The sequence below is a fragment of the Lonchura striata genome, chromosome 2 (genome assembly GCF_046129695.1).
Source record: "Lonchura striata isolate bLonStr1 chromosome 2, bLonStr1.mat, whole genome shotgun sequence".
Classification (NCBI taxonomy): domain Eukaryota; kingdom Metazoa; phylum Chordata; class Aves; order Passeriformes; family Estrildidae; genus Lonchura; species Lonchura striata.
In genome coordinates this window covers 2,934,831-3,047,247 of record NC_134604.1, presented here as the reverse complement: position 1 = coordinate 3,047,247, position 112,417 = coordinate 2,934,831, and the positions used below count along the sequence as shown (strand labels likewise).

Below are 112,417 nucleotides of genomic sequence, written 5' to 3'. Positions count from 1 at the left end.
GGCATGAACCATGGATGGGACCTCACAGGCCACTCCTTGCACCTCCTCTGTTAGGGATTAATAACCATGCTCACTTACTCAGATATAAAATGAAACGTTCTGTTTAGATTTAAAAGATCTCATACTGTTTAAAAATGAAAAGAAAAATTCTATCCATCACCATATCCACAAAACAGACTATGCTTGCAAACTGCAGCAAAGCTGTGAACTGCCAACATAGCTTTTCAAAAGAAATTTAGTAGTCTGAGGGAAACATGGCAGAATTACTGAAGTGCTTTCACAGGGTAAATTACATTAAATTACATTTAATTTTCAAATATTTTCTCCCATATGTTTTCTCCCAAATTTCCCTAAACCCAGAACATTTTGTTATTTCACAAAAGAATCAAAATGTGGCTGACTCTGGGCTTCCAGAGTTAGTAGCATGTTCAGCTATAAGCACAGATGCACAGAGATAGCACAGATATCCATATTTGGATTTTTCATAGGGAGGCATCCCCTGCTGCACTGGACCTGAACATGCAGACTGAATTTGTGCTTCCCACTGAGTCCCTCTGGTTTGTGAGAGAAATTTGTGCTTTGTGTGCCATGGATTCCACTGCCTGCTCACATTGCATTAATCTTGCCACTTAGATAATCCCAGACTCTGTCTCAGGGAGGGACTGACAGGTTACATGCAATACTTCTCTCAAATCAAATTCTGACTTATTAAATATCATCATTCTTTTAAAGGTGGTGCAAGCATGTTATATATGTTCTTCAAATGGAGTTTATATAATCACCTACCAAATATTATCTGTTCAATTGTTTCACTAATTCCTTTTAGTGAATTTTATGAAATTTACTATCCTTCTGAAGAAATAATAACCTTTTTTTATCCTCTTTTTTTTATTTATGTAGAAAAAAAGGGGATGGTCACCTTTCTTTTTCTCTTTTTTTTTTTTTTTTTTTTAATACAGAGTATGTGTGTTGTGTAAGAGTCCCAGAAAGATTATGGTGTCACCTTAATGCTTTATAAAGGGCTTTAGTAGCATTAGAATATTACTTAAGTAACCTTAACAACAATTTAGAACCCACTTACAAACTAATTTTAAAAGGCATCTAATAAAGTTTGAGAGCCACAAGAAATCATTATTAATTGTAAAAAGAGAAGAGGAAGAATTAAAGTTTAATTGCCCTCTAGTCATCTCCTCAGTGTAGGCTATCACAACAATTTGTTCTTTATTAGTAAATATCAGTAGAACCTTGTCCCTTTATGCTTCATGACTTTGATAACAGACAGATTCCTGCAGAAGTGCTTTTGTCATGTAAGAAAACAGATACAGGACCTAAAACAATAACAAAGCACTAATTTACAAGTTTATTATTGTGTACTCAGAGTTGTGTATTTTCACATACAAGCACACTGTGAAGCTTGCAAGCAAATTAAATCAGAAAATATCCTAATAAAGAAGCATTAAACCTATGTGAAAAAAAAAATACAGTAAGATGCAAATAGAAACTGTAGAGAAAATATAATTTACATGAATGATTTTATGGTAAATATGCAATTTATAAATAAACATTTTTTTTGCAAGTAAACGTGCAATGCAGTACCCAGACATCCATCTGAGACAGGACCTCCAGAACACCATAATTTTTCCAAAATTATGTTCTTCAGTCAGTTTATCCATCTCCACTTTATCCACCAGTTGGATAAAGGTAAGCCAGTTAAACACTCTCTGGGTCATGTCTGGAATAAAAATAGCCTCACTTCACTCGACAGCTCTAAGAGACCCAGGTCAGTTCTCCTGTCTCTGGCAAAAGCCAGGAGCATGTGCCTGGGAACAGCACCCCTTGTGCCCACTCATTCACAGAAGAGATTCAACAAATGAGTTAAATGGGCTTTTCTTGCCTGAAATTATCTGTTTTTTTAAAACTCATATTTACTTTTAGCCTCCATACCACCTCGTGCTAATCAGTTCCACATTATAATTGCACAAACATTCTCCTTTGGTTTTTTTTGTTTGTTTGTTTTTGTTTTTTCAAGAAGTCTAATTCTTTCTCAAATTGTTTTGCAGCAATGTTTCAAAGAATTCCAGAAAGGCTGCCTTGAGGTTAAAGGAAAATAAGACTTCTCAGGGACCTGTGGTTTTTATGTCTACACATAAGATCATTGCCTGTCACTGTAGTAAGGAGATCAGATAAAACATTTAAATGGTGCTGCCTTCCTACATCTTTAAGTCCAAATGTTTTATTCTTGTGGCTTGCAGAGACTGATGGTGCTAATATATAACAATGAGAGAGACTTAGTGTGAATTTTACTTTAGGGAAAAGTTGGGGTCAGAGTTTAGTCTCTTGAAGCTTTTCACTATAATAGATGTGGATTTCTGTGCCCTGATATTGTTGTCCTCATTCTCTGCAATTCTTTGGTTTCAAATGCTTCATTGAACTTTCCCCTATATTTTATAGCATCATCTATAGAAAACTTGAAATTTCCTAGACACAGTCTATCAAACCCTTAAGGCTTTTTATTTTATAGCCTGTGTTAGTAGCCTTGAGTCCCCACCATCACATATGAAGCTCTAAGTGCCACCTGGAACAGGGTTTGGAGGTTCCAGGTGACATTGGTGGCTCTTTGCAACCATATTTAGAGGCAAATAAGCCCATGCCTATTTGAAAGAGACACTGCTCAATAGGCAATAGGTTTCTTTGTGTGCAACCACTGATACTGGATTTAAGTCATTGGAACTAAATTTTGTTTTTTACTGTAAGCATAAGTTCAGTTTTTTCTTTTCAGGCCTCACATTTATGGCAGAATTAAATATATAATTTTTTCATCCTTTCTTGGAGAGCCTTTCATTCAGACCTTCTGATAGGTGTTGCTTTTCTTTTCCATCTGTTTTTCCTCCCTTTTGTATTACATAGCTTGCAGGCCTACAATGAGAGTTCCCTGCTTCTACATTCTCCCTCATTCCACTTCTGGACTTTGTTGGAGGGTAATGCACATGAAAAAAATGTAAAAATGTACTTCCCAGCTAATGTGGACATGGATATGCAATAGGTCTGAGACAATTGTGCTTTAAATAGTGAAGTAACTTTTCCTCAGAGTGAAAGTGAGGATATTAAATGGCTAAAAAGAACAGTGTTGCCAGCATAGCCCTTCTAATCTGTGTGCACTTCATCACTATAATCCCTCAGTAAAGCTATTCTGGCAGGAACATGGCCAAGAACTCCTTCAAAAGCAGCTTCTTCTCCTACTTGCACCTAATTCTAACTTCCATGTTGCCATTTTAGTCTGGTTTATTGCACTGCTTCTTGAAGTCTTCTCATGTTTTCTTTTAATTATTTTTAAATAATGAGCTTTGCAGATATGATAAGCATGTCATGCTTGTTCATATGCTTATTTTTTCAAATGTTCCACCTTTAAAATTGCATGGTTTTTTTTTTTAAGATCCATCAAATAGATAACTTAGAATAGCTTGATGATTGTCATGAAGAGTTATTTAAATAAAGTGTAGGTTTTTCTGACATTTTAACCTTGTCTTCCAGAAGGAAAATAACAACAGGGTTCAGAGAGTATTCCATGCACATTTTCAAGGACTGAGATGGTTTATTTCTTAATATTCCCACTTATGCTGTTGCTTTTTTCAGAAGTTTCAACATGAAAATGTACAGAACCAATTGCAGGCCACTTTATTTACTAAAAAAAACCCTGTCTATGGCTTCTGAAACCTGTGGTTCAAAGTTTTGATTTTTTTTTTCCTTTGAACACCGCTGTTATTTCGGGAGGGCAGGGGGGTGAGGGGGAACGAATTCTGAGTAACATTTGAGGTTTTTAAAGCTTCCTCTTTTCATTGAACAAGAAATTTGGTAGATATACACTTGGGAAATTCTGTGTTGGCTTTTCCAATTTCTAACTATTGAAAATTTAAATGTGATGAAAAACAATAAAAACCTGAAGATTGCCATTTTAAACTACCTTTCTGTTGTTCTTTGTTATTTAAAATATGGCATTCTTTATCTGCTAGGGGTATTTTGAAGTGACATATTTCCAAATGCCACTTCACATGTTTCGGATTCTGGTTTTATTCAGTATTTCATAAAGAAAATCCCTGCTGCTTCTCAGTATTAAAGGTCTTGATCTTATAACTGACAGGATGTTAGTGGGCAGCTATTTTTGCTCTGGGGAGACTGTTAGAAGTGATGCAAGGAATGAGTAGAGATTAGGAAAAAAATCACATTTTAATGATAACTACATTATATGTCTCTGTTGAAGTCCTCCAGGCATTCATGTACACTTTTCCCCCCTTCTCTCCCTCCTCAGCAGCATTGCCCTGACTACCTGCAGACTCTGGTTTATGCAACATAGGTGAAAATATGTGCAGAAATCTGTTCCAGCAATAGCCCAGCTTGTTGCCCTTTTACACTGAAGGCTTGTACCCATTTCTGAAAGATATCTTGCAACTCTGATCTTACACGATTAGCAAGTCCCAGCTCTTTATTTGCCTAAAAATACTGGAGAACCCCATGGCCCTGCATGCCATGGTCCTAAACCTTGTGTATCAAGGGCAGCTTGCCCAGCTGGTTGTTCCAGCAGTGCACACACCATGGATGTGCCACCACAATGCTCATCACCCCTGGCACCTGAAAAGCAGGATCATGACATGTACAATGCTATCTTTGGTTCTCTTGCCAGCTTGAAGGAACTCACCTGACTGTCAACGCTGCTTTTGCAACTCAGCAAGCAGGAGCCTTGGTCTGCTGGAACCCCAGCCTGGTCCAGGGGCTCCGTGTGGTGGAAAAGTCTCTCCTCCAACCCAAGCTTGCAAAGAAAGGCTCAGCAGTCTCTGTTGTTCAATCTCAAGGCAGTTTATTGCAAGTTATCCAAAAGATTTTCTCCTGGGGCTGCTGCGGTTTGCTCACAGCTCAGGCAGAGGCACACACACACCCTGACATCCTCTCTGACCCCGACTGCTTCTTCTCTCCCCACCAGGGCTGCTGCTGTCTTTTACATGGGACATTACATGTTACATGTTCACAGTTTTTCCCAATGCCTATTACCTATATTCAATGGTGTTTTTCTATCTTTTATATGGTACATTACGTGTTACATGGTTACAGTTTTCCCCAATGCCTATTACCTATATTAAATGGTGCCTCTCTACTCTAAGCCAATCTGTGAGTGCCAACATCACCAAGAGGAGGTAAGGAAGGAGAAAGAGGAGAAACAGGACTGGCCTACATTCCTCCCTCATGTACAAAGTAAAAACCCTCCTGTACAGGTGTTAAAACCCCCTTGTACAATACTAAAAAATTCTTCCCTCTACTTTGTAACTATTTCTACTATAATATCTAAACTTTTGTGACTTCTTGTTCTTCCTGCAAGGTTGGTAAATCATTCCATGGCTCAAACCCAAAATCACAGCTGTTTCCAGCTGCCTGCCAGGGTTTCAAATGCCTCCAACCAGGGCCTGGAACCTCTAAAAATGTCTGAGGGACATTTTGAGTTCCAACATTGGCTCAGAGGAAAATTGATCTCCTGCAGGTGCGCAGCGCTCGAGGGCAATGGGGCTGTGTCCAGTTCTGGCCCCTCAGTTCAGGAAGGACATTGAGATGCTTGAGCATGTCCAGAGGGGGCAACAAGGCTGGAGAGGGGCTGGGAACACAAGCCCTGTGAGGAACGTTTGAGGGAGTTGGGGTTGTTCAGGCTGGAGAAGAGGAGGCTCAGAGGTGCCCTCATTGCTCTCCACAGCTCCTGAAGGGAGGTTCAGACAGGTGGGGTCGGTCTCTTCCACCTGCAGCACTGACAGAACAAGAGGACACAGCCTCAGCTACATCAGGGAAGGTTTAGATTGGATATTAGGAAAAAAAAATTTCACTGAAAGAATAATAAAATACTGGAATTGTCTTCCTAGGGAGGTGGTGGAATCACCATCTCTGGATATGTTTAAAAAATGACTGGACTTGGCACTTGGTGTTATGGTCTAGTTGTGGTGTTAGGGCACAGGTTGGACTTGATGATCTTAGAGGTCTCTTCCAACCTCATTATTCTGTGATTCTGTGATTCTGTGATTCTGTGATTCTGTGACTGTGCCCTGCTCTCCAGAGTAAAGCTGCATGAGTGGTGCTCACCCTCCTCTGGTGAGACATCACTGCAGTGCAATGGTGAGACACCATCAGCAGCCTTAGGTGTGACAGCTGGATCTTCACATTCTACCAGGGCAGTCTCTAACCACTGCATGCCATAGGATCTGCTGTAGGGCTTCAATGCTGTACATCTGTACACTGCAATCTACTGCAATACCTAACAGACATTATGACACTACAGGTTTCCACAAACAATTTTGAAGCAGCAGCCCTGCACCCCCCAGACGGCTGGCCACCCTTTTCCACCCTCATTTTATCTGTTCTCTTGTAAAACCCACTATTGTGACACCAGGCAATGCAAAAATGTAAGCAATGTTTTCTAAAGCTAAGTATATTTATTTTGCAATCTTATTGCAAGCTTTGGCATGGATCTGTTCTAACACCTGTCCCCAAGTGCAACCACAAACACTTCTGCTGGCCTAAGGGAAAGGAAAGGATGGGATTGAAAGAGCAGTGGCAGTGGGGAAGCAATTTTCCAGACAACATTGGCTTACAGGAGACTCAGTTGCTTGTAGAACTGTCTAAAGACAACAAGTTCTTTGTGCTTAGTGTACAGCCAACTTTCAGTTTTTTTCAGGTTATCCAAGTCAAATTGTGTTGCAGTTTCGACCTGTAAGGTAAGATTTGGATCACCATATATACAGAAATAATAAAAATGAAAAGTTAGCTGCACAAAATGTATACAAGCTGCAAGGCAGCTGCACAAAACGTACACAAGAATTAAAATAGTTCTAAGTTTTTTGTTAAAACTATAAATTGTAAAAATGAAGGTTTTGAAATAAGCCTCAAAGTTCCTGCATGTTGCTTTTTTTTTAATATTCATCCAGTTTAAACACCTTTAGCACCACAGATGCAAGCAGAAGATGAGAACTGGTATAATCAGTTCATCTGAGGCTCTGCAGACTGACTGTGCACAAAGACTCTAATTAGCTGCTAAAACCACAGGGTACTAAAACTGGGTGCCAGTAATCTTTCTAGGGTGCTATATTTACTTAGTCTATCTTGGTAGTGATCTGTAAGAGGTTTAAAGTAGCTCTCAAAGGCAGAGTTGGTGTTTGAATTATCATTGCTGGGAAGCAAGAATCAAACATTTGGATGAATAAATACTGAAAAAGATTACCTGGTATGTTTGATGCAATGGGTGCTGCTGGATCAGCAGATGACATTAATGCTATGGAAATTCACCACTGGTACACAAAGTTTATGAAGGAGTGCCCATCGGGACAGCTTTGCCTGCATGAATTTAAACATGTCCTGGATCTACACGGACTTACTCCTGAAGCTAACAACTATGTTGAACAAGTATTTCACACGTTTGACATGAATAAGGTAAGAATTCATTCCTGACTTTCTTATGGCTGTAGCATTTGAGGCACTCAGAGGCATGTCTGAGAGCTGCAAGCTCCCTGCTCAGAGGTAATGGAAGAGACTCAATAGAAAACTCCAAGCAGATAACCCAGAATGGCTGGCAAACAATGTTGAATGTTCTGTTCCCAGTACATTTGGCCATTTTGAAAGTTTCATACAGTCATTCTGTATAATCCTGGTGGTTTCTTATCTTTGGAAACCAGATTTTTATCGCTGTTTTCAGTGTGCATTAATAATTGAAATTTTTTTTTAATATAGCTTCTTGAAAAATCTTTCTAAGGCAGCGAGTGCTCAGCTGGATCCATAGGTATTAATGCTTTCAGATTATGCAACATAGACACAATAAGATTCCTTCTGTCTCGGGATTCATTCAGAACACCTTCTGTGCCCTAATTCAGTATCAGTCAATCCCCTTTTTCCAAAGGCACCTCTGTTTGGTTTTGATCCATCATTCCAATTTTACTGCTTAAAATCCTAGGTCCTGCTAAATATCCATCTAGCAGCTGTTAGATGTATTGCTGTCTTATGTTATTCCAACACAGCCTTCGTACAGGTTTCTTCTAGCCACGAGACTCACCCAGAGTTATTTTCTTACCAAATGTGACAAAAGGAGTGAAGAGTCATCTGTAATTCCTAAAAGAGTCACAGAAATTAGGCTTAGGCTGAATTGTCAATAATACAAACTCAGCTTTCAGCTAATAGAACAGATGGGCCCATCTTGTTATAAAATAATATTAAAAAAAAAAAAAAACCAAACTATAAAGCATTAATGTTCACTACCCACATTATTTATTTCAACGAGTTCAGAGATATGGAATTATGTAATTAATTTACACTTGTTTCAGAAAATGCTGAGAGTATAAGGTACCTTGTGTGCTTTTACATGAAACAGTACCTCTATTACACTGTTTTCTTGTGTTTCCATTCACGTCTCCACTCCCAATTGAGCTTACTTTTTCGGAATTTTGTAATTCTTTCTTACATAATCCTCGAGGACTTTTCCTATAAAACAAGTCTCCCCTTGCATGCTCTTTTCTTCCCACTGCCAATTACCAGATGGTTAAACATACTGAAATTTGATTAAGTAGTATCACCTAACTCAATAAATGTGCTAATTACAGATGATGAGCAAACTTCCAGTCTGCCTGACTGGTAGAAATGGTTAATTTGCTGTCCTCTTTTGAACTAAAAATTTGATGCATTAAATTCCCCAGAAAAGCTTTGTGAATGCTAACCTTCCTGGGCAATGCACATGTACAGTGTCTGAGCTCACCTAAGAGTTTTTCCAGTTTAAGTTGTATAAGCATTTCCAGTTTAAGTTGTTTAAGCATTAATGTGCACTGCACAAAGCAGTCAAGACACTTCGGTGCTCTTGAAAAGTGTGGGGAGATTTGGATGTTGGGGATTTTTGCTTTTTATTTTATAGGGGAACATCTTTTTGGTATTGTTGGTATTTTTGAAGTTCCTAATTGCCTTTCTCCCACTACAACTAGCTTATCACCCATGGAGCAAGCAGTTTGCTCATCTGAGGAATATTAAGATATATGCCTTAAACTTCTCAGGTTATGTACACATCAGATAGACTCTTGCTACCAATCTCATCCCCTTCTCTGGTACCCCCAGAACTTTTGAATCAATTGGTATATTTCCACCAAATTTCAAAGTGTAAAAATTTCAATTCATCAGTTCCTAATATTTTCATAAAACTTGGCAGCTGGGTAGCAGGGACACACCCAGAATGAATGCCCCATTCATGTAGAATTAAGATTTTATTCATTGTTTAAGGCATGTGTTGGCTGACAAAATGATCAGGCACTTGTTTTCTTTGGCCTAGAGAAAATACAGGATGGAGTTGGGGTGCCAGCATTTGGGGTTTTAGGGGACAAAAGACATAGTTTGTATGGGTCTAGGCTTTTGTTTTGCTGTTCTCAGAAGGGCTTTTCTAATTAATGTTCCATGTTAGACAGAAAAAGATGCTTCCGTTTTTTTATCAGTTTGGAAGTCTTCCCCCCATTTTAATGAAATTTAACAATGATTTGGCCTTTAGGGCTTCATAAAACCCACTGTAAAACTGCTTCTCCTAGGCTTAAAACCTCATTATTTAATAATGTGCTCCCACTAAATATCTGATATTAATTTCCTGTTCTGCAAGATGCTGTAACAATCCTCCACTAGCTACCACTAATCTGAGGCATAGATTTTATTGTGTGCTTTCTTAATTGAGCTGTTGCTCAGCTGCAGCAATAAGACCAGGAAAAGTTATTTAGAAGGCAGAACAGAAATGGCACATTTAGAATTGTCAGTTACATAAGATTGTATAGTATATATCCATTTGGAGATGGAAATAAGATGAAGAATGGGGCTTCCATTCTTCAGTTTTTAATCCCTGCCCAATCTATTTGTATCATTTAGTAGTTGGAAAGGCTAAAACACTTAGGAAAATGAATCAAGTAAACCAGAATGTTTTATCAGTTTTAATGTTTTACATTTTTCCTTTAAACATTAATAAAAAAATCTATTTTTGATTAAATGGCAACAGTTTAGCTACATTATTCAGATACAACACCCAGCATCTAGATAAGATGTAGCTCGGTTTTATTCTTCTTTTGCCTTGAATAAAGTCTTGTGAAAGCCTCACTGAAAACCCCATGGCAAACAAGAACCAGGACCTCTCAAACAACGTGCCAGGATTTCATAAGTTTCCTCTTTGGCATTTACACTGCATCTGTTTAGTCAGACATGATGTGTATATTGATCTGTTGTAATTTATGCTTTCTGTGAAGTCATTCTGTAGGGCTTCAGGCTGGCTTAGTTGATTTATGTAACAAGCAGAATGAGCTGTGTCCATACCAGCTTGCCAAGAGAAATGCACTTGTGAGTTCTATGGCTTGGCATGGTTTTCTCATTGTATTTTTTGGGCATTCCAACTGCATCAACACTTCAAATGAGAGCATGGCTCAGGCACAGTGCAAGGGAAAAGCATTTGTCTTCTGGATTCTGGTCTTAATGCAGAAATCCAGTTCAAGACTGCTTTCCATGCTCAGCAGAGACAAAGGATCTCACTTCAAGATGACTCAGCTCGTTCCAAGTTAGATGAACCAAATCTCTCTGCCCTGCCTCATACATCAAGAGAAAAACAAGTTACCTGAGTCAGTGGAAACCAACTCTTGCTTAGCAGAAGATTTTTTTTTTTAAATCAGTTTATAAAAAACTCAAGGTTCTGAAGTGGCATAATACACACAGATGTAAAAAGCCATAATGCCATTTTATTTTGACATTGAAAATTGTACTCATTGAGAATTAGTTTTCTTTTGCTTTCTTCACCCTGTCCCCTCCAAACACACTCCGCCCTGAATTCTGCATGTTAATTTTCTCTCATCGAGGATCAAATTTTCTCTGCTGCCATGGTGGTAAAAATCACTGTCAGATCTATGACATTAGTGCGTGAGGAAAAGAATTTGAGATGAAATTTCTTGCAGCATGCATGCATTTAGATTTTAGGAAGTGAGATTCCAAGCAAACAACAAATTTATGTGAATGCAGGAGTCTCCCTGAACCTGAAATTGCTGAAGATGACTCTGTCAGCTTCCAGTTTCTATGATAACAAAAGTGCTAAGCTTTAAATATTCAAATTTCTATCACTTTATTATCTGAAAACCCATCACTGAGCCTGTGAACAGAATATGTGTGTTAAGTGGATTATGCACATGAAGCAATATAATTAGTTTTTAGTGTCTCCCCATGCTCTTGCTGTTTCAGAATTATATACAGACATATAAATGTCTTTATTATATAAAGATATTTTCCTAGATCTTTTTAACCTTAGGATTATATTACAAAAAGTACTTATGCCATGCTTAGTTTAGATGGGATGTTAAATCAAAGTATGTACTTTTAATTGGAAAATCATGAAGAGTCTGTTTTCAGTAAGAAGTCCCCTTCCCAAATTTCACTAGCTCTGATTTATACCCTCTCTTCAGGTGTTGTCATGTGAATTTCATCCATGTCTGTATTTAAATAACCTGATATTTTCTGTGAGACATTTCTGTGAGATCTGAACTGGTTTTTTTCCCAATACTAATGATGCTCTATGGTCTATTTCAAGTCTAGCAAGAGTACCAAGGCTGCAAACCTGACACAGGCTCTTATACAACATGAGCATAAATGTCATTTTTTGTTTTCAAGAGAACCCCTGCAGAAGCACCTGAGAACATGTCAAGGTCACTCCAAAGAGAAGGACCCACCTACTGACAAGCTCTTCAAAAAATCTCCTAAATGAGTTTTTTTCCTTGTAGGTGGGGATGCATGAGAGCCTTAAAACCCTCAGGTTTTCCCCTTTCACTACTGGTAGGTTGTGTGAATATTTTTGTCTTCATGCTCCTTTTTCAAAATTACTTTCTCCACCATTTCTAAAGTAAATTCAGTTCAGAGATGCATTTTCAGACAGTTACAATAAATCTTTTCTGGTTTTCTTCTTTATTTTATCATTGCCATTTTTATTCTTATTTGGAAAGCTTTTAAAAGAGTTATGCAGCTGTTTTACTTCTCTTTAAAAAAAAAAACTTTTAAAGCTAGGTAGTGGAAGGAAGGCAGACTTCAATTTTTGCATAGATCAGAAAGAAGATTTTTTTTTTTTACTTCAAGAAGATAAATGGAAAGAACTGATAAATGGAGTGGAAAAAAAAAATCAAAACAGGAGCAGTCAAAAAAAAAACAGGAGTAGACAGGAATAAGCAGATAACAGCTTTTGAGGAGAGGGGAAATGTTTCTGTCAAGGCAAGACGGGAATGAAGAGAACTCTGACCAGAAGGCTGTTGAGAGTAAACTCCTATTTATTCAAAATACTCTGCTCTTTTATACAGAGCTTCACAAGGACCAAATCCATTGGTTCTGAAGTGAAAACAACTCACATCATTGGTGCAGAGTGCTTGATGCACAGTGATAGAACTTAACTATAAACAATGTGAAAAACAAGAGAGATAAAGAATTATTTACATTCTTTCCCAGCTCTTTCCCAGGCCTCTGCCTGGGTAGAAACTCTCAGTTTCTTTCTTTGACTGAATCTGAGTCACACAGGGAAAAAACAAGTGAAGTGTAAAAAAAGCAAAATTTCCAAATGAAGGCACAAATATAAAGAGATGGGAATAAATGTTCAAGGAGTAGCAGGAGGAAATTGTGCCTCACCCCTTTTTTGTCCATTAATTGTGGAACTGGAATGCCAGCTATGGAGAAAAAGTGTTGAAAAGAGAGTTAAAACCTTAACCAGAGATTCATTCTCCATCAGCAAGAGAGCTGACAGTCTGGAGTAGGGATTACTGGACAGAAACACCAGCGTGCCACTAGGAGATGCCAGTGGCTCAGCATCTGCTCACCTGGGCAAGGACTTCAGGCACTAGGAAGGAAAACATTTCCATCTTCTTTTAATTAAATGTTTTCTAACGACTCTGGGCTTGGCTTTCCATTTTCCAAAGTGCTTAACTCTGGGGATTCTATTGCTAGCAAGAAAGGAAAAAAAAAAATCCATTTTTTTTTCCAAATAGCTGTGCCGTGTAGACAGATAAAAACAGGAAGCCAGGATTTAGAGTTGTTTAAGGATCTATATATGTAGCATTATTAACTGGAAAAATCCAATTTGTCTAAGCTGAAATCCTTCATGAAAACAGCCTGTGGCATCGAAACATTGTTGGGGGTGAGAGTGAATTTGAATCTATTACCATCAACATGGTAATTCTGAAGATCTCCCATCTAGTTCATCAGCATGGAAGAGTTCAGTGATTTTTTTTTTTCTTCTTAGTTGTCCCAGTTGGAGCCAGGACATTTCATTGGCCTCTCAGATTTTCCCTGGACGACAGGACTCTTTCACTTCATTTCTAATAAGACCACTGAAAAGTTGCAGGTTAGCAGTAGTAGGGATTGTTAGTCCCACTTGCAGTTAATTCCCTGAATCCCACCAGGTGCAGCCCAAGCTCTTGCCCACCCTGAGTTTAGGAAAATCAGTGAATTCACACTAGCTACTAAAAGAAAGTATTCCTGATTTATTCTGCTGACAAAGGAGGATGCACCCCTTTGGTAACTAGAAACCTTGGTGAAAATAACAGCTTCAGCAGTGGGTCTTCATGGTAAGGCATGAACCAAAAAATGGAAAATGTAAAATTGGTATCTCAGAGCACTTCCTATAGTCATTGAAACTAAAGGAACAGCACCACAAATGGTTCTGTGAGTAAGACTTGTTATTTCATTATGCATGGTTATTGATAGATACAGGCACACTGTAGCATGTGTGGCTAACAGCACCCACAAAATTACACCTGTAACTGGTTTAATGACCAAAAAAACCCTCTTGGTCTGGGCTCTGCACAACTAAGACAAGCACAGTTGACTTTCTCATCACCAAGATGTGTTTCATTGAGCAGCACTCATAATCTCCATGTCAGGAATAATGAAGCAGTGCCACAAAAAGAAATCAGACATAATAGGCTCTTATAGATGTATTGCTTTAATGATCACTGCCTTCTTTTTCAGTTTTAAAGCTATACAAATCTCAAGGAGTTAATTGTTTGTACAACTATGGTAGGATGCACACAAGGAATGTGACTGTGAACTAGCAAAGTTGGGCCAGTACTTGACCAGTGTTTTTAATGAGAGAATAATTCAGCAATTGTGTGTTCCACAATGGTGCCAGGGTTTAAACACCACAGAAAGCAGCAGTGACCTCTCTTTTCCCCATCCCCACTCTTGAGTCAGCAAGAATTTGTGAGTCCTCTTACCTCAGATGAAGAGTTTTGTCCTACTAGAAATTTGTCTCATTGGGGCAAAATCTTTCTGGTTTATAAAGGAGGGAAGTACAGCCTGTAAAAGCAAGCTACATTCTGTTGAAGATAAAATAAAGAAAGGTCAGCTTGGTCTTCCTCCTTGTGTCATGCTGAGAAGAAATAGAGAATTTAGAAACTAAACACTCATTCAAATAGTTATAAAACTGTAGAGTGGTTTGTAGGGAGAAAATGGTGATGGTTGGGACCTAATAGTTTGGGTCTTAAAAATCAAAAAAAGCAAATAAAGAAAAAAAAAATAAAGCCCTTAACACTGTAAGCCTTCATAGGTAAATTTTCTGATAAGCATAGGTCATTCCAGCTCCTCTGGGAGGATTGTCTTTTCTTTCCAAAATTTTGTACCTTGTCCAGATGACTCCTTTTCATTTGTCTCTCTGAAAACACCTCAACCAGATCTGCTTGAGCTGGGAGGTAGGTTGCATCTATCTTAAGAGGCATAAAGGGACTCTGAAGTTGTCTATAGATGCTGAGTGGCCAATGCCTATGGGGAGCTGGAAGATGGAGATGGTGGCAGGGGGAGATGACAGGACAGGGGGAAGGAAACCAGGCTCTGAAGTCAGGGACTTGCCTGCAGTGGTGTTTCCTCTGGTCCTGGCCACACAGAGCCACTGTGCCTCCAAAATGAGCAGTGGCAGATCTCCACATGCACCCAGCACTGGTAGGATCTGACAGCAGTGGAGTGCTGGAAGGAGAGGGGTGGAGAAAGAGAGAAATGGAGCAAAGTATAGAAGTACGAACTGAGTCACACACGTGAGAGATGCAGCTTTTTTCAGAGAAAATGCCACACAGAAATTGCCAATGAAGAAAACAGAAAATGGATTGAGCTGGAGCAGATGCAAGAAGTTAATTGGCAAAGACGACATGAATTTAGACAAAAATCTGTAGATAAGTTTTTCATTCAAATATATGTGAAACTTGGCATTTGGCACTTCACAGGATAGCAGTTCTCTTTGTTGTATTACACTTCAAAGAGGGAACATTCAGTTGCATCCATCACAGGGGAAAGATGTGTTCTCCTTGCTCCACAACACAGGGATGTAGTAGAGGCTGCTTACTGCCAAGGTGTCACAATTTTCACAATACCCAGGAGAAAGTAATCTTTATTATTTTAGTGTTCTTCTTTTTTTATATTTCAAATTAGCTCCTGATCACCCTGCTGGGAAGCTTTGCTTTGTTGTGATGTGGGTCTCTTTCTAAAAGGCTCAACCTCTATTTTCAACCTCTGTCAAAAAACTACCTTTTTTCACTTGTAAAGAAATCAAAATTACACGATCCCTTCTAAAAACTAAGAGTTTTTTATACCATTTTCAGAGCAGAACTAAGTAATCTGATCTTTTTTTCTCATGATTCCCTACAGAGACAGTTTTTTGCTTTACCTGCAATGTGCATTTTCTGTGTGCCCATGCTGTTGCATTGATTGTATTTGAACCAGCAATCTTTATTATGGGACTATCACTTTTGGTGTAAGTCCCAAAGTTGCTTGTTTGTATGGTTTTTTTGATTCCCAGAATATTGTACAGATTCCAGAAACTTCTTGGCATCTCAATAGATACTGTAATTTTATCTTCACTTTTTAAAATCAGCTTTGTTTGGAACAGATAGCTCATTAGGAATTGTTTCACTGGGTTTTCTATACACAAACTAGTCTCTACATCCATTGTTTCAGCATTCTTTGAAATGTTTTTGCTATATTAATTTATTCAGTTTGCCTCCACATTGTTATCAATTTTCTATTTTTATTTAGAAATAGAAATGCTCCAATGCCTTTGGCTTCTGGAACAAGTGATTTCTATAGGAGTTCTACTGTCTCAATACGTGCTTTGCCTGCAGCCATCACACTGTGCAGGGGGTTATAAATTTTAGTCTTTTTGTGCCCCATAAAACTCACGTTTCTTTTTATGTCAGGTGTTATATCAACCAAGTTATACTGTTCTAGTCCCCTGCTAGGGGTGGGGGATGTTGTGAGACTGAACTATAAATCAGATGATTTTTACCCAGGCCTGTTTGCTGTCTTTACAGGTGTTTTAGTTATTCTTATTAATCTAAAGGGATTCTGAAAACAGGTATTACTTTAAAAGCATTCCAACTTTAACTTAGCATTCTCTTGTAAGTCTTTTGCCAGAATGTACAAAACCTGACAAAAAGTTGGACTTCTAAGGCCCTTCTTCAAGGCAGTCTCTCACATGCCACAGTCACTGTGGGCACACCTCCCCAAGAGTTGCTATTTGGAAGCAACAAGCAGAAGTAATGCATGTTTTTTTTCAGGGGGGGAAACAGGAGGGAGGGCAGAGGGATCAGTATATGTGAGCAGCTCCCAGGTTCCCTGTGCCTAGAACGAAATCCAGTGACCAGTGGCTGTACAAGGTCATGTGAAGAGATGGAAGGGAGCTGTTACTGCCCAAGAGAAAGAGAGAAAAGAGGAAGGATGATTAGCACTGGGTGACTTATTGATGGACAGCTCTTAACCTAACAATATCATGTCAAATTTTCAGCCTGCTTAAGTCTTATTACTGATTCTCTGTTGTCTTGTTTGCAGCTAGGATAGAGTTCATTTTCTTCCTACAATGCAATACAATACTGTGTTTTTTATTTATGATTTATGATAACATACTGATGCTTTGATTTTCTTCCTACTATGCAATACAATACTGTGGTTTTGATTTAGTAGGAATAATATTGATAACACACTGATGCTTTGGTTGTTGCTGTGTAGCATTTATTCTAAGTCAAGGACTTTTCATTGTCTCATGCTCTGCTCCTGAGGAGGTGCTCAAGAAGCTGGGAGGGATCACAGCAAGGACAGCAGACCCAAACTGGACAAAGGGATATTCCATACCATAGAATGTCATGCTCAATATATAAACAAAGGGGAGCTGGGAGGAGCCAATTGTTGCTCAGGACAGACTGGGCATCTCTCAGAGGGTGGTGAGAAATTGTATTGTATTGTACACCACTGTTTTTTCTGGGGTTGTATTCTTCTCCTGCACTATTAGTTGTTATATTTATTTTATTTCAATTATTAAACTATTCCTATCTAAACTCACTAGTTCTACCAGGTTTTTTTCCTGTTCTCTTCTCCATCCCACCAGGGGCAGGGTGGGGTGAGAGTGAGAGCACAGCTGAGACAGCTCAGTTGCCACTTGGGGTAAAACCACAATACCTGTCTTTGCTGTTTGACACAATCACTGGTCATTCCTTTAAGAGCAGGGCAAAAAGAAAATTCAGAATTGTCCTCAGACTGTGCATCCCCAAGAGGTTTGTCTGCTTTCCTTTCCCCTCCCTTGTCCTCGCATCCCCTTCACTCACCCTCAGTGTTCCAGCCAGCACACTCCTGCAGGAGAAATGCCTGCACAGGGTTTGTTCCCACTCTCATCCCAATCTCAGTCCCTGGGATCACACAGCTGGGACTGCTCTCTGCTGGAAAAGCAGCACACTGATTATCCACTTTGCCTGTTGAACCAGTTTTGGCTATACTGATGGCAATGTCTGTATTTTTCTCTTTGATCTTCAGAGGTTCATGGGCACCTGAGAAGTGTTCAAGCTTTCTTTCTCCATATTTTGAAGTACATGATAATAACCTTGTTGATGTCCTTGTGGAGAGAGCTAAAGCACAGACTATTAGGAGTACAGGAGTCCTTCTCAAAAACTGACCTGATCCTACAATAGTAATTGTTCTCTGGCTGAATTCAGACTGGAGGATGGTTGTCATTTTTCCTGGGCACTCACCACCTCCCAGGACTGTGCTCTTAAACTCCCCTGATTATAAATGAAAAGTGGCAGTGTCTTGTTTCTGTGTTACTAGCATCCTCTATGTTTACACCAGTATTTATAGCTCCTCTTTTCTTTGTCCTGTAGTAATGCTCCTGAGCTGCTCATCTCCTTGTATAAAAGCTAATCAGTACAGAAGTATTTCTGATACCAACCCCTTCCCTGAGCTTACAGAGGAAGAAGGAATTCAGCTCCTGAAAGCTGTAAAACAAAAAGCAGGACCACAACACTGACCAAGAGCAAACCTGTTTTTAATGTACTTATCAGACTAAGTTGATTCCTGTTAAGGAAGTTACTGCAAAAGATTCCTCTTCCACTCAAATTCTGTGACAAGGCTGGTGACCAAAACTGTGTATTATATCTGGAAACCCACACTGAGAGGGAAGAAATAGGATGCAATTTGCACACAAATACAAGCTCTTGCACAGCATATTTATGACAAAAAGTACATCAAGGAGGAATCCAAAGGGCTCAATTTTTAGAAAGGCTTAATCCACTTACAGCAAAGAGGATGTAATTACAGGCATTGCTGTTTGCACTCTCAACTTTTCCATCCTTATTTGCAGCAAAAATTATAGATATTCCTTACTACTATTCCAGAATTAGAATCTTGTGTTTTGCTAATGGTTTGTACATAATTCAAAATCAATCACTTTTAAAATATTCTCTTTATTTTTTTAATAACAGGCATGTTTGTAATCAATGGAAGCATGATAAACCATAATTTAACCATGGTGCTCTTTGCTTCTACTTTAGCCACAATTTGAAATCCCATCTATTTTAGACTTGGGCATTAAAGGTAATCTCATGAGTAGAGATAGGCACTACATAAAAATAGAAACTTATGCTGTAAGATGTTTAACGTAGCCATTTAAAAGCCATATTAACCCGAGCTGTGGTCATGAGCAAGACTTTGAACCTGGGAGATAGAAATGTGAATAGACAAAAAGGGACACTTACTGTGTAACAACATGGGCTCCCAAGAATCCTTACCAGATGCCCCTGCACAGATGCACCATTATTACAGCAAATTTATGAGGGAATGTCCATCTGGGCTGCTTAGTCTGCATGAATTCAAGAAACTTTTGGATCTTCAAGGGCTGGATCCACAAGGAGACCTATACATTAAACGAGTGTTTGATATCTTTGATCTGAACCAGGTAAACCTTCTTTTCTTTTTTTTTATTTTTTTTATCTTATACTATTTTTGGTTTGAGTTGTAGTCTGCAGGCTCTTCTTTGTTCTATCCTCCCCAAAGTGCTTTTGTGGACAGGTTTGCCATTAAGGTGCACTAGAAGTGAAAAAGTGAGACTGTGCTTTGAGGGTTTGGATTAGGACTTCTGTTAGTACTTTCTGGGGACACTTAAAAATTGTCAGGAAACAATTCTTTAAAAGAGAGGTAATTTCCAGTTCACTGGTTATTTTTGTATTCATTGCTTATCCTGTGCTTGTATATAAGCATAGGAAAATGTTGGTGTGCTCAAAGTTAATATGTTCTTACAACAATGTTAGACAAAGGGGAAATATAGTCTGCACATAACTAAAGATGAAGTGCAGTGTATATAAATGGATTTAAGTGGATTTTCTCAGAGTACTATATTGAACGTGTGGCAGAGGGGGACACAACTCAGATAAGGAGTTCACACTCAGTGTACCAGTCACAAGACCAAATACTACTGAATGAAGAGGTCAAGAAATTTCTCCAGCCTATACTTCTAATTTTCCCTCTTTTCTACTGCAATAACTGCTTATGACTGCAATCAGCTCTCTGTAATGTAGCTCCCAGACAGACAAGATGTATTTTCCTTAGTAGTACAGACAAACAAGGCTGAAGACACAGTCTGCTGGTACTTCTGTGTAGCACCATTTTCTAGGTCTGTCTTGAGCATTGCCTCAAGTTTGTAAGGTCCTGGAGCTGGCCACCTTGAGCCATCACTCATTGTGATGCTGACTGCCCTGGGGCACATGCTCTGAACCTTTCATATTTGTTGAGACCTTCAGATTCTGGATTAATGTAAAAGTGAGGAGAGTGGGATCAAAGCAGGTTAGAGAAAGAGCTGTGGCAGTGGCCAAAGACACTTAAAACAAAATAGGAATCGTCTGCTAATTGCTGCTACTCTATTTGGTGTTACAGAGTTGTGTCACTCCTCTGCAGGCTGTCCTCACTTGTACACAAAGTGGTTAAGCTGCCAGGCACTAAAACAGCTGCTTTTATGAGAAATAGAGGGCAGATGCTTGGAGGGACTTAACACGCATTTTAAATATAAATGAGAGGTATGTGTGGCGTCAGAAACAGAGGCATGAAGAGCTGTACCAGGATTGTCAGCTGGAGAACACACTGCCTTTTCAGCACGGCTTTCAGCTGTCCTGAAAGATCTCAGCTGCCCCATCTGTGTGACTGAACTCTCTTTTACTGCAAACTTCCTTGCTGCATCTTTCTGAACTTTTGTCTTCATCCTTTTGTCTTCCTCAGATGTGCTAAGATCAATGCAGGCTAAAGGATGGGCTAATGACCAGGAATTCAGTCTCAGGGGAGAACTAGTTCATCACCCATCCTATTGCTGACCAGCACAACTTTCAGGAGCACATCCCTGGGGGACTGTGGAGTACAGCTCTATAGTCAGCACAGGAGAAAGAATTTCCCCCTGTTGTCTTCTCCCTTGTCTGTATTTTGTAATTCTTGAGGTCACATATACCAGAGTATATGTGTATAGTCAGCACAGCAGAAAGAATTATAGTATAGTTAGCACAGTGTTGCTATAGGACACATGAAAGCACGACATGAGTCACCTGCTATTTGCAAGGTAAAGAAGAAAGTTTATTCTCCAACTCCAACTTTTATACTTTCCTAAAAGTGACATTGGATTGGAGGGTGAATGGGCCACCTCTCCAAAGACATTGGACAAACCACCAGTACATCAAGTTTCTCCACCCCCATAAAAGAATGCAAAACAATATATTATTTATAGAAATTGTGTGGGAAACTTTTCTAACAGAATGTAAACTCAGAAGGCTTTAGAAAATCTTAAGAATCAGGGTAACAGCACAGGAGAAAAACTTCCCCCTGTTGTCTTCTCCCTTGTCCGTATTTTGTAATTCTTGGGGTCACATATACCAGAGTATATGTGTATAGTCAGCACAGCAGAAAGAATTTCCCCCTGTTGTCTTCTCCCTTATCTGTATTTTGTAATTCTTGGGGTCACATCTACCAGACCAGGGGTGTCCTGTTTTACTACACAAACTGGGTATGTTGGAATGCAGTTCCTTCACCAGAGGTCATGTGTGTCCATATGGGGTCTTAGTGTAGCACTCTACCAGTCCCTACAGATATCCTTTCTTTTCAGGTGTCTCACAGCTAGTTTTTCCAAAATATTCAGCTTTCCACGTCATGTGCATTTGAACTGTGATTACAGCAAGGACATCCCAACCTGTAGAGCAGTTTCCAAGCAAAAAGAAAAATAAGGAAATAAACCCCCAGAAAACAGCAGAGAAGCTGGCAATCAAGCTAAAGTGGAGCAAAGCTCAGAAATATATGCTGATCAATAGCCTGTGAGCATTTGTCAACTTCACTAAAATTTAACCTTAATAAATATATCTAAAAGAACTTAACATCACTGAGATGAAATAATCAATCTTAACAAGAATTAATTTATTTAAACCCTATTATTACAAAAAGGTTACTGAAAATTTATCATATAACAGTTAAGCATCAAAATAAATAACATGCAAGTAAACAACACTGTACTGAAATCTTTACAATAAAATTACCTTGTTATAACTATGGAGTAAAAAGCAAGCACTTAATAAATCCGACAGTGGAGTTTATGTATTAATTATAGTTAAATCTCAAATAACTACTGCAGATCAAGTTCAAGGTTTCTCTTGAATGTAAGCTAAAGAATCTTGAATTTATGACATATAATTACTCTCAGTGAACTATGTAGTTTTGGTATGTTATTAATCTGTAAAAAGACACCACCTCTATACCAACACCTTTGAATTTCTCTAGTAACAATCCTGTTAAAAATCACAATTCAAAAGTTAGAATAGGTAAATTTTAACACTGGCTGGTGCCAGGTAGGGGGGGCCACACTCTCTGCAGCAGCTTTAAAGATTGCTTATAAGATAGATTTAAGTTTGGCTTAAGAAGAGTAATAGGATATAAACACTGAAGGCTGAAACAAAAAGAGATTTAGTTATATAGTGCTAAATAGCTGTACCAAAAAATTCACAGCAAAATACATTGTCAATAAAAACAAGCAACAGGCAATATAATCAGTTTGACCAGGGCTAGGTGTCCCTCAGGGCCTTAGGTCTGTATCAAGCATCCCTCTGGTAGCTGCTGCTCCCTCCAATGCCTGAAAGTTCCTGAAAGGGATAATAGCAGCACGATGGCAAGGTAAAAAAGAAGAAGGTTTATTTTCTGGCTCCAACTTTTATACTTTCCCAAAGGTGACAGTGGGTTGGAGAGTGAATGAGCCACCTCTCCAATGACATTGGACAAACCACCAGTACACCAACTTCCTCCACCCCCATGAAGGAATGCAAAACAATATGTTGTTTATAGAAATTGTGTGGGAAAGTTTTCTAATGGAATGTAGACTCAGAAGGCTTTAGAAAATCTTAAAAATCAGGGTGACAGTGGGGTTTGATTTTTCATCCACATTTCAAAGGCAGGGCCTATTTCTGTGTGAGTTTAGCAAAAAACGTGGTCTCTGAAAACCTTTTTCTCAGGAACATACTAAATAAGAACCAACCCTTTCTACTGTGTTTCTTGTACAGACCACCAGTGGTTTCACAACTAAATGACCCTATACACCAGGGACACAGATGTCTTTTAATTTTTTTTAAGTTTCTTAAAAATGGGGACTATCATGTGAAGGTTTTTTCAACCTTTCCTCACCCTTTGTGGGATGCTTTGCTGATAATTAAACATACAAACAAGCAAACAAATAAATATGCTAGTGAACTTTGAAAGCTGTTCTTCATCATTCTTAACAGCATTGAAAAATAAAGGTGCAGAACATTCAGAACTGTAATTGCAAAATTCACTTGCCTTGAGATTATCACATGGAGTGCAGAAGGCAGCATTTCAGCAAATGTTTTGTTGATGACTCATACATCAATACTTGCAAGCATTATTTATATAATGACATTGCCAGGATAAGTGACAGGTTTATCTTTTGCCACAGCTTTCCAGTGAAAACTTTCAAAAATAATGTGTTTATTAAAATACAAGTGCAACAAAATTTATTTTTTAAAGGATTTCCTTTCTTAGATTTGAAGAGTACCTTCTTAGGGAAAAATTATCTCTGTCTTCTTCACCCTTAAGCTATTTGTAATACAAAAAGGACAAATCTGTAAGCACACAGAAACACATTTAATTCTTCCTGCTTTTTTCCTTCCCCGCTGTCTCAGTCTACTCATAACTGGCAGTCCTAATTCATGCATCCTAATGATGAATTTTAGAGAGGAAACAGTTATGTTCACCTTAAATATCTCAGCAGTTGCCAAGTATACTGATGTATATTTGGTTTTCAGTGAGAATATGTATCATATTTCAGTGCTATTATATCCATCAAAATGAGGTTTCACTGATGTTGAAGGAGAAAACATATCTAGAAAAATAATGTCTGGTGTATCCATAATACATTGGAAGTGTTATTTGCTCATAGGCAGAAATAAGGACAAATTCTACAGTCAGCACTGCTACTATTCAACACTTACTCTGAAATATCTGCTTTCTTTAAATCAGAAACCCAGATCACTGCCTTTCATTTCCCATTAGCTTGCAGATAGGTTTTGCCACCACTAAAAATAAAAATTGAACACTGTGATTGATTGATTGATTGATTGATTGATTGATTGAGTTCTTCTGACCTCTGAAGGACAAAATTTGCATAGCCATTTAACAAGTGAAGCAATGGACTGAAAATGGGATGCTGCTGTTGTAGTTCTCTTACTGCTTCTTTTGGCATTAACTGAAACTAGCTACAGGAATAAGTGTATGTTGCTTTGTAAGAAAATTGGATTTTAAAAGGTATGATTACTGTGAAGATTAAAGAAGATTAATAGGTATGTGGCACTGAGGGAAAATTATGCAAGTTCAAGGATTTTCTGTTAAAATTTATAACGCATTGGACAGACCACATCAGAGAGCACTATTTTCTGCTACTTCTTATCCAGAGATAAAGTTGGTAGATGCACAAAAATGGACACTCCACAGCAGCTTCAGAAATATTTAGATAAGGAGCCACTAGCTGATGTCAATCCTTAATCATTTTTCTACTTTGTGTTTTTCGTTTAAAATGTAAAGTAGTTCTCTGATAGAGTTCATCTGACATCATTATACAGATTAGAATGATAAAAAAAGATTTTAAAATTAATCCATTTAAAACATAAAGAAGAAAATTTTAAAAGGATGTTTGATGTAGAACAGATAATAAGAAATGCAAAAATATGTTACTTCAATAGAACTTTATTGTGTGTAGGGATGACTACATAGCAATGTAAACTAAATTTCAGGTTAAATCTTTTTTTTTCCCTTTTCTCCTTTTTTTTACTGAAGAATAACTGTTTCCCTTCACTCCTTATACTTTGAACAAAACTAAGAAGTGGTGGGAGGTAGACCACCTTTCCTTTTTTTTCCTCATCCTCGCTCCTTCCCGACTGTCCTGCTGTGTCTTTATAATTCAAATTATCATGTAGACTTTTCAGCATCTGATTTTGTGTTCTAGATATAAATAAATGTTATCTTCTTTTGGTTATAGGGACATGAATGTGGTTAGCCAAGTACAACATCTTCAGTATTCTAGTGGAAGGAAATGAGAGTCATTTGGTGATGAAATTCTCTATTAAAGCAGTTGTTGCACCTCATATTCCATGAAAAGCATACCAATGTCCACAGAAAGATGTCATAATTTTCAGAGGTTTTTTGCTGCTTATTGTAATTTATTCTTCATTTGACTTTCAGCTGGTTTTTTCCTTCCACTTTTTCCACCTTAAGAACTGCGTGTGAGAGAGAGAAGAATGTTATTTTCATCTCTATGAAGCATCTAGTCTAGATATTCTAGTGAAGATATTATTTTATTAAAGACTGCAGGGCCAAAGTGAGCAATTGTTATCTAGCATGATGTGTTAGCTGCCTTCAACATGATCACAGAAGGTATGAAGATCTCTTAAAGGATTAAAAATATGGGTGCTAGAGAGTAATGCCTTAAAAACTACCTGAACCCAAAATCTTAAGCATTTCCACTTCTCGTGGGATTAACTGTAATGGTTCAGGATAACTTTGTTAACTGTCCTGTCCTGGAAAATAGCATTTTCAGCTGGGCTTCCTTTCCCAGACTGTCCTGCTCTGCTGTGTCCTCAGAACTGAGAACAGCAGCTGTGATATGAATTGTCAGGCTGCCCGAGGAGCCACTTAGCCCCTTTGCTACATCCTTCCATATTTGCAAATATTACCAAAACTGACACAATAAAATTGGGTGCAATAGTTAATAGAAAGTAAGGATGATAATCAGAGAAATATTTTCCCAAATTGCCCTGAACTACATTCTTCTTTTGTGTCGCGAGTCTCTGAATAATTGAGCAAACATAAGTTCAGCAGCACACATAAAATTCAGGAATGCCTTCAGCCTGAAATGGCTCCTTGGACACTTTTCTTAGCCTGCTCTAACCAACCAGCTTAGCCAAATCAACAAGGCTGCAGCAGCAACATCTGCATTACACTGTGGGGCCAATAACCATATAAACTGATACTGCATTGGGGCAGAATGTTTAAGGTTATTCCTTTTCCATGGTTCTTGTATTGGCCCAGCACTTCCACTTTGCCCAGAGAGGTCCAACTCTTGCTTTTTCTGATTTGGAAGACTTTGTCACTCTCATAAGTGTCTCCACAATAAAAGACTAGAAAGCTTGTTTTTGTTTTATGACAGTCATTGCTATCACAGTGTAGTCAGCAATAAAAGCCTGTATGTCAAAAAATTAATCAGCTTCTAAATGAAGGGCTAGAAAAATAAGGCTCTAGATATGTCTTAGACAGAAAGAATTCTTCTGTCAGAAGTAACAAAAATCTACAGCTCTTACTTCCTGATGTATTTAGACATTTTGCAGGTGACATGTAAAAATCCTATTCCCATTAGTTTCAAACACAGTCCAACAAAAGCAACAAAAACAAGAAAGCCAAATCATTTGCTTCTCCTTAATTTGGAGTAATGTTGCATAAAATTATCTGAAATGTAAAGTAACAAGCCTGATTACTGTAAATGAGGAGGTTAAATTATGCTTTGCTGTGTTCAAGGCAGTACAATTACCTAATTTTTCTCAGTATGCTTAAGTGCCTTTGAAAGGTGCAGTGCCCTGATAAAAAATTCCATATTTTCTGAATATTTCATCTGTTTATAAATACAACTATATTTATTTACAGACTATACTAAAGAATGGCTTTATTCTCCTTCTAAACTGCCTCCCAATATTTTTACATTCAATTTTATATATTGGTTCCAAAAAACAAAAAGAGCATTTTATGAGCTAAAAATTTTAGACCAGAGGTAAGTCCTCAGTAGTGCCACAGCACCATCAAGCATGGGAGGCCAATTTTTTACATGGGACATTAAAGAAATGCCTGTCTCAGATCTCTGCTACAGCACTGCAGAATTCAGTGGCCTTCTTTGTTCTGTTCTTGGTTTTTTGGGGATTTTTTTGCATTTCGAAAACGGCAATCTGATTTTACAATAAATCTTTCTCTTTAAAATCTGAATTTTAAAATATTCAAGTAGATAAGTTATTCAATTGAATTTTCCTTGCATCATACAGCCTTGATACATAGTTGGTTGGATTAGGTTAGGGTTTCTTTGAAATGTTCATTTAAGTGCAAAATGTTAAACAAATTAACATGTATTCTGCAGCTGCTACTTTGCTGAAGAAGCATTTGGAGCAAAGCATTATTAGGTAACACTGTAATTTTATCACATTATGTGAATAGGAAATGGAGATTAACTTTGGACAATTAATCATAATTATTTTTAAGTATTACTTGTTAAATTATTGTGAAGATAAATGGGAAATTAATTTTAATGGGAAACAGTTCAGGAAGGTGCTTCTATTATTCAAAGAAATTTTAAGATTTCTTTTAAGACATAACTGTCTTTTTTTCTATTTATTTATACATTGATTAAGAGTAAAGTTATTATAGTAGCAATCTACTAAAATAATGCAAGTAGTTTAGGCAATGATAGTCTATGAATGTGACTTTTAGGAGCTTTCATACATCCCTTGAGATTCACAGAGCATTACACAGAAGCACCCAAATCTGCCCAATAGAACATCTTTGCCACTAGAAAATATGTGTGTCTTCAATGTACCTTTGTTGGGGGTTAGGATTTTTGCTTTTGTTTCTTTCTCTCATGGAATTTTGTCCCATCTGTTGGCAAGAGACACGAACTGGTACCTTGCAGGTGTAGAAGAAGGGATTACAGGTGACCTTGCCCCTGATAAATCACAGTTGTACTAATTACCAAAAGAACAGCCTTGCCCTTCATGGGTGGCAGCTGTGACTAATAAAGGTAAGTGTGATAAAAGGGGTGGGTCCCTGGGTCAGGGCATGCCTAGAGGAAGAAGACCTTGAGGAGGTATAGGAGCCCTGAGGAAGAAGCAATGATCTAGAAAAGAAGCAAAGGATAAAAAAAAAAGGAAGAAAGTTGCTGCTGCAAAAGATCTGCTGTGAGGTCAGTCTGGGTCTGATAGAGCTGGAGCCTGCAGTCATAGCCTGTGGGCAGAGGCAGCAAGGAAATTCTTCCAGTCATATTCCAGCAGGATATAACCAGCAGAGTCCGACAAAGAAACCAACTGTGTGAACTTCTTGTAGTCAGAGTCAGGACAGCTAAGCTGTAAAGAAGAATAAACTGGAAAACTTTTCACATTAAGTAAGTCTGTGTCTTGGCTCACTTCTACCCGTAGTGAAAGGTCTGTTGTAACAGAGAGACAAGAGAAATGGCCAAGGTGGAGGAATTCATGGAAGAGATGAACAGCACAGTAATGGTCCTGACAAGGTCAGGTGCACATGTTGTGGGCCCTGGAAGATCTAGGACCATCTCAATACACCACCTTCACTACAATGATTAATGCCATGGACAACTGAGAGACTGCCAACAGGCTCAGGTATTATGAGAGTATCATCAGTGGCCTGATGCAGGCTCATGGCTCTGCTGGGATTTAGGACCTTAAAGAGGAGATTAGGGAGGTGAGGAAGAACTGAATGGCACCAGCACAAGTCACAGTCCCCAATATCAGAGCCTGATGTGCCCCACCTAGGGAGAGGGGGGACTCCAATTGAGCTGAGCTGTGGTTCTTCCTGTGTGACTACGGGGAAGACATGGGAAGGTGGGATGGGAAATCAACTTCTGTCCTGGCAGCATGAGTGTGTGAATTCAAAGAGGAAACCACTAACTGGGGGAATGCCACTGAAGTGAAGGCAGCCTCAGCCTCCCATGATGAAGCTGCCAGGTATAACAGAAGGGAGGATGACCTGTCAGATCCCCTGCCATGTATGCCCAGGAAGAAAATTATAAGCAAGGCTAGAGAGGCCCAGCCTCTAGCCGGGAAGAGGCATGGGAAAACTGGATCTTCTGGACGGTGTGGATCCGATGGCCTGGCACATCAGAGCCAGAAAAATACAACACTTTAGTTGACACTGGTGCACAGTGTACCCTGATACCATCGGGGCAGAACCTGTTTCCATTGCTGGTGTGACAGGGGGATCTCAGCAATTGACCCTGTTGGGAGCCGAGGTGAGCCTGGCTGGGAAGGAGTGGAAGAAACATCCATTGTGACCGGCCCAGAGGCCCCGTGTGTTCTGGGCATAGACTTCCTCCGGAACAGCTGTTACAGAGACCCAAAGGGACTCAGGTGGGCTTTTGGAATAGCCGCTGTAGAGGCAGAGGACAGTAAGCAGTTGAACACCTTGCCTGGACTGTCAGAGAACCCATCTGCAGTAGGACTCCTGAGGGTGGAAGAGCAACAAGGACCAATTGCTATTTTGACTGTGCACAGCATTAAACGAATCGGGATGCCGTGATCCCCATCCACAAAATGATCTGTGAACTAGAGAACCAAGGAGCAGTCAGCAAAACCCACTCACCCTTCAACAGTCCCATTTAGTTGTATGCAAGACTGACAAAGAATGGAGATTGACTGTGGACTATCGTGGCTTAAATGAAGTGACTCCACCGCTGAGCGCTGCTGTGCCGGACATGCTGGAACTCCAGTACGAGCTGGAGTCCAAGGCAGCAAAGTGGTATGCCACCATTGATATTGCTAATGCGTTTTTCTCCATTCCTCTGGCAGCAGAATGCAGGCCTCAGTTTGCTTTCACCTGGAGGGGCGTGCAGTACACCTGGAACCGACTGCCCCAGGGTGGAAGCACAGCCCCACCATCTGCCATGGACTGATCCAGGCTGCACTGGAAAAGGGTGAAGCTCTGGAACATCTGCAGTACATCAATGACATCACTGTGTGGGGGAACACAGAAATATTTGAGAAAGGAGAGTAAATCATTCAAATCCTCCTGGAAGCCTGATTCACCATCAAGAAGAGCAAAGTTAAGGGAGCTGCAAGAGATTTTCTTTTTCACAAGCAAGAGATCCAGTTCCTGGGAGTAAAGTGGTAAAATGGATGGCATCAGATTCCCACCAAGGTCATCAATAAGATCACCCCCAATGTCTCCACCGACCAGCAAGAAGGAAACACAAGCTTTCCTAGATGCCATACATTTTTGGAGAATGCACATTCCCGAATACAGCCAGATTGTGAGTCCTCTCTGCCTGGTCAACTGCAAAAAGAACAATTTCCACTGGGGCCCTGAGCAGCAACAAGCCTTTGCCTAGATCAAACAGGAGATCACTCATGTGGTATCCTTTGGCTGTGTCAGGACAGGGCCAGAGGTGAAGAACGTGCTCTACTCTGCTGCTTGTCCTGGAGCCTTTGGCAGAAGGTGCCTGAGGAGACCCAGGGCTTCTGGAGCCAAAGGTACAGAGGGTCTGAAGCCAGCACTGCAGTGATAATACAGATTTCTGCCATAATAATTTGTCATCACCAACTAACAGCCTACATTACTGTTAAAATCATCACTTTCTTAATGTAAGTACAGTTGAATTCTTGACTGTAGGATTTAACATCATGAGTGTTGAGTTATGATCAAAACATTTTAGACCACGTGATGAAGAAGTGACTGTGGCCATAACTACATGGAAGGGGACGTGCCTGGCAGCTGAGAGAAGGCTGGTTGGGATTTGGTTCTGCCTGTTGTTGTTTGCTAGTTTGTCTTCTTATACATACTAGTACAGAACTGTTATTCATTTTCCCATATCCCTGCCTGAAGCCCCCTGAATTTCAAAGTTATAAGAATTTGGAGGGAAAGGGGGTCATACTTCTTCCCGCTTTCCTAGCAAAACATCTTTCTTTCAAGCCAAGACAACTTTTCCTGGAGGTTTGTCCTGCTATGTTTTTGCATTTGTAAAACAAGAAAAATCTGTTAGGATTATCAGCAAGGAATTTGCTGGAAAATGTGAAGCTGTCATGGCTGCATTTTTCAGTGTTTTTCCTCTCTTGCCTACTGCTTTAATTTGGGAAAGATATTCCTAAAAGCACAGGCAAAGGCTCAAAATTAGGAGTGCAGAAAGCTAAACCCCAGCATCCAGGAAAGGATGGCAGAGGGCTTGTCTTTTCAGTGCAGGCTTCCTGGGCAGAGGGCCCAGCCTGGTGACTTCCCTGTCTTCTTCAGTAATCTTGAAAGAAAATTGTCTGTGATGGCAAGGAGTTAGGGGGTAGTTGTTAATTTTAAAGAAAAAAAAAATTGTTTGTCATCTTAATATTTTGGATTTTACCAGGGTAGCCTACAAGTCTGAGAGCCAGGACACATAGCTGGCTCTGCATTTCCAACTTCTCCAATGCAAATGTCTTGGTAATTTTCAAGTCCCCAAACCTTGCAGGTCCTCTTCACCTGGGCAAAGCAGAACCTTGTGTAACAGGCTGGTCAATACAGCCTCATCCCTTTACGTAACAGGGAGAATGCAGTGATTACAAAACAGCTTAACAATCTGCAGCTCCTAATTCCCTGCTTTGTTCTTCATCCTTATTAAATAATCTTTGCTTGCTGAGGTCTCCCCCACCACATGGCAAATGCCAGCCCTGCTTAAAAAACTTGTGAGTCTGGCCAAGCCCAAACTCCAATATAAGATCCTAGGGAAGTATGAAAGTAACAGAGTTATGAGTAGCTCTTTATTTCTTCAATAATTGCATATGCAACCTCTAAGGAACAGAAAATACTCATAAGCAAAAATGAATCGAGGCTGGTTGGACTCAATGATCTTTGAGGCCTTTTCCCAACCAACATGATTCTATAATTCTTTGATTCCATTAAATGGGGGAAGAAAAAACAGAGTGAAATGAATCCTCCTTTAGGTTTCTGGGGGCAGAGAAAGCAGTGCTATATTTGAAACTGGACCCAGAGAGAAAGAAAGAAGCACATAGGATTAGCTATAAATTTCACAGTTATTCTGAGCTGTTTGACCCATGCCTCCTCCCTCTCCCTTAAGAGGTTTAGGGATATTCTGAAAGACAGGCAGTTGGGAAAGAAGGTGGCTTAATGACCTAAGCCCTAGGTCTGAAATACCTGGGCCATCTATGTTTGAGCACTTATTAATCCTGATAAACAATCTGAGCTATTCTCCTGCTGTCAGATTGAGCTGAGAGATTTTTCAGGAACAAATTTTGGAAACAAGGCACTGCTTATTGTGGTAGAGCCCACAGTGGTTCAAGTAGGATGATAAGCTCACTCACCCTAGGGTTTTCAGGGACAGAAATTGTCCCTTCCCACATGTGTGGCCTCAGCATGTGGTGTGAGATGAGTGACTATCCCTGTAGGGGATCCCTGCCACTGCCAGAAAATCACTCTCAGGAAAGAGCTAGGCAGCCAAAACACCACGTTCAGCTCACTCTGGCACAGCCTTGGATAACTGCTGTTTCAGATCAGCTGTGTATTCATAGCCAACAAGTCAATTCTTTTTAATCTCTACTACAGTTTGAAGTCCTAAGAGTTTTTTTAAGGATCTGTGAAGATTAGCAGTGCTGTTCTAGGAGCCAGTAATGCCCTCCTACAACTCCAGGGCTAGGGTATTAATGGCCCTTGTATAATATGGCAGTCCTGCCCTGCCCAGCTCTGCTCCAGGGGACAAAAATCTCTATCCTCACCAAATAATCGTGAGCAGCCTCCAGTAAAGGTACGTAGACTGACAGCCTGAAGCAAAAACCTCTCATAAAAGGAAAAAATTTAATTCCTTTTTCCTCAGCAGATCCAGTAGCTAATGAAAAACTGAAATGGGCTCTGGGCCTTAGGCGCTCACAAATGATAGTGCCCTGAGGACCAATTTCATACCATCAGCAAGCTCTACTTCCATTTTTTGAGCCTCTTTTTGTCTTTGTTGTGTGAATCAATCTCTTGCAAGTGGCTTAAAAAATCACTCATCAGCAAAAGCAAAACAAGTTACAAAAGCACAGTATCACAGGGCACGGACACATGTATGACCCTAAAGCATCCTTAAACTTCTGGTTCATCCAGTCAAGCTGTTAAAAGAATAAAAATAGGTCTACATTTTTATTAAGCCTACTATATATAGAAATACAGGAGAGTTTGGGGCATGTAAAAGAAGATCTGAACCCATTTTTCTGGTATGTCTCCAGGCCACTCCTCAGAAGCACATTAGGAGAGTTCTGTTCTTCTATTTTGCACCACATCCTGGGACCTGACTCCACATGCCTCTGTTTATTTGGGCAGGGGAGGGTGCAGGATTTCACCATCCCTACAGGTGCCCATGGCAATGAGGGCACAGCCAGCACCATACAGACATAGAAAAGAAACCTTCATACACCCAAATTTGTCTTGTATCCTAACCTAATGAATAAGCAGGTTTCACCAGAATTAATTCCATTTAATAAAAATATTACAAATATTTAACAGAGTTAAACACTGAAAGTAAATAATTTTTATCTTCCACCACTGGTAATCAGCTCTGCTTATTATGTTGTTGGGCATTATTTGAAAATTTATTTTATTATTCTTACAGTAGCCCTTTGCTTATGAATTAATGACTTCCTAACAGGCACCAGATACATTACTGTGCGTGCTGCAGAGAGGTGTTTTACAGAGCCCAGAGACACATAAGGACCTACCTAGATACTTGTACTGAGAATTATAGAACAGCAGATGGGCAAATCAGCACAGCAGTATTCATTTGATAACATCATAACACATTTATTGCATTATTTGTTGTACTCACAGAACCACAGGATGATCTTCATAGGTCACTGTTATGATGCTTTTCACTGTTTAATGTAGTGTTTTGAGATGCTACTGTAAAAAGACCCGTATTTCTCTTTATCTTAGAAAGTTCTGTATATGTGCAACAAGATCACTGTAGCCTTCTGCATACCATAAATGTTTTCTTTTTTACCTACAATGTATGTTTTCTGGTGTAGAAAGGAAAACATTACATTTCTCATCAATGCTTTTATGAAATGCTTCTGGTTCCACATCAAGTAGACAAACATGTCTAAGTCTCCTCAGTATTTCTGCTCCTGAGAAATAGAAACCAGCTGCTAGCTACCGTGTCACCAGCAGTTTTCACACGACTGCAGAAAGTGGCAAAGGCTTTCCTGACAACTACAATTTCTCCCAGGTATTTATTTTCCAGAGGTGGGAATTTTTTGACCCTGGTCTTCAGTCCCTTCCTGTTTGGGACAAGCCATAGAATCCACCAGATCAGAATTACATACCCAAACACATTAGACTGGTTTTTACATTCATTGTCCAGACTCCTGATGTTTTGTCAGAGCAACAATAGTGACACCAAGATGCAAAAAGAAAGCAAACAAAAAAATATTTTCCAAAATCCCAAGTGAAATGTAAGGGAGTAAGAAGAAAATGAATCTTGTCATGGACATCCAGCAATCCTTAAATTAATCTGTAGTTGCAATAAGCAGTATGAAATGCAGTAAAAAAGCAGCAATGTGAAATGCATTTAACCACATTCTTAATAGATATATCAAATCAGATGATAGAAATGCAATCAGCAAAATACATTTTGACCTCCAGTAAAATACTTTATGAGATCCTTCTTGAAATAATACTTGCAAAATGGAAATTAAAACCAGTGTGCCAAAAAGAAGATTAAGTTTGTAGTGCGTGATATGTCATTCTTGGTTAAGCATCTGCTTTTAATACTGGGCCTAATTTTGTTTGAAAATTATGTGTAGTTACTGTCAAAATTAATTTAAAGAGTGGTTGAATGGTGGCTTTGCTGCATTTGCTTGTGACTGCAGTTAGGGTAAAGCAAGCAACCACCAGAGAACCTGCAGAAGGTCTGTGAAGCAATGGTCAGCCTGCACGACTTATGCACACACCATTTCTGCATGAGAGCTGAATCCAGTGTGCTTGAATCCATTGGAACTATCTCCTAGGTACCACTCTGCTGATCAGCCTTGCACAGAAATCAAAGCAAACACTACAAGGGGCTCCCAGGAGCTCTGACCCAGATCAGTACCATGAGGGCACAATTGTGAGGAATCTAAAAGGAGAATGAATAAAAAAAAAAAAAAAAAAACCACACCAGGGTGGACTGTGGACTCCTATTTAAAAAAACAAATCCAGTCTTTGAGAACCTATATTCACTTCCACAATCTATTGCGATTGAACCTAGGCAGGTAGGTATGTGGGGATGGCTTTAGGCATTTTGGTTTGTTTTCAATAGAAGGTTGGTCAGAAGAGCTCTCAACTTCAGTATATCCCAGCCCTCATAAATTCCTGTTTGTCGTCTTTCTTTGCACGCTCACATGTTTGGTTCCTTGTCACAAAAATATACTGATAGTGCCTGGAGGTCTTCAAAAGACATGTAAGTTGTGGCACTTAGGGACACAGTTTAGTGATGGACTTGGCAGTTGTGGGTTAACTCTTGGACCTGGTGACCTTGAGGGTCTTTTCCAACGTAAATGATTTTAGGATTCTGATTTTGGCAATGAGTCACACTGCATCCTTGCAGGTCTTCTTTTCCTGTAGTACAATACTGGGGACTGATAATGCCTGCTGATTGTAAACCTCAACTGGCAAGTTGTCTGTTGATATACGACAATAAAAGTAAGTAACATGCTAAACCTACTGGATATTCATCCAACCTTCTCTTTTCAGTCAAAGGCCATCTAAAACTGACAAGTCTTTCCAAGGTTTTCTGAGCCATTGGATTCTGACCAATTGGATTCTGATCAAAAGACTAAATTTATCAGCTGTTAATTCTTTTTGTATGTGCATGAGAAAGAGTTGGAGCAAGTAGGATCCAAATTCAGCAACTGTTTCTTCCATCCTAACCACATTTCTACAGAAACAGAAGAACCTGACTGTGGAGGCCTGGCCCTGACTGGCTTCTATCTGTAGCTTGAGCAAAGCAGTAAGAAAATAATGAATCTGAAATCAATCTGAAATTATTGCCATCCTATGAATACCCCCAATCCTCAATATTTAGAGACTGGTTTAGGCCATGAAGCCTTTGTATCTCATGCAAAATATTTGTCAGAAAGACTTGATTTTTATTTTGATAAACCACAGTAGTTAGGGTTCATGCCAGAGTATTATAATTTTAAAACACTTATTACATGATCTCTCAGATTAACAACACCTGGAACAGCTCTGGAACTCATGCATAGTTCTGCAGTATAGATGTAAACAACTCCACTGTAGATATCTCATTAGTACCAAACCAGATATCCCAAACTCCTATTTTTCACATGGCAGTGTGCCACAAAACTGGGTTTTTTTTGCCTTTTAAAGGCTGTCAATAACAATTGCTCAGAACAGATTTGCCCCTCACCTCCACAACGGCCAGATTTCAGGGGAGAACAAAACTCTCCTTCCCAATACCTCTTCCTATAGCTCTTCCAGTTGAGCACATCCTTTCATCCTTTTTTAATTTCACAGAGGATTTCTATGTGAAGGTGCTTCATAAATCAATGTGTATTTTAGGGACTTTGATGACCTGTTTCTGTGCAATTGCCAGAAAGAACAGGAAAACCAATGTTGTTAAATAGGTGTGTTTTTTCCTCTCCTTCTCTCTCTCTTAGGATGGATTTATAGACTTCTTGGAGTTCATAGCTGCAATAAATTTGGTTATACGAGGGAAAATTGACCAAAAATTGAAATGGTATTTCAAGCTATACGATGCTGACGGAAATGGATGCATTGACAAAAAAGAACTATTAAGCATATTCAGGGTAAGTAAGTTATGACCAATAGCAAGAGCATTTGATACAGTGCATTGCCCCTGAAACAGTTCTAGATCATGTGCTGTAAATGGATTGTCAGTACTTTATCTAATGTTTTATGGCTGTAAAACCAGAATTAACAGTGGCTAGTGGTGACAGACCTGACATTAGTTTCTTCCTTATTGAACACATCTAAGTAGTATTTTAATTTAAACCATAGTTCTACAGATAAAGTACTTTACTGAAAGTGAAATGCTGTAGAAACAGTAGAGACATTATTGTGATAAACTGTACTATAAGGCAGGGTAAGACAGTAGCAGCATAATGAACAAAACAGATGGTTACAAGTATATGTGCCAGTCTATTGTGGAAAACTGGCTTCTCAAACTGATCTTGCAGCAATAAAAATATAGATGTCATCAAAATATTACAATATTTTAATTTTTTGAAAGGCTTTTAGATTTGTTTTCTACAAACACCATTACCCCCATTTTAAAACTAAATCACGGAAATATAAGTTTACTATTAAATCACACAGTGATATTTGGATAAAAATACTTACAAAATTTTACAGAAAATGGGTCCACTTCAAACCCATAAAACCAAAGAAGTGCAATTCTTTATTTAAAATTATCTTCATAATTTTCAACTTGCTGTAATGAAATAACATTGTGCTCTTCATTAGCTGCTGTCATCCAAAAGGTATGTTAAGGCTCCTAATAAATATATATGACTCAATACTACTCCCTAAATGTACAGGACCCACTACAGATCAAAATTTTGCAGCAGGGAGCATCAAAACTAAATAGAGTTTGATGCCATAACAAACAAGGAACATACTTTTCCTGGATTCTGCACTACTGCTGGTGCCAAGCCAGCTGCTGCTAGAGACTAAACAGCTGCTGCCAAAACTGAAAGGAACTGGAGCCACACGGAGCTACCAGGTCAAACAAATAAAGATGATCACCTAAAGAGCAGCTTTCTAAAGACAGAAGGAGAAGCTGAATCTTCCAGATTTCTCCTTTGAGGTTAATGAAATCTTTCTTTCCCAAATATTCACCATTAATTTTCATCCAGAGCCAACAAGTCAACAGTGTTTTCTCTGGCGCTTTATCTGAAATGAGAATTAAAATTAAAATCCTCTCAGTGTTAAGAATATTTCTTTTTTAATTTACCTGGTTATAAAACCAGTTTATATCTCTTTGTGTTTCCATCTCTTTTGCAGCATAAGAACTTTAACTTAAACGTGTCTAAGTCATTGACCTAGACTAGATTAAAAATGGTGGGCCCAAAAAGAAAAAAAAAGAACAAACAGGCTCACAGCCATTAAGGGTGCCCAGTTTATAATAAGTATCAGTAAAAAAGGGTTTGTCCAAAATGATGTGTCATATCTGAGACATTAATTTCGAAACACAGAAGTGCTATTAAAATGAAATCTCTCTCTACAGCTATGCAAACTATGGACCAGCATATCACTACCAACCATCAAAACTCCTTCCAGATAACCATGCACCCTTTCAACACCCAGTATTTTAGTATTTAAGGGGCTTCTGTGGTAGTCAGTGACACAAATACTTCAGGAACCACTGCTTTACTCTTGGCACTGCAATAAATTTAACTGTGGAAGGGATACAACTTTCTACTGAAGACTGCAAAAAGACACCAAAAGTACCTAAAGTATGAATTAGTAATATAACAAGTTTATGTAACTATTTTTATTAAATTTTTCCTGTTTTTTGAAACAAACAGGAATTTGGGGCATTTGGACAGGGCATTTATATTGTTTTATTTGATCAAGAATTCTAGATCAGTGCTGAATAGGTTTAACTTACATTCTTTTAAAATATGATATAATATTTGGAAAGAGACACCAGAAGAAACAAGTGGCACATACACTGACTTATCTTACACAACACAGTTCATCTCAAGATAATTCAAGTGCAGAAAAACAAATTCTATAGTGTGCCCATAATGTAATGTATGTGCATGTTTATATATGCACATATTTTCCCAGTAAATTTGACACAATTTTGTAAAAACATATATTTGTACCTTTACTCCAAATATTGACTCCTTTTGCCACAAAAAAAAAAAAAAATCACCAAAAACAAACAAAAACCCACCAAAGGAAAAAAAAAGTAGAGGGGATTCTTCTGGTTTTCTTAACTTCCCTGGAGGACAAGTAAAATGCCAACTTCCAGGACTGCTGCTCTGACTTTATTTGTGATTACTAAATTAAACATGTCTTAATAGAAAAATGACTTAGGCTTTCTCTGCATGTGCTTTCAGATGGGAAAAACAATACTGCATTTAAATCACACAGACCAAAGGGCACTCTCTGTAGGCATGGAATTCTCTAGGGCCAGATAAAAATGCTGATGTGGAATTGAAAGTGAATTACAGAGCAGAGGTGCCATAGGGTTATTCAGACCTTCAGAGATATGCAAATTAGTCTGTAATCTCTAGGCTGTTTTATGTTAATTAAATTTCCAGTCCTTATTACTGACGACTTACATGAAGTAGCTATTTATTTAGTGATGGGAAAAACTGTGAAAGAACTTTCTGTGTTTCTGCCCTCAGGCAATCCAGGCTATTAATGGCTACACCAACATGAGTGCTGAAGAGTTCACAAACATGATATTTCAGAAGATAGATGTGAACAATGACGGTAAGGATCTAGATTTTGTTGGCATTGGCAGAGACTCCTCTGCAAGAAAGGATTTGATCATGCAGCTGAAGGATGACTGGTTTAGATAACTGAAAGCCCAAATCTGCTCTTCTTTGCCCTTATTTTACTCCAGTTTACAGTGGAGTGTAAGTCAACTGACAAAGAAATTACATGCAGCAATTACATGCAGTAAAAACAGCTCCTGCACCATTCATCCAAAATGACAGTTCTCAAATTGCACAGCAAAATTAAAGCATGATTGGCAGTGGGGGAATTAATATATTTGTGTTGGTATAATCTATTTTAAAGCCTTAAAAAAACAACAAGAACAAATAGGATGCATGGTTGCACATGCTCTAGCACGTTCTAAAGACTGGTGAGCATACTGGATGTTCCTTGAAAGCTGACTGTCAACACATGCTAAGACACATGCTCCTGGTTTTTCCTCAAGATACTAAATTAAGCCACTTGGGTCTTGCACTTGGAAACTACAATTTCATTTCAGAGTTGTTTCTAATTGAAAATTTGTTCTGGATGAATGTCCCCCCTCATACTTCTAATCATGAAGATACTCCTTCCACTGACAACTATGTTTTACAGCAATTGCTGAAATAATTGATAAATTAGGAACATTAGGAAAGCTAAAAAGAGCAAAGTCAGGTCACAGACAGGAATTTTGGACAGTTTGGCAAAGGGAAGGGCATTTTTATGGTCTTATTTAGTGCATTGGGGTTACTCTTTTCAAAAAGTTGTTTGCAGTATATAATCAGAGTATAAACAGTGGTCTTGTGATGCATGTGGAAGATGCCTTAGTGGAGGATTTTTTTGACCCAACTCCTTGGCCTACTCTTTGCTGAAGACAAATTATGAACAGAGTCCAAATAACACAGCCAAAATCTAACCCAAATTCTATGATTATTCACTGCTTTGACCATACATTTATTAGCAAGTAATAATTGTATCTGAGCTAGACCATAATTTGTGTCATACATTTTAGCAAGGAAAATCTGAAATATGACATATTCAGGATTATCTTCATAGTGGTTCCATTTCAAACTGTTTTCCATAGTTTCTTAGTTTTAAAATTGCTGGAAAGCAACAGGACTAGCTTGACCTGAGGAATGGGCCAAGTTTCAGCAAGTTTAGCTTCAACTGTACTACCTCCTTGTAGCTTATTAAAGAAAAGTGCAAACAGACAAATAAACTGCAAAGTCCTTCCTCACATTAATATACAATAAATAATCCCATGTGTTGTCCAGAGCAATTCTTAAGGCACATCTGTTGGTTTTGCAGTTTATTTTCGTTATCTCACAGAAGTCTGAGGCCCATCACAGCAGCAGTGAGTCTGGGACTGCCAGTGTGACCTCAGACCTGCAGTGTGGTTTTGGTACCTCAAAATGCACAGCTTGGATCAAGAGGAGGGAATCCAGAGGACCTGGTTAAGCAGGAAAATGGTGCAGCATGCCCAGGAACCCCTGTACCCAAATACCTGAGTCAAAGGCAATAGAGAGGGAAGGAGAGGGGAACTAAGAGGAATGTCTGGGATTAAGAGGAGAGTTCAGAGGGAGTGGATGATGGCTTGTTCTGAATCTGCTTGTGGAATGATTATATAGGCTGCTGTTGAAAAAAGAAGTATAAACGTCCTCAGGGCTCTGCATGCCAGCAGCTGGAGAGGGTCTTAGTACTTTCATTGAAGCCTAAGAACCAGGACTTCTGTGAAATGATGACTTTCCTCTTTATATGAGACTGTCACCAGTGTAGCAAGGGCATTTGTGACTAAACAGAAAGCAAACTTTACTGACTATGGGTAGAAAGTGGTTTTCACATTTTTCACATGCTGATCGTTTTCCTTTTTCATGTCAGATGAAGTTTCCAAGGCTGCCATGGACAAAAAACAAGACATTAAAAAAAAAAATCCCTACAGGGAGTACTTAAACCTGAAAACAGCCAAAAGTCAGCATTCTAAGCATCCACCAGACATATACATGACTGGAATTGCTGCTCCCCTGCACCATGGGGCCTTAACTCATCCAGCTATTTTCCTCTTTGCCTGGCCCTCGTCATTTCTAATTTTACTGAGAAATCATTAATTGTTGCAAATTTAACAAGAAGCTTTAAACCATTCTCAGAGGAAACAATCTGGCTCTTCTTATTAAACCAAGATTTATTTCTCCTCTTAAGGTAAAACAGTATCACTGGAATAACCCCTAGACAGAGAACTGTGGACATTTCTGTGTACTATGCAAAGAGACACATGCCTAGAACTGACCTTTGTTGACAGGGAAAACAGCAGGAAAAGAGGAAGAACATTAAACAGCATTCCTACTCTTCAATAAAAGATATTTTATTGTTTTCTTGAAACTTTGAAGTTATTAGCTGATTTTGACATGAGCCCAAAAAAATCACACCCTAAAGGACCATTTCAGTTAATTGAAAGAATTTATCTATCAAACCTACTTAGCTGATTTTTTCCCCTACATCTGATAATGGCTCTAAATAATCCTAGTAGTCAACACAGGGACTATGACCACTAATCCTTAGCAAATCACACCCTAATCTCTTTTAAAAACAGCTCTAAGATAGAGTCCAGTTAGCTTAGTGAGAAGTGGCCAGTAGATCCAAATTCAGCCCTGATACAGGTTTCATTAGAGCCCCTTTACACACATTAATGAGCACTTATAGTTGTCTCAGACTTCAGTGTTTGACCTGTTTTAACAGAAAAACAAGTGAGAGAGGATCTGACTGATGCAAAGTGAGAAAACCTAGGCAAATACTCTACCTGCATTTGCCTATCAGCAAATTTCATATGTGATTCGATTTGGCATGAGTGGTCTTTTGTTCACTAGAGAGATTGCTGCTTCTCAGCTTCTAAACACTATCTGACTTTCTTTTAGGGGAACTGACTTTAGAAGAGTTTATCAATGGTGTGGAAAAAGACGAGGACCTAATGGAATTAATAACGAAAAGTTTTGACCTTTCCAACGTACTCAAAGTCATACAGAACGGCAGGAGAAACAGCGTCTGAAGGACCCAGTCATGGAGGTCATTATCATTTCAAGGAAGATAATATTTGATATATTCAGAGAACCTGAAGTTGTCAAAGCCTGCCTGGGCAATACTGAGCAGCCTGCTCCAGGAGTTTTCAATCTTTCTATATCTCCTTTTATTTTCTTTATTCTTTCCCTTGCTAATGACTGTGGCAGCCACTGGGAAAAAATAACAAAAAAAAAAAAAAAAAAAAAACACAAACAACCTTTGCCTGCATATAATAGAAAAGATATTTGATGCAGTAAAAGTAACTTATTTGATCTCTATGAACATGTTGTGGTCAAACCCTGGCTAGCTGCTCACTCACTCCACTCTAGTGGGATGGAAAAGAGAATTGGAAGAGTGAAAGTGAGATAAAGACAGTTTAATATGGAAAGAAAATGTGTGCAAGCAAAGCAAAGCAAGGAATTCATTGAGCATTTCCCACAGGCAGGAAGATGTTCAGCTATCTCCACAGAAAGCATGGATCCATCAAGCATGAGGGTGACTTGAGAAGACAAATGCCATCACTTTGAACATCCCCTCCCTTCCTTCTTCTCACCCAGCTGTATATGCAGAACACGACTCCACACAGCGTGGGACGTCCCTGTGGTCCTTTGGGGTCAGCTGTCCTGGCTCTGTCCCCTCACAGCTCCTTGTGCACCCCCAGCCCACTCGGTGGTGGGGTGGGGTGAGAGGCAGAAAAGGACTTGTCACTGTGCCAGTGCTTCTCAGCAGTGATGATAACTTTGTGTGGTCAATATTGTCTTGGTCACACACCCAAAACACAGTCTCCTAGCAGGTACTATGAAGAAAATGACCACGATCCAAACTGAAAACAGCACCTTCTCTTCTGTTCAGACTAATCAATAAAATCATGAAAATAATGTAAACTGAAACTTTTCCAGAAGACACAAAGTTAAGAATTTTTTTTTTCTTTTAATAATGTGTTCTTTAACCTACTATCTAAAGTGTGGACACAAACTTTTAGGTAGGACTGTGTTCTATCCAGATGAATTAAGAACTAAGCCTGCTTTGTATTAACCTAACATTTGCTCTAATCAGTACTCAAAATTGGATTAAGTTATCTGGGAAACACTTCAGCTAGCTTAATATTCCCAATATGTGTATCCTACTTAACAAGCTCTCTACTACACTTGGTTTTATTGCATTTGTTAATTAAAATAATGTGATATTTTGATGTTTTTTCCAGTTCTCAGCTACTGTTCTCTCAAATTAACCTTTTCTAAAAGTCTTGAAATTAAATTTTGTTGTCTTTGTAAAGCAAATAGTAGCAAAACCCAAATCATTTTGTAAGCACTCCCAGAGATTTGTGTCCTTTGACTTGTATGTCCTCCTTTGCAAAAAAAATGGTTTTACTGGACTCTTTGCCATGGCTGTATGAAACAAAAGGTAAGAGAAATAGGGTCACTGGTACTCTTGCAAAACAGACAACCTTTTTTCTGACTAATTTAGGTATCTTTGCCCTGCCCAGATACCTGGGTGAAAGCTTTTAGCAGTGGAATCTTTCTGAGATTTCTACCTCCTGTCAAACTGGCTTGCAATTATCTCTGAGGGTGGTAGGCAGGACTGCAGGGAAGGCATTTGCAGATGGCATGATCACATTCCTCATTTTCTTAGGAAAGCAGGCTCAAAGCACAACCTTACTTTGCAAATAGCAAGACTAATTCTACGAACTGAAATGGAACAGTATGAAATGTATGCAAAGGGAAAACTGTAGTTCTTTCTGCTTCTATTGGGATTGATTCTCTCAAGTCTGTAACAAGTTTTATCAAATTACCATATTATATTGTAAGACTAAGGTCTCCTTGCCTCACAATGCCCTGCAGGAATCACAGTAATACTAATTACTTTTAGAAACATCAGAATTAAGCAAAATAATTAGTGCAAGGATTGGTGCAGGTTGAACAAAACAGTTACTAAGACCTCAATATGAAAGAGTTTTCTTCCAAATTCACTTCAAATCCATGTCCATTTGCACATGAAATGTACTCCATCATCTACAATTATTATTCCAGGTTCTGGTTGATCAATGGAACATAGAAAGAATATGCAACATGCATCACTTGACATTATAAACAATTCCGACATTATAGCTCTGACATTTGAACCTTTTACATCCGTAATAAAAATAAATAAATAAATGAAATTATGTATAAGATTGCTGGTGCTTTGAATTTTAAGTTCCTGTATTCATTCATCTTTGACACATAAATATGTCACTGTCAGCTTTCTCACAACCAGACTTCAGAAAGTCACTGTTCTTAGTCTGATGCTTTTGTATTTATAGCCTGTGAGGGGGGTGTCTTACTGAACTGGCTTTATAATATTTAAAATAAAATGGTCCAATCTAAGCAGCTCGGGCATAGGGAAACAGTTGTATTTGGGGTTTTTGTTTTTAAACTAATAGTTTAAAAGTTTAAAAGTGATAGACATGCAAAAATAACTACTATCTATATACACTGACCTTTTTTTTATAAGTGGATTTTTAAAAGAGTATTTCCAGTTAAATTTGCCTAATTTTTTGGTATAACTGTAATTGTATGATGTGAATTATCAATTCTGGGAGATTAATGTGTTGCATTATAAAACAATGTATGTAAGGAAATTCTTGGCCATATTTTGTTAGACTAAATTAGGAAAGTGTAGTTGAAATGCTCATTTCCCACACTAATTTAAAATCCTTTAGCAGAAACCAGTGTAATTAAGATGCAAGTCTCTGTGTATTTTAATGTAAACACCGTGGCACATAACTTCAAAAATTATTTATCTACAGTAACTCCACATGTTGGTGACTATACCTAAGATTCTACCCCATTATTTCTTTTTCGTAAGTTGATTAACATACATTTCCTTTGACTAGTTAAACACAATTTGATAGCAGCTGCTTGAGATAAATGCATTAAAGCCATAACTTCAGCTGCCCATCAAGTGTATCAGTAAAATCAGGTAAACCTGTCAAGTGTGACCCCTCCTCCCAAAATATCATTCAGAAACATGAAGTTGCAATTCATTCTGGAAGCAATTGCAGTCACAAAGGTGCACTGTAAGCTGACCTGAGCATCAGAATGCCTTTTGCTGGTTGAACACACAGCAGCAAAGGAAAAAGAAAGCCCAGTGTCAGTGCATGTTATGTGCACACCTTCCATGGTTCAGGGCATTGCTGACCTGATCATCCTGAGGCTGCTTGAACCCAGAGGGTTCTTTTGCTTAGAAAGAAAAAGAGAAAAGAGAGAGAAAAGGTTTTTCACCCAGAGGGTGGCTGGGCTCTGGGACAGGCTCCCCAGAAAAGCAGTCACAGCACTCAGCCTGAGAGAGCTCAAGAAGGGTTTGGGCAACGCTCTCGGGCACAGGTGTGACTCTTGGGGATGGTCTGTGCAGGGCCAGGAGCTGGACTTCATTGTTGGATTACATGGATTTGAAGCAATAGGTGGAATAAATAAATAGACTCCACAACTCGATGTAGTCATGAAGTGGGTATGTATGTCAGCACCCGGCACAAGCGAGATCTCTCTCCAAAAACCCGTGCCCCCAGCTGCTGTCTGTCCCACATCTTTATTCACAAAGGTGTTCCATGTGCAATACATTACACAACTTTTCTATGCATATTCAACCCCTGGCCCTGCCTGTCCTCTCCTCTCATGCTGAATAGGTCCACACCCTTCTGGGCACACCTGGTTTGCTGTGGTGGTCCCGCAGGGGTCTCTGGTGGTCTCTGAGGCTGAAGATTGTGGTCTTCCTCTGGGCTGAACTTTTGAACTTTTCCCCTCTGTGCATGTGCTTTTGGTGTTTTGGTGTCCTATCTGAGTATGTCTGTTAGCCTTGACATGATTTGAGACCTTTTATCTGGGTTTTTTGCATTCCCTGGTCTTCTCTGGTATTGTCTTTTATGCAGGAAGCTCCAAAGATTTACATTTCCCTCTGCCCTTTGTACCATGGCAGAGGTTTCTTTCATGATACATTAATTTTGTTAGCTCAAGTGAACTCCGAAAATCTCTATTTCAGACTGACCTGAAAAATGCCATCTCCTGCTTAAGCCTGCACTGATTTTTGCCTTGTGACAGAAGAGTCAGCCATTAAAGGTAATTTAGTTATTCTAAAGGTGTTGCCGTATCACTGCTTAATTTTTATTTCCATCGCCTCTAGTAGAATCATGGAAGTTTTTGGGTTGAAAGGGACATTAAAAACCACCTAGTTCCAAATGCCCTGCCATGGGCAGGGAACCTTCCACTAGATCAATTTACTCAGAGTCTCATCCAGCTTGATCTTGAACACCTCCAAGGACAGGGAGTCCACAACCTGTAAGAAAATTCAAGACACCTTGCTAGACAGTTTTTACTGTGCTTAAAAACAACAGTATTGAAACAATAACTTTTGAGTTCCTAAACCATCTGGCTCCATTTTGAAATTAAGGCCTGAATTTTTTGTCACATTTCAAGCTGCACTGTTTACAGAAACTCACGTCCTGTGCAGAATACTGGAGATACTAGGAGGGAGGGCTGGATGGAGTCAGAGAACACCCAAAAACCATAGAAAGGAAAATAAGCAGGGGAAGAAACATTAAAAGGGAAAGAAGGTAGCAAAGATCAGGACTCATCAAAGGAAGATCATGATGTCTGATCTCTGTCCCTAAGGACATATTCTAAAGGTAAACCTAAATGTCAAGGTAGGGAAAAGAGGAAAAGGAAGAAGAGATTGAGGGTGTAGAGGGGCACATTCATGTTCTGTACCTCAGACAATACCTGTCAACAAGTGCCCAACAAAACCAGAAGTATATGGTACTTAATCCGAGGGTCTGTCTGAAATTTGGCTTTCCTTGCTGCCCTAATAGAACCAAAATCTTTTCCAACAATGCACTGAAGGCAAACCTCAAAAGAAGTCACACACATCAGCCTGGCATCTCTTTATCATCTCCTGCACAAAGGTGCAAACATAAATAGTCTTCTGAAATTCTCTAGCATTCAGAAAAGAACATATTAGCAATAAAGAAATCTGAAATAGTGATAATCTGCCCAGCACTTTCTCCTGCATTGGTACTGCACCTGATTTCTCCACTACCAAGGGAACTAACAACTCAAGATGTCTTCTGTTTATTCACTGAGAATATTCAACAGCTCAATAAAACAAAGGTACTTTTCATTGTTCCTCTCTAGATTATTTTTATTAGCTGTGCAAGTTAGTAAGGTAGCAACTGATGTGTCGGCATGGAGAGTTTTCCATGCTGTGGAAAACTGCTATTTATTTAGGAAACACAGTAAATTCTTCCTCACAATGAATGGCAATTGGAAGCTGACTGTAAGCAACTGACAAAAAGAGAAAATGGTAGTATTTCAGATCTTCTGTCCCATGAGCCATCTAGTCACCTTCATATACATAGCTATTGCAGATGTTTTTAATTTCTCCTTTCCTGGAAAACCCAAAGTACCCTCAGAATGATAAATGAATATGAAATTGTAGTCCATTTGTGGTCCCATATAAGACAGTGATCCTATTGATTGCAAACCAAAACAGAATTTTTTCACTAGCATCTAAAGAATATATAAAATTCTTGATTTATTCAGACTCTTATTAACCTTTTGTGTAGCACTCATTAACCTTTTATTAACCTTTTATGTATTTTAGTGGGCTACTGGTGAAGGATGCAGGGGAGGAATAATAGAAGTATTTTGAAAACATTTTTTTTTAAATGGATGATGTATTAGAATCATGATAATTTTCCTTTTAAAAACTAATGAAATATTAATGGAATAGGTTAACACAGTGTTGAGAGTACCAAAAGAGACTAAAGTCCCATCAGGCTTCAGGGTCAGCTTTTTATTCTTACCATCCAGTCACATGCCCCTGCCATCTTTGTTCCCAAAGCAATAACAATTATGTGGGTTTGTTTTTTTTTTTTTTTTAATTTTTTTTTTTTTTTTTTTTACACTTGCAGCATACCTTCAGCACTTAGATTTAATGGTTCTGGACAGTATTGAAGAGTTTGCATTTTTTCTTCTCTTTTTATTTAAATTACAAATATTTGATAAATTGCTTATATCCTGGAAGATTTCAAACCCCTCAGATTTAAAATACAGCTCACCATTAAAAAGCTGCTAACAGAAGAAAAAGTTGAACATTTGCAATTAAACATATTTTTACTGTTCTTATTATGAGCACTAAAGTTGCTCATATCAAAAGAGAATATTTTTTCCCTTGTCCTCATTTGTTTTCTAATTAGGTCAGTTTTCCTTCTCACATGCTGCTCACCAGCTCAGCCTCTAATGGCCATGTCAGTTAGCAATCAGATTCTAGGGAAGAATATAATAATTTATTCATTTTCTAAGTCATGAAAAAATAGACAAAATTACACACAAAAAATCCAAGCTTTTTAATGATCAGTCAATCTTTTTAATTATTTAAGATGGTGAGATTCCCAAGTACACAAGTTGGGAACTGCTTTTTCTTAGCTCATCAGTGGAAAGTGGAAGTTTTTGTAGTGGTAGGTCAGTACCTTAAGATCCAACATCTTAAGAAGCTTAATTATAAAAAAAACAAGCAAAATAAATGCACAGTCTTGCTCCCCAAAAAGAGAAGCACTCAGAAATGTGCTCTGCCTGCCAGGGTTAGTAAATACCTCTGGAGCACACAATTATAAATCTTAATTTGCTATTTTCTGGTGGTTTTGGTTGTTGTAGAAATCACATTTGTGCCTTCTCAGATTCAGGATGTGTTCTGCTGTCTCCTTCACAGCCTCCCCTCTAGAAAAGTGCCAAATTCTGCCACATCCTTGGAGAGAAGCCAGATGTGCACAGTAGGCAAGAACCGGCTGGTTGCCAGGACTAAAGGGTAGGAGTAATCAATGGTCTTAAAGCAGACAAAAGGAGGATGAAGCAGCAAGAAATTACCTTCCTGCAGGTATAAAAGTTAGGGGGTAACAGTCAAATAAATCACACAGTCACAGAATGGCTTGGATTGAAAGGGACCTCAAAGATCCTCTGCTTACAGTCCCTCTGCCATGGGCAGGGACACCTCCCACCAGAGCAGCTTGTACATAGCCCCACCCAACCCAGCCTTGAACACTTCCAGGGATGGTTCACAGCTTCTCTGGACATGTTCCACAGTCTCACCACCTCAGAAAAAAAAAATTCTTCTTAATATCCAATCTAAACCTGGCCTCTTTCAGTGTGAAGCCACTCGCCCTTGTCCTGCCACTACCTGCCCTTGTGAAAAGTCTCTCTCCATCTTTCTTGTAGGCACCCTTGGGTAGCGTAAGGCTGCAATTAAGTCACCTAAAAGCCTTCTCTTCTCTAGGCTGAACAATCCCAATTCCCTCAGCCTTTCCCCTGGAAGATGGGACCCATGCCTTTAATTATCTCAGTGACTCTCCTCTGGGCTCACTAATTGCTCATGTCTTTTTTCCTATTCTCAGTGTTCTGGTCTGCTTGTTGCTGAGGTGAGTTTTTCCCCCTCTCCATACCCTTCCTGCTTTCTTCTGCTTGTCCAAAGTCCAAAGTAAGCAAGAGGGAAACAGACCCTGAGAACAAGCAGGAGGGGACAGATAAAAATGGTTTTTCGACATCTGGGGAGTAGCTTTGTGATAGAGAAAACTTTTTATATTACGTATGTGCTACTCGTGCTGCTTGGTTTAATTTCTTTCATTTCTGCTTTGCATTAACATTCAAGGCACACTGAGGAGAAGAATTTTTCTTTTTACTGAAGAGATATAATCAAGCATCCTTTCCTATATATCTAAAACAGAGACATCTGGAAATGAGAGCCACGGTGCAAGGAGGCCTTGTGACACTATTCTCATGACAAGGCTCAACTAATCACTGAGAAACATTTCACATGTTGTGGTAATTTGCAGGAAAAACTGCCACAGATGGTGTTAGTTAACTTCTGTGGAGTCTGTGAGATTAGTTTTTGGCTACGAGTCTGTCTTCACATGTTCCTGTGATACTGAAAAGAGTGCAGAGATGGAGCAGCCCAAATAAGCAAAATTTTTCTTAAAGGAGATTTTGTTGAGACTCAGTATCACAACAACCTCCATAATAATGTGGGAACCAGATATAGTGAGCTGCATAAATCCAGTTCCAACTTCCTCTCTGTAAATAATCCTACTATATATCTGTAAATGATTCCTGATCAGCTGCTGCTTCTCCACACGCTGCTAATCCATGTAATCCTTTAAAACACAGAATAAAGAGGTACAATCTTTTCAATAGCAGCTCCTTTGCTCCCTCCCAGCACCTGTCTCCTTGCTGAGATGGTCTTACCTCCCACTTCACAGTATAGGTTTTTTTTGACCTTACCAAATATCCTCTAATCACAGAGGAATATCTAAGTAAATAAATGTTAACCTCATGTATCATAAGAGTAAGGCAGAAAATGCAATACTTTTGTTTTCTTTCTGAATTATTTGATTTAATTGTGCCAAAAAAGAAAACTGAATCATATTGGGTTAAGTTACAGGGAGCACAACATTCATCTTGTCAAAGCAGCACAATAAGCAGACATGCAGCTCAGAGTTCCACAATAGGCACTAGGGGAGCTGGATGATGGGGAGGACTGTGGTGTAACAGTGTAGACTGGGAACATGTCCTCAAATGGGGCATTTCCAAGCACAGGTTCCATTAGGAAACACTGTACTGGCTTGTGGAGAGGGTGTGCAGCTGGCACTAGGGGTATGTGGGAATCCAGAGCATCCCTCTGGCTGCCCTGGCAGGTCTGGGACCCTGGCAGGGGTCAGGAACCCCCCTGGACAGAGCCCCAGAGACACTGACTGTGATCTCTGCCCATGGAAAAGAGTTTTCAATCTTACAGGATGAATTACCAGCTCTGAGGGTTTGATATAAGCAATAATTAAGTGTGGCACGGGTGTAAAAGTAAAATTTTAGGATTCTAGATAAGGGGTCCAAAGGGGACAAGCTGGAGGAAATTGGGTGTGCCTTGTCCTTTTTCTCCTTCTTCATGCCCTCCATGTCTCACTGTGGTGTTGGCATTTTTCTGTTGGTTCAGGCTGGGGACACACTGTCCAACGCAGGTGACAGATATTGGCACGTTATTGTAAATCCAGCCCAGGGAGTTTCTGGTATTTAATGTTTGTAACATCCCACTGAGGGCAGAGCCCCACACGCTGCCCTGCAGGACAGAGCTGGGCAGGGCAGCAGAACATGTGAGAGATAAACAGAATAAACAACCTGGAAACCAGCACAGACCAATTATGGCTTCTGCTTTGGCAGCGGGGCACAAAGACAGAGACTTTTTACAATCTCAGAATCATCAATAGCTCAGATTCCAACAGGGGCACTGTACCAGGAATCCAGGAGTGTGAGATGCAGGATTGGATGAGTGAATGTAGGCAAGGTGCCTCAGGACACCACAGCTCTGCAGGGCCCTGTGCTCTGGACTTGCTACTTTGACTGTTTCCTTCCCAGATAAATCACAAGAAGAATTAGTTGATATTTCTTGCTGGTTTTTGTGTTGCTTATTGGTATTTTCTCAAGTAGGAAGATGCTGTTCCTTCTTGTCTTGAGAAAAGAGCCTACATGCATCCACACTGTGTGCATCTGTTGATGGTTCAAGATTTTCAAGGCTTTCCCTGTTCCTTTTTACCTTGCTCCTAATTCTATCTACCTGCACCCCAGCCACCCCCACCAATGCATCACACGTTTTTATTTTCTATCTAGCATTTGCTGCTAGGTCTTTTATCCCTTTTGTTTTTTTTTTTTCACTCTAATTTTTTAGCCACCTTCACACAGACACTGTCTTAATTTTAAAGTATTCTTCATGTATGAAATTTCATTCCACTTCCCTGAAGAGATCTCACAAAAGAGAACTGAAGGGTGGGGGCAGAAAGAGGAAGGGCATAAATTCAGAACTCCAGGTACAAATGCAACTGTCCTTTGCATCTCAGAAGTGACAGGCCAGACAAAGAAACTTGAAGCCTATGAGCCCAGACAGGTTTAGCTCCTCATTTGCAGTTCACAGTCATCAGGAGTCAGAGACCATCAGGATACATCTGTAAAGCTATGCCACCCACTGACCCTGTAGCCATAAATTCCTACAAGCTTTGCAAAAGGGGAAGGATTCACAGCACACCCTTTTTTGGGTAGCAAATAAGTCAATTTTACAATACATAGGTGTACATACCACATAACTCTGACTTAGCCAGGTACCTGCTATACAAAAATACCTGAGAACACAGCAGCATGTTTGAGGATTTCCTGGTGTGCATAGAAGGTGCCTGTGCCCTGTGTAACCCTACCACCCTTGCTAATGCTGCAGTCTCAGTTATTTAGAAGCCACTGAAATACTCTGCCCTGGCTACATTCACATCTCCCTTTGCAGGGCAGACCCAGCAACACTTGACTTCCATAAAGATTGCCACAGATGTTAGAGAAGCAGAGGATTGAAAGGGGAAGGGAAATAGTAGCTCAGACATAGCTCTATGATGGTTTTGTTCTCCACACCAGTGAGCTTAGCTTAGAAAAGTTTAAGTCTTCACAACCAGAGTCCAGAAAAACAATTTCCTGTTTTCTCCTGGCAAAGAGTTCTTCTGCTCTTTAACCCCATGGATCCTATATAACCAGACATGTTTGCCATTCTGAACAGGGCCTTTCATTCCCTGCACTCAGTAGTTCTCAGCCAAACGTGAATGCTTATGAGCAGTTTTCTAATTAAGTCATAGACACATCCTTGTAATGAAACAAATCTTTTCTAGCTGAGGAATCATTTGAGTTTCATCTGATTTGAGGGACCAGGCATATGTTGTTCAATCACGAAGACCAAATATTTATTCTGACCACTTCAAGTGCTAGCCAACCTTGTGGGCCAACACTGGCTTGCCCAGCCTTTTGTTAAACAATTGCAAATGAGAAACATTCATTAAATCACAGCTTGTTTGTGCGTAATTTGTACACTTGGTGCAGAATGCACTGTGTATAAATCTCAGCTAAATCACTTGCAAGGAATAATTCCACCATTCAGTACAGATGCTAAGCATTGGAAGCTTACAGAACATTATGGAAATGTATCTTCCATCCTCAGGAGATGGGAGAATTTTAATTCCTGGCACTGAAGGCAGGCTTGAATGAGAATATGATTAAACTTTTATAACTGCTCAGTGTTTTCTTGGCTCAATCAATATTATTTTCAATAAGCCCTTGGCCTGTTCCGGAAACACAGCCAATATTTGTTGTTCAGTAAATGGGGTTTTATTCTTCATTCCCACTGATCTGATCAACAGAATGACATTGATCACAATGAGTACCGTGTTCAAACATTTTAAAACAATTTAATCGGCTCATGCAGGACAGAGGTTAGGTAGCAGTGATGATTACAGCACATCTTTTCGTGGTCTCTGTTACAGATGAATGTGCTTCTATATCACCTCCAATGTACCTGACTGCAATCATCCATTTGTGCAAACTGGCAGGAACGAATGGGGTCACAGGCAGGGTTGCTTCCTTTCCTTCAAAGGCGGATTGAAAGGGACACGACAAGCAGCCCTGCATGCCTCAGGAGGGTCAGCATCCAGGGGGGAGATCCTGAGCCTTCCATACTGAAGTGTGTGGGAGCACCCAGGGGAATTTGCTATGGTTAGTTAGTTAGATGTTAATACTGTCAAGAAGGAGGAGGATGCTAAACAAGAATTTAGGGTGTGCTTACAGCCTGTTCACCAATGTGCCAACAGCATGTGCACAACCCTGGGCAAATCATTTAACTCAAGGCCTTGGGTTTTCTGTCTATCAAGGCAAGGTTAATAATTCTTGCCATGTTTTTGGAAGCAGTTTGATACCTATGCAAGAGAGGCATGATGTGACTGTGGAGTTGTGGCATTTGTTCAGCACATTGGTGACACTCAGTTCTTTGCCAACCCAAGCAGGAGCTAGAGAGTTACTTCTACAAAATGCCAGACAGAGTGAAGAGTTTGGAGCAAAAGTCAATCCAAACAGTTTCAAGAGATGCTGGAAACTGAGAACAGTGGTAAGTAGTAAAAGGGACAAGAACTGCCCATTCCTTTTCAAGGGGATCATCATCCTTTGCTTCAACGGCAATAAAATTCTATTAGATCAGATTTCTGAGCTTTGTACCCTGAGTCCTAAATGCTTAAAAATTAGGGTTTTTCTCACTTCTGTATTCCCATATGAGATAGAAAAAGGATTGACCATTTCTTGGTGATTGTTGTCCTAGTAATTGATTATTCCTCTGTCCGCAGACTGAGTGGCTGAGCTTGGGACCTGTCTTTGTAAATGACCTGGCAGTCAGACATATTTCAGGGATCGGAAGGCTTCAGAAATAACCAGGTTATACAGCAAAAATAACCTGCTGTAGCTTGAGTCCTGCCAGCAGCCAAGCATCCACATGCACTCCAGGACAGCGGAGAGAACAGGAAGAGAAAATGGAAGAAAACTGAGGAGTCAAGATAAAGACACTTAAGTAAGTTACAGAAAGGGGAAACCAATCCTATGAGAACTAAGTGATGGAAAAACAATGACTCACTATTTCCCATAAGAGAAATCTTCAAGTAATGGCCAGAAAGAAAAAAACCTCTAATCTTCTTCCTCTACCCCAGGTTTTATTGCTGAGCATAAGGTTGTACAACATGGAACATCCCTTTGCTCAATTCAGGTTCAGATGTCTTATTTAGTCTCCTCCTAACTTCTTGCACAGGTCCAGCCTACTCATACTCACTGGAGTGGGGGAGGAGCAGCACACTGGGGAAAAAAGCAAAAGCCTTGTGTTTGCAATCACTGCCACACAATTATTGTCTTACCAGCATCACCTTCTTTAGCCACAAACCCAAAATTTAGCACCAAAGGGCTGCTAGGAAGAGTTAGCTTCAACCTGGACAGATCCAGTAGATCAGAACCAAAAAAATGAAAATAATGAAGTCCCATTCTGGCAGAGGAATGGTTAGACTGGAACTAATAAAATTACTCCCAAATAAAATTACACATGCTCTTGACAACTGGGAGCAGTACAAAGCCTTCAGAAAACAAGGGATCCAGTAAGTGCAGCCTTAGAGCCTGGTCCAAATGTGCTTCCAGCAAGATGAACACAATTTTCAGAAATAGGGAAATTATAGAAATAATGTTATTCATCCCAGGACTGCGTTTGGAAGCTCAGTGACATTTTTGACTTGACAAAATGATTTTTGATGCCTTCCTGATGGCTAAGTGTGGTTGTTTTTTTGTTTTCTTTTATGCTTTATATAAGCAGAGTTATGGAGTGCCTGGGTGTGTTTAATTATGATAAGGTTTGGAAACATTTGTCTGTGCAACAGACACTCATGCAAGGACTGCCTTATGTGAAGAAACTAATTTATGACTTTGGGTGGAGTTGTAAGTAAGAAGGAGTAAAATAGCACTTTCCCTCCCACCTCTCAGAGAGCAGGGAAGGCAAGGCTCCTTTGCAGCAGGAATGATGCAAAGTGCCTGCTGCAGAACCTGGGCTGACTCTTTTACTATGGAGTTTTCCTGGGATGACACTTGCCCACAACTACTCCTCCCTCCACTCTCCTCAGGGTTTTTTTTTACAGTTTCTGAATTTTTAATTATATTCACTGGCTTGACACAAGCTGAGCAGTTATTTTATACTTTCATACTCCCTTGTACAAAGAGGGAGAGCAGCATGCAATCCCAAAGAAAGATACTGAAGAGAGAGGAGTTTGTCATTTCAATAGTCAATGTGATATTTTGGCTGTATCTGAAGAGCAACATTTATAGAAAATAGATGTGTAAATTGCCTTTTATATGGCTCTTCAGAGGTTGCTTTCAGAAAATTATTTATTGTTCCAGATGCCTAAGCAGTCAAGGATACTGACTGACTGGAAAGAGTTCAGAGCAGAATAGTAAAAAATGATCACTTAGTGCAGATGTTTTGATTAATGTTTTTTTTAAAAAGTGATAAATGGATTAAAGGGATAAAATACAGCTTGGGGCCAGACTAAATGATGAGCTGGGGGGGACACGGGCCTCTCCAAATATGAATAAACACAGTGAATAAAACAATAACACATAGCAGCAAACCATTGGGTAAACAATGACACGCTCAACTCAGAGCCAGAAATTATTCTTCTACACATCAAACTAATCAAAGGATACTTGAAGTTAAATCTTCTGTCATACATTTCTGCACAGACCTACTTAATAGAAAGGCGGATGTAGAGCTTGGACAGAACAGAGGATGAGCTTCTGGAGTTACACAGGCACCAAAGAAGTTTTCTTCTTGAAACGTCTGCTTCTGTATCATATTAATACATTCTTTTTTCTAGCAAAAAATGGCACAGTGTTCACTGTTTACTTATTACTATGTAAACACTGAACATTGTGCCACTTTCTTTAGTTTGTCAACAGTTTGATCCACAATCTTGCTTTGCAGTCGACATAAATTCACCCAAGCATTAGCGAATCTTTGTTGACTTTGTGGTTCTTAAGGTCACTCAGTTTAAAATTTTTTTGTTACACCTTATCAAATATACCAGTTACTGCTGGTTTAGGACAGTTTCCATGCCCAGCTTCTGAATGTCAATCTCATTTTCTTGTATTGGGGTGATAGAAGAAATCTTTTGCACTTGAGAGCTCCTGTCACTCTATAGAAGTGTACCATGAATTCAAAACAGACAAAAGTAACTTCTGGATAAAACTGAAATAACTGGATCATACCCTTGTTTTCCTAGGTTGATGATTACCTCACATAGAAAATAAGTCAGGGGCTACTTCTATTATTTAGGCTGTGAAGTGAGTGAGTCCTAAGCTAGGAAATGTCAGAGGAAAGTAATTAATCTCATCCTCTGTGTGCACTGTATTTCAACCTTAAGTTATCAAAGCACTGCGAGGGGACCACAGAACAACACCATGAAGGCCATGACGACCCTAAACCTGCTGGTGAAAAAACAGAGATATTCTGATTCTTCTTTTTTCCCCACAAGTGACATAATGATGCCTTTTTTTCCATATGATTAGCTCTTTGAAAGTTAGAAGTATTGAATAGTTTGTTAACCTGTTATTTCCTTTTTTCCTTTTCTAAATGTGGGGCTCCAGGTCTCATTCTCTGCACACCATGTGAAGCTGGCCCTGAGTATGTATAGATTTACTTGTCTACTAATAAAATTCCTACTACTATGCAAAACTATCCTGATATTTGACCATGTTGGAAGTATCACAGAAATTATATTTCATCTATTCAAGGGAATGAAATTAGTAGTATATTTTACCAATGGGAAAGAAAAGATTATAGGCACTTGCTTCAAACTAATGAGTGCTCATCAATTTTGTCAATCTGCGATACAGAGATTCAAATTTATTTTTGATAGTTACACTTTTTTCCCCCTTTTTTTTAAATCTTAGGAATTTAATATACGCTTTGATATATTCAAAGCATGGCTTCCATCCAAAGTGAATGTAAAGACAAAGTATTGAGAGTTTCTTCAGACCTACTTCTGGGTGTGTATCAAGAAAATAAAGAACAGAGAATCTCAGTGAGATTCTGTTTTTTTAAAGATGATTTGTCCTGCAGTCATCCTGATGGAAATACAGTGACAAATGTAGGGGTGGAACCTGTTGTGTCACCTTGGAATTACCACATTCATCTTTTCCTGCAAGCTGAAATCAACACTTCAGTACTCTTTTAGCTGGCTTGCTCAGCACACACACGTGATTTAAGCAATGAGAGCAGTATTTCATGCAGTGCTGGCAAAAAAATCATACCCCAAAAATGGTAAGGCCTTAATGAATGTGAAAAACGCCAATCACTCGTTTTTTAAAATTTTAAAAGTTTAATAATAATAAAATGGTTATAAAAATAGTAATACAATTAGAGCAATAAAGTTTAGAGTTAGGACAATTACAAGACAATAAAAAGCAAAGACTTATGGATATCTGGATGCTCTCAAGCACTTAAACCACAAAAAGCATGCCTTGTGAACAAAGGAATAACCTTTAAAACAATACACTGTTGCATATTCATATATCTCATACATGATGCATAAACTCCTTGCAAATTATGAACTTTTATGGTTTTTGTTAACTTCTTCTCCTTAATCTTGGTGGTTCCAAAAAGACAGAGAGAAGGTGGAAGAATGTTTATCTTTTCTGATAAGGAGGCAGTAACTTTTTATGGGCCGCCTTCGCTGACATCTGTGTGAAGTTTCTTGATTATCTCATCTTCCTAACTGAGCCTGTAACAAATCCTATATCACAGAGTTTCTATTTTAACATTATGTTGTAACCCAAAACTACATTTAACACACTACTTAATTAATACAAGATAACTTTCTAACATTACACATATAACATTCATTGTAACATTTATAAAAAGCCAATCATAAAATATACATTTTTACAATGAAGAACCAGAAAAAGGGTAAGACCTGCCAGAAACAGGGTAAGGCCTTAGGGCAGATCTTGTCCTCTGCAAAAACTTCACTATCATACTAGTAAGAATGCTTAAATGTGGACCAAAGATGTGTTTATCTGAAGTCCTACCGTTTAAAAAATAAAAATTAATACAACTGAATAATAAGCAAGTAAATACAGATTTTAAAAATAAGGGATTTCAAAAAATGCATCTATACATTGCCAAGATGGCAAATGCTTTTCTAATGGGAGGTTCCAGGGACTTTGATGTGCTGATGGTATTTTACTTTTTAAAAAATCTTTACTTATAGAAAACCAATGGTTACTTGAAGAACATTGGGAAGGAACGGAACGGTATCCACAGACAGCAGTGCCAAGGGGCAGGTAAAGCTTTGGCTTTGCCAGTTCCACTATTCCCCACAGGCCTGCAGCTTCAGGGAGTAACCGGAGAGTAACTGGGGAGGGCGTGACCGCCGGGCACCGAAGGCCAAATCCCGCAGCCCCGACCCGTCCGGCCGCCCGTGCCGAACCCCACGGAGGCACCAGGCTCTGTAAAACTCTGCAGGAGCTGCGCGGCCCGGCCCGCGCCTCCTTCTCCGCCATTGCCACACAGGCCGCGCGCCCAGCCAGCGCCGTGCGCCGCAGCCAATGGGAGCCCGCCCGCCGGCCCCGCAACCAATGGGAGACCGGAGCCAGCCGCCGCCGCCGGCCCTGCAGCCAATGGGAGAGCGCGGCCAGCCGATGTTGACAGCGTCCGAATCCAGGACTCGGCAGCGGAGTGATCGGGCATTCAGCAGCGCCAGCAACCAATCAGAATACAAACCCTGCCCACCGCGGGATCCCATTGGTTACACGCCAGACCGGATCGGCGCAACAGCCAATCGGCGGCGGCGGAGGGGCAGCGCGCGCGGTTTGAATCGGGGCGGGAGCGGCCGGCCGCGGCGTGTGGGGGCGGCCGGAGCCGTGCCCCGGCATGGACAGCGACGCGATGCAGGGCGGGCTGCGGCGCAACGAGGCCCGCTTCATGGCTACCATGAGCCGCATCCTGGAGGAGGTGAGCTACGGGAAGCGCTGCCTGGGGGCAGCCGGTCCGTGCTGCGCCGTGCCTTGGCAGGAGCGGGCCGGCAAGCGCCAGCGCCCGGGATGCAGCAGGACGGACAGCCGGCACTGACCGTGCTGGGTACGCGACTCGGTGCCCTCATAGTGTCCTTAACCCCCATTAGCTTGCCTAAGACAGGGGGTTTTCAACGACAAAAAACAAAAGCAACAAAAAAAGTGGGGTACTCGCTCCGTGAATCCTTTGTGAGTCGTTCTGTGTTCTTCTCCCAGCGCAGGCACACGCGTTTATCCCGGGATGCGGCTTTCCCCTTCGGGAAATGTCTTGTGCCGCCGCCAGGTTAAATCGGGCTCTAGAAGGATTTTCTCGGCTTTTTGTTCTTTTTTTTTTTTTTTTTTTTTTTTTTTTACATGTCATGACGTGCTGGTTTTAGCTGGCGGCTGCTATTAGTTTCTACAGCAGGCGTTTGAGTGAAACTCTCAGCGACTTAACTGCATTTTATAACCCTTTGGAGCCCTGGCTTATGCCTTAGGTTGAATTGCTTGCACACACGCTTAAAATACATCGGTTTCCTGTAGGAGTTAATATTTCCAGATTGCTGATTTCTAGCTTTAGCCAATAAAACAACATACTGATAACTTCATATTTAGCATAAAGCAAAAAAATTGTCCTAAAAACAAGACATAAAACAGACATTAAAGACATTACTTTGGTCATTTGTTCTAATATTTAATGCTACTTTTTTTTTAGTACAATCATCCTTTTGAAGATGACATACTTGTTTCCATGGACACTCTCACTTATGATACACCTGACGGTAAGATCTCCTTAAAGCTACAATATTTGCATAGTGTAGGTGTGGTCTTAGTAAAGCATACATGTGTTGGCAGCTACAGAATATTTAAGTGCGACAGATACTGAATTTTGTTCACTAACATATGACATTTCATACGAAGACTTTAGTAATACCAAGAGTTTACTCCTATGTGCATGTTTAATCTATTGCATGCCCCATTTTAGACAAGAAAATGGTTATTAGCAAAGTTCAGGATAAAAAATGGGCAATTTTTGGATGACATAGTGAAAAACGCCAAACACTTGGTTTTTAAAAGTTTAATAATAATAAAATGGTTATAAAAATAGTAATACAAATAGAGTAATAAAAATTTAGAGTTAGGACAATTACAAGACAATAAAAAGCAAAGACTTGTGGATGTCTGGATACTCTCAAGCCCTTAAACCACAAAAAGCATGCCTTGTGAACAAAGGAATAACCTTTAAAACAATATACTGTTGCATATTCATATATGTTTGATAGTTATGCTTACATTCTATTTAAAATAGAAGCCTCTGCTATATTTCAACTGCTTCTTTTAATCCCCATGGTATCTTGGAGTCTGAGCAAGGCCTGAAGAAATTAGCTTCTGATAAGAAAACCATAAATTCTTCTTTGGAAGATTTACATGCTGTGTGACTGTTATCTCAAAGCAAATACCTCATTCCTTTAAAAAAACCCCACAAACATAGTTTCTATTGTAACTACTAAACCTTCACTTTAACTACAAAGCTACATTTACCATACTATTAAAATGTCAATACAACACAACTAATTAATATAATACATATAGTAACTATCTGCGTAGAGACATTTAATATGCATTACACACTCTAGTATACTACCAAGAGTTTACTCCTATGTGCACGTTTAGTCTATTACATGCCTCATTTTAGACAAGACAAGGGTTATTAGCAAAGTTCAGGATAAAAAATAGGTAATTTTTGGATGACATGAAGGAAGAAAATTGAAAATGGAATAGACTGTAAGGAAGTAAAGGAGCTTCCGAAGCAAAAGAAGCTTTTAGCAGCTTTTCCTTGAAAATCACTTCTGTGACTGGCCTCCCTCTTCACCAAAAATCAAGCCCTATCAAAAGTACCACATACATGAATTGCCACATCAGTTTTTGTAACTTACTGGAGAGATTGGGGATGTACCAGATGTGCACCAAAAGTTTTTACAGACTGGCAGGCTTGCATCTCGTATCTGTTATCCATTGGGAGCGGGAGGCAACATTCATAGAGTACTCTGATAGATGCTGTTGCTGTACAGCTTTGGATTTGTAAAGGTTTGGTTATGCTTTTGGGTTAGTGGCATCTGTTCAATATGGAATGAATATGGATCTCAGTCCTGAAGAGCTTTAATTAGGGCTTTAACTAACCTCAGATACCATGGAGTCTGCCTTCATCAACTAAAATCTAGAAACTAAAATAATTTACCTTTTTTTCCCATCTTGGTAGAATATGGGGCTGTAATGCTCTTTGGATTTTAGCTCAGTCTTGTTAGACTCAGCATGTGATTATCTTTTTTGTCTTGCCTGCCTTCACATCTTGAATTACCATATTCTCCTTATGTTTTCCTTTAAATTTTTATTTCAGCAAATGTGGTAGACAGCTCAGATTTGCTAATGCTATGTTATTCTGGAATATGTTCTTCCTAAATGTTTGTTAGAGTGATATTCAGTATAGGTGGTATTATAATATGTGGTAATACTGTTGCTTTTTGTTTTTTCTAGGACCTAAACAATGGGAGAAAGTGTCACGGAAGGATGCTAGAAAATGGAAAAAGAAAATATTTAAGGTATTTAATAATACAGTCCTACCATGCAGCCAAAATGCAGCAATATTTCTTCATGGATGTATAGGTAGATATGATTATATTCCAATCTTACCTTTGCCATATAATATTTTCAGAGGTATTGAAGAGGTTAACATCTGCTTTGAAATAGAGTTTTAGGATAGATTAAGATTTTTCTGAAACTTTAGGCTAAAATAGATGACCATTTATCAGTGGTTAGCACCACTAGTAAACCTGGAGAATTTTTTTTTTCAATTGCTGTCTTTTAGGAATGTCTAGTTTTGGAACTCATTAGAATGTTTTCAGTGCAGTTAAAGCATTGAATCAATTTATCTTTGCTCAGGTAATCAGCTCTTTGATTCCTCAGGGGCTTCTGGTTTCATCTTTACTTGCCTTTTTTCTTCCCTGTGAAATAATGCCAGATTAATTAAAGAATCTTTGCAGTGTCACCAGCCAGTGTGTCAGGTAAGCCCATGGCCTGTATGGTGTGCCTTGGCAGTTAACCCAGAGCTGTTCTGAACAGCACAGAGTGAGGGCATGAGGAATGCAATTCAGTCTGAGGAAACAAGAGTGCATTTAATGGAGACCACCAAGAGCCTCTATTTTGGGTTTCCTTTCCACTCCTGGTAATACCTCATGCACAGTCTACAAAGCATTTCTGCACAAGTTTCCCAACCAAATCCATAAAAGACTGTGAGGGAAATTCTCTGTCTTAGCCTCTTATGTGGGCCGAGGTATGTTCTTGCAGTGACTTTAGCAGCAAGAGTAAGGGAAAGAGTAAATTATCAGGTAAGTTTTACCAGACACTTGTGGCTTTTCTGGTCAGGCCAGGGCAATCCTGAGCAAATCACATGGTTTTGTAGCTGTGGGCTATACTAAAGTAAATAAAGAAAATGGTTAAAATTATTGTGCTTTTCTTTGATTATTCTTTTTTATTCTATTGCAGCATAATAGTCAAAGACCAAGGATCACAGGTATTGTTTGTTTAAAAAAAAATCCTGTTATAAATTATCTTAGGCCAAGAGTCTTGACTTAAACGAAGGTTTCAGGTTCATGCTAAACCCTTTAGGCTACTGACTGGGCTTTGTGTGAGAAACCATCTAGTAAATCATCAGTACTTCTGTTCAAGTTGTTAAATTTGGGTGAACCCTTTTCTCATAATAAAAAAAACAAGCTTGGATAGATTTGTATTTATGCATGTATTTATATTTATTCCATAGAAAATAGAATCTCACAGATTTTATCCTGTTTAAGAAAGCCATACCTTGCTCCAAGTTTTTCTATTTGAAACACAAATGCAAATGAGTAAACATTTCAACTGCTTTGGTTGCTGTTAGGCTTAAAAAAAAAAAAAAAAGAAACAAAATTAAACCAACCCATACACCTGAAACCCTCAACCCAAAAAAGTTATGTCTGACTGTGGATTATTAAAGGAAATGTACAGATTTTACTTGCTTTCTCTTAAGTAGACCTAAGTGTTTTAAATAAAGATACATAAAGCTTTGTGCTATTATGTGTAAACATTAAACAAATACCTATCAATGGACCCCTCTCCTTTGAATATAACTAGTCTTGTTTTTTCTAACACAGAGTGCTGGATTTTATTAGATTAGAGCTTTACTATTTGGATAGAATGTCCAGCAGCCCCATCAAGTTTTTCTGATTCAAATGACAATCCTTTGAGTAGAGAGCTTTTTTTAAAATATATTGCAGTTCTCAATGTGGGAGGACCAGGTATGTTAAATTCCAGACTCGCAGAAAAGTGGTATTTCTATCATATATATATTACCTGCTTAAAATGGCTTTTTTCTGTGAGAATTTTTTTGGAAACACAGTATGCTCTGTGGTGTTTCATAGATCATGCTCAGTCAGTGATTTCAACTGGAGACAACTTTGTTCTTCTAATTTCTTCTGTTCCCAATCCAGCTATCTTTGGAAAATGCACAATTCAGCTTCTAAAAGGCTGTTTTTGAGCAAGTAATACAGTAGTGTTTTGCAAAAGCATGAAGATTAATTTCCAGAGAAGGTTACAACCTTAAGCCAGAGCCTTCTAGGTATATGCTTGTTGAATTTTTTGAGAGAGTGATTTTATAGCCACTGGTAGGAAAATTGTGCTTAGAATAATTATCAGTGGTCTGTGTCCAAATTTGAGGGAATCATGGGGGATTTTTTCAGGATTTCTCCTCCTCACTTTATTGGTTTATGCTTTATTTAAGTAAATAATAGAAGAGGGAATACCCTTAAATTAACTGTCAGACAATAGCAGGTAGGGTTGACCACTGAGAAGACTGTCTGACAAATTTGGGCTAAAACTTAAAGCAAAATGTCTTCAATTTCATGCAAAAAAGTTCAAAATAATAGACTTGTTTTGGAATAATCAAATGCTGAAGAGACAATTTTGAAAGCAGTTTGAGCCAACCAAGGAGATCACACTCCACTGTAAAAATAGCGCACACGGTGTTAGAAGATATGCACAGGTGCCTTGAACAGGAAGCACACAAAACAGGTTTTCTGCACTCTTCAACACTGATAAAAAGTGTGCTGGAGTACTTTGGTTTGTGTTTCATTATAGTGTGATTGGCCTGAGTGAATCAGAAAAAGAAACTAATTACTAGAGCCACTGGTGATAGGACATAAATGGAGGGAAAAGTAAAAGAAATTGAAAACAGAAGTAACAAGAGAGGCTAAGCATTATAAAAGTAATAGAGCTTTTTTTTTTTCCCTCCCTTTCATGCTAAGAAATATCAGAGGAACAGAGCAGTGGTGTTGAAGATGTGCACCCAACAGTACACCAGGTATGGGTGCTGCATTGCATCTGTTTAGATGGAGTGTTCCAGGCCAGGCTGGGAAGGTTTGGAGCAATCTGCCATCACAGAGGGGTTGGTACGAGATGATCTTTAAGGTCCCTTCCAACCCCAACCATCCTGTCAGCCTCTTTGGGAAAATGTGTTGATGGAGTCAAAAGCTAAGAAATCATTTGTGAGCAGGTGGTCCTGTATCATGATACCTATACTGGATTTCAACTGAATTATTAGGTTTTTTTGAAGGGGGATGGGGACAGCAGTTGGATATAGGCTTTTAACCATCAAGTACCTTTTTAGTTAGGCAACATGTGAGCGTAACTTTAAAACGTATTCTTTGTAAAATCTGTGTAGTCTAGAATAACTTCTTTTGACTCAAAGTAAGTTTGTGTATAGACTTGTTAATAAAGGTGGTGTGAGTTGATCAGAATTTGTGGAATACAACTGTGTTTGTTTCACCACTACCACCACCCCCCCAAAAAAAATTGATGAAGTAGTGGAAGCAGAAAAATTCTATGGGCTAATTAAGATAGCTTAATCTACCAGCTATTAAAATTCCTTTCATGTGCTTTTAAGGAATCTTCTGAGAACCCTGGTATGGAAATACCTAATACAGGTGGGTTTTTTTTTTTACTACTTATCTAACCTTTATTTCACTTTACTTTGAAAGATGCAAGTAGCTTTTTCATCACTTTGTAATACAGTAAACTTAGTTTTCATACATGTTCTGTACCCTTTCAGAAGGTAGAGAATAGGAATTGCAAGAGTCTGAGGTATGGGTAGTTTTATGAAATCAGTTTTTATATTCTTCACTGAAATTTTAGTCCTGATTCCCTGATAATTGAGAGTCAACGTGGAATGTGTTCAACAGTTCTTTCCCAATAAAGGAAGGAACAATTAAAAAAAAACCTTGGTCTAGGTGTCAGTAGACGTTTTATTAGGAGTCAACATAGATACACTGAATATTAGGGGAGTGGTAAACAGAGGTTTGCAGTCAGTTGCAACAATTCAGTGCCGTGAAGATTTTTAGCAAGGTTTTGACCTTGTATTCCCAAATCATTATTTGATTCTGTTAATTAGTGAAAACTGACTTTGACTTTTTTTTTTGTATTTATAATGGGTATTATTCGACATTTTTGATTCTTGAGTGAATGAAAACTTCTACTGTTTTTCATAAACTGAGCTATGGCTAGGCAGTAGCCAGTAGTTAATGGCCGAAAGAGGAGTTGCAGTAGAATTTGGTTAGTTTGGGGTTTAAGTTCTCTGGTATTAAATTAGCTTGTTGATCTCAGTAGCTGCCTTTAAGGCTGACAATTACTTCCCTGTTGAGGGAAATGTTTCCTACTGTCATTTGAGAGGATAATTTCACATAAGCATTTCAATGAGACAATAATTTTTGCCAATTTAGAAAGGACAACAATTTTTTCAACCTGCTTGATGAAACTTAGGAAAAATATTTCAGAGGCACTTGTAGCTTGGCTGCTGTAAGTTGCTTTGCCATTTGCACTTGTGGGATAAATGAGTCCAGTGCTTCAGACTCTGGCTCTTTCATAGCAGCATACAATAAAATGATTATCCCCTTCTCCCCCTCCTCCACCTACGAATGGTCTGTGAAGAGACTGGTGAGGATTTGTAGAAACCTCAGTGAGTTCCAGCTGTCTCCAAATACAGTAAGATGTAGGAGTTAGATTCTTAGGGAGATGGGATTGGATTCCTCACAAAAAGATGGAGTGCACTGAGGTGTTTAAGATGTGTGGTGCTTTGGCTTTTGGTTGTTTTGGTGTGTTTTTTCAGGGCTTATTTTCTTGGTTGGGTTTTGGTGGTTTTTTGATATTTAAAAGTTTACCAATAGGGCATACTAACTTAAGAAAATAATCTATCTTCAGCTGTTTTAGCTAAAATTTTAATTTTGGGCAAGTGATTTCCATTTTTAGTGTTTGTACAGTATACTTCACACTTCTCAGTGAAGGCAGAGTTTCTTCCAGGTGTTATACACAGTTTTTGTGTTGAAAGTGTGCAGAGCTTGTCTACAGCAGGTAAAAGTCAAGTGGAACAGTTCTCACCTGGGCGTGCAAGTATTAGTCTGTCCTTAATAGGGCAAGTTATTAGGACTACCCTCTTGCTTTCTCAGGAAGTAGCATAGCAGAGTACATCAACAATAACTTGTATATAACAATTACTTGTATCCGCTATCACAGAAAACTGAATTAATTTGGAGAAAGGAATCAGTAAGTTATAACTTAGGGAATAATAGTGTTTTGGATGCACCTCCTCTGAAATAGTTTTCTGTAAAAAACAACATATTTTTGACAGAGAAAGGTGGGAGTTTTTTGGGTTTTTTTCCTCACTGTTCTCCCTTTGGGGTGCAAAGGTGTTACTGAATAGCCCTTTGGTCTTTAAAACCACTTTCCAATTCCCTGGAGAGAATACTTTTATTTCTCCATTCTGTGCCATGGCCTTCTGCTAATTACTGAAGGTCCAGTGATTTGGAAGTGTGATTACAGCACTTTGAAGATCTACTGAAATTAGTTTTTTTTAAGGATTCACATTTAGAAGCATTTTCCACTTGTATACAAATCAACTCATTCTATGATATAAGCTTATTTTTAAATAGTTTATAATAGTTGTGATGGATTCAGCCACTCCTGGACGCAGGAGTTCCCTTTATCTCAAGAACTGCCCATTTTTGTAGCAATCCAGTCTGTTCATCCTGATGAACATTTAGGAAGCAATCTGACAGGTGTGTGCCCAATTATACCGGAGGGAGATTGTATGGCAGAAAGAGTAGTGTGATGAGGTATCATAACCAGGTTTATTTTCACTCACAAGTTCCAGGGTTATTCTCCTCTCCTTTTTCCTTCCCTCTGGTGAGTTCAGGGAAATTCAGCAATCTGGGCTGAAAATGCTGTCATCTATTTTATGCTCATGGATGACTGATTTTAGCTAATGATGAACTGGAAGGTCTGGCTACGTCGAGGAAACAAATATTTTCTTGCATTTCATTCACAAAAGCACCCACAGAATGCCTCAACCTGAGTTAAAAGATTCAGACTTGTTTTTTCATATTCTCAAGTGTGCCCTCTTTCTCACTTTGTGAGTTCTAAGGTGGTCTGGACAACAGGAAGCTACTAAGAGGAAGTGTGAGAGAAAGTCCTTACTATCTTTGTTGGGATATTTAGGAATGTAGTGGGGATTCTGCATTAATGATTAATGAATCTTAGAGAGCAACAAAAGAAAGAACATTAAAAGTGTTTTCCTCTTTGTAATGTTTAATATAAATCCTAAAGAACTGATTGCAAACAACTTTTTTTTACTCTTCTGTGCTCTACTGAAGTCATTTATGAACCAACAAACCATGCTTTTCAATTGGAATTGAAATGGAAAGGTAATACAGCTAAAAGTTATAGTGTAGAAAACTGTTTTCTAGAATGGAAATAGTGTACTCAATAACTTCCAGAGTGTGTGCTTAGAAACATTTCTGTTTTGAGTTCACCTGTATTTTATTTGATCTTTACCTTCAAATTGCAGATGAAGAAAGTGATGACGTAGTCTCAGTAGGAAGAAAATTTGAAGGCATTCACCTGCAGGTAAAAATTCTGGGTGTCTGATAGAATGTAATGATTCAATAGAAACTATTAATGAATTAACTATTTCACTAGTTTACATTTGCTAGATGAGTTGATACAGTCAGCAGAAGACTTGATATAGTCTGCATCTTAATGTACATTTTTAACAAGTGAGGGGTTCAATAAATAGTGACACAAAGACCAATGACACGTGATATTATTATCTTGCTAATACCAGTGGGCCAGGGAAAGCCCTGCACTGTACTGCATCAGCAGGCAGCTCTGAGAAAGGCCTTTATAGGTAAGGAAAAATAGGAACCAGATGGATCACAAGGTGAAAACACTTAGAAGAACTATGGTCATTCACCTGAGAGTCTAGCATAAATAGGTAACATGACTTAAAGCAAATGGTAAATGTGAAATAATGGCTGCTATAACAAAAGCAGCCTGGAATCTTCTGCTGTTGCTTCCCAAACTAGACTATGGTCAGGACTAGCCAGAGTATTCACATTGCTGGGGGAAAATATAACACACTTTGTGTGTGCAGCCATTTTAATCCTGTGTTCTGCTTGCTCAAATAGCATTGCCAAAATTGGGATTTACTTTCCTTACTTGTTTAACACAGTGCTGGTGTCCTCCCTCTGACAACAGCCAATGCAATCAGCTTCAGAAAGGGACACTTTGACTAATGAATTGCCTTTTCTTACAAAATTCTCTTGGAATTCACATTGAGGATCGTTGCAGAGTAGATTTTAAGTTGTATATGAGTTGTCATGGGATGGTAAGAGTACATGTCAAGATTTGCAGCTGTAATTATCAGAGCTTTGTAACCATTTTCCTTTTTTTCTCTTTTCTTTATTTGAGTGGTTTGTTTGTTGGCTTGTTTGTTTTTATCAGTGGATCTTTAAAGGCAGTGTGTGCTCTTCCCTGAATAAACTTGTTAATTATTGTTTTTTATATATCTTCACATATAGTTCCTTCTTGGGATTTGGGGTTTTTGGTTTTTTTGACGGGGGATTGTTGCCTGAGATGTATACATTAAAAATAAATTTATGCTGGTTGCATAGCCTGATCTGAAGGATACTAGTTTGCAGTAAATCAGAATAATCAGTTTGGAGTTGCCCGAGCCAATAATTTCTGTGCTTTAATAATTTTATTTTCCTTCTAGAATCTGATTGCAGATGATGGGCAAATCTTTAAGAAAGAAATCGTTCCAGTGGATGTGATAGTACAAGGTGATGGGAGAAATATTCCCAAATGGATAACGGTAACATATTTTTCCTAAGTTATTAATTTGAATAAAATAAAAACTCTTTAACTGGGTAGCAGTTAAATGAGTTCTAACACAACTTCTCTGTGGTTCTCCCATTGTCTGTGTAGATATTGTAGGATCTTGGTGTTTTTACAGCTCTGGTATGTAAGAAACAGAGCAAATCTTTTACAAATTTGTTTTCCCTTTTGTTTTACATTTATACTTTGATCTTTGATGTGCAGGTTGATCTTTGAGCTGTCTGTTTTCCAAAAAGTCTACATCTGAGCTTCTTGGTGGGGGGGAAAAAAAAGGATTGGCTTTGTTTTGTTTTGGGGGGTGAGGAAGATGAGAGGTGCAGTGTCATGATAGAGGTACAGCTTCTCTTTTCTGCTGGAGCTGCCTGAGATGTCTAGATTATTCAGGTCTGTGTGTAGCTATAGATGTGTGGATAAATTCTTATAAAATATAAATTCCTAGCTCAAATTGATAGGGGTTAATACATGACACATAATGTATAAGTTGAAAACATAATGAATAGCTTTCCAAGAATAAACTAATAACTCCTGAAACTTCCTGCTGAAGTCTTAGACTTGATGTTTTCCACTTTGTCTGAACTTGGGTGAGCCCTTAAGGACCATGACTCTACATGACCCAGAATAGCAAGAGGCAAGAAGTCACAAGTAAGGTTTTGATGATATTTTGAACACACTCAAAACTCCAAACATTAGTTTGGTTTTTCTTTTCTTTGTTTTCCAGGTAACAACTCCAATTTCATCTAAAAGTCATCAATCAACTTCGCCCGGGCAAAAACTGCTTGGTAAAACTTAGTCTTGTCTGTTGGTCAAATATTAGTTACAAAAAGTGGTTTCATTAAAATTCATTATAAAAAAGATTTCAGTTCTTGTAAACAAAGGTGTTATTTATCTAGCTGAGAACTTCAATCACCTGGATTTCAAAGGAAACTTAGACATGATTTTGCTTATGGTAAAATGTCTTTGGAAAACAAAGCAAATAATTTACGTATTTAAATCCAGCTTTTCTTATGTGTCCTCAGGAACAAATATGCATTGTTGCAAAATTGGGCAGCATTTAGCTGACTGAGCAGTGGTTTTTAGTTCTGCTTATTTTAAATTCAAGGGAAGTAATACAATGGCTTTGGGTCTGCTGGCAACTGGTATTCAAAGTGGTATTTTGCCAGTGAATTTTGTTCAGAACTTTTCAGACTTAGTGCAAGCCTAAGTGTTTTAGTGTAAAGAATTTAGGCTTAACATCTACAGAAAGCATTAATTTCATAATGGTGGTTTATGAAATCAAAAGCTGCACTTCTATTAGTCACATACAAAGCTTTCAATTAATTCAGAAAAAAAGGAGCAAAACCTTTTGGGTAAGGCTGTTACTTCTGACCAGGAGTCACAAAACGGCAAAGAACTCATCTTCTGCAATGGATATCTGTATATTATGCTACTTTGAATAGTGTGTTTTTTCCAGTGCATTTAATTTATTTCCTCTATAATATGTGAATTCTTATGGTTAGGAAGTGTATTCATTTTTTCTTTTGTAATAATCAGTAAGGTAATCTGAATCATATGCAGTTGGTTTTAAGTCATACATTATGCCATTGGAAGTGCCTTAATATGTTTGGATTTTTTTCTGTCTTCTGTTTTGGTTTTTGACTCATTGTAGTTTTTGGTTTGGTGTTTGTTTTTTTGTTTTTTTCTAGTAGGCTGTCAAGCTCCTGTTTGCAGAAAGAAGCTAGAGCTGTCAAATGAGTGTTCTTCATCCAAATATCCACAGTTACAGCATTCTGTTGTTCCCATTTCATCAAATACAATAGCCTCACCCTGGCATCAACCTTGTCCAGAACTGAGAACAACTTCATATGACAGTATCCTTGGAGAATACCAGTCTGCAGATGGGGAATGCTCCTTGAGCAATACAACTCTTGCAGACTTGTATCCAGCAATGGTAGAGATGTTTACAAAGCTCATGAAGAAGCATTCTCAGAGGATAGTGTTCAAGTACATGTTTGGACACCTACGGCTCAAAAAGAGGTATTCTAGAAGACCAAAGCTCAATGTCACTGTAGACAAAATTAGAGGGTTTGAGCCCTGTAAACTAAAGGAAGCATTTCACAGCACGTGTAGCTATGGAATTGAAGACAACCAAAATCCAACTTCTGGAAAGAAGAGCAGAGAATTCTGCTGTGACAGTTATCCCATTAGTAATTCATCTGGGCTGGTGCCTTATGGTTATACTGATACAAATGAAATCAAAATGCCCTACTCTGACTCAAGTTTAGAACAACATTTGGCATCTGGAAAAAGCCTAGAAAACTGCAAACACACTACTTTTCCTGATGTTATGGATAGATTAGGAGAGACATTTCTAGTTGAAGATAAATTACAGACTACTGCCACACCAAAGAGTTCAGAATACAGAGAAATTGAAAAACATACTTACAAACAATTATCAGAACCTAGTTTTATAACATCTACTGCCAGTTCAGATTCAAGAGCATTTCATCTTGTAAAAGAGAGTAAGACTCAGAAAACTGACTCTTATGTTGGTACCTCAGAATTGTGTTCATCTGCTTGTAGTTCCCCTGGTATTAGAAACAATTCTATCCCTATGACAAATTGTTCTCCTGCGAGATCATCATTAAATACTGTGTTTGTATATCCTCAAAAAATAAGTTCTGAAAGGCAAACTTCTTTCCAGCACAAAGACTCATTTTCCTCCTGGTTTATGAAGCAGAGTCCTTCAAGGAAGCCAAATAAATATGAAGATTCATTTGAGGAACTCTACTACAAAGTGCGTTCTGAAGAATTCCAAAAACCTTTGACATTGACAAGACCACTTTTAAACTTGCAGAACCTTGAAGAGAAAGGAACATTAGTGAAGAGTAATCTAAGTGATTCTGGGAGGTCTGCTAAACAGTGTGATATAGAATTCGACAGACTCTTTGAGAAACTGTGTGGGGAGTCTGTTCCAAAATCTGGGCTTCAGGCAGCTTTAAATTTCAAGAAATATGAAGAAATGCAGATACCTGAAACTGTAAATGCGCTTGTTAATTCTCCTGTCCGAGCTTATCCTGCAATTTCCAGAATTAAAAGATCAAATTTTCTAAACTATCTTCCTTGTTCACCAGTAAAGCGACTGAAACTAACACCAGAACATAGTTTTTCTTCAAGGAAATGTCAGGATATTTTCCACAGTGAAAAGGGTAATCTTCAGACAGGCGGCATGGATTTCTTGAGCAAATGCAACTGTAGCAACCCCAGCTCTTTTGCTGATCACAACTGTCATTGTCAGGTATTTAAGGACCTTGGAGGAAAAAAAATTGTGCACCTTTAGATATTTGGAAAAGGGCTTAATAATGGATTAGAGCTGCAAGCTGTTTTAAGTAGGGATAGCATACTTCTGGTGCTTCTCAGTCAGTCAGCTTTTACAGCTCTGGGGACTTGGGGATATCAGGTCTCCTGGATCCCTGTGATGAAGCTCCCTATACTTAATAAATTTGAAATGGTTCTAAATGAAAGTTTTTACTCCATTTTAATAGGAAATATCACTGGAAGAAGTGGTCTCAAATAGTGACTTGGTTATGGTGTTGTCCTGAAATGATTAATTTTATAGATGGACAAGATGAAACAAACAAATTAATCTTTATAGGGTTTCACAGGAATCATTAAACTTGTTGATTTAAATGAGACACTTATTTCCAAGTTCGGTCATTTCTTCTGAGGTAAGCTGTGAATATTTTTAATGAATGTTATATGTTGCTGCTTTATTTTCAGGGTTCTAGATCTCATGATTCTTCAGATGAAAGTTTTCTTGGTATTCCTGGCACTTCCCTGAAAGGTTCGTTTCAGACACGTTATTAATTCATGCAAGAGTATTTTCCTAAGGAAATTTGCCCATTGAAGTGTTTCCAATGTTTAAATATGCTGGTACATAAACCATATTCTGTAATGTTCATGCTACTCAACATTGTTCTTGCCCTTTTCATTCACTGTTTCTAATCACCAGAATCTGGGACTGGAGGTGCACACTCTGGTTGGCCTTCGGCAATGGAGAACTGCTGCTCTTTCAGAAATGTGAGGAAGTGTCAACCAAGGTAATAATAATCTCTTTTTTAAAGAGATTTCAAAATGAATTCTTACTCCTCTTAATAACGATACGGAGGTGACGTGCATATTTGTCAAATGGAAATGGGTGTGGGAGAGCCCTGGCTAGTCACACCTGCAGACTTGAACACTGAGAGGCAAGTGTCTGTGCTCCAGCAAGGAGAGCTGCTGAGCACAAGACAGTGAGATGACCTGACTGAATACCTACTGTAATCCTTATCTGGTGTTCATGATAAAGGCAGCTATTATTTTAGTTATGTTATGGAATTGTTTTGATCGTGCCTCTGTGTGGCTCTGTGTTTAAGCAGCCATTTAAAAGGACTTGCAGAAGTTGGCCTCTGTGCAGCTGGGCATCACTACATCACTACCTGCATTTTGGCTCTGTGTGAGCAAGCAGTGCCTCTGTTTGGAGCATGTCAGGGATCCTCTCCTCCTGCTGTTGTCACTACTGGCTGTGTATTCAGATCTCTGGAAGCAGGACACTTGTCTCTGTTCCCTGAATACTGGCTTCAAATGTCTGGTTTTCATAAAAAATAGGTAATTTATAAGGGATTATCAAGCCTCAGATCTCTTGGATTGTTAATTACAAACATTTAATATTCTAAGGATTTAAAAATCTTTAAAAGCTCTCTAAAAAAAATCCTAATTTTATTTACCAAAACTTTTTTGATGTGCTTTTTTGCCGTAAGTGTAATTTGTCACCAGACACTGTTGGCTTCCTAAGCTCATTCAAGAAATATTTTCACTATGATTGAGCTCATCATATGGGTAATATCAACATTAACTGACAATATTTGAATTAGAAATTCAAAGGAAGGCTGAAAGCATTTTCTAAACTATTTGTATGGAGAATTTAACTAGAAAAGAAGTTTAATGATGTAAAGAAATAGTTTCAGTTTAAGCAAAGATGGAGTTGAAATTTAGAGGCTTGCATTACAAATACATAAAATATTGATAAATATTATATTTGGATTATTTCTTATATAATGGAAAATTGGAGACAAACTGATGAGTATGCAGGATGTTTCTGTGATTTGAGTATGCCCACTTAGCTGAGCAAAGTTCTTCTCAGGTCTTGGATTTCCTTTTTTTTCCTTACTGTGTCATCCTGTCTCCCCATACAAAACAGCCATTGTTATTGTTTTTTAAAGGAAATGGTTTTTCTCTCTTTAATCCATATAAGAAGTCAAGATTTCAGAGTTTTCTTCCAAGTCATCTGGAATGAAATCTATTTCTTTCTTCTTTATTTACACAAATACATGTTTGCTGATTTGTAGCCAAAATGGACTGTCAGCTGGAAAGCTTCCTGAGGCCCTGTGGTGTGATATTTTTAGCTTTCTATGGTTCCCAGCAGTGAAGCTTTTTAATGGCTTCAGATCCCTCAGATGTTTAATGCCAAAGCCACGTGGAAAAATGCTCTATTTTGTAATGAATGGTTGTGAAAAGGAATAATGTCTTTCTAACTGGAACCAACCAGATTGACTTATCTAGAAGATGATTATGAAAGAGATTTCTAAAAAGGAAATGTTCATATCTAAGGAACTCTTCTTCAGCTCTGTGTGAATGCTGTCCTACAGTTTTACTGTTATATTTAATTGTCACGTGTAAACCAAATTAGTTTAAAATAGGAGAGAAAATTTATGCAATTTCTTAAGTAATATGCAAGGGGTTCTCACTTGTCTTTACCTTTTAACTAGTTGTGAATGCACTCCAAGATTGCATCTCAAAGTTTAATGGATATACATAACTTGGATTGATCTAGTAGCACTACTGAGGCATTAAAATGACATAGCATGAAAAGCTTCCTCTCCATCTGAAAGCACATAGGAAAGCAGACAAGGAGCCCTGCTGCTGTTCACAGTCAAGATGTTCAGATACCTTGCTTTGACAATTTATTTCAATTTCATCCTGTTCATTGAAGTTTCAGCAAATTTGTGTAATTTACTCCATCATCTAAACAGAGGTTTTGGATTTTTTTCCCTAGGGTGTACAGAAAACTAAGCTACAGTGATGGAAAAGACCAATCGTGATAATCCCTTGGATGACTCTGGTTAAAGCTCACCAAAAAGCATTAATGCACTGTTACAGTGGAAAATGTTTTATATAGGTTGTGTTTTATTCAGTGTTGTTTCTTCTGAGAACCAGGGATGTATGGTTCTATATAAGCAATACGCAACTAGTTCTGATTTATACTTTCTTGTAGTTCAAATCTTTGGGAAAGGTTTCATCCCTTTAACAGCACTCTTCTTCCTCAATTAATGGCTAAGTTGGAATTTTATATTTGACAGTATTTGTAATAACAGAATGTGATCTGTATTCTTATTTGCTGATAAGCTTTGATTCTAACTGTGGTAATAATAAGGAACAAGCTCATTTACCTAAATTGCTGCTTATTCATGTTTTTCGTATATATCACTGCAGACCCAAAAATAACTGCTATTTCCTATGACTTGACTCTGCTATGCAATGTTAATGTTAAAATCTTCCAGAGTTGATTGTTCAATAAGATTTTATGGTTTTTATTAGATTTGATAATTGCATTCTGTGTTTTGACAAAATTGTACCTGACACAGTCTATGTCCTAAATAAAAAAACTGTTCTGAACAAATACCTGCCTTCAACATTTTATTTCACCTGTGTGAATTCTCAGGAGGAGTTTGTAAACCTGAATGAGCAAATCCATGGGAATGTGGTGGGAGGGTCCCACAGGTTTTCCCTGCTGTGGCCTTTCTTGTCAAGGGGATTGATTGTGTTAGTGCTGTCAGAGCAGGTATTTGCTGTTTTATCAGCACTGTCCCTCATTAGCTTTCTAAGCTTCAGAAAAGGAAGAAATTGGCTTTCTTTGGCTTTATTTCCAGACACACAGGAGGGTTTTATTTTAGCTCTCAAAACCAAAATCTTGTTATCTTAAGTATTGTTCTGGAATAGGACAAGAAGCCAGCTTTGGTGAGGTTTTCTCTGCAATAAGAGCTTCTGCACACACATTCCATCCTTTGTAATTTGGATATTATGTGTCTTTCCGTGACAGTAGCAAAATAGTGTCTTTTAGAAATGCTTTTGGGGCTCTTTTTTCTTCCTTTTCCTGACATGGATGCACTGTAGGGAATATATGTTATGAACTGTCTTCCTCTTAGATTTGTTGAGGTCATTATTTCCCAGTATTGATACACTAGTACTGAGAGATTACATAATTCATTCTTTTCTAAAGTAATTTAGAAGTCAATTGGAATTGGGTTTTGGACCTGTTCTGAATCTAGGTATGACTTCTACACAGCAGCTTCAGTGCAACTCAGACAGGTAAGGAAGGTAAGTTGGTTTATTCAACATAGCAAAACTGTCTTCATGAAGATTACTTTGAAATAATTTAGAGGTCATTCTTGGAAAACCTTTAAGTGTTGGAAGATAAGATCATATAAATGCCATGTTTTGGGTGCTAGCAGTAGCAAAAAAGGGAGAAAGAGTTTCTATTTTTAGTGTTGATTCTCCTATGCCGTGGAAGCCAGCAGACTCTTAAAATTATGATACAAGCAAAAGTCTGTTGTTTTTCCTAATACTGTCTAGCCAGGTACATCTGCAGTGGTTATCAAATGCTGTAATTACTGATGGAATACATCTGCCTCATCTTACAAAGATGTCAATGGTGTTACCTGACCTCTCATGTTTTGAGTTCCATTCTTCTACCCTTCCAAAGATTTGCCTTTTCCCACCATACTTCCTCTTTTTTACTCATTCTTTCTTTACTGTTCTGTTGAATTGGTACTTGAATGCTAAGCTTACTGTTAATAAGAAAAAGCTTTACACTGCTTCATTTTCCTATAAAAATTTTTTTAAGGAACAGTGGAAAAACATGACGTTACTAAGTGTCAATCTAGAATCTAGCCTCTTATAATTAGTTGAAACTTGCTTTATATGTAAAGAATTTAATTAGTATATGATAGTTTATGTAGCTCTTTAATGTCTTGAAGATGGAACAATATTGAACATGCTTTTTTACGTAAGGATTCAGTAGTCACTTGAAAACACCCCAAAACTCGTTAAAAATTAGGTTGTTTGCTTATTTAAGCAGATGGAGGGTAAAAAAGAATAAAGAATAGTCAAAAGAATAAAGCTAAATTTGAATGTGGCAGTATTACAAATGAATTGGAAATAGTTGATAGGCTATTAAAGATCATCCTGAGAGCCACAATCAATTTATTGGAGGCATTGATTAAATATTAAAAGGAAATGTGTACAGATATATATATATAGAGAGAGAACATTTACAAAAATGCCCTGCTCTTTGAGCAAACTATGTTGCAAGGGAAAGCAGCTGATGAAAATTAGCATAAACATAGCTGGACTGAACAATGAAGACTGAGAATAGAAAGGAAACTAAATGTACTTCAATCCCATGAAGTGAGCTTACTGTTACATGTACACTCATTGAGAGAAGTGGGTACCTCATTTCCATTTAATTAGCTACCAGATTGAAGTGACAAGTTGAATTTAACCATTTTTTTTTTTTCCATAATTTTGTCTCATCCCTTGATGTGTCCATCCATTTCTACTGTTAGAAGGTGTTGGCTCTCTGTGCTTCAGAGTTTCAGGCTCCTTGGCACTGCTCTGTGGATTTTAAAGTCTCCAATATCCTGGTTTTTTGAAAAGGCAGGTGAGTCTGACACCCAGAGGCAGACACATTATATCAACTTGCTTTGTTTCCTGCTGCAACCACTTAATGATTCCCAGCATATAAAAATAGATACCCACTCTATAAAACTTAAAATTTAAAGAGTTTCTTCAAATGAATGTGCACACAGTAAGTGAAGGGTTTGGGGAAATAAAAAGTTTTTGGTTTTTTGGTTTTTTTTGGGTTTTTTTTGTAAAATAGTTAAGAATGGCAATGGAAAACCAAATAGGAATATAAACATAACACGGAGTATTAGAAGGAAGAAATCCTTCCTAGATTTATTGTTACAGATGGTGTGATAATATCTTTGTGGACCCTTTAATACAGCTGTATACAACAGTAGAGGAATTGAGATTTGAGATGCATTCTAGTATTGTTAGAGGAAACTAAAGATACACAAAGATCCTGCTAAGTCCTGTGAGATGTACAATTACTACCTTAAATCAGCTGTTAAATTATTCTCCAGTCATTGCCATAGACCAGTCACAGTCAGAAAGTTCACAGTGTGGAACAGCAGCTCAGTTCTTAATTGGTAAAACAACTAATCACCAAGTGTGCAAGCACGAAACAATCTCATTTCAAAGTATTGAAGTTAGTATGGAATAGCTGTACTCTGCTAGAGCTGTATAGACAACAAGGGGGTCTTTTGGGTCTGCTTGAAAGCTGATGATTGTTTAAAACAGGATCAGTTCTGACTGGAATCACTACCCTGTCACTGCTGAGCTACCTGTGACTTCTGCAGCTCTTTCAAATTGTCTTCAGAAGAGCAGATCCATCTGAGTGGCAGTCTGGACCTGTCTTGCTTAGCCTATAAATATGTTAGGTAGCCAGTTTGGAACACTTAACTTACCCATTTCATACCACTGTTTAGCATGTCAGCTTTCCAGGATACTTTCTCTGGTCATTCATTGTTCCTCCAGAATGAAAAAGCAAATCTCACTTTGTGGTTACATATTTGGTTCATTACATATTCAGTTCTCTCCTTTTGCATTATGAATCAAGCCCATTAATCTGATGGGATCATCATGAATGGCTTCTACTTTTGCTGTGTTTTCAGCAGCCAGCTGCTCACTATTGAGGTAAATGCTAACTTTGGAAGCCACCATGGGGTTAGATGATCTTTCTTCTTCATCTTCCTCTAATGAAGGGTCTTTCTTTCTCCTTGGTTTTCTGCATTTTCTCTTGACACTGTGATCAAGTGAGGCATAGCACATCTGATTGGCAGACTCCACCTGAAAGAAAATTCACTTTAACATTCTGCAGTTATCCTTGCTTTAAATTCATGTCTAAGTCTTCAACTATATCTATGCCCTAATCATAAGCCTGCCTGAAATTTGCCTAAACTAGCTGTAAAACAACTCATTGAAAGCACAAATTATTAAACTGTGGGAGAATGGAAAACAGATCAATATAAGCTAATGGTAAATGACTGCTAGTGGCAATATGGAAAAATTCATCACGGTGTCATTGGAAAGATTCTCTGTGGGAAAGAGGGAAGCTCATGTGATAAGTCCAGGTTCTTTGGGATGCAAAACATTATTTGATCTGGTTTTCTTCTTTTTTATTTTTTTGTTGGAATCCAGGTATTAACAGGCTTTGCTTGTGCAGAAAACCAAAGATGGATAATTATTGTCTGTACATACGATCTCATCTCCAGTGCAAAATGTATGCTTTTCATGGCTTTCCCCTGTTTTTTATGCTTTTCAAACCAGACCATCAATGACTATTGACATTGGAATGTCTAGATTTAAAAAGTTTTTCTTTATCTGCTGGAAGTACCCTGTGAGAGAGTCTGAAAATCCATCCTTATGAAATGTGTGGCAATCAAATCAGGAAATAGATGCTAGGAATGCTTCAATTATAGGCAAAATTCATTTGAAGCTTTCATGCTTTTAGGCATACAAGTATCTCAACTAAGCACAAATCAATAGAAAACAATCTTTCCCTGGTTAAGGCATATAGATTTTGCACTGGACAGGAAAGAGGCAGTCAAATTCAAGAGTATCATGTGATGCAGCTTGTGTTTTCACTTGGTTGATAACTAAACCAAATAAAATTAATTCTTTACTTTAGCCATGGCCATGGATGCAAATTTAATTCCATGTGATCTGCATGCCTGTGGCTGAGATTTATTATACTGTATTGCATGGATCTGAACTGTCTATAATTATGCTTCCTTATTAATGACTCAGATTGAATGGAAGGTCAAGTTTGTACTGAAATACCTTGATGAACTGAGATATTAATGCATGATTTTTGTTATATGCTCTTATATGATAAATAAAGGAACTCTGAGACAGACCATGTTACCTTAATTCAGAAATCTGTAACTAAAATTAAAGATACCTGTAGCTGGTTAACTGGTCTTTGAGGCTGGGACTTCATCTGCTCGTAACAACATTCTTCTGTAATTTATCAAAGTAGAAAAATCTTTTTATTAAGACATGCTACTGAGTCTTAAATGATCATATCAACAGATTCTCTCTGTTAGAGAATGTGCTCCCCCCAGTTTGCTTTGGTAGGACGTTTGTGTTTGTTTTGAAATCACACACGGCCCTCTCCCTCTAATTATAGAGAGGTAAATAGCTAAGAAATTCAGATGCATACTGTGAAAATGAAAATAATTTTGTGTTCACATGAAGGAGAGGTTTCTCATTATTTACCTCTATGGGTGTAATTTTAGAGTGGTTGGGAGGACTTCCTGCAATTTAGAGGTAGCCATATACTGATGATTTTTTCAGCACAGGCAGCCTTTCCTTTGACTGAGACATAGGTTGTGAGTTGCAGCAGCTGGTGATTAAATTTTGTTCCTGAGTTTACTTCAGTTCTCTGTAAATTTGGTTCTAGTTATTTTCTCATGTTTTATCTCATTTTAGCCACCAGTAAAGAGACTACTTCCTTACAGTTTTCAGACTTTTACAATGTCACTGCATTTGAGAGTTGACTTGATTCAATTTATTCAAACTATCTATGAAAAAGTTGGGTTTGTTTGGGCTTTTTGTTTTTATTTTGCTTAGCTCCAATTAAGGCTTGCACAAAAAATTGTGTTCTTGTTACTTAAATTTTGCATTTCTGTCCCCAAGTACCTTTTAATCATTTTAATGATATCTATAGTTGAAAATACAGAGATTCTCAAGTTTGCCATTTGAGAAATGCAAATATGTCAGTCATTTTTTAATCATACAGTTTTATAGCCACTGAATAGACACCTGTTCCTAAAATGAAGCTTACCTATAACATCTTGATTGAGATTGCCATAAACTGGATCATCTTCTGTGTGATAGCCATCATAGCTATAAATGGAATGAAAAAACACTTCTAATTCATAGAATGTGCTTTATTTAGCACCCCAATACTATATTTTAGTGTTTTATATACGTATGCAGACTGTGTGTGTATATCTATATATAGCAGATTGTTTGTGATCTTATAAACAAGACCAAAGTATCAGAGAGGGCAGAAATGGCAGTGTAGGTATTCTCAGGAGAGTTTTGTTACCTAGCTCAGAACTGAACTCTCCCTTCCCATAACTTCATTAAGCACAAAGCTAATCTCAAGAATGTTAAGCTACATCTTGAGGTAGGGTAAGAAATATTAATGAGATCACTGAAAGAAACCCAATTCATGTCCTCTGAGACACTCTGCAGTACAAAATAAAGCACCATATGTGTCTTTTGGGATGATGTTCTTAAAAGGTCCCCTCTTGATTCAACTAAAATACTTCTGTCAACACAAACAGAGAAGACCAAAGCCAAGTTCAGCTTTGCACTTTTAATTGTACGTTGTGTTTCATTACCTGCTGTTACTTGAAACTGTTCCTAAGTGGGTTTGTAAAATGGGGATTGTTAGTAGGAAGCACTGTGTAACCTTTCTACTGCACCCTGTATTGCATCTCATCAAGGGGGTGAAGCTGTGCTCTGACACCACATTCAGTGGTGTTTCTCATCTGAACAGACAGTAATAGACAAATAGAGACTTCCCAATTTCAAGAAGATTTGTAATTGAGAATTGGTTTTGGGTAAGGTGCAGGCTTTTGTATTTTTGTTTCGAGAGTTTTTACATTTGGGGTGAGATGAGACTCCATCCATCTCTGTTTTCTAAAGTTTGGGCTTGGTTTGGGTTTTTTTTTCTCTGTGGCATAAGAGAGAGAGACTTGAAACAGATTTGTGTAACAGATCATGGGATATCCTACAGATATAAACAGGCTCCTTTATTGCTTTTGGATGCTATGTGTAAAAGATGGTTATGAAATGTAAATACATGTAAATTATCACTCCACAAGTATTAACTATCAGACTATAATTTGTCACTGTTTTGTGAGAGCTGAGAGTTCTTTTGAATTATTATGGAATTATTGACTTTCAGTGATAGGTAATGGTGGTTTAACTCAATACCTTGCACTTTCAGATAAAATTATAGTATTAGCATGCAATTATTTAATTGTTGATAAAATGACTGGAGGATGTATCTCATGTGAATATTTTTTCCCTAGGTTTTTTTGAAAACTTTTTTTCCACTACCAACATTTCCAGGCAGACCGCATGAGATATTGAATTTTCCTCTATGCCATCCCTCCAAAGCCATCTGTCATTATTTATTGCATATTTTACCCTTACCAGAAAGAAACTTTAATACAACTTACCTTGGATTGCTCTCTTCGTAGTCTTTATGCATTTTAGCTGGAAAATTTGTTTTAAAAAAAATTAAGAGAAAATGAAACATGTTATTTTAGAAGACTTCAGATAACTGCCTCAACAGGAATGGTTTTGGTTTTGTTTTAGAGAATACAGTTGAAAGCTCTGGCTCTCGGGACCTTTAGTTGTCCCGCTACTTTTCTCAAATACTTTTATCAAATACAAGAAATGTTTATGTCCCTGTGCTGTGTCTGCAAAGTCTACACAAAAAACATATTGTACCCAAAAAACATATTGTAACACGTGTGATTCATTCTTGATTTCCTCAACATTTTGTTTCTCCCTCATTTTTTCTCTCTCAGGTTTTCTCTGGGGAGGTGAAGCGTGTTAATATTATAAAGTGATGGGTTTATTTATTTCATTTTATTTTATTTATTTAGTTCTGCTGGTACGTCTGAAAAAGAGATTCTGTGATCCACACAGATGAAGAGACTGGAGCAGAAAGGCAATGGCTACAAAGAGATTTCATGCTATAGCTTGATGAATAATTCAGGAATGCCTGACTTTCTAAACTCTGCTCCCAGACTCCAGAATTTACCACAGCAAGCTCCAATTTGATGAGTAATGCAGTAGCTGATCTAAACCTTGGTGAGTTTAATTTTGTAAATGACTGTGATTCTTCCTCATAGATATATCTGCCTTTTAGCCCTAAAACACAAACCAAAAATCTCAACTGACGCCCATCCCAAGAGACTGACTGTGAATATCTGACTTTAATACTTGGTGAGCTCAGTTTAGAAGCACAAGCCTTCTGTTTATGTAGATTATATACACAAGTGTATTTAGCCTTGTTGAAGTCACCAGTGTTTGCCTGCCCACCCCTATATGTACATCCCTGTGTAAAGGGAATGGTGAGGATTGTACAACTTCCTAACCATGGAATTGGTTGTGCTGGCACAATCCATCAAAAAGTAAAAGTAGCTGGCTAGCTGTTTTTATGTAATCAGACCTGATTCTCTTAAAATCCTCTCTAGTAAAATCCTTCTTGCCAAAATAAAACTTCAGGATTCAGAAGAATCAATTTGTTGACTTGATAGCTCTGAGCAGGGATGGCTTTAAACATTGAAATTTGATTCCTTACCAAGAGATGTTACTTACCTTGCTTCTTTTTGATACAGTGTACAATATTCAGCGTCAGTGAAACAAGCAGAGCCAAACTCAGGAAGGCCAAAACTCCCCAGATAGAAAAATGGCAGTCCATTGCTGTAACTGAAAGAAAACTTACTCTTTGTGTTGTCCAACAATTTTACTGTATTCTTCATGCTTGGCTGGTTTTTGCTTTCTGTAACTGAAGCTGCTATTTTGTTGTTGACTCTCTGACAGCTATTGCTATACAAGCTAAATAATTAATATAAAAACCAGATGCTAAATATTAAGAAAACATCGTCAGTAAACTGTTAGCAGAAATACAGTTTCATAGGAATTCAGCCAAAGATTAAGCTATAGGTTTGCCTGTAAGATGCAATAAAAATCAGAAATTAATAAAGAAAAATGTAATTTTACTGGATAGCTTTGAAATTATTTTTTGCAGTTGTCGTTAAGTTAGTATTTGCAGTAAATTAAGGAAATTCTTAGCTAAATTCTAGAGTTCATTAAAGTAGTTCTGAATGTAGTCAAAACAAATTTGCTGGATGTCTCTGAATAATAGCTAAGACTGTAATGTTTTAACAATTCCTGCAAGAAAGGGATTTGGTTATGTTTTCTTGCATTGTTTTCCAGCTATTAAAACCAGTGACTTGTTCTTTTTGTCTTGCCTGAGAAACCAGAGAAAGTGATGGTAAAGGATAAGTATCAGCTGGGAACCAGTGAAGCCTCAAGTATTCCTACAAGGAAAAGTTCAAACAGCTCCTGGAAAATCACTTGGTAAAAGGTGAGTTCACTTATTTGAACAAAGTCTTCTTTTGCTCTAATCTTGCCACTCCTTGCAACAAGAAAGATAGGAAATCTGCACAAAATCTATTTTTGTCATTTAATTAATTAATTATTCTTAACTTTCCCAAGAGGCATATTTCATGTTCTCTGAGATTTGAAGTGTTTGAAATAAAACCTGGTGCCCAAAACTAATGAGCTCTAATAGTGGATAAAAAGAAACGTGCAGCTGGAGCAGAGCAGCCAAGGGGCTGGATTGGACGATGCTGACCCTTAATGCATTTTGTTGTTTTTGGACATACCTGGATGCCCTTAAGAAGCTCACAATTTGTTTGTTTCCTAAGGAAAGCAGAGTTAAAGGAGTGCAGGAATGCACTTTTCCATGTTGCTGGCCAGGGGAGGGTGGCAATGCATTTGCTCCTGCTGAGGAGACAGAGCTTTGTTCCTTGACTGCCTGGGCTCCAGCTCCAAACCTTCTTACAAGTTTTGCCCCTCTTTGTGCTGGTGTTGCCAAAGCTCTTTTTGTTTTGTTGCACTCCAACCCCCAGGTGTTCTTATAATGACAAAACGAGATAAGATAAGCCCTGGCAGTAAAAAAATCACAAATCACCCTGGCTCCCAGGATGTAGGTTTCTTTCCTGAACAGAACTCTCTTTTAAAAGGAACAAAGCAAATCAACTAAGCTGTAATTTTCTGATGGACTTCTAACTTCTTTTTGCACATGGTACTTTCAGTGACCATTTATTCTTCGTTTTAAACTAAACATACAGTTTCCCTTCCTTTCTACCACTTGATTCTCCCAAAGGTGTTTGAGAGTTCTTTAGCACTGCAATTCTCCTTTTCATGTTGAAAGGCACTTTTATGCCAGGAGATACAGACATTTATGACTAGAGACAACATCCCCACAGAGCAACTATACAGCATTCCAATTTTTCAGGGAAGGAATTAAAAGAATGGGAGATCTACACTGAAGAGATATTATCAGGGTGCATCAAGAATCACCAGTTTTTGGAACCTGGTTACTGTGCAATTAGTCACTCAATATTGCATCCCATGCAACCTGTCCAAAACTATAAGTCTGTCCAGGACAAGAAATTTCAAGTTTCACTGTTTAGCCTAAATAATCAGAATCCTCTCATTCTTTTCCCATCTTTTTATCTTTCCTAATGTGATTAGCTTCCATTCTTCTCACGTTCATTTCATATTTCTTTTCCTCCAAACACTTTTCCCAGGGAGCAGAAGCAGTATTGTAGCCCACAAGAAGGAAAGCACAAATAACTGTGATAGAATCACAGAATCAACCACATTGGACACAACTCTGAGATTCATCAGAATAAAAGGAATGAGCAGGCACCTAAATTGTAGTTGCAATCTAACATTGTTCCTGTTTTTCCATATAGGATGTTGTCATTTATCACTCTGATTCAGGAATCCAATTTTTGCCTGGTGTTTCCAGAGTAGAAGGAAAATTCTTAGTTTCAATTGGACTATTTTCAGACCTTAACTGGCCCACTTTTTTTGACAAATATTATTTTCCTGTTTCAGGTTTTGATTTGAATTGAAATTATTTCATGGAAAATAGTAAAAATTTGATAAAATTATTTTCGTTTTAGTTTCCAAGTCTAAATTCTCTGATATTTGAGCCATCCTACTTCTCAAGAACCTTAAAAACACTCTAGAAAAAAAAAGATATGAAATTTGGATTTCTCGTAAAACATACCAATGTTTTAAATCTCACAATCTATAGTTCTTAAGCAAGATTTAGGAAATTTCATGGGTGTGGGTAGATTAAGAAATAACATTTAAATTTCTTCCTGGGTGAACACTACTTAGTTTATTTTTAAATTTATTTTCCACAACACTGTCTTAAACATCTGCTTGTGTTTCAGTAGAATGTATACAGACATATGTGTGACTTGAGTATATTTTTGTTTGTTTGTTTTTGCAATACTACCTATTTGTTTGTCAGACAACATTGCTTATATGGGAGAAACCACAGCAGTTTTTACTTAGCCCACCTTGCTTGGAGATGTACTGGTGCTGTTCTGAGAGCTCCATGCCACTCCAACATTAGTTTCACCAATCATATTACCCGGATATAAAATATGAGAAAATCTGGTTTTGTATCCAAACTTTTCAGATATGCAACTCCCAGCTCTTTCCCATGTCTTCTAATTCTTATAGGTGTTTCTGATATGCTGCTTCCATTGATACCTGCATTATTTCAATTTTAACTACTTTGACAGCAGCAGCATTAGCAGGAAAGCTCACTGTGTGAAGAACAATTTGTCTCCACAGATAACTACAGTGCTCTCCCTAAATGTACAACAGCAGATGCAACTTCTCACAGTTAACAGGTTGTGCTAAAGACAAAAATAAGATAAGGAGACTGTAGATGGTGAGTTAGAAATAAACAGCAAGTCTATTAGACTAGCTATAGTCAATTTTAAAACGGTGTCTTTTATTCTGTTCTCTAATTTTAATTCTCATTCAAGTCATCTATTCTCAAATGGAGCAAATCTATATTAATCTTTTCTTACATAACATATAGTTTGTCCAAAGAATCCATGACACTGTATTCAGGGACATTCTCATTCAAGCCATCAAATGGAATACTTAAAAAAAAAAGTGTTGTATCTTTTGAAAAAAGTCACATGGAATAATTCAACTGCTTGGGAATAGGACACTATGATTCTAAAATGATAAACTCAAATTCCATCAGGGTTTTCTGTGATAGTCTATCTGTGGTAGGAGAACTTAAGGCTGGTAGTAGTTTGTTGCAAGAAATAATATTGATGTCTTCTTAAAGTAATGTGCTCCTCTGTGAAAGGAAAAAGGTCACTACATACCCAAGGTTTCATGAGAGGGACAACAATTCTTGTTATATTGTTAAAATATTTTGGGATGCATGAGTGGAGAAGAATTATATTTAATAATTATAAAGATGACAGCATTTTGATTAACTAATATCAGACTCTCTCTTGTATTAATGACACATTCTTATGCTGCTGTTCTTCCATTTATCTTTGAAAACCAGGTTAAACTTGGAGTAGCATCCAGCTAGAACATCTATCTTAGGTAAGTTGCTTCATTTGGATAATGTTTTCACTTTTCTGACTTCAGGGATGGGTTACTCACTACCTCTTAGTATATTTTGAAGTGTTATAAATTGAATGTACCAAATTCACACCACAAACTACAGACAAACAAAAGACTTCTAAATATATAGTTAATTGTGCTTTTTCTCTTTAAAAGTCTATTGACAACTTTCTCCACCAACAGAAACATGGAAATAAAGAGAGTTTTGGTGATTTGTTGTTAGGTTTTTTCTTTACAGGGTTCATTATATTGTCACTGGAGCACTGTGAGGGAAAATAAGGAAAAAAAAGCCAAGCAGAAAATCAAAAGCCTGGTATTCATTTTATTGCAACTCAAAGGAGTGGTCATAATCCTGTACTTACCTGTGGGGAGTGGAGCCAGATTTAACAATTAGTGTTGGATATTTGTCCTTTTAACAACATAAGAATACGTAGCAGAAGTGTTATGTTTTGGTCCTTCTTGCTCTAATGTGTTTTGTTTAGAGAATCCATCACAAGGATAACAGGGAGATAGCATACTTCTGCCAGGTTTTTGTACTGAAAAGGAACGTGAGGTGAGGAACATAGGTACCATCTAGCTGGACATGCCATCTGTGGTGTCCATTTATTATCCACAGAGGCAGATTAATTGCTACCAGGTTTATGGTGATGATCTGGAGCACGAAATGGTTTCTTTCCTTTCTTTCCTCTTGTTTTCGTCTACAAATTTGTTAAAGATTACATAAAACTGTCTTTCCTCCCCCACTTCCAATTAAACATCGATATAAATAATATTTTGTACTAATGGCCCTTAGAAAAAGAAGCCCATTAAGAGACTGATGAATGTTAAATTAGCATTAAAAATGCTTCCACCTGTGTGAGCTTTTAATACAGGATTAATTCTCTGAAAAAGATTCCTTAAACTGCAATTAATTAGTGCACAGCTAATTGCTTTGTAAGAGATCGGCTTCATACTTCAGAAGGGAAACAGCACATTGTTAAATAAGAAGGCCCGTGGCACAGAATTTTCAGCATAAAGTTAATGCCTTAATTAATGAAGGTTTAGCACCCTGAGCCACCTTCTTGGGAGACTGCTAATCTACCATGGCGTGGTACTACTCCTATGCTTAAAAGTTTAAAAGACAAGGCTTACCTGGTTCTGTTGTTTCTAGGATTACTCCCCTCCCCTTTATCCAACAGGAAATCAAGTTATGTTGGCAGAAGTTGGATATTCTTGTCTTGAACCTGGCAGCATGAACCTCTCTTTAGAGTTGCTGTCGATCTCAAATCCCTCCAGTCTTTTTTTCTTTCACCTCCTTTCTTACAAACAGGAAATGTGGTTCAGCTTTGACAAGCAAACGCACATTCTCCTTCAGTGTTTGCCTCCAAGAGAGAATTAAAGTATTTATGTGGACCCTTGTATTTATTACCCACCTGTTTTGCCTCAGAAGAACATGTATAGCACTATTAATTTATGTGATACAAACTTACTTTTGCAATATTCATATTTACACTCAACGTTATCTTGGGTTTAACGTTATGTTAATTCAACAGAAGCATTTAGATACTTCTTAAACTAAATTACAGAATTATTTTACCTAGGAGTGTTGTGTGACTCTTCCTCTCTTGAAGCTTTTAAACCAAGGCAGAAAATCACTGCTCAGAGCCTACAGTTTAGCAACAACAGGATTCAGAGGCACAATGAAGAAATTATAACACTGCCAGCTCCTGAAAGTCAGGTTAGAATAACAGAATGTCATTCCTCCATTCTTCAGAGTTTATGAATCCAGGGCCACAGTCCAGTACAGTTGTGGAAAGAAAGGATAAACCAGAGTGTGGCTTGCTGTGTGTATTTTTCTTTAGAATTTAATGAAACATGTCTGTGTTCGGGTAGAGAAGCCATTTGATTCTCAGAATCAGAGTAGCTTCTTTCCAGAGGAAGCTTGCACGCTGAGCACTGTCAAAGAAACTTTCTGTTAACTTCTGATGTGTTAGGTATAATTTGGTTTTTGGGGTTTTTCTTTGCAGCTAACGGTTTTATTTCCTACAAAGGATGATGTAGAAGTAGGAGGAGCTTCTTATTAAAAGAATGTGACTCACATGACTATGTTTGTCTGTTTGGAATACATAAACTGAAATAGCCCTCAGTGTAGCCTAAGGAGCAATGTAAAACTCTGCTCTTTCTCTAATGGGAGAAAATGTCCTCTGCAATCTGTGTTTACTTGGGATGTTATTACTTCTGATTATTACTTTTGTATTAACTGCCTTGGATCAATGCTTAAGAAATAATTTACTGGATTAGCATTTTATTTGAACATGAAGGAACAGATTAGTCTTGATTAATATAATATATCCAATTCAAGTCCAAGGGTGATATAAACTCAACTATTCAGAGTTTTATCATAATGAAGTGACTAGAGCAGGAGGAATTAATCTGAAAATACTCAAAATGTTGGAAATACTTACCGAAGGATACTGAACTGAGAGAGGAACTGGAGAAGAGATGTGCATTGTGAAAATGAAGACAGTTTCTCAGCTAGGAGCATGTGGAGTAAATCTGAAATCTGCAGAGGATTCAGAATAAAATGCTTATCAGCATGAACAAGAAGCTTACAAGAAATAAACTCCTTTGGAGATAATTAGGAGCATAATGGAAAGGTGAACACTGAGAGTGCAGCAGGGGATTTCTGAGTTTGTAGTCCTGCTGGTGTGTTAATAAATCTGCTCTCCAAGACCAAATCATTGCTGTACTGTATCAGCTTCGAATGGCTGCAAAAGCAAAGTCTATTGGAATAAATGTGAACTTGGTATGCTATTTTGGGCAACCTGCAAGAGACAGAAGGCTCTGTTAGATAGCAAGGAAATATTCACTTCAGGCAGTAAAATCAATTGGGCACATGACGGTTCTTTTTTTTCCTTCCCTTTGTATCAGTGCTACATTAAAAAACTTAAAGTGGTGTTATTCAGGACAATAGAGACAAGGACAAATAATTACTATATTTAGAAAGAGAGGACATAAGGCAATGCCACTTCATCCCCATCTTTTGCATACAAAGGCATTTCCTCCTCTGTTTTAAGTCCCCAAGCTATAAATTCCTGGATGCATATTCTGGGAAAGTGTCTCTGCCTGCTTAATTACTTATGTGATCTTTGGTAAATATGATGCTGGCATCTTGAGAAAAGAGTCTGTCTCAAGTGGACATCTGCCTTGGCTGGGAATAGCTCTTGCTGCTGAAATTCTTGGAGAAGGTACACAGAGCACGATTAAATATCGATGTGCACAGAGGAGTCTGTGCTGAAATGGAGGCAAACAGTACATAAGTACATTTTGTAATGTATGCAAGTTGCCAGCAAGTTGTGCTTTTCTAAGACTGAAGAATGCATGTTTATTCTTACTTCCTGAAAGTGAAATAAGTTGCATAACCATGACAGCACCATCAGGCCTCAAATGCCTACTTGATCTATTGCTACTCAAATTACAACCTTGCTTTGAAAAATGGTATCATTTTCTATGCCAAGTGTTGTAGCAGAAATCCCCTTGTGAAGAATGTAAGAGACACTCTTTGTAGGAGCAGTCTTGAAAAGAATAGGTATTCCTGCAAGATGTAAACTATATTTCTGTTTGAAATGGAAATCTATTTTTAATAATGACAATTCAGAATTTTCTGGGTGAAGTAACTACAGCAGAAATTTTTTTTAATTGGGTTTATGCTGAAGTGGAATCTGCTCTGGTTCTAGTCTCACAAACATATTGGAGAAATAGAAGTGTTGTTTTAAGCTGAGCATTTGACTCTTTACATCGATGTTGGGTGCAGACCTGGCGCTCCTTGTGCTGTGAACACAAATGAGCAGCAGTGCTGCAGGAGAGGGGTTGGTTTAAAATAGCTGCCAGAAACAGTGAGGCCTTTCAAGTGTGCTTCAAATGCTGCAGAGAGCTCTTCTATCTCTCACCGTGAATTTTGCACTTAATGGTAAAATTTAAAAAACTAATCAGGGTTCTTTGTGCAATGTAGACAAGCCTGTCTTTAATCACCACTTTACTTACAACCAGTGTTAAGCAGAATGCTGTCTCATTAACTGCCCCTGAAATTGTGGCTCCTATTAAAAGCAGAATCATGGGTTTCCTGTGGGGAAACCACTGGGTGGTTTTATTCTGAATGCAACAAAACCTTATTATCAAGGACTATATAAAGAGAAAATTTCTTATCTTGATAACTCTGCACGGAAAAATTTCTATTGAAATCTAACACTGCATACTGGTGCAGCTTTGGGTGGAGTTTTCTGTGCTGCACATTTTGAGATAGCAGAGAAATCCCTGTGTACTCAGCAGAGAGAAAACAGAACAGATGCCACTTCCTTCAAAGCCTACAGAGATAAAGTGTGGCTTTTCCATTGACTTCACTAGATTTTCTTTTCTGTTCAGATAGACACTGTGTCCTGAGAGAGGTGTAATCTCTAGTGATTTTTCTTTCAATAGCCACAAGAAGAATGAATTTCCTATTAAAGTGCTATCATCCATTCACCTGGTTTTAGAGGTTTTTTAGTTCCCTCTTGACACACTTTTATACAAGAGTGTGGGCAAATACTTTCCCCTGGGCAGCCAAAGGCCTGGCCCTGCAACTATTTCTCATGTGAGACATCCTCGTGAAGCCAGCAGGCTCCCTCTGTGTTTGGTAGCAAATTACAGCTCTGTCAACTTTGACCTAAATGCAGGAAGAAATTGTGAGCAAAACAGCAACTCTAAAATACTGAGCTTGCTCTTTTCAAAGTTCCTTGGGACTACCACAAGCATGTCCATGTGGCTCTGTTGGACCCAGTGTAGAAAACCCAAACTGAAGCCTCGTGGAGAATCACCCTGAACAAAGTCCCTTGGTGTGGCCTGAGCTGATAAACTGCTCCTCCTGTGTCCTCTTTGCTGAGTGATGAAGCTGAGTCCTGCTCTGCAGTGTGTCCTTCACCAGCTTAGCCTTCAGAGTGGACTTCTCATCATGGCTAAGAAAATGTCAGAACCTTGTCCTCTGTGTTCCAATGGGTTAAACTTGTTCTACCCTAGGTGAAGTGTTCCCAGCCACAATTCTGAATGAAAATTATTGTAAATGCAGGTGAACCCAATGGGAAGGAATGACCATGTCTGACTCAATTCAGAAGGCTGAATGATTTCTTTATTATAACTATGCTAAAATACATTAATATGCTGTATAAAAGGAGGATACTCAAACTACATACTACTTTATCTGACTCTAACTCAAATCGTGACCCTCTCTGAGTCCAGCCCCAGGTGGGTTGGATTGGATTGGATTGGATTGGATTGGATTGGATTGGATTGGATTGTCCATCAGGCTCAAACAATCCTCACCAGAATCCAACCAAGCACTCACTCCAAGTAAACAATTCTCCAAGCACATTCCACATAGGAAAAACAAGGAGCAGAAATAGAAATTGTTTTCTCTTTCATTTTTCTCTGTGCACCTCTATGAAAGATCCTGAGAGGGAGAGAAATGTGCTGCCACAGAAAATAGCCTTTACTTTGGGCAAAACAATTCCTGTGCTCTGCTGAGTGACTGGTGTTCAGGTAATGAATTCCTGTAACTCAGGATGCAGTCTCTGCATTTGAACACTGTCTCTTCCACCACTTTTTGGAGCCTGTAGTATCACAGCATGGTTCATGTTGGCCTGTCCTTCTAGGCACAAGGAAAACTCTGAGCTCTTTAAAATCTGATGGAGACCTAGTCTAGGCTGTCTTGTTGAGGGCTCTTGTTAGAATTCAGACTCTGGTGTACATGTGAATGCTCCCACCTCAGTTTGCCATTGAATTGCATTTCTCTGAAATCTCCTCTGAAGTCCTTCCTGAATTTTATCCAGAGGGACACTATTTCCCTCATAACACAATTGCCAGGGGCAGTAGGAGAAGCACTGAAGTGGAAGTATAGTGTAGGTCATGCACATATCTGACAAGGCAGAAACAGTGACAAGGAAATAAAAAAAATTATGCGCCTGCCTTAACCTCATCTGTAATTGCAAATATTTACCAGTAAGCCAAGGTATCTCTGCAGTGCAGCTTAATAACTACTTAGATCTAATTAATGTGTGTGTGGGTTAAGAGAAAGATTTGGAATAAAAACTGTGAAGCTAAGCTAAGCCTTAAAAGTGATCAGTGATGCATTGGAGTAATGAATTTGAAGTGAATCACCTAACTACTGAACCTTGCAGCTTAACAGTGTTGTGGTTGCATCTCTATTTAAAGAACTTTCTGGTAAGCAGATCAAAGTGCTCATCTTGCCACGTTCACGGCTGTTAAGACATTGTTTTCTTACTCCTTCCTGTTGAGCAGCACATTTGGGCACAGTAAAGCGTGTGCTGCTTCTCTTGTAGTTTAAACTGTCAGATGCTTGTTAGCATTTACAGAAAATAAGAACACAGGTGCAGGGAAAATGGTTGTCTTGTCCCACAAAATGATGAAAGCCTCTGAAGTGGCTGTGCTACATTGGCATGTACATTTTGGCATTTCTCAGAGGCCAAAGCTGGTTTTTCCAGGAGTTTTCTTTGAGCATGACAGTCTTGGACTGAAGTGTCAGTGTGAAGAGGCAGGGCATAGGCAGAACTTCTATCTCTGTGTGAGAAATTAAAAATGCAGTCATGGACCACTTTACTTTTGTGGGTGACCTTACTCTGTCATGCACAAATGCTGCAGCTGCAAAGGGAGGACTTTGGTTTGGAACAAGATAATCTTTAATTTTCCTTCCAAACCAAACCATTCCATGATTCTATGACAATTTTTTTTTCCTAGAGAAATTTACCAAGAGAAATGTCATGGCTCATTTCACTAAATTCCTTGGTTAACAAGACCATAATCTTTCAAAAGTCTGGCATTGCCAAAACACTGATAGACTCTAAACAAGTTCTGTTGTGCCTACAGAGCCTTGAACTAGCAAAATAATCCCGTGACTTCAATTTTTGTTTAGTTTATAATCTAGGCTACTAAAGTTCTTTTTATTCATGTTCTGTCCTTTATAACTCTTATTTTGGGTTTGGTTAAGAAAGGTGGTTTTTTCTTTTATGAAATGTGCTCCTCAGGAGTATTTTCTGTCTTCTTTATTGTGTTGATGCAGCTCCCACTTCCATACTTGATGACTAGGAAAGAGTTGCTCTGTGTGCTGTTATTGGTGCCAACAAATTCTTGCTGCGTTGCTTAGTCAGTGCTTTATTTGTAGCACTATCCAGGGATGAAGAAATATTTGCATGAGTGGATTTTGTCTTCTTATAATCTAAAGAAAAGGATTACTTCTTATTTAAAGGTGATAGCAAATTGTGTGATTTGGTTGCTATTCAGAGATTTCTGTTCATATACTGAGGTAACTGATGCACAAAATAAGATGCACAATCTTCTACATCACCACTAACGTGCACATGTGTGTAGGTCCAGTTCTCCATGTCAGGTATGGCCAGGGGGAGCAAAGATATTGTGGCTGAGACGGGACTTGAATGACTTCAAAGCAGCCAGCAGTGCTATCCTTCTGTGTGAGAAGAGGGAAGGTGGCATTTCCATCTTGAAAGCAGGCTGTCATTTATCAGAAAGTGTGCCATAGCCATGTAGTCCATAGAATACTCCTTAGGTCACGCTCTGCAGCTGCTGAAAAGGAAGGTTCTTCTCAATGGAGCTCCTGATTGCCATCAGGAACTTGGTGGCAATCCCCTCAAGCAGAGGAGGCAGGTAGATCAAGCCATTTCCCAACCTTTCCTACACCTCCCTAATAAAGAGGTTTTAAGTAGTATAGGGGCATAGAGAGGAAAGGAGAGGTGGTTTAAATGCTGTACCCACCCCTCAGTGAGAGAACGAGAGATGTGCCACCATGCCTGAAGCTTGAAAGTGAAGTGAAAGAAGCAAGAGAATAGTGTTAGTTTTCGTATTTGTTCTTTGTGTACTGAGCTTTATTTTCCTCTCAGTACCTAAATAAATGCATGCTTAACACTGTTCATGTTTGCTGTGACTCAAGCATCATGGATAAAGCATCGGTTTCAAACATTGCTCTGCCCTTTACTTGAAGTGAAACGTTTTTTAGGAGTTAGATTACCATGCTAAAATTGAGACAAAAGTGTAAATTATTTTCTGTCAGTTTTGAAAACAGTTATCCATTTTAGCTGAACAATCTCAGGCTGGGTTTTTCAGCTACTTGGGGAGGAAAAAAAAGGTGGTAAAGGCTGACTATTCTGGTTTGTGGCTTTCTCCTACTGAATGCTTTTATTTTGTGTTTGAAACCATGCACATCCTGACTTACATCATCTGACAGACAGCTCACAGAGGGTCATTGGATCACACAGAGATGACAGGTTCTGATGTGCTTTGCACTAGTTTTCCTGGAGTTGTGCTCAGCTCAGTACCAATAGCAGAACTGTGGCATGCAAAGAAAAGCTGGAATCTTCTCCATATGTACATGACTGGTTTTCTTTTAACCTTTGCTAACTTCCAGTATACATCAAATGTTTGCACTGGTAACACTGTTGAACAAACATGCAATTTTGACATCAAAACCCAGAGTTTCTCTCTCCATAACTGGAGGCTAAGTTATTTTAAAGAAACTGTTGATAGCTTCTCTTTTGTTAAATTGGGAGGAAAAAGCTCTGAGGCCTCACTAAGTTTTCTCTGTCACTAGTTAAATGTATAATTGGGTGCATGATTCATACGCTAATGCTGTGACTTGAAGCTAATTATTTTCCCTGATATCCTACAATGGAGCTCTGTATTTTAATGTGCCTGCTTATTTTAGGCAATGAAATCCAGAGACAAGCCATACAAAAAATAATCTGTACTGAGGTGCTTTTTAAAACCTGGTATTATTACAGGACTGTCTGTCTTTGAAACATATCAAAACTCTTCATAAAGTGAAACCAATAAATACTGTGCACCATGCAGAGCATGATCATACACCCAACCTTGAATTAGAATGCACACCCTACCCAGCAGCAGCTCTGTGATGTTTAAAGCCATGATGGATGGGTAATACCCAGTGAGGAATGCAGGTTGGCTTCTGCTGAGTGTGGGTAATTACAGTTTCCTTCACACACTGGAGTAATTTTTTTCACTTTGCAAACTGATCTATTGTATATATGCAGAGTTTTGGCTCTGCATTTCCTTTGAGCATCACTGTATTTGCAAGTTCAGGTCTCCAGTGATTTGCTGAGAGCATTAATTAATATCTAGTTTAGCACTAGAGAAATCTGAAGATTTAATGCATTTATATATAAATGTGTCCAGGTTTTCAGGAAGAGCATTGTGCTGGTACTTCTACAATTCCTGGGGTGAGGCAGTTCCTACCCTACCTAACAGGCTTGTGGTCTATCAACTTGTGTGTATCAACTCAGTAATATTTCCCTGTGGCTGTAGAGAGCCTGACAAAAAACTATGAAATACTACCTGAACTTCTCACTTTGGTGCCAGTGTTTTTAAAGATGTCATATAGATGATTTAGATGGTTCCATTCCAGCTTTGGAGAGGCACATGAGGGAGCAGAGCACTGTTATCAGGCATCTCACTGATGTGTGGCTGGCAGTACTTAGAGTACCATCCTCTTATGTCTGTTTTCAGCTGGGACACCTGCTGCTTTGAGCATCCTGTGGTGGGTGAGGGACTCTCCTGGGCTGAGCAGCTGGCACTTTGCTGGGGGAAGGTGCATTTGGAGCATTGTCCTTCCTGACATGACTTGCTTCCCTAGCTGCAGAGCAGAGCTGGAGTGTCTCTCCTGCTCTGATTCCCAAAGGAAAGCTCAGATGAAGTGAAGCAGGTGATGGGAGACATTGGGCAAGGCTGTCTTGTCTCAGATGAGAGACCTGACAGCCTTAATAGGAAAAAGAAGAGAGGCTTGGCTGCATGCATGAGCCTGTCACTGATGCCTTCTAATAGAAGGCAGAGAAGAGTGTGAGCAAATCTTTTAAACTTAGAGAATGCTGACCAGGTTGTGAGGTGTCACCTATGAAACCAGCATTTCTTAGAGCCAACTAGTTTCTTGAGTGGTCAAAGAGATCCCATCTCCCTTCAGGGTTATTTTGTACAGCTCAGCCCTATCCTTCCCTTCCCTCACTGGCACACTGAGGCTGCTGATTAATTGGCAGCTGCCTTGCTGCAGCTCAGATGAAGATGTTTGTTATCCCAGAGTGGAATCAATACCTGTGCTGCTTTACATCCAATGCCTGTGATTTCTGGCAAGCATAATGACTTTTCTGCTAGCTTAACCCTAACTAAGATTTAATTAGAGGATTTTAAAATGGTAAATACATCCATCTGTCCTGTGCAAATACTTTCTTGTGATGATAAGCAGAGCAGCCAGAGCATCAGATCCTACCAGCAGACATCTGTGTTAATTTGAAGAGCTTTTCAAGCTGCTTTCTTTCAGGTCGACTCTGTTCTCAGCTCTGTACTCATCTTTTTACCTTTAAGAATAGACCCTGTGCCATGCCCTCAGCAGGAGCTAGAATCTTCCCAGTGCCAGTAAATTCTCATACTCTGTTACCATTTCCTCTTCCTTTCTCTGTTCAAAGTGTGTCTTATCTATAGAGCACCAGAGCATGGAGTGAAAACAACCCAATTTATATGTTTAGTAAACGTCAGGTGAAGATACATAATTCAGTTTACCACATCAGGGTGGCATTTCTAAGAGAGATGTTTAAGGTACAGAAAGGGATTTTCTGGGCTATCAGATAGATGGCTTCAACTGGGAAAAAAAATACTGGGGTTTGTGTTGCTTCATGAGAATAACTAATGAAAAAGCAGAGTGCACTGAGTGCCAAGGCTATATTTATCTTCATGCCATATTCAGCGCTTTCTCAAGGCAAATATCCTAGCTCAGAAAGCAATCATGGAAATGCAGACTGAGACAGCAAGTTCCAAAGTCTCTGCATGCTTTTCAGCAGCACATTTTGAAGCTGAATTCCTTTGCTGTCAGGACGTTCCTCAGGTTATAGATATTTGAGTTTAACAATGACTTTTACATCAAAGGGTTGAATGGGATCATGAGTCTTACTGGAAAGGACACCTGGGCAATACTGCAGGGAAAAGAAAGGCAAGATTCAAGATGAGAAAGAGGTAAAAAATAAAGATATGTGGGTGAAAAACACAGAGCAGAACCCTATAATTTCAGTAAAGGATCAATAACAAAGGCCCCATGACTGAGCCACACTTCATTAAAGTAGCCAGAGGCTTTGAGCCTCAGAGGATGGTGGAGGAGCTCTTGGACAGCTTCCTTCCTGAAATCTCCCTGCTGCAAGGGCAAAAGTGAGCCCTTACCTAAGGACTGTGCCAGGTCAGGGGCAATAGGCAATGGAGATATCAGCCTTATCCATTTATGTGAAAAAAGTCTGTGGGAGTGTTGAATCTTGCCACTACATCCTTCTTCCTCTCATCTACTCTAAGGAAATACTTTACCTCCTGCTAAGGACACAGAGCAGGCTCTAAACAAAGGCAAAATAGTCATAACAAACAAACAAACCAAAAGCCCCAACAAACAAACAAACAAACAAAATCCAGGGGCTTTTCTGGGTTTAAGAAGGGAACAGCTGTAGAGGAGTCAATTCTTGAGGAAGTCTTAATTCTCTATGTGGTTTGCTGTGGGTTACCTTCAGTGCCAGAAATTTCAAGACTCAATCTCAGGCCTCTGAGGAATAACAAACACCTCCTGACCAGGTGTGCTATGGAATTAAGGCAGCATTACAGGTTACAGATACCCCCTTGAGATTTGAAGATTTTTTTTTGGGTGGGGATGAAATTTTGGCTCATGTTGTTCATTAGTTTGTTTCCCTTCTGGTGGGGAAACACATGGACAAGTACTGCTGTGTATTGCTACCTCAGTGGTGTCAGTGACATTTTTTTTGTGGTTTGTGGTCTTACCACTGTTGTTGTGGACTAGCTGTGTTTTGCAATATTCTTAATAAATTTACAAAATTTCAAACAACACATTGTCTTTAGAGCAATTTCTAGAGCCAGACTAAGAAGGAAGCCTTGAAGAGAGAATGCTGTTTATAGAAGTCTATAGACTCTAAAGGTGACTGGGAAATGACAGAGTTATTTTTCAGAGTGCATCATTTATAGCACTTTCATGCAAGTGTGCCATCTTCCCTGATTTATGTGTATGTATATTTGGAGTTATTTTCTTCCTATTATCCCAGAAATGGATTCTCTTTTGTCATGCCTCTGAGCCTATTTAGAGCCCGTGTGATATTCCATCACCTGCCTGATTTACAGTGAATACAGTGGAACAAATGCTCAGATGCTTCATTTCCAGAGTAAGGACAGGGCATCTGTGCCTGTCTTTGGAGATGAGGACAGCTGGTTTTGCTGCTGGATAGATCATGAATGTCTCTGTTTTGGGTATCAGAAAATGGGATGGTGTTTGTGCTGCCTTCTTAGGATATGTCCTCTCTCATTATGCACTTGGAAATTTTATCTGAATGTGACTGTTTGTAGTGTTTGGGATTCTGAGAAGCTTAAAAGGAGTCAGTGATATTACAGAGGTGTGCAAGGTGGTTTTCATGTACCTCCAAAGTGTTAAATTTATATGCTGGCTGTAAACACTGTGCACCCACAAGCACTTTGGAGAGGTGGTGCCACTGCTGCTCAGGACAGCAGTGGACAGAAGCATGGGGAGATGCCTTCAGAAGCACTTACAAAAGAAGAATTTAGCACTTACATTAGAATTTACCAAGTGTGGTAGCCTTCCAGAAAGGCACAGAAATCCCACATGTTATCTGCCTCCTTTGGTTATTTACCATAACAGATAATTCTAAAGTTCCTGACTGAACCCATTGAGCACTAATATGATTATTGTCCAGCTGCCTTAGAGGGGAGAAGGAGGCAATTTAAGGAGATGAAGAAGAGTGTGTGGAAAAAGCACTTAGAGATTTCAACCCCGTGCATAAAAACACTGTTCTTAGAAGTAACCTCTGAGAGAATATGAAGAGCACCATCTACTGATGCAGAAGAAAATGAACCATTTGTATACAAAGCCTTTTTGTTTCTTTCCCTTCTCCTTAGACAAGTTGTTGGTGGCTTTCTGAATACAGACTTTAAGCTAGATTTTGATTGTCACTAGCAAGATATTTGAACTATTGACTCTCTTTGCTAATGGTGCTGCTAGAGAAGAGGGTGTGCTTGTGCATGGTCTGTTCTGATCCTCAGCAATCCCAGCAAAGGGGGCTCCTTATCACCCTTGATATGCAGAGATATGCATGCCAAATAAATATATCAGCTGCCTGCCTAATCCCTATTGTCAAGGCAGTTGCTTTCAGTATTTGTCAACGTTCAGGAAACACAATAATCACAGGATATGATTATCTGCAGGTGCTTTTATTGAGAGCTCTGGGAATCAGGGGTACAGACCCAAATCTGACTCCAAAATGGCTTTCAAGCTGAACATATTTTATAATCTATAATTATATAGCTTACATATTAATTATTAAATTTATATTATTCTATTGTATACATTGACATGAGTTTCTCGTGATCTTTCTTAATTCACTGACCAGAGTTTCTCATGATTATTCTTATGATTAAACAGCAATTATATTTAATTGCTAAACAATCATCACATCTAACAATTATATCAATTATCATGTACTAGCTACACAGTGCAGTTCTAGCAAGTACGAGTTCTCCCTGTGCTTAGGGTGTTTATTTTTCCAGGGCCTATTAAGCTTATTTTTCCTTTTAACCCTTAATCCCCATGATTTTAAAAACCCTTTTACTATCAGTATCAGCCTAGAAAAGCATGCTGAGCTGCCACACACCATCAAGGTCTCTTCCCAGTGCCAACTCCTCTCAGCTTCCTAGCTGAGTTGAATGATTTGTGACAACCTCACCTGACAGCTTTATGTGCTCCATGCTTGGAACACCCCACAACCTTTGTGCACTTGACACTGCCATGGTTTGTTGTGCATGGGAGTGGATCATGAAGGTCCTGCTGCTCTCAGCTCCTAGGCAGACCGTGCTGCGTTCACCTCAGAAATTTGGAATTGTCTTAAAATGAAAATGCACTTTTTGTTCCTCTGGATCTCAGTCAGCCTGACCTGGCCTCTTCTGCTAGGGAGGACTAACTCTGTATTCAATCTTGTTTCCTCATCACCGACCAGTGCTCCATCATCGGGGCCTCTTTCTCAGTGTTATGAGAACAATAAATTTGAATTTGCATCATTCAGAATCTCAAGTTAGTTAATTTAAGCTTGCCTTAAGGGAGCTCTGACAGGAATGATTAGACCTGCACAGATTTCTGTGTCTCAGATGTTGTAATCTTTCTATCCTGGTACTGCCTGATGATTTATGAAGAGGGAGCACGGCCTTGCTTCCTATTGCAGAGAAGCACAAAGCTCCCTCTTTTGTTGTACACCAGCACCACTCAGTGCTGAGATGTTCCAGAGGTCACTAATAGAAAAATATTTATATTATGATCATATTCCATTTCTAAGTGAAGCCCTCATTTGTGAGGCTTGTATTAGCACTTAACTAACTTTTGCTCTGTCCTTGCTTTTTCTCCCCTGTCTACCTCTGTTTCATAGAAATTACAGCGTCTTTGCCTGCTGGAACAATATAATTGCAAGTACACAGGTTATTCACTGGAGTCTATTCACTCATGTCTTGTGCCACCCCTTCCCAGGCATCAGCCATTAAGTTCTAAAATTATAGATCCAGAAACTGTTGCAATTAGACATGTAAAGATTCTGGATGTTCTGCATTTCTAAGTTTCATAAAATCTAGTAGATATTAACAGCTTGAATAAAGTCAGAATATTAACAAGGGAGACAGAATCTTAGAACTGGTTATTCTGTTTGGTGAAAAAAACACAAAAGTGATCTTCAGATCTTCCAAGCTACTAGTTTGGATTTGGTTTTAGTTTATTTTTTTTTTCCATCCATTATTCAGCTGGTTTAGTAGAGGGATTTTTTCTTCTTCCTTTCTTTTACAGAAACTGAACAATCTGGTATGTTTAATTTGGTGCAGATGATTACAGAGAGGGGCAAGGAATTTTTAACCTGCTTGTGTCCATTATCTCTGTACTGAATAAAAAAACATATCTAGACCCATAGTAGCATCTTGTCTCCTAGGAGGGAAAGGGACAAATAAACCACTGAATTCTTCTGAACAGGTTCTTCCTAATGTCAGAGGAATGTAAGACTTGGATCAAGCTACTGCTGCCTCACTTTGCTCCAAGATATAAACAACCATGAGCAAAAAGAAATATGTAAGACTTTTGTGCATCATAGGCTTATTCCAAATGATACTTCTGGCACCTTGCACATATTTAAATGTGACACTTTTGAGTACAGGCTGGCAATGTGTGTTTCTGAACAAGAAAAAGCCAGCTAATGCTTGTTTGCAGACATTGCCTTAAGCAAGCCGGGAGAGGGAGCACAGGACACCTGAGCAGAGCTTCCCTACAGAATATTTGGATAAGGACAATATCCCAGTGTTGTGATGGCAGTTTTGTAAGCGCCAATAATCTCCACTGTCCTCTCCAAAAGCTTCCTTGGCCTGGTACCCATGTGTAAAAAAACAAAGTACAGAGGTGCAGCAGGACAGCAAGATTTTTGGGGTCAGGGCACAGGGGAAAAGGAAATTCCTCTCATGTAACGTGCCCAGCAGCCATGCATCAGTGAGGGACTAAATACCTTCATCTAGCATGAAAATGCATCAAGCTGAGGAAAGCACTGGCTCTTTTTATTTCATTGTGAAGGGAAACGCGTTCAAAAATACTGAATAACTTAATATGAAACAGCCCTTATGTTACTATAATTATTTATTTACACCTGGTTTTGATTATCATCTTACCCTCTGTTTTTCATACAAGAGTGGGGAAATGTGGAGATACAACAGTGTAAAGTTTCTAAGTTATCTGGCAAAACCTGCCAGGAAAAAAGCATCATTTGCTCTATGCTTGATTTAGGCCACTTTCTTATTTTATTGTAAGGCTTCATTGCAGATTCCTGTTCACTCAGCAAATGAAATGAAAGAATACTCTGTTGCTTCTTTTTTCTGCACTAAATAATTTGGTGTTAGTAACTGATCTGTCTAGTAAAGAAAATCAAATGGACAGTTGATGACAGTTTCCACAGCTAGAAGAATTTAATATTTCACAATAAAATATATTTAGGACCAAAACCTGATCTCCAGATTGGATAGAAGATTTTGTTTTTTACAATGAGTAGTGCAGCTACTGTATCTTTGCATATTGATTAGGAAAAAAATTAATGATATAGCTCAATTTTTAGAACCATTTCATTATCCTAAAAATGCGTATAGGTAAAAAAAAGGGCACAGTTTTAGCCAATGACTGTACAAATGGCAATATGCGCCTTTTTCTGTTTGAGGAGCTCATTTAGAAAGTTCACAATTGGAGGTGGCAACATTCACTGTACGAGTTTTCCTCCAAAACATCACCTTAAATTAAATCTAAAATTTTCATTAAAATTGTTTTGATGTTTCATTTTGTAATTGCTTCAGCAAGTATTTCTTGAATATGTTCTTGAATCTCCTGATTCCAAACCAGGTCACCATATGTTTGTTCCCTTGAAATATGTAGCTTTCAGAAACTCATTTTAAATAGTTGACTTTCTGTTCCCTTTGGGGTCAAAACCACTTGAAACCTTGGACTCCTTCAGAGGACAAAGTGTATTGTAGCTATGACTAGTCAGACTAATGTGTCACCATGGTGTAACGTGTTCCTCTGAGTTTATTATCAAAACAACTTTTATTACTTTGAGTGGGTCTACAGAGGAAAATGAGAACACTAAATGGAACAAGGACTGAAGAGACAGAAAGCTATGAAACAAAAATAATACATATTTGTAAGGAAAGTGGAAAATTTTGTGGCAAGGAGCAGTAATTAGGGCAACAAAAGACATAGAGCCAAACAAATAATAGAACTGAAGACATCTGAATGAAAGGGCACACTTTCATAAAAAAAAGAAGACCCTAAAGCAAAAGGCAAGAAAGATTTTTTATCACTGTTGAAATGAGATATGAAGAGATGCAGGGAGAGGGAACTGTGGTGAATTCATAATGAAAGGAAGGAAGGCGAGTGGAGGAAGAAAGGGAAGATTTTCTGTTGATGCTTTAAACAGGTTGAAGCAGATGTTCAGGAGCTGAACATTTCCATCCCTTACTGCAGCAAGCATGTAGAGTAGCTGGTTAGCACCTATGAGATGTGAAGTGACTTGCTGAGGACTTCTCCACTGTTCAAGATGCTCCCCACCTCTGTGTTAGCATTCAGGAACACACAGAATCACAGGATATGATTCCATGCAGGTGCTTTTATTGAGAGCTCTGGGAATCAGGGGTACAGACCCAAATCTGACTCCAAAATGGCTTTCGAGCTGAACGTATTTTATATTCTATCGTTACATAACTCACATATTAATTATTAAACTTATATTGTTCTATTGTATACATTGACATGATCTTTCTTAGGTCACTGACCACAGTTTCTCATTATTATTCTTATGACTAAACAGTAATTATATTTAATTACTAAACAATCATCACATCTAACAAGTATATCAATTATCATGTACGAGCTACTCAGTGCAGTTCTAGCAAGTACGAGTTCTCCATGTGCTTAGGGTGTTTATTTTTCAGGGCCTACTAAGCTTATTTTTCCTTTTAACCCTAAATCCCCATGATTTTGAAACCCTTTTACTATCATCTGCATGCTAATAATTCTCCACAAGCCTGAGGGCCATCTAATGGAAAATGCTTTTGTGGGGACATGAAGTAAGGTGTGTAGCATTCAGCTCCCAGAGAAAAGCTCTGGGGCTCTCAGAGGGCAAGAACTGTCTTGGAAAGCACAAAGGGATTGCTGAACACAACTAGGCAAGTTGGAGGAATTAGACAGTGGTTTAGAAGATGAATGCCAAAGGTATGACACAAGGTCATTGACCTTTCATGATATGCAGCCCTGCACAGTGAATTATCCTTTCTTCATGTTGCTTGCCTGCCTGGCTGATAAACCCACTTGAACCTTTGCAATTCAATCCAATACAATTCACTATACCCTCCTCAAATCTTAATTCTGCCCCCTACTCCTAGCCCCTATTTCAGCTGCATAAGAAATAAGTGGGGCTAAAGCCTATATTTAATTTTCATGCACAAATTAAAGGCTAGATGACTATACTGTGCAGATTCCTTGTAGTAGTAGGTGAACTTTCCTTTTGATAGTGAAAGCAGTGTGTGGCTGAAGCTGTGGTGTCCTGGAAAATTAATTTCCTTGGGAGGGTCTTGGCAGCAGGGTTCCAGGCTCCATGTTAATATCTCTCAGCCAGTGTCCTGGACCTTAGTTCTTCTCTTTTTAATTCCTGAGTAATTTAGGTCAAGGAAGACAGTGAGAAATCAGCTCCCTTCTGAAGGTCAGGAGGAAAACAACTGCAAGAGCTCCAGGTAAATCCAGGTCAAACTCATTTAGCAGCAGCTACCCAAAAGATGTAGGAAGGTGCTTGGTGGGTTCATAAACTAACTGCTGGATCAAATACCAGCAACAACTATACAGAGAAGGGTTATAATGGCAATTCTAGGCTAAAAAAAATGGATCTAATTCACAAGTCCTTCACTACTGGAATTCTGAGAACATGTGAATCCTGCTTCCTCCTTCACCCACGCTTTTATTTTCAATATTTGTAATGAAGGAGTTAACTGGCTTGTGGTAAAGACAGCAGGCTCCAGGAGGTCTGGTGACAGGACACCCCAAATGGCTTGAGCAGGGGATAGGAGAGCAAGCAAATTGCCCCTGCAATGCGTTATTTTGAATTCAGGAATGGTGGGATGTGACGCCCTGAAATACTAAATAATGAATTCAGGGCAGGTGGTATAATTTAAGATGAACTCAGCCATTATGATGTCTCATCATTTGGTCAGCACTGGTAAGCCAGGACTTAAATATTCCTAAAATAGTTCTGTATGTTCTTTGCAGCTACATTTTAGCTCTGCTCTTCTTGGCTCAAGCACTTTCCTCGTTCCTGTGCTGCTGTAAGAGAGAGCACAAAGAGTAAACTTGATTTTATTGTTAAGTGAACCTGAAATGCTGCTGCATTTGAGAACCCTTGGGCTTGCTGCTAGAGTTTGTCTGAAGCCCACAGGTGCATACAAATGTGATGGGGGATGCATACAAATCCCATGAATACTACAAACCCAGGTAAATCTTAGGGTTTGCACAAATCCATTCCCCGTGTAGTGACAAACTTTGGAAATTCTCTGACTGAAGGAAATAGCTGGTTTATCTATTCTGCTTCCTTTTTACTTTGCAAGAAATAGCTGTCTTGTAACTGGGAATATAAGTAGGTAACACAACCAATTTCTTTCTGTGTCTTCTTTTATTTATTCCTCTTCATGCAAGGCTGTCCAAAGAAGTATTGAAAACCTGGATTACTAGTCAGTATGCACATATCCTTACTCTTTTTACCATCTAGTGTTTGGAAGCTACTTAAACACACAAGTAGCTTAAAAACCTACCTTAAAACAGAAATTAGCTTACAAGTCAGACAGGTATGTCTATGGGTTTGGTGTTTCTTTTATCCCCACTTCTGGCAAAACTACTGCAAATTGGAGAATGCCATATATATAGATTGAAATATATTGAAAAGGACTATGAAAAATACTTGGTTTTGATAATCTTCTGTCTCCAAAATGAAAAAATCCCATTTCAATATTCTTGCCTACATTTTAAATTTTGGTGCAAAATAATTTCATTTCAAAGTTTCTGTGTGAAATGGACTAAAAGTTATTAATGTTTTGGAGAAGCTTCCTTGGACTGAAATGCACCATGAATATTTTCTTCATATTTACTTACATTTTTGTGTCACTTGGGTTTTTTTGACAATCTTCCTCTCGTAAATTGTAGAACTACAGAGTCATTTGGGTTGGAAGGAATTGAGATTAAAGGTCACCAAATCCAACTCCCTTTGCAGTAATCAGGGGCATCTTCAACTGGATCAGATTGCTCAGAGCCTTGTCCCACCTGCCTTTGGACACTTAAAGGGATGGGGCATCAACCATCTCTGTGGGCATCCTGCTCCAGTGTTTTACACACACAAAACAGAGTCTGGTGAAATGCAGTTCCATGCAGAGCTTTCTTTTCAGCAATTACTCATGCCAGCACCACAAGGTTGTTTTACCTGCTGCCTTCAAATCTTCACACAGGGTACCTTGTATGGGCAGAAATTAAAGGAATCCATAGGAGTTATTGGTGTATTTTCTGTTTTCCTGCTAGATGCTGTGCTGTCATGGCTTCTGGTCAAGTGGCTGAGGACATCCAAGAGCAAACCTGCTTGGAAAATATTCGTGTGGAATAAGGTCTGTGCCATGGTCTCTGCAGGGTGGCTCTACTGAGGTCAGGTAAAATGCAAATTCTGGGCTGCTTTCACAAATGCTGGCTGATATAAAACAAACAGGGATTACAGGAGCTGCTGGCCATTTCTGGTGCTAGGGAACACCTTATCTCAGCAGAAGGGGGAAGGAAATCAGTGATTTCTGGTGTTCAGTAATTCCTGCTTATTAATGGAGTCATGGCTTAACCCTGGCTGGTGACTAAGTACAGTCTGGTCCATGGTCACTGAGCATCTCTCTTGGGTTTCCAGCTGTCTTTAAGAGCACTGATACTTTCATAGAGGCAAGTGAATATTGTTTGAGGTCCAGTGAAAAAACCCAGCATCTAATCAACAGTGGTAATGAATGAAAGCCAGCATCAAGTAGTACTTGACATGAATGGTAAGTGTCAAAAATATACTGCTGTGAGAAGTGCCCACTGGATCAGCTGGGAGGTCAGTACAGCACGCAAATAATATTTCCTTGAGGTGCTCATCTTAGGATTTCGTTATTTTGATTGGAAAAAAAAGAATTATTGGTGGCTTGTTAAGATATTTTATATTAAAGCACTTAAATAAAACCCATGAAACATGCAAAAAAATCTAAGGATATCAGCTTTTGAAGTAAAGTTAGTCCCTTTAAATTCATAAGACTTGGGATTTGCCTTTATTCCAGGCAACTGAAATACTCTGTTGGCTTTGAGACTGGCTTGCAAGTTGCTACATGAAATTAAAGCTCTCAAGAAAAAAAAAAAAAAAAAAACCAAGCAAGGCTTATGCTACTTGCATGCTGTGCTAAACCAGTAAGTTTTTCAAAGTAAAATGCACTGTGTCTTTAACTTTCCTGGCAAGCCACAGGAATAATAGGAGGAGATCATAAGAATAATTTTTTTTAGTTCAGAGTCATTCATCTTTCACTCTTGGTACTCAGTCTTCTAATATTCATATCCATATAGAATAAAGACTGTCTTGGTGACTGTAAATGTCATCTGGCAGATTATTTGCTTTGAAGCTGGAAAGAGCATGAAGGAGATCTGCAGATATTTCATGCATTATTTTATAGTTGCATTGGTAAATGTACATATTAAAAGGCAGGAGTTAGATTTCCTTGTAATTAAGTTATTATGTGTATATTTTAGGCAAGGATTTTAAAGTTTCTGGGATGCCAGAAAGACTAATGCTGTCTCAAAAACTAGATGTATACATAAGTGACTATCAGTATTACATTGCTTGCCAAACATTACTACAAAAACATGAAAATAGGAATAAAAGATAAAACTTTTCTATATTCTAAATATTGCACAAACTAACCCTATAACTACTTTGTACTTTGTGTTCTGGACTAATATTCCTTTGCATATATGCTTACATGTATGTAAGTATATATGTATATGTTCATACTGTCAGGCCCCCAGAATAATTCAGCAGTTTAAAGGCATAATTACTAAAATATTTATGTTGGTTCTTCTCATTGTTACAATTTATTGCTTTTTCTGCCCAGTAGGCTCCTTTCTTTGAGGGCAGAAAGGATCCTGGAGGAGGGACTTTATTTATCTGTCGTGGCAAAGTGTCAGACACACAGCAGGTAGAACAAAAAATGAGGTGATAACAGGAAAGTCCTTTGTCTTCTGGCCTGATACTAAATAAAGGTTTGGGCCTCATGCAGATCATAAATTAATACCTATTAATTTATTTTCAAGTGCTTTTCTTCCAGGAAAGCACTAACCTGAAGTACCTTTTACTTACCTTTGTCTTCTTCAGCAGCATAGCCTATAAATGGTACCTCTTATTCCCCTCATGTTTAAACATTTCCTAACGTTTCAATGCACTAATTTCCAAACCTGTTAATCTGAGTCGTTGTTCCCTCTCCAGCACTTAGAATGCAAATGCTGTGAAATAATGTTGCATTAGAAAGTGCTAATTAGCTCGACATGAAACATGAAAATGAAGAGAGTGTAGGTAGGTTATCTCCATCAACCTACTAGATTTTTTTTCCTAATAACTTTCTCATTAATTTAGAAATACATTTTCTAGTCTCTCATGGCTGTTTGAATGAGTCCTACAGTAGTTAAATAATATGAAAAGACTGAATGCTTTGCAGATCTCTAAATGGCCACTTGAAGTTATTTAAATCTTACAGCTGCTTTTCTTACATAATATCTTCTGATAATTAAACTAAGCCTTTTGAAAGCTCATCTTTCTTCCTTTTGAATGTAAAAGGAGATCAAAACAGAGTTTTTCATGGGAACACAGTAAAATCTTAAAATATGGAAAGTTCCTGCCTCCCATGAATAAACCAGGGATTGCAACAGGTTCAGAGAGGAGCAAGTTGAGTTTTGTAGTTTCTGGTAAGACCCTCGCTGCTTCAGTGGCAAGAAGGAAAGGGTGATTCAGAACCATTCTGCTTAGCCCCACACCAAAAGGGAATTGGATCCCTTATTTCCACCATCAGCAGAAAATAGAAAACATTCCCACTTGGATATTTTAGGATTTGAGATGGACTTAGAACTTTCCAACCATTTTCCTAACGCTGTCTTGGAATTTTTGTTTCACATCTTGCCAGAACATTAAAATAATAGGATTAGCAGAAGAAACTTAAACCACAGAGAAACTTGAGGCAATTTATTGTTACCAGCTTAGAGTTTTGTGGTTTACAATGATAAACTACCAGGACTTTCTTCCAGTTTCCCTGTTTTCAGATTAAAGAAACCCCGCAGAGCAGCTTTGTCACACTGAAGTTTCAAGACCAAACTTTAATTATACTTGCTTTGCATTTGGGTAACGAGGACAGCAAGTGAGAACACAGCATGATGTCCTGCATAGCATTGCTGGGGTGTCTCTTTGTTCAGATAATCAGGATTTTGGCAAAGCAATAGGACAGGAAATGTGACAAATACAGAAAAAAAGAAGGAACCTGTAGGAAGAATTGGAGCAATGATGAGTTTGAGATAATCAATCAAATCTGGCATTGCTGGCAACTGGTCACTTCTGTGCATTAAATGAAATTTTCCTTAATTACACCTGGGAGATAAATTTAAGCGATATTTAAAAACATATTTTAGAGGGGAGAAAAAAAAATCAGCAGTTACTCAGTCATCTTTGACTTATTTTCTTCAGCTTAACCAAGGGTCTACCAGACTCTTTGCTTTATCTCAACCTTTATTTTTCAGATTATATTGGGACAAAGTAGGAAACATGTATTTGTCATGAGTCAGAGCAGCTGTTGCAGGTGTTGTGCCTTGGAATTTGTGGGATCTTACACTGATTATGGCATGCGAAAATAATTGCTCAGGAAATCAAGTTGCATATGTCCATATGCAAAAAGCCATTGCTCAAATTTAATTGGGTAGGATTACAAGTGAAAAATGGCCTTGATTAGCATAATGTTATTTTCAGGATACTGGTAGGGATTAGGAGTTTCTCCAGAGAACTTGCAGACCACATTCATCAACAGAAAGCAACAGCAACTCTCACTTTAAGAAAAACTGATTTACATAACTAGCCTTGAGTCATGATGCAGGTTTTATAAATGACTTTGTCAATCTAAAAGATGCTTGCTATTCAAATTGTGAAGCCCCTGTGAGTACAGGCCCATTTCTCTGAATAGGGAGACCATGAAAACATCAGTAACTCTGGCATAAAACTGATGTATTGTGTAATAATGTTTCACATGGAACCTGGTGCTTCATTTATCATCAATGTCTGTAGCTAGGTTTGGTACAGGTTGCAAATGAAACCCTGAATGCTTCAGTCACATCACAGATGTTAATAAAAGGGCATAATAGAGAGGTTGAGTGAGATGAATTTGGGATATTATGACTCCTTCAAGCCAAATGCTCATGAAGATTAGTGGAGGAGCATGGATGGGAATCTGTGCTTTAGAATTATGCT

General features: G+C 38.6%; 3 protein-coding genes across 3 annotated transcripts; 2 read left to right on the top strand and 1 right to left on the bottom strand.

The window, feature by feature from the left end:
- The first annotated feature begins 7,050 nt into the window (after positions 1-7,050).
- GUCA1C (guanylate cyclase activator 1C) lies at positions 7,051-42,305 on the top strand. Its single transcript, XM_021542405.3, has 4 exons — positions 7,051-7,458; positions 36,261-36,410; positions 38,982-39,069; positions 41,964-42,305. Exons 1-4 carry the CDS (start codon positions 7,255-7,257, stop codon positions 42,092-42,094), a joined length of 573 nt encoding a protein of 190 aa, XP_021398080.1. The 5' UTR covers positions 7,051-7,254; the 3' UTR covers positions 42,095-42,305.
- A 17,118-nt stretch (positions 42,306-59,423) lies between these two features.
- Positions 59,424-75,919, top strand: HJURP (Holliday junction recognition protein). The gene is made up of 13 exons (XM_077790523.1): positions 59,424-59,511; positions 60,265-60,331; positions 62,085-62,149; positions 63,093-63,120; positions 64,886-64,941; positions 65,524-65,563; positions 68,476-68,534; positions 69,682-69,780; positions 70,522-70,582; positions 71,489-73,077; positions 73,560-73,623; positions 73,792-73,879; positions 75,874-75,919. The coding sequence occupies exons 1-13, from the start codon at positions 59,431-59,433 to the stop codon at positions 75,917-75,919; spliced, it is 2,343 nt and encodes a 780-aa protein (XP_077646649.1). The 5' UTR covers positions 59,424-59,430.
- A 3,607-nt stretch (positions 75,920-79,526) lies between these two features.
- On the bottom strand, positions 79,527-89,443 carry TRAT1 (T cell receptor associated transmembrane adaptor 1). Its single transcript, XM_021542400.1, has 6 exons — positions 89,349-89,443; positions 84,348-84,458; positions 83,198-83,234; positions 81,787-81,848; positions 80,902-80,960; positions 79,527-79,787 (listed from the first exon to the last, which is right to left on the bottom strand). The coding sequence occupies exons 2-6, from the start codon at positions 84,448-84,450 to the stop codon at positions 79,527-79,529; spliced, it is 522 nt and encodes a 173-aa protein (XP_021398075.1). The 5' UTR covers positions 84,451-84,458; positions 89,349-89,443.
- Between the last annotated feature and the right edge of the window lie 22,974 nt (positions 89,444-112,417).

Excerpts from the sequence above, each read along its gene's own strand:
- GUCA1C (XM_021542405.3), top strand. The coding sequence starts at position 7,255 with ATGTTTGATGCAATGGGTGCTGCTGGATCAGCAGATGACATTAATGCT. Across the intron at positions 36,411-38,981 it reads AACTATTAAGCATATTCAGG|GCAATCCAGGCTATTAATGG; the intron begins GTAAGTAAGTTA and ends TTCTGCCCTCAG. Across the intron at positions 39,070-41,963 it reads GATAGATGTGAACAATGACG|GGGAACTGACTTTAGAAGAG; the intron begins GTAAGGATCTAG and ends ACTTTCTTTTAG.
- HJURP (XM_077790523.1), top strand. The coding sequence starts at position 59,431 with ATGGACAGCGACGCGATGCAGGGCGGGCTGCGGCGCAACGAGGCCCGC. Across the intron at positions 68,535-69,681 it reads TTGAAGGCATTCACCTGCAG|AATCTGATTGCAGATGATGG; the intron begins GTAAAAATTCTG and ends TTTTCCTTCTAG. Across the intron at positions 73,880-75,873 it reads GTGAGGAAGTGTCAACCAAG|GGTGTACAGAAAACTAAGCT; the intron begins GTAATAATAATC and ends TTTTTTCCCTAG.
- TRAT1 (XM_021542400.1), bottom strand. The coding sequence starts at position 84,450 with ATGGACTGCCATTTTTCTATCTGGGGAGTTTTGGCCTTCCTGAGTTTG. Across the intron at positions 83,235-84,347 it reads CTGTATCAAAAAGAAGCAAG|CTAAAATGCATAAAGACTAC; the intron begins GTAAGTAACATC and ends CAAATTTTCCAG. Across the intron at positions 79,788-80,901 it reads GACCAGTTAACCAGCTACAG|GTGGAGTCTGCCAATCAGAT; the intron begins GTATCTTTAATT and ends ATTTTCTTTCAG.